Source organism: Python bivittatus, unplaced genomic scaffold, assembly GCF_059951505.1.
Source record: "Python bivittatus isolate LINGU-HERP-01145 unplaced genomic scaffold, Pbiv_v1 ctg000020_np1212, whole genome shotgun sequence".
NCBI lineage: Eukaryota > Metazoa > Chordata > Lepidosauria > Squamata > Pythonidae > Python > Python bivittatus.
This window is the reverse complement of record NW_028277030.1, coordinates 87,461,400-87,605,578: the sequence shown is the minus strand read 5'-3', so window position 1 is coordinate 87,605,578 and position 144,179 is coordinate 87,461,400. Positions and strand designations below refer to the sequence as shown.

The 144,179-nt window shown below is 38.5% G+C and overlaps 5 protein-coding genes across 11 annotated transcripts; 1 reads left to right on the top strand and 4 right to left on the bottom strand.

Annotated features, from left to right (window-relative positions):
* Positions 1 to 6,847: 6,847 nt before the first annotated feature.
* ACTA1 (actin alpha 1, skeletal muscle) lies at positions 6,848 to 13,525 on the bottom strand. Its single transcript, XM_007424828.4, has 7 exons — positions 13,367 to 13,525; positions 11,379 to 11,519; positions 10,403 to 10,727; positions 9,492 to 9,653; positions 8,422 to 8,613; positions 8,126 to 8,307; positions 6,848 to 7,289 (listed from the first exon to the last, which is right to left on the bottom strand). The coding sequence occupies exons 2-7, from the start codon at positions 11,505 to 11,507 to the stop codon at positions 7,146 to 7,148; spliced, it is 1,134 nt and encodes a 377-aa protein (XP_007424890.1). The 5' UTR covers positions 11,508 to 11,519; positions 13,367 to 13,525; the 3' UTR covers positions 6,848 to 7,145.
* A 5,635-nt stretch (positions 13,526 to 19,160) lies between these two features.
* NUP133 (nucleoporin 133) lies at positions 19,161 to 56,467 on the bottom strand. Of its 3 annotated transcripts, none has more exons than XM_088143442.1 (26): positions 56,213 to 56,467; positions 53,348 to 53,466; positions 52,122 to 52,225; positions 50,946 to 51,053; positions 49,661 to 49,792; positions 49,299 to 49,469; positions 47,219 to 47,374; positions 47,068 to 47,138; positions 45,608 to 45,755; positions 42,488 to 42,632; positions 40,700 to 40,857; positions 40,452 to 40,543; positions 38,480 to 38,643; positions 36,394 to 36,488; positions 36,087 to 36,311; positions 35,701 to 35,823; positions 34,007 to 34,106; positions 33,254 to 33,328; positions 31,346 to 31,479; positions 29,308 to 29,466; positions 27,979 to 28,114; positions 26,441 to 26,559; positions 23,915 to 23,995; positions 22,338 to 22,402; positions 19,755 to 19,843; positions 19,161 to 19,599 (listed from the first exon to the last, which is right to left on the bottom strand). In XM_088143442.1, the coding sequence occupies exons 1-26, from the start codon at positions 56,398 to 56,400 to the stop codon at positions 19,460 to 19,462; spliced, it is 3,297 nt and encodes a 1,098-aa protein (XP_087999568.1). In that variant the 5' UTR covers positions 56,401 to 56,467; the 3' UTR covers positions 19,161 to 19,459. The 3 variants fall into 3 exon arrangements, with proteins under 3 accessions (XP_087999568.1, XP_087999563.1, XP_087999569.1); XM_088143437.1 differs by having other exon boundaries at positions 19,197 to 19,599; positions 33,086 to 33,328; positions 56,213 to 56,462; XM_088143443.1 differs by lacking the exons at positions 50,946 to 51,053; positions 52,122 to 52,225; positions 53,348 to 53,466; positions 56,213 to 56,467 and adding an exon at positions 50,533 to 50,599 and having other exon boundaries at positions 19,200 to 19,599; positions 33,086 to 33,328.
* Positions 56,468 to 63,043: 6,576 nt separating this feature from the next.
* Positions 63,044 to 82,942, bottom strand: ABCB10 (ATP binding cassette subfamily B member 10). Of its 3 annotated transcripts, XR_015796618.1 has the most exons (14): positions 82,429 to 82,942; positions 80,383 to 80,583; positions 78,195 to 78,397; positions 76,522 to 76,656; positions 75,718 to 75,864; positions 71,175 to 71,310; positions 69,624 to 69,719; positions 68,009 to 68,218; positions 67,334 to 67,413; positions 66,891 to 67,071; positions 65,960 to 66,003; positions 65,214 to 65,248; positions 64,738 to 64,854; positions 64,064 to 64,193 (listed from the first exon to the last, which is right to left on the bottom strand). XR_015796618.1 is itself a non-coding variant. In XM_007438753.3 (13 exons), exons 1-13 carry the CDS (start codon positions 82,775 to 82,777, stop codon positions 63,941 to 63,943), a joined length of 2,070 nt encoding a protein of 689 aa, XP_007438815.2. In that variant the 5' UTR covers positions 82,778 to 82,942; the 3' UTR covers positions 63,044 to 63,940. The 3 variants fall into 3 exon arrangements, 2 of the variants coding, with proteins under 2 accessions (XP_007438815.2, XP_087999556.1); XM_007438753.3 differs by lacking the exon at positions 64,738 to 64,854 and having other exon boundaries at positions 63,044 to 64,193; XM_088143430.1 differs by having other exon boundaries at positions 64,054 to 64,854.
* Positions 82,943 to 91,346: 8,404 nt separating this feature from the next.
* TAF5L (TATA-box binding protein associated factor 5 like) lies at positions 91,347 to 102,679 on the bottom strand. 2 transcript variants are annotated; one of them, XM_025173527.2, is made up of 5 exons: positions 102,236 to 102,679; positions 100,843 to 100,987; positions 97,147 to 97,251; positions 95,992 to 96,716; positions 91,347 to 93,768 (listed from the first exon to the last, which is right to left on the bottom strand). In XM_025173527.2, exons 2-5 carry the CDS (start codon positions 100,982 to 100,984, stop codon positions 92,971 to 92,973), a joined length of 1,770 nt encoding a protein of 589 aa, XP_025029295.1. In that variant the 5' UTR covers positions 100,985 to 100,987; positions 102,236 to 102,679; the 3' UTR covers positions 91,347 to 92,970. The 2 variants fall into 2 exon arrangements, with proteins under 2 accessions (XP_025029295.1, XP_007438814.1); XM_007438752.4 differs by having other exon boundaries at positions 102,344 to 102,679.
* Positions 102,680 to 102,815: 136 nt separating this feature from the next.
* URB2 (URB2 ribosome biogenesis homolog) lies at positions 102,816 to 122,286 on the top strand. 2 transcript variants are annotated; one of them, XM_025173526.2, is made up of 10 exons: positions 102,816 to 103,160; positions 104,765 to 104,901; positions 106,548 to 106,724; positions 108,075 to 111,465; positions 112,366 to 112,526; positions 113,386 to 113,496; positions 115,096 to 115,329; positions 116,600 to 116,690; positions 117,600 to 117,739; positions 121,632 to 122,286. In XM_025173526.2, the coding sequence occupies exons 2-10, from the start codon at positions 104,776 to 104,778 to the stop codon at positions 121,827 to 121,829; spliced, it is 4,629 nt and encodes a 1,542-aa protein (XP_025029294.2). In that variant the 5' UTR covers positions 102,816 to 103,160; positions 104,765 to 104,775; the 3' UTR covers positions 121,830 to 122,286. The 2 variants fall into 2 exon arrangements, with proteins under 2 accessions (XP_025029294.2, XP_015745426.2); XM_015889940.3 differs by having other exon boundaries at positions 102,816 to 103,172.
* The last annotated feature ends 21,893 nt before the right edge of the window (positions 122,287 to 144,179 follow it).

The following is a 144,179-nucleotide window of genomic DNA, read 5'->3' as shown; positions in this document are numbered from 1 at the left end:
CACTTCCTACTTTAGTTCCCTGATCACAACTGAAGATGCCCCCAATGTTTACTATCATTTAAAAAAAAACATTCGAATTAAAGAGCCTCCTCCTTTATGATGTTACATTTTCCCCTAAGAGGATTACAAGTAGCATGATGGGGCCTTGATTTCCCAGACATAGATACTTCTTTTTGTCCTTCCACAATCAAAGCTGCAGATTTTCATAGCATGGCAAATACCCATATAGCTATCTAGAGACAACTGTGAGAAGAGCATGTGTACAAAGCAACAGCCATGATTCCATCATATTCGACTCTCTTAAAGAGTGTTTGTCTCAGTCTTCATGGAGTGCGATTTATACTAACTCTGTTTCTAATTCTGTCGCTGGAGAAGCATCTGCTCTTTTCCTTGAGTGGAATGCCAGCACTCCATTTTAATTCTAGCTTGCCACCTTTTTCTTCAGCAGCTTGATTTGCAGCAATTAAGCAGGTAAAGCTTTTCTTAACATGGAGATATATTGATGGGGGAAAACTCTTCTATAAAGGTCTAAGAGTGAGGCAAGTAAAAAGTTGGCAGTCCTACTTTCATTCCCAAATGCTGTGCTTGGAGTTTCTACTGAAAGGCTGGATAGATATTTCTAAAATAGTTCCTGCCAATGAAAAGAAGATTGGGAAAGAAACTTTGCCTGAGGAATCAGATCACTTTAATGTGGAGCCATGCCTATAGAAACTCTGCACAAGTCTGTTGGAACTAAATATAAGATCTGTTGGAACTAATATGAGCCAATCATTCCAAGTGGTGGGGAAAGAAATACCACAATCCAGATGTTCCATATACTGAACTAATGGCTCCTTTAATGCTCATCCTCCAGTGGTTTTCAAGCGATGTTATGTTTGGCAAGTGAAAGAATGCTACCAATATACTTCAACACATAAAAAGTTGTTGGATGTCCATGGGTACTATGTGTCTGCACATGTAATACAACCCAGCAATCTGTCACCCAGGTGTAAAACTGGATCTATGCTTCAGATTCTTTTGATGTAATTGAGAACATTGTTTGGCTCACTGTTGGCAGGCAGAAATGTGTGGGTAGCTAATCTAAGCCTGGCGTATTCTAAGAACAGCTACTTGTCAATAGGTCTTTTTCACACACACCTGCTTTCTCTTTGGTTCTGTTGAAGACCATTAAATACAGGGCTGCAAAGTTATGTTCAAACTCTTAATATAAAATCTGAGATTTCTCCTTAACCACCCTGGGCGCCTTATGATTAAAAACAACACATATAGGAAAAAATCACAACTGCCTGGAACATAACACATTACAATAAAAATAATATTGTAATAATATTATAAAAACCAAAACCATGGGGAATCTGCAACCCCCTATCCCAAGGCCTGGGAGAACAACCAAATTCTTAATGATTTTCTGAATGTCATTAGGGTGGGAGCTGTATGAATCTCTGGGGAGATGTCATTACAGAGGGCAGGCGCCACAACAGAGAAAGCAATTGGATTGGGCCATGACATTTTGCAGTCCCATAACTGTTACGTCCTAGGAATTGAGTAATGATGGCTACTTGTAGCAGTTATGTCCCTGAAGTATCATGGAGGATACCTAGGCAAAACCCCTAGACTGCACACAGTTGAACTTCAGCCAAGTGGTATGAGCCATTTGTTTGCATGCCCTAAAAATGTCAAGCAATCTAGTCATTTTTGGGACAGAAGAGACACCTGCTGTACATCTTCTCTTTCAAGGTCATAAACAGTGAGGTTGAATAGACCTTCCTGTAAGTGAAGTAAGTTTTTTTGTGTGTGAAAACTAAAAGGAGACAATCTCCCATCATTACGCATTCCAGGGTTTTATTTACTTAGAAAGACTGGCTTTGGATTTCACAAATACAGTTTTAGGATGTCATCTTTTTCCAACAGGGAATTGATCTTTGCCAGACAATTCAGCATGTATTCCAGGGAGCAGCAGAAATAAAAAGGGATCCATGATAAAGAGTGACTGATTTGTTATAGACTGTCAAGGATTTTTGATTCCCAATTGTCTAATATCAACAAGAACAACTTTTTCAGCCCTCAGTTTTATTGATGGAAACAATCACTTGGGGGAAAAAACTAGGACTGGATTTTTGTGCAAAAGGACTTAAAAGCCTTGGACTGGTGCTGTCCATACGTTTGTGGGCTAAACATGTACAGGCATTGTGTTCTTTAATTCTTAGCAGATGTCTGCCCATATGAGCTACTGTGTTACAGAATAGATCCCATGAGCCTGAGGTCTGCTCACGTCTGATATTTCTGCCTCTTTAAGGAAAAATGTAGAGATACACTATCTTAGCATGAGGTACTGTATAACGTAGTAATTTTGGCCTCATGAGCAAAATGTAGAATAAAACAGGCTGCTAAGGGCTGCCTAAGAACACTGGAGGGAGTTTTACATAAACCATTTGTACAACACAACATTTGAGGGTTACAATTAAAAAGTGATTTGGTACAATGACTAATGGCTTACAAACGTGGATGTGGCAGTTCTCTATTTAGGTTAATGTATCAGTACTGAGAGGTAGACTTTTTTGCTGTCATGATGGGCATCCATGGGGAGGGGAAGAAGGGGATGAGTAACATCATGTGTGTTGTGACATCATCATGGCTTCTTCTGGAGGCCTATGGCTATCATACTGGAACTACTCTGAAATAAAATGGATTTGATAATCATGTTGATTTGAAGTAGAACTGTGAAAAAAATGTAGCCTTATGGTAATCCAGCATAAACTGGGACAGTGCTTGAGAAAGACATGTAACAGACATCTAGTCATCCTAAGATGTCTATGTGTGTGTATGTGTGCATTTGGAAGCCTGATCAACACCCAGATTTTCTGGATCACAGTAATAACTTGACAGTATCCCCAGGGAGAATTTTTTGCATATGCATAATCTTGTACAAATTCTAGATCTTCCATTACAGGGATTCAATGCCAAGTTCAAAGGCTTTGAGCCTTTGTATGTGGTAAATCTCCTTTATCCATGCTAATATTTTAGCACATTCTTTAGTTTTAATGTAAGACTCTTGTGTTTCCATGGGAATATTTCTCCAATCTGTAGGCTGAGAGTAGGTGCTGATTTGATTTCAAATGCATTAATGCATTAGCTAACTGGAATCTCCAATCTCAGATATTACAAACAGCAAGTTCTTGTTAATTAACTAAACCTGCTTGGATGGAGCCCAGGACTTTCTAACTGCACTATATGTACTCTGCTGCATAAACTGTGGGCTTCTCATTAATGTGGGAGGGCAGCATAATTCAGATTGTCTTCCCTCAGTTAATAATTGCTTCAAAAGAATTGTTAATTAAATTGTTCCAAGAGACTTGTGCTAAGAATGTGCTAAGAAAGCATGGTTTGGTGCCTAGTTATCTACAGGACCTCATTCTCCTATTGGAATCAGCCTGACCAGTTCAATCTATCCGTGAGAAATGGCTAGTGGTGTCCCACTTTAGGGAGGTGAAGGGAGCTGAGGCTCAACAGGGCTGCTTATCACTGGCTGCGCTGGTCCTTTGGAACAGCCTTCCGGTAGACATCTAGTTGACTCCCATCCTGATTTCCTTTTGAAAATTGCCAGAACAGAGCTATTCTGGAAGGCAGTTGGGACTTGATTCCATCTTGGTTCAGTTATAATTTGCTTTTGTTAATTACATTTTATTTTATCTTTTCATTGGTTTGTGGACCTTTTATTTGTGTGCCTTTCTTTCATATAGTTTTGTGATATCATATTTTGTAAACTGCTGAGAGTCTTTAGGGATTCAGTGGTCTATAAATATAATAACTACCTAAATAATGCTTTTTGCTTCCAACATGTGGAATGGTTATTGAACGAACCAGATACAGCGCATAGCAGCAGCGATTTAAAAATAGAGAAGCCTGGTTTGCTGACCATGAAATGTGACTCACATGGAAAGCTGCCAGGGGATGGTCAACTGTTCTACAACTCCTGTTGTTGTCACACTTTTTAAGCAAAATCATTGCATAAACAGTTCTAGCAATTAAAATAGAGAGATTGCTATTGTGGTAATCAAGGTACTAAAGGAACTAAGGGAACAAGGTACTAAGTCAAGCTACAAAAAGGAATTTGTATATGGACACCCATCTCAATATCATGCCTCTGGGAGGCTAACAACAGTTAAAAAAACATAATATCAAAACAAAATCACCATAAATACAAATCTGCAGCCAAGGTTAAAAAAATACCACAACCCAGCAGCACAACCATCCCACAGGTTCTGCCATACGTTCCAACCTCCATGTCCGTTGACTGAACTAAGTCTTCAAGGCCTTACAAAAGGGTTGGGGCTAATCTATTCTCTGGGAATATAATCATACCTTTACTGTTATGATTCTTCTAGGCAACAGGAAGTGAAGCCTCTCAGAAGCCTTGGTCCTCTGGACACACTCCTGTCTTAGGGTAACTCAGTTCACACAACCCCTAAACATTGCTATGGAATTGTTGTGTTAAATTGGTTTTGCTTACTAAAATACCATACATACTCATGGATAAGCCCATCCAACCCTCAACATTTTTGTATGTTTCAGTTTTCACAATTGGTTTATCAATTATTACATTACAATTATTAAATTGAAATGAATGAATGAATTATGGGGAGGTCTAAATTAGGACTGTGGATCAGAAAATGGGGTTAAACCTTACTCCAAAAACACTTTCCTGACAAAAGTGGCCTCTTCCTGAAGGTGCTGTTTGTTCCAAAGAAACAAATTTGTTTCATACTCTTTTAACATATTTTGCTTGATCCTTAGAATACTTTTTCATCATGTAGATAGTTCATATTATCAATTAAAATCAGAAATGTAGCTCACATTTTCTCTCTACAGATAGTTAGGCAGATAGGTAAGTAGATGGGTGCTGAACGCTTGTGGCACATTAGTCTTTACTCATGTAGAAATCATTCTCAAGCTTTTTTGCTCAAGAAAGTATACAAAAATGTTGCAGCAAGAAAAATCACAACCTGAAGCAACAGCAAATAAGTATCCACCCATTTTCAAACAGAAATTCATTTTCATATCCTTCTTTCCCCAGTCAGTATGACAAATTCTGCTTTTGAACCAGGACCTCTACTAATGTAACCCAAGTACCTCACTTCTGTTCCTTGGTTGACATTTATGTTCCTTATTTAAGACCATTATCTGTTGCTGATTAAAATTGAAATCTGTCAGTTTGCTGCATGTTGCTTCCTGAGAATGAACAAAAGTTGCCATTCACTGAAAGTATCCCCTGTATAAATTATTTTGTGTTCTGAGTATTTCCTGCACGAGTGCTAGTAAATGCAACTTGCTACCCCACTGTTGCAATCTGTGGGGTTTACGCTGGACAAGCCTCAGCCAAACAAACTTGTAGTTAATACAGCAGTTTTAACTGCTCCTCTATCGTTGAAAAGTGTGTGACAGACATAAGTGTTATGAAAGTATCACATTTCCAACTTTACCACTGGACATCTGTTGCGTGCAGCATTTGCAGGATGGCATTCCAGAGAGTGGGTTTGATTCATTATTAAACATCATGACCTGGGCTTGTTTGACTAAATGCGTCCTTGTGTTAGTCTCCATTGGCACAGGCTGACCGTTTGCACCTGCTGTCTGATGCTGACACACCATAGCTATGCAAGGAATAGTCTGTTTGCCCTGGAAGGAAAACGAATGCCTTCTGCTAAGACTCAACCAGCCCGGCTTTCCAAGGAGAGCGAAATGAAGGAGTGCGTTCTGAGGATGGAAATGGTTGGTGGAGAGGGGATGCAGAAAGTGGGTGATGAAGGGGTTAGTATTCATTACCAAAAAAGCATATTGGAGATGAAGTCTCAGAGGGCTAGGTTGCAAGAAGGTCAAAAAGCAACTTCTCTTTAGTACAGCCAAGAGTGTCAGTAATACTTTGGGGTGGGAGGGTCTAATATCAACTGTGAGTCCTTGGCATATGGAAGAGCTCATTTAGCCAAATGACCTTCAGTTCCTACCCACTGGATGGACTACAGCAATTGGAAGAAACTGATGCAATTCCTTCAGTGGGAAAAGCTAAAAAGAAGAGTGAAAGACAGCAACAGCTGGGGGCTGAGAGTCTCTTTGCAGCACAAGACTCGGGGGGCTAATCTGCTTTGACCTCTGAGATATTTTAGATCCTTGGCTGAGCTAAGGTTGACAGCCAGTAATTGAAGAAGGGGCTGGAGCTGAGTGGCAGAGCACATGTTTTTGAGATGTAATAGTGTAGGTTAAGCACTAGTTAAGGGCTCTCACATAGCAGGGCTCGGACAGACCTCGAGCTCAGCCCTCGCACAACTCTGGACAATTGGCAGAGTCAGGAGAAAGGGAATATTGAACTCAGTCCAAATCCTCCCGGGAGTATCATTATGAAGTTTCACTGGCAAGGAGAATTCTGGGTCACTTAGGAATATCTGTATTATGCACTTTTGGTGATGGTAAGTCCAGGCATTTTGTAAAATCATGACTGTAGCCACACAAATCTCCTTGACATTTGGCTGTCTTAAGAAAATCCTCAGGAGTGTGAGATGTGAACCGAAATCCCTGCTCAGTTGTGAACTCACCGGGTGACCTGGGACAAATACCACCACCACCCTTCCCCATCTGTCGTAGGAATGATAAATGTATGTTAACCCTGTTCTGTTGCCTTTATGGAAATGTGTACGCGCTCAGGATTACTGTCAAGGCCTATACATGGCGTGTCACTGCTATGCACTACCACCCCTTTTACTTCCTAATCCCTTCATGTGTATTGATCTTACTTGAGCAGGAAATATTACGACCCAAAACATTCCAGAGTAATAAATCACACCAAAGCCAGCTGTGTTGGGGCATGACAGAATGACTTGATGATTTAATGCTTCTTGAAAGTTTTCTTTTTTTGGTTTCCTTCCGCAGGGCATGGTTTGATATAACAAAATGAGGTAAAATAAGTTAATTTATGTACACTGTACAAACACTCAGTGTCACATGGCGTCTGCAGCAACCGTCACATAGACATTGGTATAAAATTGAACATTAATGTGGCTTGGGCAGGTGTTCAACAGCCTGCACTTCACAATGTCGTCATCCTGAGAGTAGTTACCAAGTAATAATAATAGTGATCTTTTCTGTAAACATGTTTAGAAGCATTTACGGTGGACAATGGATGGGCCGGCTTCATCGTATTCCTGTTTTGTGATCCACATCTGCTGGAAGGTGGACAGGGAAGCCAAGATGGAGCCACCGATCCAGACAGAGTACTTACGCTCTGGGGGGGCAATGATCTGAAAGAAGCAAATGGAATGATTTAACTGATACAGGAAAAACAGCAACAAAGCAAGAGATGCTTAATTAACAAGAGCAGAACCCCAAAGAGGGATTCCAAATAGACAATGGAGCAGCATTATGTCCCATCACTGGGGTGCTGGTCATGTGACTTGAGTGCAAGAGGGCTTAGCTTGGATTAAAACTATTAATCTAACCCTAACCTTTGCCAAAAAAAACCCAAAAACCCACCGCTTTCTGCATCCCATATCATGAATTTCTGCCAACCATAGTAAATTAGTTGGGATGATTTGCATCAATTAATTAATTAAGATAAGGCATTCAACAAAACATGCAGGTGACTTAATTAACTACAAGGATCAATTAACTATTCTATCTGAATCCTGGAAGAATTCAGAAAGTGTCAGAAGGGAAATGTAAGGATACGATCCAAAAATACTAGTACAAATGAAATCCCACTGAAAATGAAGTGGAACACACCCAAAGCTAATCCAAATCCAAATTAATTGGTAATCATTCTGCATGATTAAGTCCATTTATAATACTTTGGGCTGATTCCAGATTTAATTCATTTTTCAGAGCGGACTTGTTGCAATCACTGGAATTAAAATGATTTTTTTTCATTGGGTCTATTTCAAGAATGGTATGGACCAATTCATTTTCTAGGAGTACAGTTCTTGAAACAGAGAAGCCTTCTTCTCTTTCCACTATCTATGCATAGAGGTTCTGTGAAACACTATAATGCACAGATGCATTGTAATGCATAGTGCTGTTTATGGTATCAACCTCTGCCATATTCCACTGCATATTAATAATTTGTGTAATTAAAGCCCACCTTGATCTTCATTGTGCTGGGAGCCAGAGCAGTGATTTCCTTCTGCATGCGGTCAGCAATACCGGGATACATGGTGGTGCCACCAGACATGACATTGTTGGCATACAGGTCCTTTCTGATGTCAATATCACACTTCATGATGCTGTTGTAGGTTGTCTCATGAATACCAGCAGATTCCATACCTGGTGGCATTGAGAAAATAAAGGAATGGAAAGAGGAATATAGCAACTCCAAGCATATGAACTCTTCATAGGAAAAGGATCACAAGATGGGAAATGCTAGAGAGGGAAACATACCAATGAAGGATGGCTGGAAAAGGGTCTCTGGGCAACGGAAACGTTCATTGCCGATGGTGATGACCTGCCCATCAGGCAATTCGTAGCTCTTCTCCAGAGAAGAAGAGGAGGCAGCAGTTGCCATCTCATTCTCGAAGTCCAGAGCCACATAACACAGCTTTTCCTTGATGTCACGGACAATCTCACGTTCAGCTGTGGGAAGGAAAAAGAATTTAGCAGTTAGCCAAACAAGAAGTCCTCCCAGAATGGAAGAAAGGGGGGGAGAAAAATCAGACCAACGCAGTAAAGAGGGAAGAATGCAGACAGCTGGTGCATAACCCTGAAGCTCAATTTAAAAAAGCACACATACATCTGGCAGTAGTAAGAAAGCAATGCTCGCACCCTGTTTTATGGTTGTGATGGAAGAGCATGAAATGCAGACCTGTGGGGTCTGAACTTTCAGACTTCAGCAGTACTGAAAAGCTTGAAAGCATCAGCCCAATTTTTCTGCGTTTGTGTCCAGGCTATACTCACTCTGTGTTCTGGTGAGTGCAACCCAATGCCCGTGCAACCTTTCCCCACTTCCACCTAAGCAAGCAGAAACATGCCCTGACTGCTTTCTTTCCCCATGTCCTCATGACATTACCTTACTCTCATCCCCAGCTAATGAGGGAGACAGGCTTAAGCTGACATCCACCTTATCAGTAATAAAACTATTTTATTTGTTAATTTATATCCTGCTTTTCTACCTGAAGCTCCAGGTGGCATATACTGCATTCCTTCCTCTTATTTTTCCCCATAACAACCACCTTATGACACCCCACGGTTGGACAGACAGAAACTAATTGGTCCAAAGTTATCCAGTAAGCTTCCATTGCTAAGGGTGGACTAAAACCTGGGTAGTATTTTCCCCTTATTCTGACAAAAAAATTCCTCAGAAGCATCTGTTGATGTCACAAAAAGCTAAGGGGTGATTAGAGAGCAGAACTGCTGGTGAGAAGAAAGCCTTTCCCATTTTAAACAGGGACAAGCCATTTAGGATTAGGCAAGAACCAGAGCAAGAACAGAGGGCTGGGAGGTTGCATCATTACCAGTGGTGACAAAAGAGTAGCCTCTCTCAGTCAGGATCTTCATCAGGTAGTCAGTGAGATCCCGACCAGCCAAGTCCAAACGCATGATGGCATGGGGCAGGGCATAACCCTCATAGATGGGCACATTGTGGGTGACACCATCGCCAGAGTCGAGCACAATACCTACAGAAAAAAGGAAGAGATACAATTTTTAGTGATGGAGGCTACAAAACCTGGTTTCACCAACTTGCAGGTCTAGGTTGATACAGAACACATAGCAATAGGGAGCAAAGAAGAGACAACATGGCTAGATGAGTCATAAGGGATTCCCAATCTCACAGCCAGTGTTAGCCGGTAAAGTATTCTCTTTCCTTAGTGAGCATTCCAGGGAAGGCTAGATGTGGAGACATTGTACATTCTGCTGGGTAAAACTTTAGTCATGCCAATAGGGTTTTTCATTCTCTTAGTAGGCTGACAAAATCTTACTGCTTAGAATGGACCAGGAATATAGAGAGCCAGTGAAGGCATGAAGGGGATATTCTGTGCAAGGGTTAAACAGTCCATTCTATAAAGAAGTAGAGAAGATCAGAAAACTTCTATCTGAAACCCTGGGGAGCCATTGCCAGTAAATGTAAACCAGCCTTTCCCAACCAGGATCTTTTCAGAACTATCGGGGTGCAATCTCCATAATCTCTAGTCCGCCAACATAATTCAAAGTATCAGGAATACATTAGGCAGATAAACAGATTACTGAACTAGATGGACTTAATATAAAGCAGTTCAGTTTTCTATGTTCCTAAGCCCATGTCAGTGGCAGGTTATCTCCTAGTCTAGTTGGATTATGACTATCTTATTCTTTGAAAGAGAAGTAGTTGGTGGGCATCCCTTGGAACCTAGCCTTCTGCTTTTCTATTCCTGGCACCAGCACTCACCAGTAGTACGGCCAGAGGCATAGAGGGACAGCACAGCCTGGATGGCCACATACATGGCAGGGACGTTGAAGGTCTCAAACATGATCTGGGTCATCTTTTCACGATTGGCTTTGGGGTTAAGAGGGGCCTCAGTGAGCAGGGTGGGGTGCTCCTCAGGGGCAACACGGAGCTCATTGTAGAAAGTATGATGCCAAATCTTCTCCATGTCATCCCAGTTGGTGATGATGCCATGTTCAATGGGGTACTTCAGGGTCAGGATACCTCTTTTGCTCTGGGCTTCATCCCCTACGTAGGAGTCTTTTTGACCCATACCCACCATGACACCCTGGGAAGAAAGAGGGAAAATGCTTAGCAATTTCTAATGGCTGTTCTCTATCCTACACAGTACACATTTAATGAGTACTCTCTACACTAATCAAAGGAGTATCAGGGTCTTCTTATTAAGGCTTTGAGTCCTTCACAAAACAGACAGCAAATTGTAGGATAAATAAAGGAAGCGCTAAGCAGCAGCTACACTAGGAGATCAGTTAACTGAGAGATTATTTAGACAACATTATGATGGTCTCTACAGAGCGGCCAATACATTATTCTGTATCTGAAAGAGTGTAGACTCTTGGGCTATGATGGACATTCCCATTTTCAAAATAATGATGGCCCAAGGAGCTCCAGCTGTCTCAGAGTCCTTTATGTAACTCAGTTCTATGCACGATCCCTGAATAGTAGAACTTATGAAGTTCAATGGGACTTATATTGTCATGGTAATTTTAGTAGCTTCACATGGAGCCACCTGAGTCTTAGGAAGGTCAGCAAGAGTGAGAAAAAGAAAGAAATACAATGGGTCATCTGACCTACTAATTCCTCACCCTCAGTCACGTCCAGGCCTTCCCAATACAGTAAGACTTAAACCAATGTATGCTGTATCTTTCAATCTGCCTACTGTTGAAGAGAAGCACAGCTGGTGAAAAGGGAAAAGTACCTGATGACGTGGGCGTCCAACAATGGAGGGAAACACAGCCCTGGGGGCATCATCCCCGGCAAAGCCAGCCTTCACCAAGCCGGAGCCGTTGTCGCATACAAGTGCGGTGGTCTCATCCTCATCACACATGGTGTCGGCTTTCTAAGAATGGAGGAAAAACAAGAAAGGTCACAAGAGGCACCAGGGAGCTATGCAAGTTCACAAGACAGAGACTGCAGGAAGATTTTCAACCTCAAGAAATTCAATGGGTTTCCCCCACTGGGGGAAACTGTCATGATGAAATAGTTCAGCCCTACGACTGTCCTTTGCCTTAATAAGTGAGACAACTCAGGGGGAATAATCCATATTAAAAACACATAAAGCTCCTTCTCTGTTTATCTGCTGATTTTATTGATTATAAAAAAACTGCAAACTAAAAATCAAGTAACAATGAAGGCAAATTAAAGTACTTGGTTTATCTGACAAGCTTAACCGTGCTTATTCAGAATTAAGTCCTGTTTGTTTCAATAGGGCTTACTTCTAAAGTAAATAGGGTTACAGCTGTAGCTTTATAGTGGAATCAAAGGGAGATCTATTTAAAATAGTAACTCCTTAATATATGTTTAAGCCTCTCTGTAAAAACAAATTAGATCTAAAGCCAGTTGTCTCCTAAAGGAATTGCGTATTGACCATCAACAACTAGATTACTGTATTACATTGTTCATGTGTAAATATTACACATGTACACTGCAATGAAGCCTATTCACTTCAGTGGTGCTATTGTCAGGTAACTGTATTTGAGAAGAATACTGCACTTCGATGCACAACTGAAGTAGCTAAGATGTCAGAAGATGGCGTAAAGAGACTGAAGTTAGTCCATTTTGTTTTTAAGACATTAACTCACTAGGGATGATTTTCCTTTCCTCAAAATGATGTCCTCCAAGTGTGCTGGACTACAACTTTCATAACACCCAGTTACTATTGCAAATTGTTGGTTGAGGAATATAGGAACAGTTGTCCAACACATCCAAGGGCACCAATTTGAGCAAGAGCCAAAATATGGGCTACTTCTCCAGGCAGAATATACGATTTTCAAGAAAAAAATTCTAGACTTGATCTCTTAAAACACATGAGAAAGACCAGTTTTGAAGGGTGGCACATAGATTTTGAAAACAAAATAATTAAATAAGAATATTAAGCCACATTTCCCAGCACACTAGGCACACTTGATTTGCAGAGGTGCAAAAAGTAGCTTGTTTTGAGGATACCCTTTCTTTCTTCAAGCTGCCAGGTACACAGTCCAACCAGGAATGACAAAGGCTGACAGCTGGCCAAACTGTTCTTTAATGTTAGGAACTAAAGAGATATGAGCCATGAATAAACCCTATCTCATCCTACAAATTTTTAATAAAACGTGGATGTTTCCAGCAATAAACTGATTGGTTCATTCAGGTATTTACACTTTTCCAGCAATCAGTTTTAGCCTATTTGGTTGCTGTCCACTTACAATTCATCCTAAGATGCTAATGGTGATTTCCCTAAAACTATCCTCGTTCCACAGCAGACTGAAGTCTACATTTCCTGGATCAATGTTTTGTGTCTCCACTGACTTAAGCTTGGATGATTTAATGTCACCATATATAACTTGCTTCACTAATAGTTCTGCAGGCTTTGAAAGTTTGCCCCCATGTTTCAAACAGACTGATTGTTCCAGCAAAAGGCAAGAGCTTCCCTCTTGCCATAAAATAGTAGTAAAATCAGGAGAACAGGCTTGGAGGCATCTGCTTCCACTCATCCCTGAAAAGCAGCAAAGCTGCCTCAGGGTTTGAGGATTTGTTGAGCTTAAGCTGAACAGGTGGAACTTCTTTTCCACACACCCCCCCCCCCCACTCCCTACTCTCCTCCTCCAGTCCCAAGAGCTGCTGTGCTACGAAGCTGGTCCTCCTTCCCCAGGTCCTGCCTCTGCCAACCAGCCAGGCACCCGCCCTCTCGCTGCCGGCCTGACTCACCTTGGGGTTGGTTCCTGGCTCTCAGCTCCGGTTGCCGCTTCTTCCCAGCTCTGCTGGTCGGTGGGCTTGCGAAAACTCGGCGGGTTTTATATAGGCCCTTGCTGGCTTCTCCCCTCCCCTGTCGCCGACCCACAGGAATGTCTCCATATTTGGGTGCTGGGCATCGAGACTGGCCAGGCGGCCCGACCGGAGCCCCTCAGGCCCCTTGCTCGGCCGCGGGGCTGCCCAAAGAAGGAGCGCCTGGCCCAGACCCAGGTAACACGGGCCGGGCCGTATAAGGACTGTCTGCCGGCGCCCCCCTCCCGGCCAGGAAGGCTCCCTTCCCAAATAATCTTCCGAGCCATCATGCCCGGAAAGGAGACAGAAGCCCCGGGAACGGGCGGGGGCATCCCCGCCCGGCCGCGGAAGGAAGGAAGAAGGAAGCTGTAGGGGCAGAGGGCGGGGAAAGGGGCGCAGCGCAGTTGGCGGGGCCGTGGCCCGCCCTCCGTGTCCGCGCTCAGAGCACTGGCCGGCCCCGGCTGCGCGGTTCCGCTGGCCGCGGCTTTCTGCTCCTCCTCGCCTGGCGTTGCGGGGTTTCCAGCAGCTAGGCTGGATTGCGAACGGAGCGCGTACGGGAGTGCGGGCTTCGGCTCGACTAATTCCGGGTTTATTTGAACTGCCATCCTTTGAGCATCTGTTTAGGATTGGGATTCTTCTTCCTAGGCAAGTACATCGCCTTAGTGAGCCCAAAAGCACCGTCTCCGAGAGTCTGGTCTCTTGAATTGATCCTTGCTTATGATTCAGGACAACGCCAGGTTTTGCGGGGCCTTCGGCAGGATTGCTGACCAAAAGGCCCGTTTTGAGAGGGGCCTTGGGAGTTTTACATGGTGCAATTAGGGCCTTAGACAAAGGCAAGACTCAGAGACACCACCCATTTTGCCCCTTGAGAAACCACATCAATTGCCCCCCTCCAAAAATCCTATATATTTTTTTAACCCTAAATATTCATTTAAAGTTACTAAAAGGATGTGGGTAGGGGTGTGATGGTCCCAGGGTTTACTTTTACATCTCTGCTCTGAGGTTCAGAGACTTCATCTCCTTGCCCTAATTTAAAATAAAACAAACACAATTTTTCCAGGGTGCACCCAAAGTGACAGTGCATTGGTGACGCCAACTATGTGAAAACTTTGGATTTCAGGAAGTAACATGCACTCTTTTTGTCTCCTCAAGCAATTTCAAAGTAATTGCTATTGTATATGATGCTAATAAAACATTGTTAGAAGAAAATCCTTCTAAAGCGAAGCTATTTGCTACCAAGCTCTAAGGATCAGGTTGACAACACAGGTAAACATTTTGTATACTCCCAATCCAGATGCTTAAAACTGGCCAAAGCCTGATTATGTTACAATTAGGTCACATTCACAGTTTCACAGAACATTATTTTGTGCCCCACTTGCAAATTTTTTTCAAAAAATTAAATTGTTACATTTATTACGTTCTGCAGTATTTTTAAAACATGAACATGCTTGCCCTGGACAATCATGGCTGAGGAGGAATATTCATAGAGGATTGTGGCTTCTGGCCAAAAACACCAGTTCTCAGAACAGTTGTCTGTTAAAGGAGCGGTCAAGATAAGAGCACACGGAGCAGCATTTCTGAAGTATTATTTGTATGAGAAGAAGAGTTGTGTTTTGGCTGGACTACCAACCACGATAAAGGAACATTTTAAATGCACTCTAAAATGCTGTGCAAAATCAGTTTTATATATAGATGATGATAAATACTGAAGGTCCTGGCTGACTGCCAACCACATTGAAGAGTTACCATACACCATGAGTGCACCGTACTTTATGCTATTTATACCACATGGGTACGCTGACTTTAAAAGAAAAAAATCTAAAGCAATTCACATCTAGTTATGGTCATGGAGGAGGTTAATGGCAGTTTTGGGATTGGAGAAAGGGTGGAAGTAAAAGTCCCCTTTTGGATAGGCAATGACACCAGCCAATTATGGAGAAGATGAGACTGAAATGATACCCTTGGAGAGACTTCTCCAACTTGGTACTTGCCAGATATATTTGGACTGCGATTCCCAGGATTCCCAATCATGCTGACTGATTCAGGGAATTCTGGGAGCTGTAGTCTTGGCATACTCAGAGGCATGTACTATCTGTGTATTGGACAGGAGGTCAGACTAGATGTTCTCTAAGATCCCTTCTAATCCTTTATTCGATGACTCTAGTTGGAAAAAGACGAGATGCATTCCTAAAGAAAGTTAATGCATTTGCAGCTAACATAACAAACATTTTCAGCAACCTTACAGGCAGGTCTAAACAGAATAGTGTATTAATTATGCAGGCACAAATGCATATGCAACATTAGCCCCTCTTCCTCCGAGCATGGAAATGAACAAGCCCCAGCCCCACTTAGCTCTTCCTGAACACATCTGGCTTGAAGTCTCATGAACTGTTGTCTAAGCACATTCATGCTATTTTCAAAAACGTGGATTGGAATATTGGTTAGGTGCTCCATGCTACCAAAGTCGAGGAGTCATTTGGCTGCATCATAAAACCAGTACTACGATCTGTCTTTGAGTAACATCATCACAGAGTCCTTTGAGCATGATGTAGTGGAATTAGTAGTGTGTGTTTTAGTACTGATTGGACAGTGTGCATTGACCCTAGCAAAGGTGTAATAAGCTTAACTATTAGAGTTATGTAGCACTTTGGATTCTATCAGAAAAGGTGCTTTAGCATGTCAAGGAGCACAAACACAGTACCAGTCTACAACTCCTTAAAGCAGTTGTGTGCAATCCCAGTTAATGATGCAACTGCCCAAAGGCACTGTAGACAGTCCTACGTTCCTGCTTCCGCATATTCTGAAGCACTTTTGCAAAGCACTCCATTAGGTTTAATGGATTAATTTTAGCTGTGGATAATATTCCTTTATACAGGACTTTGAAGATATCCAAACTGAAATGTATATAAAGGACTAATTATGTAATGGACTATCTGATTAAATGCATATTATATATTTAATTGCTCTAAGCTCAACAAAGCATTGGGCTTCCATTCCAACGTTTTTAGAATGGCAACAGGCATCCAAAGATGAACAGGTAATGCTGAAATTAAAGGAAAGCTTGTTCTCAACAATAAGTATCACGTTTGTATTAAAAATAAGTTTAAGTGAATAAAGAACTTTGGGTACATAATGCCACGTTTCTCTTTAAAGGCATTCTGTGAAACCTAGCATTTTCAGTATATCAAATTATTACTACTGCAAAACTAGTAAGTAAATGTGCAGCAAATTAATCTGTAAAATTAAACTCCTTATCACTGGTGATACAGTCAACTTACACCTTATAATTTACATTTTCACTAAGGAATATGTGAATGGCAAATTGTATAAAATAAACCAATAACTAATGTAAGCATAACTTTAAACCTTTATAATTGCATGAAGTTATGCAGATATGTTTTATATTGTGCTTATGATAATTATTTTGTAAACCTCAAGTCATTATCAATACAAACTTTTTTTTTAAGTAACTTTTTTCCTGATTAAGTAAGCAGTTATTTACTCTATAAACATAGTTGGGAATTATGGCTGCAGGACTTATGACTGTATAAAAGACTTAGCCAGTATTAACAGAGACAAACCCCATCAAGTTCAAGTAATTAGAGAAGGATAAGTGTAAAGCTCATGTCCACAGGAGAAATCACTGTAGTTTCTCAAGTTTCTGCCAATACAAGTAACAACTTTACACCTTTGTCTATTAAAAATCATACTATGGTTTCATAAGTGTCACTTAGACACTGAAACACTCCTTTTTAAATTAAAGGATGTGTTTATTAAATTAGTCTCTCCACCCAGAGTTTTCATTAACTGGGAAGTACAGCAGAAATTCTCATTCCCACTGCAGTGGAGTTGACCAGTGACAGAAGTGTTAATAAATTAGCATACTATAATTTATTACAAATGCTGCCTCTTTTGTAAGTTTAAATGATTGCCAAGGAATAAATATGCATAGATTTTATTTACTTATATGCCACTTTTCATTCAGGAACCCAAAGTGATGTATATAGTGCTGACTCCTGTTTTTTGTAACAACAACCATGTGAGGTAACGACTCTCCAGTAAAAGGAACTCACAGCAGTTATTGCAAGATATTCTGTGAATACATTCAATTGACCCATCTTCTCCTTAAACCAATCCAGTGCTTACAACAAAACAAATACATCTACTGAAACCATAGCACATTTGTATGTTTTCACATACTTAAGACAATCAGGTGCCATTTTCCAGGAAAAAAAATTGGCTACTCATTTCTGTATTTTGCAGTTCTTAGTAGAGAGGCTTACCTTGAACTGACAAATACACTATGCAGCTGAAACACTGAATTCCAGTGCATACAGATATATTAACATAAAATAGCATCAAGAGTGTCAGCCACATAGGCAGAGAAATGTAGAAATTAAAACTTTCTTATTCCATTTATACTATGTGATCAATTTAACATCTAACATTCATCTCTATGTCAATACATTCCATTATGTTTAATATTATAAATATGCAACAGCTATGCCATTTAATATATCATTTTAAAATATAAAAATAGCACTATTTTGGAATGAAATTGACGGCCATAAGTATCTGTATCTGTACCTATACCTGTATCTATACCATTCCAGAGGCTGCTCATTAAGGGAAATAATTTTCCAGAGTTCATGTTTTACATTCATACCACTACATGCTTCCATGGGAATACATTCCATTGAACTCACTGAGATGAGCTTCTTAGAAAACTGGCACAGATAGGGCTATGTCTTCTCATAAAAATTCTAACAAATGTTTGGATAACGCATTTTCGTATACTCAGAAGCTGCTGTTTATTCTGATTAAATAGAAGCTATCTTAGCTTTGGGGAAAATGTTAATAGCAATAAAGAATTTCTAGGAGATCCAGATTATGTAGCACATACATATCAAAATAGAGATTGGAATTTAGACAGAAATGAAAAGCTCCAGGAGGACTTTCATCAGACCAGAGCACTTTTGACTGCTTTTTAGTTGAGAAAGCAGGATAAAAACGTGATCTTTTATCAGCTTTATTTCATTCCTATGTTTCAATCTTTTAGCTCTGTATTAATAGCATGACATAGCCTGTTCCTTTTGATACCTTATATTTTGTAGATCCCAACGTATCTGAAATATTTTGTTTAATCTTCCTGTACTGGTAGTATATTTCTTTTCTACATTGGTTTGAACATTTTGAGGTAAGTATATCCTTCCATATGTATTCAGCTCTTCCATTCTTAGAGCTCTGTTAGCACAGCAAGAAAGGAAGCCATGGAATGGTAGTTGTACTTTTAAAACTAGACATGGGATTCTCTTCAACTGATTTAACTTATGACCTTCTCAGCTGTTGGATCAAATTCTAGAGGCATTTAGCCAAGACATAAAGGGGTAAGACGATGCAAGTTGGTTTTGCAGTTACTCTGTATATGTTGAGCAGGCTGTAGGAACAATTCTACTGTGATATTTGTCAGATTAAAGAACTAAGTTGATTTATATTAGTCCATCTGTTCTTTGTGCATTAGCATGGTAAAATGTTGTGGATTGTAAATTACCAAAACCAACTAATATCAAGTAGAGAAGAGAAATTCCCAGGAGAAGCACTTGGAGAACTACTTCCTAGCCTTCGTGTCATTACCTAGATTATAGTAGAACATCATTATGTGGTGAGCACTTGAATTCAGTCATTTATATATTAAAGTATGTAAGTGTATATTATGATTATAAGATGAATAGTCAACATTTCTCAGATTAAAAGGCAATTGTTCATTCAGGTGCATGAACAATTATATTCACCCACAAAACAGCAGCACAAGTAAGAAGATGGGGTAATAAGAGTGTTTGGAAACATACTGTTTATAGAACAGAGTAATTTTTAATGCTTCAGTCTACTTCCTTTTTTATATGAGACCACCACCTTCTTGATACTATTTCAGTTCTTAATCATTGTGAATCATGTTATTGTTTAAAATTGAGACTTTATTGCAAAAACAATGCACAATATAAAAAAAGAAGCTGGCTTACTAAAATTCAAAATTTCTCATGCTTGGTCTCTGAAAACATACAATTCATAATTTGCTTTCAGAACAAATTCAAAGTAAGGATTGTATTTTAAATGTCCAAGTTCATCTGACTGCATCAAATCCTTCACCTCAGGCAGATATTCGCTGAGTTGAACTCCTACAATGGAAATAGTTGTTAGATACTATGGAACTATGGAAATCTATACTGAGTTTCCTATTTTCTATATCTTTGATATATATCTGATATCTGCATGCAAATTTTTAAGCAGGGGACTCAAATTATGTTTCTGAATATATTTCAATAAAATATACCTTCTTTTATCAGCTTTTGTAGTATTTTCACAAATATACTGTCTTTAGATGCTTCAATGGGATCATCTTTGCCTTCCGAACTGGACCAGCTATAACCCCAAGTGTAAAAGAATCCAAACAAATATATTTTAAAGACCAATAATAGACAATGTGTTAATCTAAATTTCCATTGTGCTATTTTTTTTCTGTTTATATTTCTCATTTTCGTTTGTCATTTTCTTGCACCCTCTATTTTCTTCATATTTCAGCAAGTATTACATGTCTGTTATTTCAATGCAGTATTATGAATATAAAAAGATTAAGTTTCATAATTCAATGAAAAAATAATTACAGATAGACCTTTTAAAAGATTTGGGAACTATACAACTAGAATCTTTTACCATAGGAAAAATATTCATCAGGAAACAGATTTCTCTTAGTCTTCTTGAAGCCACCCCACATCTATACAGAAGGCTGGAGGAGACTACAATATAGAGGGAAAGGCAGGGTAGAAATCTATTTAAGCAATATTAAATCACTATCCACATATTTCATTATAATTAATATCTTGCATAACTTTGTGAAATATATGGATGGAGGAGTTAGAATAGGACTGGCCTCTGTAATGTAGGATTGGCAGGAAAAAAATCAGTAAACTTTTCTTAATAGTCAGCAGTGATCTGCAGTTGAAATAATCAGCTTTTGATGTCAAATTATTTAATATGTCTGTATTGCTGCATTATACTAGTATGACTAGGAGGTCTAGTCTATGCCCTAAGTTCTTAATGTGTACATTCTATCATTGGCAGTTTAACTGATCCTATTGCCTAAACTTTCTCCATGAGAAGGTAGCCTTGTAGGATGTGAAAGCAAGAAAATGCTGAAATTATATTCTGAATTTGAATTCAGAATCAATGAAAGTCCCTAACAAGAAAGAGGCCTCTATTTCAGTGATATATTTTTAAGTGCATTTTTAAACAGTTTTTTCTAGCTAGTGCATTTATTATAACTGTTAATGTGGCTGACTCTAATCTATATTAAACAAGGAATTCTGGGTAAAGTGATACACATTCTTCCATAACATTCTCTTTCATTGCTATTCACTTCTCCTGAAGGAGAAATAGTGAACAGAATGAATGAGAGAAACAAAATCCATTACCTTGTTGGGAAGTCACTGTGTGTTCCCCACAAGCCTCGGGTACTACCCAACAATTCCATTGCCATATATAGTTATAGAGCAGGACAGCATAAAAAAATTATGCACATCCCTATAGGGCAGGTAGCTTGAAGTATCCGATTCAGAGATTTGAAGATGCCTTGATAATGAGGAGAACATCTGAATAAGGATAATATTTGTATAGCTATTTATTCTAAAGGTTCATCAACAAGACAAACTGAAATGGTGCCATCTAAATGAGGATCAATTCCTACCATATTTTGGGATTAAGCCTGGATATAATTATATTCATGATTTCCTCCCTCACAGCTTAACATATATTAACAGTAATCTTTTGTCAGGAAATATGTTAACCTTGAAATGGATTTACTCATAATAAGTCCTAATGAATGAAAGGATTCTTACTTTAAACAAAAATCCCCAAATTGTTCCTGAACCATATTCATGGATTTCTGTTAATATACTTGTTTGGAAAAAGTATTTTACACAATCCTTCAAGATTTTGAGGGGAGTCACTGCAATTCAGTTTTAGAGCCAGTTTGAAACACAGTGCTGAGTCTTTTCATCATCCATTCCTCTACTCCTTCAAAATCTGGAAACTAAATATGAGTAGTTCAGAAAGGTGAGTAGCTTTTGAGAAGGGAAGGGGAGGGGAAGAAATTCTATTATCTGGAATGACAGGCAAATTTTAAGCAAACTCTGAAGACCCACATTTAGCTGTATGAATGTATGAAGACTGTACAAAAAAAGGGGGACAATGGTATAATGGTTAAGAGGTAACAGTTGAGAAGTTAGGCATATCTTGATTGGTAGAGAAACTGCTCACTTTTAGTGAATCCCCAGTCTGTAATGGGATAATTCTAACCCTTAAAATAGCAAAAGTGTTGAGGATTACCTAAAATGTATCCTTGCACAGCCTTTCACTAAATCTGAGGAACCCCTATTATTCTATCAACTTGCCCTTTCCATAAAGAAAATTTCTTCTTGGCAGTGGTACCCTGCTTTTGGAATGTTCTACCTAATATTCAGTTTGATACTAGAAATTGGAGGGGATTGGAAGGATACTTCAACAAAGTATTAACTGAAATCAAAGATACTCTCAAAAGTGGAAGAAGAGATGGAAAGCAGAGCCAATCCATGAACTCTGCTGGAAGACCTAACCTCATTCGGCTCCACCTCTCCAGGAACTGCTTGCATTCAGCCTGTTGTATTATAACTGTAGGAACTGGTATCCAAATCTATCTGTTTTTCATTACCCCTCATCCCTTGCCATATCTTTTGGAAATGAAGACTAAAAAAGAGAGATTATCTCATTTGCAACTGATTTCATGGAAGCTGCTCTAGGAACTGTTTTGCCTAAGTATAGGTATAAATGTTGTAAATGAATACATTAAATACATTAAATGCATTAAATTGTTTTTACCTACCCATCTCTCAGGAGAGCTTTACAAAGTATTTTAAGTTTCAGATAATTTATGTCCACTTGCTCAGCCTTCATTAAAAAAAAGAAATAATGTTAAATTGCATTTGAAATTTCAGGAAAGAAATTATACTTTATAACCATATCTGAATTTGGTTGATCGCTTATGCTAAAAACAAAATAATAAAATACTGTAATGGTGTGTGTTTAAAGAGAATATTTCATAAAACGATGCTGAAGAAACTCTGAAGGGAAGTGATTTGACTGAGGGAGGAAGGGGAAACTAAGGGATAGGCTACATAATAGCATTATGGGTGTTACCAAAGCAAGGAGCAATGCTATCTGATAAATCTGAATAGTATGGCATGTAAGACAATGAAACAACAGACTAGCTAGAGACTGGGAACACAGTGTTCTACAGGAACCAAAATGGTAAAGAACAGTTGGATTTTAAGGAAAGAGGTTTTTCTTAGAGATGAACTAACTGATTTGATTCAATTCTTGACTTCAGGCTGTGGATGAAATGCAGTATTATCCAAAAGTTCTCTTGCCAAGCTTCATACAGTTAATTATTTGAATGTTCTTTCAGGAACGGCCCTTTACAATGCATCCCCTCACACACAGGCAGGATACAGCCATCCCAGTTGTCCGTGTGGCTCTACAGACAATGTCTATACAGTGCAACCTCTGATTACTTGAGCAGTGTGTATGTATGTGTCAATTATCAGGTGAGATTAAGCCTCTTTTATTGTACATCAGTGAGAGAGTATTGATTAAGGTGTCAGATCAGGACAGGAAACCCAGATTCTAGTCTACCTTAGCCATGGAAGCTCAACTAGTGATTTGGGGCCACTCCTGGGTCAATCCAACCTACCTCAAAGGTAGTTATCATAAAGAAAAGTTGTAGGAGAACATGCTACATACACTAACCTGAGCTCTTGGAGGAAAGGTGGAATATAAGTCTAATACATGAAAAAATGTCAGCCTCCTGAGTTGGGCAGTGAAAAAGGGTTCCTTTTACATTATGCAGGGGAAAGTTTACACTATTTTTAGAAAGTCACACACAAATTTTCACAATAAACAAATCTGGCACAATCTTCAAAGGAGATTCTCCTCTTTGTACCATAAATAGTAGCTTGCTTCTTGATCACAACACAGAAACATACCTTCACTGAGATGGCAACTGTCCTGTGAAATGATCCACCCTCTGGAATAAGCCATATCCTAAAGGTGGTGTGTATCTTTTATGTTGGCCTTTCTCAATCTTTTATTATCATCATTTTACAAAAGTTTATTTTGTGTTTTTTAAAATACCTTTATAAACCATTTTGGAAATTTTACAAGGAGGAACTGTCTCAAATACTTTAAATAAATAAATGGCTGGAACAGAAGTTCACAGAGTTGTGGATAATACTAATACTAATAATAATGCCTTCCCAAGCTGGGTCCTCCATTACTAAAAATGGATCTAACAAAATTATCTACATTAAGTGGTGTTTCAGTATTCTAGCAGTTGTCAGAGAGAATTTGCATAATCGTTTATACCCATTCACTGAAAACCAGTAAAACATAACATTTTCATACCTGATCAATATACTCCAGCAGATCAAGTGCCTTCTTGAAGTCATACTCATTAGCTTTCCTGTTCTCATCACATATGTATAACTATTGTATGAAAGAATGAAAACAAAATTAGTTTTAGACTACAAAACATATAAACTATTATGTAAAGAACTCACTGTGGGGCGGAAATCATCCTGTATTTTAACTCCTTTTCACTGAAATATGCCTCAACTGTACTGTCACTTTGAGAATAAGGGAGAGGCATAATATTTTAGATACATGTTCCATATTATAGCCATTGTGTGTAACATTGATTTATGAGAACTTTATTTATTCAATTTATATGGATGTCTATCTCACCGTGGTACATCTGGGCAGCTAACAACAATTAAAAAAACATAAAACAACAAAATAAAATATATAATTGTTCAGCCAAGGTAAAAACCAGTCAACAACAGTTAACATCACTAACTCACAGGCTCTAATTGACAATCCGACCCTCATAACTGGGAATGCAACTACATCTTCAGGGCCATATGAAAGTTATAGAATCATTTAGGCCACAGATTTTCCAATGTATTGAGCTATAAACATTTCAAGACTATGCATTGTTGTCCATAGGCTGGCAAATGACATAATGTGCATCATGACACAAACTTTGCCCCAATTGTATTTGTATCACAACATCACATGTAAAGGACAGGGCTTGGGTCTTGACATCATCATCATTTTTACAAAATCTCAGCTTGCTTTGGATGCCCAGTATCATGGAACACCAAATAATTTTTGTTTTAATGAGCAACAATTATGATAAATTCTTTTAATGAAAATAAAAGGAATATTGACAAAAAACATGTTTTAATGGGGCATTTTAATGGGGCACATAAGCTGTCAAATTACAACAGATTTCATCAATGTGTAATGTGAAATTTCTTGAAGTCTTATAGTTAAGCATACTGCATACTGTAAACTGACAGATCACTACTTGCAAACTGCTTATTGAAGGCAACGTCAGTGTCCTAAAAGCAGTAAAATTCAGAGTAAAGTCAGGGGTAAATAATTTCTTAGAAGTTCAGTACAATCTGAAGAGCCATTTTTCTCTATCATGGAATGCAGCTTGGGGATAATATTGGGGATTCAAAACTGAATAGGTAGCACATCATCTAAATTATCACCCCACTTAGCTGAGACACTGGGTAATGAATTTATTTATTTATTTTTATTATTTATTTCGTATTAAATTTATATGCCACCCATCTCCCCCAGAGGGTGACTTATAAATCTTCTTTACTTTTCCTTCCTACCTGGTTATGAGTCTTATAACATATTCAGATGAAACTAGAAGTAGGGAAAAAACCTTGCTACTATGAGTAATTAAAAAGTGTGAGCAATAGTTCAAATTGGGAGATTATTAGTTAATACCACAGTTGTCTTCCCTTTAGTGCATTCAGTTGGTTCTCTTTTTTTGCCTCTTAGAATTGAATCCTTGGAATGGGGAAGAGGAGATATCCTTTATATCTAAAATGTTTCTTCCCAGGGTTCCTAATCCCTTGATTCCCTACATTTTAAAAGAAGCAAATCACTTGGTAACGTAGTTCTGCAATACCAGTCTTTTAAAGAGTTTGGGCTAGCTAAACTGCTACAAAGCAGTTGTTGGATTAAATCACTAATTTTTTGCACACATGCACAAAAATCTATTGGATAAGGTACTGATACTATAAGTGAACAGAACGAACACAGAAAAGCACAACTATCTGTCTCAGAAATATTGCTGGTACTTAAGTCGTCAAATCATTATTTAATAATGACACTCATGAAGTTGGCAGTTTTCTTCTATAATAACTTACAAGTATACCTTAACCAATTTAGGATGGATATCTTGAAGATATTATATATAATACTGTGGAAGTAGTAGCAATAAAGAATTATTTGTGTGATAAAACTGGGGGTAACAAGATTTATCCAACCACAAGATGTTTTGTATTTCAAGTCACAAGATGTATTCTGCACTAAGATTTTGTGTGCATGTGTACGTGTATGTGATGGGAAAAGAGACATTCAAGTGTTCATACAGTCTTGGGCTCTGAATACATTTATGGTTTTATGAACATGCTGTTAAGAAGTATCTGGAACTGCACAACTTGTGGGTCATCCTAACTAATGAATATTTGAGGTTTTCATATTTGAGGAGTAGTGGAACTTTACTAAGCTGAATTGCTTTGATACAAGGTAAGTAAGCACAACAGCAAGTAAGTAAGTAGTAACCTGGAATGGCCAATTTCCAAACAAGCACACAATATTCAAAGTGCTGATAAACCATAATACTGTTCGGGCTTCAAAGTCAAAAATACAGAGCAAGTTTCATACTAGCTTCAACGCAAATTCTTTTTAAGTGGATTTCAATTCTTGACATTTTAGAATAATATTTAATTCTTTAAAAAATATGTTACAGTGTTTACATGTAACACTTTTCTGCATTCTTTCAAACAATGGAAATCCCTTTGTACAGATGCAAAAATTCAATTAATTAAACAATATAGTAAATACCTCAATGAGCTGGGGGGCACTTAAAACAGGCATTTCATTGAGATTCATCTTCTTCTCTGCCAACAACTGTTCAGGTAGAGTTTCTTGATGCAATAAAAAGCATTCTTGTTCAATAATTTCTTGTATACATGAAAGAAGAAGAAAGAAGCATTATTATCATTACTTAGAACAAGAAGCTACAAATAACTTGCATTCAAAATTATTTAATATGCTGTCAAGAGTCCATGGCTCCAGGAGCCTTTTTTAAAACTGCCAATGTGAAATTATATGAATATAGACCAGAAAGGTTATTTATTTGGTATAATAAATAAGTGTATTTTAAAAATTAATCAAAGGATGATCTACACAATTATGAGTAATTGCGAGTTACAGAGCATGGCAGACAGCTTTTGGGAATATATGGGGTTGAAGATTATGATCTGATTACTTTCTCTGGACATCTATTATTCTTTTCTGCTGATAATATTTTCAACTGTTTTTAATATTGGATGTTGCCCAGACTTGTTTTGAAGTTAAGTAACCTTAGCAATTTGATGAATAAATAAATATTTGTGAGAAACAGAAGAACTATGTTATAAAGTGGACTGCCAGTTCCAAGTCTAATCTTGCAGCTACTCAAACTAATTTCTTCACATATGAAGAGTTTCCTTTTCCTGAATCCTAATCAATAGCCTAGCCAAGCATACAGTTGTTTTTAAAAAAACAATCTTGTTTAGTAACTTTGTTGGTGGCATTCCACAGCTGTGGGAACATAAGCAGCCCACATAATCTCCTGTTCTTAAGTAAGACTCTCTTGCAATGTCCCTACCTCCCAAAATCATTTCTAGATAGCATTATATTATATGGTGATATAATGCAAAGGAAAAAAACCAGCCAAATTAAACAGAGGAAAAGTTCCCTCCAGACTTTTATTTATTTTAGAGGCAGGATGAGGACATTTCAGGGAGGAGGATGGTGAAGGTGAAAACTGGTGGCATGAACTACTTTACTCAGACTGCCATTGGATTTTTTGTATGGTGATTAAACATTCCTAAGGAAAGAATAAGCAGCTTTTACTTGCAAGAAAGTTAAACATCCCTGTTCTAGAGAGCAGGGAAAAAAAATCAGTAAGTAAGCCTTTGCCATATACTTTTATTAGTTAATTAAATTCCAAGCTCCTAGTAACCATGTGGATAATAGTATAAGTACTTATGATATGGAGACTGTGTTCCCATTTCATATTTCTACAGTGATATCTGCTATAAAAAGATACTTTTCAAAAGAGTAATTAATAAAGCCAAAGCTGTAGATGCATTACAAGAAAGCCAATACTAGAGATGTAGCACCTGCATATATCTACAAATACATAACTTAATCCAAAGCTATAGCATTGTAGATAAGAGTATCTTATTTGAACAGTATCATTTCCCACCACAACTACTTTTTGAGAAATCACTGTAGATATCAGAAGGATGGCAACAGGTCCACTTCAATGAGGAACAGCATAAGGGGTTTCTCTGTATATGGACGGTAATTTTAAAATTTAGCTTAAAAAGTACCTTCAATTTTCTCATTTAACATCACATCCGATATATCGGAAGCTAGCACAGATAGTTTACTTAATCCAAGAAGAGTTTTCTTCTTCGCAAAGTACCTTGTTTCTGTATTTGCTAAATTCTGGAGTGTTCTGTAAGCCTAAGAATGACCAAAATAGTTCTGATTAGATAAAGCTATGAAAGAGGAAAGTTATGCAAGAATAAAAGAACTTTTATATATAGAGAGAACTAAACTCCAAAGTTATTCGTAAATCTTAATTTCCCAAAGCAGTTGTACTTCAAATTACAATTTCATAACTACATATTCAAATTCTGAGACTGATGAGGAAAATCCTCTTTTCTGCTGAGCAGTTTCCTCCAGTTATTTGGGAACAACATAAAAAAGTAAGAATAAGAGGATAAGAATCTTTAAGATTAAAATAGTAACTGAAAATGGAAAACTATCAAGATAAGACCTATTATGAAAGATACATATTTTAGACATGCATCATTATTTATATTTTGATTGAGTTTCTGCATAAAATCTAAAGAGACATCATAAATAATGTTTCAAATTACCAGTTTCATAATAAGAATGAAGAACACACTAAAATAATAACTGCTTCTGTATTTTGGAAACAGTAGATTAGATACATTTTACAAAGCATTTATTCTCTAAGATAGCTGATTCTACAATATCATACTGAATAAGCATATAAGCTTTTTGTTAATGTTTAAAAGCAAAACTAAACAATTTAACCAAATAAATTCAAGGGGAAAAATAGTTGTATAAAAGTGCTTTCTTAAGTACTTTTGTTTGGAATAGTTACCTTTGTGACAGATTTTGAAATAATGAAATCATCTTATAGAATTTTCTTGTTCTAAATTTAAACTATATAACTTAAACTGAAATTTCTTCCACACCATGGTGATTTTACTGAAGAAGAATTTTGGGATGAATTTTGTTGATGTGATTTATAATGAATTTTGGCAACAAGCAATGCTGTCAAGTCTTGAAGGCAAATTTAAGGCCTATGCCTAGACCCAGCGAATCCACAGTTTGATTATGCCTGCACTAACACAAGCAGAGGACTGGACTTCTTTTTTTCTCATGAAAGAATCTTGCTCTCTCTAAATGCAAGCCCCACTACAATTTACAAAAACATTATTTTAAAAAATGTCAGTAACCAACCAAAAATAAGCACGACATACACATGTTTCCATTGGTTCCTTATATTACCAATTCCCGTATGCTTCCCAAGTAGACCAAGGAAGAGGGGAGAAGAGCATTCATTGTATGAGAGGGCTGTGACTAAGGGAAAAGTAAGTGGTTTGTATTATTTTAAAGTATACCTTATCCATGTCATTACTATTGATGTCATGTAGCCAACTGAGATGCTCATGAGCTTGTAAGAAGCTAGCCAGCTGTCCGTGCTGAGCAACTGGCTGTGATAACAGTTTTCCTCTTTTTCCTTTTTCCAAATACCAACGGAACAGAAAATCTGAAAAATTCTAAAAAATAACATTACATAAGTATAAGGATCTGCTTTACAAAATATGGTCTTGTGAAGCTGAAGTATAGATCTCTAAAAATGGAAAACACATATTTCCTTCCACTGGAACAATTTTCAATTTTTGTAGTAAAGAAAAAATATATAAATGCTGTCATTCATTTTACACACTTTGCAATTCAGGATTAATTACAAATGAAATAGCTTTTCATATAACTTACATTCAAAACAAAACAATTACTTTATTACTGATTCCAGCTAAATAGCAGAACAGAAGATCACCTAAAGTTTATGATATAAATAACACAGCAAGTTTTAAGGATTTCCAATAGAGAATCTATACAGTGCACATTTTTTGTTAAATATGCTGCCCAGAGCCTTGTTTTTTGAGATGGGCGGCTATATAAATCAGACAGACAGACAGACAGACAGAGTATCAGTACACTGAAGCATTTCTTTGGCTCTCTGCTGCCAATAGCAGAATCCTGTGAAAATTTATAGAATAGCCTTCTTTCACCTTTTTCCAAAATCACAAATTAAAAAGAACAAATAAGAGACAATGAAAAAAGCAGCATATCTTGGAAGAAAATGCAAGGGCCCAGAATCCAAGCACATTTTCATTTTTTGCCAGGGGTGGGGGACTGAGTCTATGATGTTCCAAATCTTCCCTGCCCATTCCTATTGTTTCATGTTTTATGAAGCTGAAACAATCTTACAGCCAAAGCTTGCTGGTTCAAGGATTACATGACAACAGCCACAGGCAAAATGCATCATCCAAATATTAAATGAACATCTTATTACAACTAACTAGCTATATAAATTGAAGAAATAAATAAAAATAAATAAACTGTATTTATTATATATATTGTATCCTGCTGTAGCTTTAATATGTAAGTACTTAGTGGGCAAGTTGGATGTGTCACTGGCATAATAATGCAACATATTTTCTTGACCATCTATGCATAAACCACCCTTAAATGTCATGGAATACACAGATCATTTATGTACATTTTATCCCTGTTTGTGTCCATGTTTGTTTCTGCCCAAGCTCTGAAAAGAAATGGGAACATTTTAAATGGATAGAAAAACATTCTTCAGTTTATTTCCTTGACCTAATTGCTTTCTTTCATGAAGTAGACAGGATTCCCAGGATTGTCTGGGATAGAACTATTAGTACTATCACTTTTGCTTTCTACTCATTTTTCTCTTTCGCTAGCTTTCTGAGAAAATGAAGAACCAAGCTGCTTCCTGTTTTTTTAATATGTGATGCTTCTCATCATGTATTCTAACTATTCACCAACTATTATAGCTATTGGCCAGGTTATTTTGATCAGTCAAGAGAAGCTTGGCCCCTAGCAAGCATCCACTATTATGGTTCAATCTGAAAATTAAATTTTTTATTCCCTCATGTGAACGCCTAATATGTCTTCAGTCGTGCAAAGGGCAAGTTGTCATCCTGGTTTAACATTACTTCCTCCTCTGTCAAGTGCTCCTCTGCCCAATGTTAGTCATCAAGTGGTTATTTCTAAAGTAGGAGTAGACAACCCTGAAGGCAGCTGAGCACATGTTGGTCCTTTGCCTTATGTTATATTAAATGTTCCCATGTGACTTGTTTTGCTTAATTGGCATATCTGCAGAATGCATGTTTGCACACTAATTTATAATGCACATTTTACAGTTCAAGTCCTGGAACAGTAGCTTTCTGGATAAAGGTAAGACTGACAATTCTCTCTGTAACTTGAAAAAATACGGGACAATTTAGACAGAAAATCCTTTAGACAAATTATGTGGAAAAAAAGTATGATTTGACATTATATGATGGGTGTTGAACTTAAATGACAAAATCTCACTATGGTAAAATGGTTACTTTAATACCTCACCTGATCAGCAAACTGGGTCATGTAGCGTTGTAATCTGCTTTGATTATCAGTCTGTTCACACAGTTGTACCAAAATATCAAAGTCACAATATTTTTCTGCAAGAGCAGCTGCTAGCTGGTATTGTTTGAGCAAAACTGGACAAAAATCAAACAAAACAAAAAACTCAACAGATCAAACATGTTTATCTTGTAAGCACTTTTAAATTAGATAATATTAATTGTCAAAGAAAATAATACTATATCTTCACAATACAATTTATGCATGAAATGTCTACCAGATGCATGGATGTTACGCTGCCTTGAAGTGGACAGGTAGTACCTTTTTTTCTTCAGTAAGTTCTGGCTTTTATCTGTTGCAATTTATTTATTTATTTAGCAAATTTATATGGCCACCCATCTCACATAATGTGACTCTGGGCAGCGTACAAATACAGCAACAATTAAAACAACATAACCAATCTTAAAACACTGAACATGAATCAAAATAAAAGACGAAAAAGCCAATTGCTATCAGTGCAATATTCTATCCACATTCAACAGATTGGTAGACTGGTAGTAGCAGAGTGGGTAATTAATAAACATTCAACAACTTTTAGAAACAGGATACATGAGATGGTATATAAACAAGCACTCTCAAGCCATTTTATTTGTTTACAAAGTAGTAATGCAATTTAAAGGAGGAATTCAATTGACTTATCCTTGTATACCATGAACTCTATAGTGCATTCCCCTGTGGAAAGGAAGCTTTATTACAATCAAGGGAACTGTACAAGCACAAACTGCAAAGTTGGGATTTGGCAAAGGAGCAAGAAATCACAGTGAATTAAGTGGTGAAGGTTCTCTTGCCAAAGGTGAGGTCTTGTCTGTATGGATCAATTTGTATAGTTATAACCCAAATCCTCACAGCTGCATGTGCTTTCCAAAAAACCTTGGTGGAGCCCACAGAGTCCTTCCAAAGTTGGCTACCAAATTGTTGCTTTTAATATGAGAGAAGAGGGCAATTATTAAATATGTGGGGAATAATCACATTTAGTAAAAACTACCCCAAGTGAAGCTTAACTGCTGCTAAGTACATATACATGTCCATCTAGTTTCCTGGCAACAGTATCTAAGTGGTTTGCATTCATCTTCTTCCAGAATGCTTTTTTAAATTTCCAGTCCACAAGCTGGGGATTTCCCAGGGCTCTCCCATTTAAAAGCTAAGCAGATCTCAGCCTGCGTAGCTTTTTGAGATAAGCCAAAGTCAAATACATGCTGCCATCTGCTGGGCTTCATAAGGTTACATTTAATTGAATTTAAATCAAACCAAATGCAGTTTTTCCCTACTTTGGGGAATGCATATCCTAATGTATCACTGCAATATGAGCAATCTACCTGAAAAAAGTTGTGCACCTCTGTCCTAACTAAAAAAATAGGGTCTGGTAATTATGACTGAATGCAAAATTACATTAAATAATAATTCTGGTAAATGATTTCCCCCATGATCTCTTCTTTTTAAAGAGAAAGCAACTTAAACCTGTCTAGAATAAAACTGGAAGAATTGAAAAAGGAATAACACCTTGTGAAACTTTGCTTTAGTTTCATATGCCACATTTTTATTTGGTGCTATAAACGTAAAGAGGTTCTGCTCTCCTTAAGCCTCTGTCTTTTATGTCTTATTGTTTTTGTTTCATGTTTTGTAAAATTGTAAACCATTATTAGGAATTTAAACATCACCTTGCAGAAAAACAGCAGCACTTACGTAGTGGTAACAATAATTCTGATCTTTTCTGTTCATATTCTACATGCAGACTGTTATAACGTTCCTGATGCTCAGGCTGGTCCACAGATTTAAGCTGCGAAACATAACCATCCAGAAAGCAATCCAGCAGTGCCACCAGCTGTTCTATCACTATGCTACGAAGCTTACTGTTAGCCTGTGGATAAACCTTCTTCAGAATGATTTCATGTTGCTGCACTATTGTTGTTCGCACACCAACAGATGCTGGAAAAGATCATAAAAATATTTTAATGACATTTCTACTAGTTGAAACTTTAACACAAACATAGTACATAGATAAGTTAAAAGTAAAATGGAAATGCTTATGTGAATGAATTGTTTCTAAGCAAAGCAGCATTTTTTAGTACAACGAACAGGCTTTCCAACAAGGAGAAGAAGAATGAGCATAAAACCACTGCAGTAGAGAAAAAGCTGTGGTTCACAAAGGAAAAGAACAATTTCTAGAGCTCAAAAGTATCCATTTATGCTCCCATACCCATTCAAATGAGGTTGATTTACGTTTCTTGTACAAATAATTGAATATACTATCAATAGCATCCTAATATATTTTTGCCCCACCAAATAAGTGCATAGGTTAGGGTGCATGAATAACTGCACTGTGTCCAAATCAAGAATAAAAATGCTGCTGGGTAAATTAATATGTTAACATTAAACTTCAGGAGGTGGAGTTAAGAAATGAAAGCAATTCACATTTTCAAAATACCCTTAGTTTTATCCTCAGGAAACCTGTCACTGGCATCAGAAAACAGCATTCTGATTAAATACACAAAATGGAGAGAATTGTTTAAAGGCTAATACTAGCTATGTGTAAGAACTGTATAATTAGGACCACGTTATAAACTGGCAGCAAAACATCATGAATACCATTTTAATTATTCTCACCTGTCCAAGGTACATACTCAGGTTCAACTTCAGTGGGATCTCTTATTTTATATAAAGAAGTTTTAGATTGGCGATCTTGGATAGCAGCTTTTAGCATATCCTTCAAAAGAAAACATGACAAAGAAAATATATCTTGTCAAAATTAATTTCATCGAGCTTGCCATGTTTTTAACATAAATATAATTCTTAATTATGAACTCATGTAGTCATTTTTGTAATGATTATAGACCACTGACAAATAAAATAAAATGCACTTGCAAAGACATGCCCCTAGACAAAAGCCAAGTATCATAATGGATTCAGAATTTTTTAAAAATAAGGAAACAGATGGAAAAGTGTCCTACAGTTTCATATACTGCTTTTGTTTTCAGCAACAGTAAATTCCGGGGGGCGGGGGGACATCAGATTGTTTAGAAAAAAGTTTTAAACATTTTGGTTCATAAGATGTCTGGTCCAAAATTAGAAAATCATTTGCAGGTTTAATCATCCACAAATGTATGTATTTGATAACTAAATAGGCAACACTTTACTGATAGAATCTTTTTCATATTTCTGTTCATTGTTTTATTATGTTGCAATTTCATCTACAATAACTAAAAGTAACTTTGCCTGAACAAATAAGAAAACAAAATATAATAAGGAGCAAAATCCTAAATACAACCCAGTGTAGACTGGCAATTGGATAAGAAAAATAGAACATGAGTGGCAGGAAGGTATACCGAGAATGGTCTTTGCTTGAATGGAATTACTGGCAAAAAATCTGAACTAACTCACTGCTTTTAAAAGAAAGGACACTTTGTAACTTTTTAATTTCATTTTACTATGGACAATGAGTTTAGCTACCTTTAAAAAAATGCTATTGAAATTTTCTCTGTCTTACTTCAATCTTGTCAATTTCCCCAAGATATCTTCCACATTTTTTTCCCCTTTACAATGTGTAATATGTTGCAGTGGTAACAGATGGTAGTGGTCACACCTATAAGAGTGGCTAATAATGTAGAAACTTAAAACAGGAGGTTCTTGATGATGGCACCCAACTATGGAATTATCTCCCAGGCACATCATGGTTGGTCTTCAAGTGTCAAGGTTTTTGGTAGAAACTATACATGTCTCTTCACCAAGGTGCTTGGCATGTAATATTGTTATACATTGCTTTTTGAGCTAGTACTTATTCTGGCTTTTGTGATACCTTTCTTTCATGTTTTTGAATATTATATAACACTTCAATTGACTTCTTCAAAAAGAATACAGACTGATCAGATTCCTCCTTTTTTAAATTAACCACTACATTAAAACACAATAGTAGACTAAGCAGTTTAAAATCCCACCAATTTCAGTGTACGGAATTTAAGCACATGTTTAATTGTCCTACTCAAATTACAAGATCTAAAATTATTTCTCTGACTTCAGTAAATCTAAAATTTGCTTGATTTCTGGGTAAATCAAACAAGCAGACATATTCATAACAAGGAGGGTGCTAGTGAGATTCCCCCAACTTCACCACACTACACTATCCTGCACACTCCATAAATGTGCTCCAGAGGAGTAAAGAATCCTTCAGAACAGATTTACAGAAGTACATAGAGATAGAAAAATGTTAAGTCTTACTGCATGGATAGAAATCTGCTTATACAACATTAGATATAATCAACTTTGCTGGTTTCTGACACAATTATTAACACAGAATATCATACCTTTATGATATTGTTTACATCGACAACTATTTTACCCCATTCCTCAGACTGAACTGATGTATCCTTCAAGACTTGTTTTTCCTTTTCCAGTAAGCATTCAAAAATAGTATCTATCTGAGAAACCTGAAAAACAAAAAAGTGTCACACTTCCACTTGGTGAAAACACCGGGTGCTGAGTTTTTAAAAGATTCACATTGGGGTAGGCAACCTTGCATATACTGCATAATTTTAATTTTCATTATTAAGGCATGACTGCCTTCTATTAACTTTTTCTCTCTGTTCCAAGACATTTGGACTATATCTGGGGTGCTTTCAGGATCCTCATATATTTGAAGGTTTATTCATGCTGAAAATCATTGTGATTCTAGCTAGCAAATAATTCTCACCTCTCTAAAGAAAACATCAGCAGGTGTTAGACCCGAAGGAATGTCATCTTCTCTTTTGTTCAAAGCAATCTGTATTGCAGAAGTCACAAGATCTGGCAATTTGTAATGATAGTTCTTGAGAGCAATAGCTGCTGCTAATTTTTCTGCATGTTCACAAAGTAATAACCGAGTTGCCATCAGGATGCCTCTTACTTGAACACAACCCAGACGTCCAAAGAGATCAACCTTAGATAGAGATAATTGTAAATAAAAATAATGTATGCCACATTGTTATTCATATTTCTATCTGACAGCATTAGGAGCTCACCTGGCGAAGAAAATCAATGTACATAGAATGTGCTTGCGATTTATTATCCAGCTGGTGAAGAATAATGATGGATGAGTTGGTAAAATTTGCTGCATCTGGACAAAAATGTGATCAACAGCATTTAAATGTTTACTTGCTTCAAATCTTTGAAAGTGTCATTTTACTTTTCAATTAACTTAAATATTTTATATACACAATTCTTTCAAAAGCTATTTGCCCCCCTTTGGATTTTTGCATATTTTTGTCAGTATTATATAAAGGGAATCTAACAGCAATGTGTTTGTTTCTTTCCTTTGGATCAGGCTCAGCTGTAATTTCACATCAAAATCTATAAAGATGTCTACTCCAAGAAGTCAATAAACTCTCTAATCATGAATATATTCATGTTCAATACATACTGGATGATATAGCAGCTTTCTTAAACAGAGGAATACATCATATGGAGGTTTTCTGGGTTCAGCACTATTTTGGATGCCTTTGCCTATTTCTGCCCACCATGCATTATTTCTGAAAAATGCAGATTTGGTCAGGATGTGTATGCAACTGAACAACTATTTTGTTTTGAACATGGAACCATCATGTTTCAGAAATTTCATTAAACTGCTTGGGTCAGTCAATGCTTGACAGAAAATAAAGTAGGTACATTTGGGTGATTTAGAAGATATAAAAATCTGAACAGAGTGAGTAAGGCAAGCCAGGTACCTGTATGTGTCATCATCTTCTTTCCACACCAGCTCTCAGCATGGCATGTCTACAGGCCTGCCCACCCCAATTTCTCCAACACCTTCCTTACTTCCCCAGCCATCAACATCCCTCCATAACATATTCCCCAGCAATCTTCTCAATACTTTCTTTCCCTTTCCCCTGAGCCATCGCTGGTGTTGTAGCAAAGCATATCCCACTGGATGGCTTGTCTATGTACCATCCCAACGCCTTCCCCTTCTTCCCACCCTCCTGGACAGATACATGAGAATGTTGGTCATATTCCAGAATGCACTCTAAATTCATTTCAGGCAACAAGAAGATTCAAAAGGATTGGCTATACTTTTGGAGTTATACTTAAACACGCTGAGAAGGTCCCAGCTGGAGAATACTGTTGTAGAAGAACTCCTTGGAATATCCTGCAATGCACAGGAATTGCCAAGCGTCCAAGGTAAAAGTAAAAAGGGCTACCTAAAATTCTGGTATTCAGTATTCTCTGCTGTTGCCTCAAGAAGAGAAAAAGAAATACAAAACCTTCCACAGATTGTGACTGTATGTATATGTATGTATATAAATGACATAGGAAGAAAACATTTTTTTCCCTTAATTTTCTTACTTTTGGCACGTGAAGTTTCCACTCTGGTCCGCAACATAAAGAAACACTTCAAAGCACTCTGACACATATAGACAGCACTAGGCTATGGATGGCTGCTCAGGAATATGCTTTTCAGTTTATGTGAGATACAGGTCAGGCCTGTTGAATTTTCCTGTTGCCCATAGTGAATGGAGAGTGTGTTCATTCCAGAGCATGGCCCACACTCTCCTGCACCAATCCAGGAGGGAGGAGAAGGAAGGGTCTGGGAAGATATGGGGTGAGAAAGGGGAAGACTGGCCAATGCGATATGCCATACTGGGACATCAGTAATGGCAGCTGAAGAAAGGAGAGGAGGGAAGGAAGAAAGATGCTAGGAAAATCAGAAAGTGGGCAGGCTGGTGGGATATCCTGCACTGGAACACTGGGACTAGCTGAAGAGCTAAAGAAGCTGGGAAAACTGGGGATAGCTGGACTGCCATCCTGGGAGATATTGCATGGAGAAGGGGATTGCTAGCTTTGCTCCCCTGCCCCTCGGTATTAATTTCCTTGGCACTGCCCCACTCTCCTCATCCCAAACCACTTCTGCTGCAACATCCCTATTCTATTTCATGCAAAATATCTAGCATGTGTGTTTCAGTTCAGGCACAGACCACTAGCAAACAGCTATTCCATGCATATCCACAATAATATTGTAATGTATCCTATTAAGGGCTACCCATGAAGTACACTTAGGTCCAATATACGTAAACATATTTATTGTTTCCCCTTTTAATACGTAAGAATCCATACCTTCAGGTACAGCTTCAGCCCACCGTGGATCAGACGTAGGATAATCATCTATTAATTCTTCACTGACTTGAGTTACGGCTCTATCAAGATCAGCATCAGGACCTAAAACTGCTTCCTGGGGAAAAAGCTCAGCAATTGTGGCATTTGCACCCTTCACATCCTTCCTGCAGTGAATAAAAAGGCGATTGTAAGTCAATCATTATAATGAGATATTAACTAGGGTAGCTTGGTGGTAATAGTATTCTTTTCTGGTTGAGCTTCCCATTTTGAATACTTTATTAATGAAAGGCCATGTGATATTTTGAAGATCAGGGGTAAAGAGGGTAATCTGGCCAAAAGACTATTGCAATAATCCAGATATGAGACAATCAGGGCATGAACCAGTTTTGCCCTGACTGGAGTTCTGTGATAAGGAACTGATCCTATGAACATTCAATAAATGGAAGTTACAAGTGTTGATGGTTTTACTGATGAAAGGCTATAAAGCAAGTCATTCACTGAGTTGGATACCTAGGTTCCCCACCATTGAGGAGGTCTGCAGCTGGCAGCCCTGAAAACAGAAAGGATTTACATGTTTTCTTTTGGAGTAGCAGTCCCTTGCTTTCACTGTAGCCACCCATTTTTTCCTTCTACAGTCTTCAGAAGTTTATTTCTAAACTGTTGCTATTCGTTTTGACATATTTTGGCTTAGTGATCAACTTACACCCTGGAGTCTGCCTTCTGTCCATCTCAAACTGAACATGGACAAGACAGAGATTGAGATGGACAGAAGGCAGACTCCAGGGTGTAAGTTGATCACTAAGCCAAAATATGTCAAAACGAATAGCAACAGTTTAGAAATAAACTTCTGAAGACTGTAGAAGGAAAAAATGGGTGGCTACAGTGAAAGCAAGGGACTGCTACTCCAAAAGAAAACATGTAAAAGCCAAGATGTCTGTGTGCTTTTACAGTTTTTTATGTGTAATTGTTTTTATATATTTATTTTTTAATTGTTGTACATGGCCCAGAGTCACCTTGTGTGAGATGGGCGGCTATGTAAATATGATAAATAAATGAATCAATAAGTTAGGGGCTGTTATCCTTTTGTCTACTCTGTAAGTGGGAGCTCATGAGAACTGTAATAGTTATATGTGCTTGCATGCCTCAACTGCTTCTTGGCAATTTAACCCTGACTATGGAACATATACTGTAAATATATGGAGCAACACTATAAAATAAAGCTCTAAAAAGATACTTTCAAAGCTCAGAGATATCCTGTTATGAATAATGAGGCTAAGCCTGGGTTAGCAAGAAGGCATGTGATAACTGACTGGTGGAGCTGCCAATGAAAGCACAGCAATGCAGGACACCTTCCAGGATATTCAAAAGAGAGAAGGAATCAAAGAGAGGGATTTGGATGGTGTGGGTAGGAGGGATGTGAAGAATGCTCAGAGTCCTATCTTAGGAAAATCTCTGTCAAGAAAGTGGGTTATGAATATATATTTATTTATTAATTAAATTTGTATGCCAGTGGCAGAAAAGGCATGTATTGACAGACTATAGATACATTGTAATGTTAAGTAAACCTAGTAGTCATCAATTTTAAGTTACTTAACAAAAGTTAATTTGTTTCTTTAAATGTTACAAAAGTGATTGTGTCGTTCCATGTCTTCCCCATGTTCCACTTGGCCATGTTATTTCAAAGACATAAAGAAAGAAAAGGGTTTGATGGAGCCAGCAAGACTAAGAAATCCTATACAGATGCAGGCTATCCCAAAGAATGGGATTTTGCCTTTGTTATATGATATGTAATACATTAAGGTTTTGAGAGTGCAACCAATTAGAACATAAACCTTGGATTTTTAATCCACTACTTATAAACGATATATCTTCCCAACTGACTTCTTAAGCATACAGTAAACTCAATAAAGGCAATATTAACATTCTCCTTACACCACTGATTATTTAATTATTTAATATATTTATTTAGTACCTGCAAAACTGTAAGAAAGAAGATTTTAGCATTTTAGTTTTATCTTCTTGGGCTACAATATCCATTCTGGAAGATCTATCAAAACCAATGCTCTGAAAAAGAAAAGTAGAAAAAAGTGAAAGTTGAAGGATTATTCAACTACAAAAGAACAATAAAAACAACACGGTGTGGCAAAAGATGCTACCAGGAATTAAATGCCAGGCAATACTTTTCCCATCCTCTCTTTCAGAGTTCCAATTAGTTATTACCTCATCATTGGGCTCAGCTACAGAATAGGCTAAAGAATCCTCAATGTCTTCTGGAAGTAAAGAAGTGGTTTCCTTGGAACATATAGCTACAAGTCCACTTTTTCGAGCAAAAAAAATGGGAAGTTGAGCAGAAGAACCTGCTCCTAAAATTTTATCACCTAAAATACAAAAAAAAAAAAAAAAAAAAAGGACACACATCATCAACATAGTTTTGACCGAGGTTCAGTATGTTTTGGATGGCAATTCATTCTTCTTGAAAGAGCAGAGCCTCAGTCTTTGAGTGTTCCTTGGTCCTCAACTGTCACTGGATTTTCAAGCAGTGACTGTGACAAGGAACAAGTTTCCAGAATTATGGTTAGTGTGTGAGCTGCAACCCTTGCTAAATTGGTCAGTTTGGTCAGTGTTTATCCATGCCTTAACTGTATCCCAACTTGATACTGTAATGTACAGGTAGTCCTTGCTTAACGTTCAAAGTTATGTCGGCACTGAACAAATGGTAGTTACCAGTCCTTGAAGTTACTATTGCAGTGCCCCCACGGTCACGTGATCAAAATTCAGATGTTTGGTAACCTACCCGCATTTACAACCACAGTGTATGCTTCAACTCCTCCCACCTGCCTATCTTCCCCCATCTCTGCTCTTTTGGCTGCCCTCTACTCGGTCACTGCCCCCCACTGACTTTTGCCATCTTCTTTCTCCCACTGCTGAGGCGCACCCACCTGAGGCACCTGCCAGCCCTTTGCGAGGCCTTCGTGATAGCCACCTATCTCCCCCCCATCTCTGCCCTTTTGGCTGCCCCGCACTCCGTCACCTACCCCTGCTGTCCCCCACCCCCCCCAGCTGACTACTGCCTTCTTCCTCCCAATACTGAGGCACACCCTGCCATGGCAGCTCTGGCCCTTCAGGAGGCCTCATGGGGGTGGTGGGGGGGTGGCAGGGGTAGCCAGTGGAGTGCAGGTCAGCCAAAAGGGCAGAGATGGGGAGGAGATAGATGGGTGGGGCGAGTTGAAGGAAAGGCAAGCACGGCAGAAGCGTGAGACCCTTGCCTAACAACATCATGGTCCTTGCCTAATGACCGCAACTGGGGCTACCAGAACTGCTGTTGCTAATTGGTGTGGTCACGTGACCTAATGACCACTTTGCTTAGTGATGGAAATTCCAGTCCCAATTAGGGTTGTTAAGCAAGGACTACTTGTATTGTACATATGGCCACCCTTGAAAACTGCCTGCAAGTTGCAAATGGTGCAAAATGCAGCAGCTAAACTGCTAACTGGTGCAAACACAGGAATCACATGATGGCTGTACTGAAAAATCTACGTTGGTTACCAATTGCTTACTAGTCATACTTTAAGGTGTTGGTTTTAACCTTTAAAGGCCTAAATGGCTTAAGAGTGATTGAAGAACTGTCTCTTCTACCATGAACCCTAAAACATCAACATCTGTAGGTGAAGGTTTCTGAAGATGCTCCCACTATTAGAAATTTGGCACACAGGACAAAACTTCTCATTTGTTCATAGCCTAGAAACAATAAGTGGTTGTCTCCCTCTCCATTGTTTTTGACTTTGATTCATGAAGTTACATACAGTGCCATTTAGGAAAAGAAAATTCTACACCCATAAGAATCACTCAGTAATGCAGCAAGTTTTATTTTTAAATTTCATAGTCACCTCTAAAATGTAGTCACTAGTCAATGATGAGAGGAATAAGAATCTTTACTGAAGTTCTGGAGAAAGACTGAACACTTTATTAGCTTGTGTTAAACAGTTTAAATTTCTTAAAGATTCTCACCCTGAGCACTAAAAGTAATCTTCTCCTGTGGTAAAGAGGTTCTTCCTGTTCCAGTTGAACAAGCAAATACCTCATTTTCAGTATAAAGACAGGCAGAATGGCTGGAAAAATCTGGGACTATTAAATGACATATCAGTTCTTCAGGCTGAAAAAAATGGCATTAAGTATTACAAGAAATAACAATATTTAGGAATGAAGCATTACTAAAAGCAGCAATACCATCTTCTTGGTAGGCCTGACATACATACAAAATATTAATTGACAAACTTGATGCTTGATGACTACCAGGACAGGAATAGCAGGTTATAAATTGCAAACCTACAGTTTTCCATAATGACACATCATTCTTATATTCTTTCTGAACTCTTATTAATATATTGATAAAAATAACACACACATACTTTTTCCTAATGTACATAGAATAGACTAATGATAAATCCTTTTCTAAATCCCATGAAATCCAGTCGGATACATATGAGTCATTTTATAGTACATTTCAGTACATATCTATTCAGGATTCTCAAAGAGTTCCATGCAAAGACTTGCAGCATCAATTTCTTGTTTTACAGAGTAAATTAAAGTACTTACTGGTTCTATTTTTTTAAATCTTTAGCTGTACTATTTTTAGCAATATTTAAGCATCACTACGAGACAACAGGCAACTAGACAGGAAGAGAAATACCTTCTGTTTCTATTTTTTTTTTATATTAAATATTTTTTTATTTTTACAACAAACACAAAACATACATGAACAAACAAAAACATAGAAAGGCATAAAAAAAGCATCTTCCATTTTATACCGTGTGTCAACCAGTTACCAACTCATTGGTGCCCCTTTCATAATCTTAAATTCTCATATCATCTATTCAAAATATACTTGTATACTTATCAATTAACAATTATTAATCATTCATAGCTAATCTATAGAATCATTTTTACAAGAAATTTTAACTTTCAATAGGATTAGTAATACATTTTCATCTATCGATTATATGTGTATATATATAATAATTATCAAATTTCTATTATAAAATTTCCTAATCCATTACATTACTATATTTTCTCAGTGTCATATAAAATTACTTATCTTCTTACTCTAATTTCAAATCTCAATTTAACTCATCTCTGCACATTCCATAATTTTCAATAACTTCCTCCTGCATAAGTACTTTTTAATTTTTCCAATTCTTAAAAGTTAGAGTTCTAACCAGTATCAGTTACAATATCAGTTACAGTTCTAACCGGGTTACAGTTCTAACCAGATTCTTCACTACATGTTTCAACAAAAATGTCTCTAGTTTAAAATCTATATGTTACTATATTCAACCATGTATAAATTTTAATCTAATCTCTTGAAACATTTACAATCAAATACAATTTTTAACTATATATCTCAGATTTATACTTTATTCCAGCGCTTGCATAATTTTGAGTTCACCCTTTTCATTCAATATCCCAAAATATCTAGCTGTTTATTCCTTTTTCTATATTATTGGATAAGAGAAAGCAATAATAAATGTCCTTTCAAACATTCTGCTTTTTGAAGCTTCTGTCAGTTCCATCATTGTTGTATTCCCCTCGTTTTTTCTTTAAACATCTGAAGTAGTTTCTTTCAATATTGTTTTACTTCTTCTTTTTGTGCATTCTCTTAGTACGATTTTCCATTATAATCTTGTATAATCTTTTTCTCACCCTCAGTGCCAAGAACAAGTCTGTCCCTCTTCATTTATCAGTTAACCCTTTTAATTCTCAGTTTATAAGCCTCACAATAATTCTGTTTAATGTTTCTGATTTCTTGTACTATTTCTTCCTTTTCCATTGATCCCGTTTTATGTTTAATTAAGTCCATTTTAGCTTTAATATCTTTTTTCTTTTTTTTTGCGGGAATTTCTGCAGCTCTTCTTCCAGTTTTTTATAGTCATCCTCAATAGTTTAAAGATCTTTTTCTGCATTGTGTTTCTCGTATAGTTTATTATCTTGATAAACCTTCATTGAGTCAAAGGATTCTTTATCTTTGTTCTTGCCAAAAATAAGAAAAAAAAAAAAAGCAAGAGGAGAGAAAAAAAAAAAAGAAGAGGAGGGAAAAGACTAAGTCTCTTTAAAAAAAATCCAACTGAGGGGGGAATGGAGAGCAAAGCAGAGCTTCTAGCAGAAAGAAGAGCTACTGCCACTAATCAGGGCTCTTGTGACTAGCTCAAACTTTCCATCTTGATATTTTCAAAATCGCTTTCAACTCCACTTTCTTGTTTATAGTTACGGATGGCACCTGTATAAACATGCACATCCCACTATCTTTTTAGAAAGCACAGGGTCCTTGAGCATGCGTCACAGTAGAAGAAAAAAAAGCAATATGTCGAGCCTCTAGATGGCAGTGCAACTTTCTTTCATTTACTTTCTCTTAACTCCACTTTCCCCATTTCAAAATCAAAAAGTATAAATTTCTTATAACAATAAAAAAATCTTAGAAAAAAGGCTTAAGATAAAGAGTTATTGAGTATTAAAAAGAAAAAGCCAATCCAGTTAAAAATATATTTTTTTAAGAGAAAAACATCTTGCCAATTCCACTAAAAAGGGAAAGTTGAAAAGAAAAAAAATTCCCCCCCCCTTTTTTATAAGGCTCAATCTCGCCGCTTAATCCACTTTTCTTCACTTTTAAAAATCTCTTTAAGTTACTTAAGGTGTTCTCTAAGAATAGTTGAATAGTAAAAGTCCATCTCACCCAGTTGACACCCCTCTCTTCCTTCTTCCTTTGGAGCTGTCCCGGCTTTCGCAGCCATTTTGGCTGCCTCTCCTCCGCCGGCTTCAAGAGCTTCTCCCGGGATCAATCTGGGACTTGCAGCGTCCCTGAGATCCGCGGGACGCGCCCTTTGTGATCGCCATCTCTACGGGACGGCTTAGGTCCATCGGGACCGTCCGGGGGAGGAGATATCGGCTGCGATCCTGGGAGCCCAGGATCGCCCGCCGTATCGCCGCGACGCCAGCTCCGCCCTCCCTGTTTCTATTGATATAGTTCAAACATACATTATTTTCAACTTCCCAACCAATCACTTGAAATGATATTCTATGAGCATGCTTAAAATCAGAAGCATTAAAAAAGCATTTGAGCATAATGCCAATTACCTGAAAAGGTGGGTTATACTGGGTGACCTCTACAATCATGTTATCGGATGTGGGATAACCGTTATCTTCTACAGTTATCAAGGTATAGTAAATGAGACAGGGACTGTCACCAAGATGCCAGGCTGCAGCCAAAATAACCAGTCCATCACTACTCATTGGAAAAGACAATTTACATAATTACAAATTGATATTCAGAAATATCAGGTAATGAATCAGTAATTTTTAAATAAATCAATATTAGTTTAGTTTGCTTATCTTAGAAAATACTATCTTAAGATTTTTACATGGTGCATTAAGTCCAACTTATATTTTAAAAATTGTGTTTCGGAGAGTGTGGGCAGCATTTTACTTATTAAATTGCTAAACTAAATTATAGAATAGCTTCTTTTCCTAGCACACCAAAAACATTATTCAATGTATTCTATGATGTTAATTTTCTTAACAAGAGCAGGTATATAGCAGGGGCCCCGCTTACAGTCACTCATGCTCTCGTGACTTCGATTGGACTAATGGAATGTGCTCTACATGGGGCTGCCCTCAAAGAGCATTTGGAAATTCAGCTGGTGCAGAATGCGGCAGCGCAGGTACGCACTGAGAGTTTTTTGCATCGAAGTCAAATTCCTTGTATGTCCTGTACTTGGCTAATAAAGTATTCTCTTCTATTCTATTCTGCGATGGTTTTTTTGGTGCAAGTGACACCACTGCTCCGTGAGCTGCACTGTCTTCTAGCATGCTTCTGGGTGCAATTCAAGGTGCTGGTAGTTACCTTTAAAGCCCTTCATGGCTTGGGACCAGGCTACTTAAGTGACCATCTCTCCCTAATTATTTCTACCCATTCCACCTGGTCTGTGGGGAGGGGCATGCTCTGGGTGCCATCAGCTAAGGAGTGACATCTGGCAGGGCTCAGGAGGAGGGCCTTTTCTGTCATGGCGCCTGCCCTGTGGAACATCATTCCACCTGAGATCAGGTTAGCTCCGACCCAGTTGGCCTTCTGCAAGGCCCTAAAAACTTGGTTTTGTGCCCAAGCCTGGGGCCCCAGAAGTGTGATAGAACCTGTTTCTTGGGTTTGCTGATGGTTATTTTATAAAGCTCAGCTGCTATGTGTTTTTATTTTATATTATTATTTTATTTGGGTTTTTTTAATCTATTTTATTGTAAGCCGCCCAGAGTCACATATGTGAAATGGGTGGCTATATAAATCAATCAATCAAACAAATAAATATCACATGGACATTGAAGGATTTTTTTCACTGTTACTTGACCAATAAACAGTCTTTATTCCTGTGTGTTTAATTATTTTTTGACTAAATTATCTCTTCCTGATAGTATGGATAAAGAAGAATAGTATTTTGATAAGAAAAGTGTCTGAATTAGTAATACTACTAGAAAAAAGACACAAACTATTTACAAAATATATACATGAATTCATAACAGAGCTCACTTTCTAAACAGGAACTTACCAATTTTGCTGCACATCCAAATACTGCACATTAATATCTCCTTTAATGTCCCCATAATTGCTTTCTGATCCCTGTGCAAATAATAGGTTGTTAAAAATGCCAGAAATAAGGCAAATATATATTTTTATATTTCACATATATTGCTTCTTACCCATATTGATTCCATGATATTTTCTTTAAGTACTCTGTTTATATCCCAGCTGAGAACTTGACGCTCTGCATTATCATCTATTTCCCATTTATAAAGATTTGAACTGGTCACTGCATAAAACCTTGAACCATCTTCATCCCAAAGAACGCTAGAAAGCTGAGTTAAATATAAATTAGGGATAAAATACCAGTGTTTCATAGACTGCAATTCTCTGTTTGAAGTTCACATTAAGAAAACAGAAAAGCTTAAACTTCAGTTCAAAAAATGACAAACAATATGGTACAGAAACAAGAATAAAATAAAAAATAGCACAAATACGAGTGTACTGCAGAGTTATTCTGACAATCATGCAATATATTCTAGACAGCAATCAAAACTATATTAAAATCCAGCGCAAATGCTGGGAAAATGTGGTATCAAAAATAAGAAATTTTCTTGCATCAAATATTAATATTGTTACCACTGAAAAATCTGCAAGTGTAATTCTATTAGATTAAATAAAGCTTGAAAATCCAAAGTTTAATTCATGACACTCATATATATTAATATCATCAGCATATTGAAGGGATGCTCTTAGAAACTATAATTTAAAATTGGTACTGTAAAACCACTGAACTTACAGACTGATTTCAAAAGCATCTGCAAATGATCAGTTCAGATCCCAACAGCAGTTCACCTCTGAATAACTCATAGAGAGGGGAGAACAGGCAGTTGAAGGTGGAGGTGGGCTGTTAGAATTTGTTATATTTTATTATTGCCACTGTAGTGTTAAAAAGAAAAGCCTCTTCTCATTTTCTCTTGGGTTTTAGAAAGGACAAGCCCACCTCCATATTTTTCTTCTTTCTCGTTCTTCTACTTTCACTGCTTTTCCACTGTTAATGTATTGCAATGTATTTTCAACTTTATTGGATCTTCCCTGATCCTGCCACTAAAGAGAATGCCTCTCAGATGGAGCAAAACTAAGTCTGATTTTTGCCTTGACCATAAGCATGCATTGTTTGAATTTCTTCCTATTTACACTTCTCAAGGCTTGCTAAGCACCTATGACTCAATGAGTAGTGTGGATCTTTATGGCTAGCACTGTCCTTGTTTGCTGCTAATGATTCAAATCTCCTGACCAATGAAGTCCATCAGGATGTTCCCTCTGCCACTGTTTTTATAATTTCCTCCTGACTTTCAGATTTACCCAGGGATGTGCAATATATTTAAAGCCTGTATGAAAATGTTGTAAAGGGAGGGAGGGTGTAATAAGGCAAGAGATGTTCCTGTATGACAATTTTCTGAATTCCAGAATTTAAAGTAAAACTGCCATTATCTTTTGCCCTGTCTGCATGTGCTGCTAATTTCTTTAACACTGTTTACCATCCACATACAACCCAAATGCAAAATTTCCTAGAACAGAAATAAGTCATCATTTGAAAACCTAGGCCCACAACTCAGCTCCTGAACTTCAGAATCCAGTGATACTGTGACATCACCAGAATTAGGAGTGTGGGCACTTTTTAAATCCTTTTTCTGATTCTACTGCCCCACTCCCCACCCCCCTAGATTTTAAAGATGGGAATAGAAATAGAAGGCTTTCAGAGGCAAAATGTTACATTCCCATCCTGAAGCTTCCTAATTTGAAAAATGATCCCTTGTCACTGTATTGGTGCCAAATTCACTTCTGGGGGTGGGGGAAGGTGATGAGGATTGTTAATGGAATATTTGCTTCCCAAGATTTCCCACTCCCACTCCACCTTTAAACAACCCTACAAAAGCCTGAATTTGGTCCAAAAAAGTAGCCTTTGGGGACAAGAGCCAAACACTTCCATTGGCATACTGTTTTTCTTCTCAGCCTTAATTTTGAACAAAAAATACTAGGCATTTGGCCATTTTGTTGCTGCATTTCAGTTGGGGAACTTGAGGTCTTAAGGGACTATACACAGAACGATCGGGACCATAAGCTGCCTGTAGTTGTTTACCAATTGTTCCAGAGAATTTAGTCTATATTGTGTCCTGCTATAAAGCACTCCTCTCATGTGAAATAAATTGGAAAATAAAAATTCAGCATTAAAATTAAGATACATTTAAGACTTACTTCTTCATCATTACTAGGTGACAGAATCCCAAGCAACGAAGAAACTTTTCTACCTATTCCAGAAAACATGCCTTGTCCTTGAGGTAAACCATGCTGGTAGATCTTGCCATTACTATCAGGTGTAAGTCGGATAAACTGGCTCCTTGATGAGGATAAAATAAAGCTTCCGCCCTAAAAGAAAGCTCAGTTCAGCTTTTTGAAGAAACTGTATTAGCATTTTGTTTTAAGAAAATACAGACTTGCTAACCCACCTCAAAATTATAATTCTATTTCATTTTATCTATATATAGTGAAAAAAATAGATTTTAGAGCTTTTACTAAGTTGTCACAAAGTATCATGTTTACATTCATCTTTAACATACCTTTACAGCTGTAAGAAAACTACAAAGAGCACTGCCGAAATCTGTATATGTCTCGGTATAGGAACTTTCATGCACGAGGCTGGGCCAGTAACGTATCATGCCTTCACAAGTGGCAGCCATTACCCCAAGAGACTTGCAAATATAAAAAGATAATATACATGTTAATTCTATTAATTATTTAGGGTTCAAATCAATCTCAAGGTCTAGGGTCTGTTTCAGCATAACATAACAAGAAATAAATTTCTAGTCTGAGAATTATAAAGTTTTCACCTTAATTTATATCTATATTGCAGTGTCTCCTAACATAGATTTTACAGGATATTGTTCCCCCATTGAGCTAAAGTAGTTTTTTAATGTAGAAAAACATATTTTAGATGCTTTACAAATTATAACAACTTTACAGAGATAAAAAACCAAAGAAGTTCTTGTCTATGAGAAAATGAAAAAAATCAAGGAAAATAAGCAAAACTAAATAATTAAGTAATTAGCTACAATGCCCCCTGCCTGCCTGGGAGAGAAGAAACAAAAATTGATTGTATTTTTTTTTCATTCAGTGATTAAGCCAGCCAAATTGGAACAATTATCTTTTTTTAAATTAATTTTTATTAAATAATTTTTTTACAGAACAAAAATAATACAAATTTAAAGAAAAAAGGAAAGTGGAACAATTATCAAAGCTCTGAGGATTAATATGGACTGAACTCTTTCTTAATCTGCTTAATTTAACCCTAGTATCTTATTTGCATCTCAGAATAAGAAGTTTCTAATACTGTTATTTCCAATTTACCCCACACCACCACCAATAGCCTAACAGAATGACTGTTTCAATTCCCCAGAATACTGCTCTGAATCACTCTGACTTCAGCACTTACTATGAGCAAAGTGCCTTAACTCAGTGGAATATATATCAGACAAATGTTCCTGCCCTGAAAAAAATGCAAATATAAAAATGCCTCAGAATGCAGTAAATATGTATTGAAGTAGTTATCTGTTTTCAACTACAATATTTCGTTACCATTTCAGGAAGAATTCTGATCAGTACTTAATGTAGTAAATTAACAGTCGTTAAAGCTTATTTTGTATATTTGTGTTGTTATATTGGACAAAATCATTCCCCAGCTTTTTGTTTAAAATTATGTTTAAAGATTGAACAATTGTACAACTAAGTTATAAACAAATAAGTGTGGTATACTGTACAGTAAGTATAATTTCCAAGTGGACCATGTAAATGTCATAAATTGAATATATAAATGACATCTACAAAAGAAATCTAAATGTTCCTAACCTGTAAAGAAGATGCTTCACCAGGAACATTAAGACAACATACTGCAACTAGGTCTGCACTCCAAATATAGTCACTGGGTGGCAACTGTAGTTCTTTGCATATAGACAACTGTAACACAAAAAATATTTATGTTGTTTAGCAACATTTTAATTTAGTATTCTGCATTTATATTATTCAACTATATCGTTTCATGCTTTGAATAAAAGAAAAGTTTGGATTTCTATGGTCAACTCTAAGTTATTTTTTACGCTAAAAGCTGACAAATATAATCTAAAGCATCTTAAATAAGATACTGTATTAAATACTGAGCTTAATGTTTAGAAGAGATGTTTTGGATGTCAAAGAACTGCAGTCATTAAATGTAACTTTAAATAATGTGAACCATGTCCAAAAATTTTATTTGTGATGCAAACAAATAAAAAGAGGATGGAGAATAATTTTAAATTTTATCTGCCTAGCACTACGAACAAATCTATAAACACATGAATGGCATATGAGAACTCTTTCTCAAGTGAGAATTGTTTTGTTGCCAGTGGATTCTAACAAGTAAATATGGATATTTCTTGTTTCACTTTTTAAATACTTTTTTTGGAAAATATTTCAATATTTTTGAAAACATTACCAGCACAGCCTTTTTTCCCCCAACCTCGCTCATGCTGGTTGCAGTCTAAGCATACTTATTTGGAAGCCTAATAGTCAAAAAAGCTTTTTTTCAACTAAGAATGGTTAGACTTGTGTAATTACTTTTCTTTTATGATGCACAAGTTAACAAAAATTTATTGAGACTACATCAAATAGCAAGTTACAGGAAAACCTATTCACTTTTATGATCAGATATCCAATATAAAATTATTATTTGCTGGATGACGTGGTTTGTTTCCATTCCATGCCACCCCAAAATGTACCAATTGTATGATGCACTCTTAAAATATTCAGATTGCCCCATTCTAGGAGGAGGGAAAAACAGAACACTGTGGAACAAAGTGAGCCATTTTACTCATTAATGTAAGGTTTAAATGTTCCAGAAAGAGTGCAGTATAGATGCACTGTATTCATATGGAGCCCAGACAAACAGTGATTTGAGGCAGTTCATTTGCCTATATTTTTTGAATATTGAATATATACATGAGTATAACCTGGCCTACTTAAATATATTTCAACTTACTATTACTTTACCTTAGCAACTGATGATTGACCAATCTTCCAAATAATTAGTCTATCTTTATGGACTAGCCAAGCCCATCCACTTTCATCTAGCATCACACTCAAATGGTCCTCAGCTATAATAAATAATAGATTCCAAAATAAATTACAGGTATAAGTTTAAAAAAAAAAATCTAGGCTTGCCTTTTAATACCTCTGAGGAAGACCTAAATTGGCAAGTAGATTCACAGGACAGAAAGAATTCCATTAGACACCCAAGCCATTTAGGTCTTTGACAATGAATAATGTTAGAACATGGAAAAACTGTCAATCAGTGACAATCTTGTAAAACTGATATGTGGTCAACTTCAGAAAACGGCTTGATTCTATTTTCTACAGGTAGTCCTCAGGTTACAACCACTCGTTCAGTGACTGTTCAAAATTATGACAGTGCTGAACAAGGGGGACTTGTGACCAGTTCACGAAGTTACAGCTATTGCAATGTCCCCATGGTCATGTGATCACGATCTGGGAGCTCAGATGCCCAGCTCACGATTATGTCACAGTGAGCCACGATCACTTGTTTGCCATCTGTCAATGGGGAAGCCGGCAGAGAAGGTTGCAAGTCACTCTCATAAGTCGCTCACACCACTTTTTTCCCCAAGAAGCCCTGCTATGGAGTAGAAAATCCCAGGGATCTCATACTCCATAGCACCGTCCCCACTGGCCCACGCTCTGTAGTGGCCCCCACCAGCCCGTCCACACTCAATAGCGCCGGCCTGTGGCACTCACCCACCCATCTGCAGCTCTAGCCCACTGGCCTGCTTGCCTAGGACTCCCGTTATGTGAGGTCCTCTCTTAACAACCTGCACAGTCTTTGGGTTATGACAACTATCTCTATCTGCAGAAACTTCTCAATGCTTTTGAAAAGCACTATGTACAATGAATTACAACAGTTTTACATGGCTGTACTAGAAATAATTAAGCACAGCTGATAGAAGGTACTTTCAGGTACAGAATGATCTGAGCCTCAGATAGTAATAATGAGTTAAGGTTTCCAAGCCAAGCCCTTCAAGAGGAAAAGCAAACCACCCAGGATAGCTTGAATCAATTTGATTTTATAAGTCATTAAACAGCAAAGTTGTAGTCTTGCTAATTTACAGATGCTATAAAAAATCATATGTTATTTAATATTCTAAATCCTATTTTTCATTATATAATTATCATTTATTTGTATGACCATATTAAAAAAAACTTACCATCAGCCATTCTCAAGGCCTCCATAACTTTTACTGGCAAAGGTGAACCAAACTTTTTTACATCATAGTTGATGGTTTCACTTCCTGATGGATGATGTACAACCTTTGTAGGTGTACATCTAAGCAGAAAAAGTTTTAATTAAGGGTTTAATAATGAAATTAATACCATTGATTTAAGCTTTGTTACATTCATCACTGTTTGAATTCTTTAGCTATCCAACAGTTCAAGTCAAAACAAATTGTATAGAATGTGCTTTTACCAGTTTATACAAAGACCCTTCCTTTTATTTTATTTCATTTTTGTAAGCTTTCCTTCACCATTCTTATGGTTAACAAAAAGATTTCACACAGAAACCACGTACTACTCCTGCCTATTCACATTCTCAAACTGTTGATTTTTGGTAAACACTGAAAAAATACAACAATATTTGTGATCAAGCTGAGAAAAATTGATCAGGTAACGCTTAAATTGAGGGAGTGCTGTTAATCACAGATAAGAGCAAGTGCCACACATATATGAAAATGTAACTGTGGCTTGATCATTGCCAGAACATACTTCCCCACCTTTTTGTTGAAAAAGTAGCATGATTAATAATCAAAGCTGACATGAGTGCAATTTTGGAAAATTTGGCAGGTGATTATGAGAAAGGACTCGTTAAGTCAGAAAGCATCATTATAATTTTTGTGTTCTTTTTACTTCCATGTTTCTGATGTTTTCATTATAGTTGCTTATATTCTATAAAATATAAACAATCTAAACACAAAATTAAGCATAATCATTCAAAATTAACAAAGAAGTCTACTATAATTCACAATCTGCAAAACAAATTTCATTTCTAAATCCATTTCAATGTCATTGAGACTAAACTCAACAAAAATTCAAATTAAGCAATTTTTAAATTGTTTTACATCAAATCAAGCCACAGACTAATCTAGCTGTGATCTGACTAGGAGTGCTGCTCCAAGGTCTTAATGTTTTTTACCCTTGCAGTAAAACAGGAAACAGCAGACACACACACCCACTCAGACACATATGACACTTATTAGCTTTTCAGCACGTTTATTGAATTCAGAAGCTGCCATACAATAAACTAAAAATGAAAATAAATAAAAACACAGATATGCTCAATAATATAGACAAGATCTGAAAGAAGGGTCAGCCAAACCAAAAATATTCCGGAATAAAAGTACTTTAGTGTTGGCACATTCAGTGGACTTTATACTGAATGTTATATTTAATTATATTAAATAATGGGTTAATCAGACAGAGTGGCTGTGGGTCAATGGCTCCTCTGTATCCGGGAGGATCGTTGGTGCTGGATGGGGTAGCACTACCCCAGACAGACCCAGTGCGTAATCTGGGGGTCCTCCTGGACTCACGGCTCTTGCTCAAAGAGCAGGTGGCAGCCATGGCCAGGAGGGCTTTTGCACAACTTTGGGTCGTGCACCAGTTACGCCCTTTCCTGGATCAGGATGCCCTTCGAACGGTCACTCATGCCCTTGTTATCTCCCAGATAGACTACTGCAATGAGCTCTACATGGGGCTACCCTTGAAGAGTATCCGGAAGGTTCCGATGGTCCAGAATGCAGCTGCGTGAGCTATTTTTGGGGCCCGAAGAAGGACCCATATAACACCACTGCTTCGCAAGCTGCACTGGGTACTGGTTTGCTTCCGGGTCCAATTCAAGGTGTTGGTTATCACCTTTAAAGCCCTACATGGCATGGGGCCAGGTTACCTGAGGGACCGCCTCTCCCCTACGAGTTCATCCCGTCCCACCCAATCACACAGAGAGGGCATGCTCTGGACCCCCTCTGCAAAAGAACTCTGACTAGCAGGGTCCAGAAGACAGGCCTTCTGTGCTGTAGCCCCCACCCTTTGGAATATCTTGCCCCTGGAGGTGAGACAGGCCCCCTCACTCCTGGCCTTTCGGAGGGATCTGAAGACCTGGCTCTGCCATCTGGCCTGGGGCGAGGAGGGGGATCATCAAGTGTGGGGTTGGCTAGTCCCTTAGTGGCCTGGCGTTGCTGCCCTGAACCATCGGCCTCCTGGATTTTTTCCCTTTTATTTTTGTGAATGTGTATTGTTATAGGTTTTAACTGTATATTTATTTATTGTTTTAATGTGTTGTGAGCTGCCCAGAGTCCCCCATTGGGGGAAGATGGGCAGGGGACAAATTTAATAAATAAATAAATAAATAATCTACTGTTTTATAAGCTTGAAAATCAGAACTTCACAGAAAAAGTTAAGTTTCACTGAGCTCCAGAAATATAAATATGAGAACTGTTCACATGGTCAGAATTGATAAACAGGATACCTTTAACTCTCATCCCACAGTACACTCTCTCTTGGGTACATTAAGATTTCTTACAGTACTTTTTAAATGCAAGGAATAAAAAGTACATTGTCATTAACCCTCTGACAAAGAGTATCCAGCACTGGAGATATAAAAATGCAACTACTTTTTTTTTGTTAAATAAGTGGCAGCTTAATGAGCTCCATCCAACGTGGGAATGATAGGTTGCAGCATGCAAGAGGAAAGGTTAAATCCCTCCTTTCCTCTGAAGGCAGCACTGCAATTGAAGAAACCACACATCATTTTCAGGGGAGCGAACTTCCCTGGGAACGCCTTCCGCTTGTATGGCCGCCTCACTTGGGGCGACCCTAGTAATTATGACCCCCCCCCACCGCAACAGATGTTGTTTGCTCTTTTGTTATTAAAACAGCACCTGTGCCTTAAAACAAACATGCATGTAGAGAGGAGGCACCTCCGCCTTCCTCTCCAGACGCCCTTTGCAGCCTATGCACCAGGCGCGCGGAAAGCCCGGTCAGGCTCCACCCCCCGATGGGCGGGGCAGGGTACTCACCGTGCAGAGAGGGAACCAACATGCCTTCTCGTCACTGGCGAGAAGAACGCTGGGGAAGAGACTGACGGGGCCGCCACCATTTGGCTCTTCTTACCTCCGGGGCGGAGGCTTCTTCGGCCCGAGCCGCCGCCGCCGCCGCCGCCGCCGCCGCCTGGGGTATGAGGCGAGGTGGGAGTGGAAAGAAACATTGCCGCCTCAACGCGAAAAACCGGGAAGAGCCGTTACCAAAAAAAAAAAAAAAACCTTTCGAGATCCGTCGCTGTCTCCTTTCTCGTAACGCTAAACTGGCGCATCTAAATAACGTCACGTTTCCCCAAGGACGTGATTGGCTGATGATTTCCCCGCCCCCCTCGGCTTGGTCCAATTGGCCCAGAAAGGCGGAAAGTTCCCTTTTTTTGTATATGAGCTGGAGGGCAGGACAGCAGCGTTGCAATGAGCAGGAAAAGTAGCGGGAGACTAGAGGAGGCGATGTTGGACGGTAGAGTATTTTAAAGCATATTTCAAAACGGGAACTCAGGCAGAAACTTTCCAAGTGCCAAACTCACCCTGGCATTATGACAACGTCGTATCTATTGCTGTTTCCTCACCTCTTTAATTGGACCCACGGACGATTTTGCGAGAAGCCGAGTGTGAACTTCCTAATAGTTATGCTTTTATTTGATCCATTTCTACAGCCACGCTGACGGTTACCTGGGAAAGCCACATGTGATTTGCTTTTGGTTTAGATAATGGCGTGAAGTCTTCTGTGCCGGTTGGATCCTTATTGCTTCTGTTGCCAGCCATTCCCAGTCTTCTGATTGTCAGCCAAGACAAAAGTTCTAAGAGACATTACTTTAGGTGCATCTGCAGCAAACGGAGCTTATGTCAAAATGATGAAAGGTGTCATGATATTCCAGTGTAAATTCCACCCCTTAAGTATCCATATGCAAGTGTCATGACATAAGTTGGAGGGAGATGGAGTTTGTGCCACGAACATTTTACCATTTGTCCTTCAGATGCCCAAGACTTTGATGCCTACTTTGGTGCTGGAATAAGTAAGCTACTTTAACAGTAGTACAGGTAGTCCTTAGTTAACAACAGTAATTTGGACCAGAATTTCCATTGCTAAGCTATGTGGTTGTAAAGTGTGATGTCACATGATTGTGCCACTTAGCAACAGCAGTTTCGGCAGTCCCTGGTTACTATCATTAAGCAAGGACCTCACATGATCGTGACTTCTGACTTCCTGATGGCTTCCCCATTAACTTTGCTTTTGGGAAGCTGGCAGGGAAGGTTGCAAATCACAATGAGTGACCATGGGATGCTGTGATGGTCAGAAATCTGTGCCAGTTGCCAAGCACCCGGATCATGATCACATGACTGCAAGGGCGCTGTGCCAACCAGAACGTTGAGGCTCGATTGTAACTACCACTTGTTCAGCTCTGTTGAACAACTTAAATCTTTCTTGCTTATGACCTGGGAACAAGATGAAGGCAAAGTCGTTCATTTATTCAATTTGATTTGTATCCCACTGTGATTGACCACCTCTTGGCAGCTTACAAAGAATACTATAATGACAATGAAAGCATCCACTTAAAATAACTACATAAATGACAACAAAATTAAAACTGTAATAACTTAAAACATGCAATAAATAAAATGAGGGAAATGCTCTCTGGAATAATTCAGTTTTCAATAACTTCCTAAAGGACTGTAAGGAGGGGCGAGTCTGATCTCCAAAAAGAGGCTATTCCAGAATAAAGTTATGGGAACATGGTAGGAAAAGGACATTGCCACAATGTAAGAGATGTCTGGTGATAAATGGCAAGAACAGCATTATGCTGCAAGCTCCACTCCTTTTTTTTTTTCGTGTAATAATTTTATTAAGGTTTAGGAATACAAAGATAGAAGACTAATACAAACTAAGAGAAATATAAAAAGTGAAGTAAAGAAAAAGTGCAGAGAGAGGAAAAAAGAAAAGGGGAAAAAGGAGAAATATAAAAAAATGACTCTCCCTTCCCTCCAGATAACTAAACAACTTCAGTAACTTAACACCTTTTCTAGTATTTCAATAATAAAAAAAAACTCTTCTTCCCATATCTCTTCAATAAACAAATTATAAAAACTCATCATTCAGTCCTATTCAGCAAAAGTCATTAACAGCTACCAGAAATAATAACATACATATTTTAATCTTAATCAAATAAATCCATTTTGTATTCCAACTTATCACTTTCTCAGGAATAAAGCAGAAGAAATCTCTCCCCATTTATAAACAAATCTTCAAAGCCTCGTCATTCAGTCATGGTCAAGAAGAAATTCCATTAATAGCTACCTGCGATGGAAAGTATCTAAGAGGAGAGTGATGTGAGGCTATCAGGAGGGAGGGGGTGCATTCCAGGAGGGGAAAGGAGACAAGAGATAATATAGTCTGCAGGGGGAGCGTGGGAAGCAAAAGAGGTTCAGGATAGCCACTCCCTGGAATCTCCCAGCGTATATTCACTAGTTGCTGTAGTATAGATTTAGTTTGGCAAGATTCTGTCTATAAGATGTAAGCAAATAAAGGGACTGGACTAGACTGTTTTATCGTTCTTGGGCTGGGTCTGACGCTACCAGAAACCACAACATATATATTTTAACCCTGATCAAATAAATTCACTTTGTAGTCCTTCCATTTACTTTTAAAGAGCTTGGTCTTTAATCCCATCAAATAATATCCCACAAGTTGATTTCTTATCATTTTTCCTTCGTCTCCTCTCAGGAACAGCTTCAGTAGTTTAACACATCCCTTTTGTAAATCCAAGATAAGGCTATCCAAGTCACTCTTGATTTATTATTTGTATGTCCCCTTTAGTTATTAAAACACCAGCCAGTTTCATTTGTAAATCCATTGTCACATCTTTTTCCATATCACTCTTATAATCTGTCATTTTAAAATCTGTTTTCAAATCCACATAATCTTTTTCCATATCACTCTTGTAGTCTGGCATTTTTTTAAAACCGATTTTCAAATCCACATTCAAGTCAGCCTCAATCTCTATTTGGTCTAGTAAGATCTGTTCCCCTTCTGTAGCCTCTGTTAAATCCATAGTTAAGAGAGGCAGTGGGCAAACCCTGTGTCCATTTGAAGGCGCCAAGCTGTGACTTAGGCAAGATGATTTTCCCCTGGCTCCCAGAGCTCTCATATCTGCCGGAGATCGCTATTTTTCAGTTTCTTTGTGGGTCTCTGTATGGAGCAAACTTGTGGGTGATCCTAGTCTTTCCCTTAAGCTGGAGAGGGGTTCCGAGGAGCCCATCCATTCATTGGCTCCTCTTTCCCGGCCATCAGCTCCATGAGTAAGTCCATCATTGCTTCCCTGGAAGTCCAAGCTCCACCCCTTTTCAATGTGGTATGTGCACATACAAAGGGGTGGAGCTTATTGGTTTGATGCTTCTAAGCCTGCAGATACTTCTGCATAGCATGTTTACACTGTGGTTACATGCATGTGAGGAAACTGGTTTGTAAACCACAGGTTATAGTTTAAGATGTGTGGACTGAGCTTATAAATCAAAGTCTTCACAAAAAAATTCTGAAGTTCTGTTTTCTATACTTCTAAAATTATGCTATGGCCTAGAGTGGGGCTTTTCAACCATGGTACAAATTGTTTAATGTATTAACCTGAAGAGTGCTCTGAAGCCTGTTGACTGCTTTATTAATTTGGGTGGAAGATAACTGCTCGGTCAATGATTTTTTTTTAATAGACCAAAATAACCTCTCCATCAGAAAATTGCATCTGCCTGTAGTATACTCAAGTATTTCCTGGCTATGTCCACATGCTACAGAGAATGGGGAAATGATAAACAGTAACATATTCTAACCAAGTGTATTGTACAAATTCAGCTGGTATGGCTAGTTTGGCTCAGTGTGGAATAAGAGTCTAATAAACTGGGTTGGATGCTTACATTAACAATTGGAATGTACCCTAAAACCTCAATTCTCCTGACCACCATTCAACAGACTTTGGATACGAAGGACAAAATTTTACTTTGGACTTCACCCCCTAACAATGGACAACCCCCATCATTTCTGAAACACTCTAGATGATTGAAATAATTTATATTATTTGGCTAAATTTATGTCATTTGCATAGTAAAATATAACTTGATGCATGGTTTAATAAAATGTCAATTACATCAATGGGAAATTTGTATTTAGGAGACATCCATTCACTCCAAATCTATTAAATCCAGATTTTAATGTAGGATTTGAATGAAGTGAAAAGCACAGGGATAAACTTTGAAAAATTTTCCATCAATTTTCTTTTTAAACTTCAGAGATTCTGCTTTAAATGTTGTGACAAATATAGGTGGTTTCACAATGACTTTTTAGTCTTGCACATCTTCATAAACCCCTGGTTAACAGAAAGACAGGTTATTGGAAAATTTGAGGAGGGAAAATTAACATTGCAGGAAAATGGGAAGATAGATAAGAGAATATCTGCCAAGGGAACACTGTCTTTTTTGAAAAACGCTAAGCCTACATATACTGCAGCTTGCATATGTAATTGTGTTTACATGAAGACATTGCATGTCCTGCAATTTTCATATCATTGTAGTTTGTTATTGGTACCAGTGTATACTCTCCCTTCTGTATTTAATAGCAGAGTGCTTTCTAGGGTAAAATCAATTAAAGAACAGTTAATTTCTTCTTCATTGCATTGTAGACTCACCCAAATTATCTCATCTTTGCAGCTATTTGTAGAGAAACACCTCCGAACTCTCATAGGTCATAAAGTTTAGGCAACAAAAGCAAATCTCAGTGCCAAATTGTTTCCTATCCCGCCAATTGATCCAATTAGAAAATGTTATCAGCATGATTATGTTCTGTTAATATAGCTTTGCTTTAGCATACTAATATATATCTATAAGGGAATAACTGACATGTCCTTGTGGATGACTTCTACTCACTTTTAAACAAAGGCCATCAAAACACATTACAGTTTCATCATTTACATTAGCAGCTTTGCCACAACTGCCTACAAGGAGGCAATAGGGATTGAATGAAAGATAACGTAACATTTTATGAAAAAATGCTGCTTTATTTATTCCTTATGTAAAAAGAGAAAGCTATGCCTGATTATAAAAATTTGAATAGCTGAAAAAGGAAAAAGAATATCTGAAATTGAAAAAACTACTAAAAAGCAGGATAAGAACAGAAAAATGTCATATATAGTTTATTAATACATTTTATTGTTATACAAATATTGCCAACAACAACTGGGGAACAAAGAGTAGAAAAATTGTTGTTCTTTATATCAAAATTAGATAGCCTTGTTTTAGACTCTGCTTTGCTAAATACTTTATTATCACACTGTGCATCCAGCAGGAACCCTTGAATTACAATGGTAAAGAATTGGTTCTTTGAGGACTAAAGATCTATGTCTTTTTGTACTGGTCAGCTGCAAAAAAGCCCCTATATTAAATGACTTTAAGTAAGATTTAAAAACTACAGAACAGTAGGTATGATGCTGATTATAGTACTCATAGCCATTGAACAGCACATAAATCATTACAGTGCCAACTTTACATCATCTACTTGTCACGAAATTGGAGGGACCAATTATAAAGAAGTCTGTAAGTGAAAAAAAAATCCAGAAGTTTGCTTATTTGAAGTTAATGTGAAAGTAATTGTGAATCTCTTCAAAATAACTGTTCATTCTGGTCAGTACCATAATTTGTGAAAAATTCCACTTATATGCCAACATGCCAAGGTAATTTTATGAGATTTCCATTTTGTTCTAATCAACAGTATTAGATTTTTAATGGATTGGATACAAATTTACTCATATTTAGACAAGATTCACATAAATTAATGGAATAAAACTCAACATGATTAAATCCCATAGAGTTCAATGAACCTGTTTGGGGAGCTGCAACCATATTTGATCTGTCTAATGGGAAACCCAACAAACTCTCACAAGATTTCCATAAATTCTTCTGTGAGATTAGTAGAATTTTACTGAGCGTTAGTATTCTCACTTAAGAGTTCAGACTTCTCACACAAGGAATCATGTTTTCCTAAGATTTTGGTGATTTTTAAAAAATCTGGGGGAACTTGGGGACATCTTTTGGGCATCCAGTAGACATCAGTGTTCTTATCTCTGGTCTAGTATGAATTCATACCATAGTGTATGTGCATTTACAGCTGCCTTAATTCTTTTTTTTTTCCCCTTTTGTCAGTATGATACATGGCTTCAATTTATTTAGAAAGTTTAACAACTATGGCATTTTCCTCTGTCATCAACCCTTGACAAGTCAGTTCAGAGAAAAGTCCTTACATAAGACAGTTATATAGATAGTACTGTACAGCATCATATGAACCAAACAAAGTGGAAGTATGGGAAGACATTTCTTGCAATTAATATTCTTTGAATACCGTCTGTAACCATATCATATATTCAGTTTATCTACTTCCATTTTATACATTTATGAGCTTATTCAGTGAATTGTCCTAGGTTCAACTTATTGTGTGTTACTGGCGGCATTTTGAACAATACTATTCCATCTGTCACATTGTGGCCTAAGCACATGCTACTTCCCACTCTTTTCCCCACGTATAGCTGAACGCTATAACTGTTTGAATATATAATATAGTACTAGATAATCCTTTCCTTCCATCTGTACATACAGTGGGAAGCAGTATGGATTTCTATATGGGTAAACTACTTAATTAACACTGATTTTTGGAGTTCCAGTTCAGGTATTCCCATGTTGCAGAGTTGTAGACAAAATAACACTATTTATATATCAGTAGACTGACTAGATATCAACAGACTGACTAGGTTTGCCAATAATTAAAAATAATCTTTTAAAGTGTTGTTGTTTTTCTCTAAAGAGGAGTCCTCAAAGGAAAAAAAATCTGGTAAGTTTTCTGTGCTATAAAATGTTGATCAGAAAAAAAAATGGGTGAAGGGAAAATGGAATAGAGTGATTGGAAAGGCAAAAGAGAAGACACACATCAGTATACCAAAAGTAACATATAATTTGCTGGATAAGTTATTTCTTAATTCATAGTCAGAAGGAACACAAAAGTGAGTACTCTCTGTAAACCTAAATAAATCAAATATTTTAACATAGGGATATGGTAGAATTTGCTTTGACTAATAATATCCTTTTTTGCATTAATGTTGACCATGAGTGTTTTTGTTTTTGTGAATCAAGACTGTCTTAATGTACAAATGATAACATTATTAAATTCATAATGATGTAATAAGAAGACAAAGCATGAAAAGACATTTGGCATGAAAATAGACTAGCTGAAAAATCAAAGATGCTGCCAAATCATAAGATTAAATTCTGCAAACACCCATGATATATCCATTAATCTAGGGATCAGCAGTGTGGTACTTACTGAACTTCCAAGTAGACCCTTTACAAAATCTTGGCAAACTTCTGAAGTTTCTTTGATTTGGGAAGGAGGTAACCAGGTTATACAATGACACCTGGGACTGGAAAATATATCCATCCCTGTGTTAATCACATCAGCAGAACTGTAGAATCTGAAAACAACTCACTCTTGGATTGCATCACAATATAATTACTTAAATGCTTTGAATAAAAAATTTAAGATAATCAATTTTTGGAAATATCTGAAGTACCCTAGAAAATATATACAACACATTTATTGAAACATAATTTAAATTCTTGGAAATATTACATTTCCATTCCCTAGTTATACCTTTTCATTCTTTTTTTAAAAATGGATTTTTTTCAATTAGATGCAAAATGTTCAATATTTTGGATAAAAGACTGTTTTTTCATTAATTTGCTGAAAAGTCCATTTGGATTTGCAAGCAGTGTTTCATGCTTTCCACACTCAACTATTCTGCCTTGGTCCAGAACTGCAACAGAATTAGTATTCTGAATGGTGGAGAGTCGATGAGCAATAATAAGAACAGTTCTGCCTTCCATGAGCCGATCTAATGCTTCTTGGACAAGATATTCATTTTCAACATCCAAAGCACTAATTGATGAATAGAATGAAAAAAAAATGTTAGAATTTATTAATCTTAGTGCAGAGAGTTTCCTAGAGGCTAATTGTCTGCCCAGTCTATTTTCATTTCATTTAAAATTTCTTCTAAGTGGAATTTTTAAAACAATATTGAATGATGTCAACATTTTTAAACAAAAACAATTATTTAAATTCTTGAGAGACTTGCTTTCATTAAAGAGAAGGCAACTTTTCACAGATGATGTCCCCAAAAATGAATTAAAACATTCTCATTTTTAATCTGCAATTGAACTAACTCATTTATAGCATATAAGAAGTATCACAGAACTGTGAAACAGGAATGACTTAGAGAGGAAAGCTTGACAGGCTTCCAGCATACTATAGTCTTCAGTATTCCAGAAAGTGGGGAAGTTTGTATACTTGCACAAAACCAGTCATGAGGTCTGTGCAACTTCCACTTATCGTGAGAATTGTATCTTTTGGTTTGGACCAGGTGAAGCACTTCACCAGCCTGGTCTGCAAGCATCTTAACATATTAGAGCACACTCTTACAAACCCTTCTATAAAGCTGACTGGAAGCATTATGTGGATGCATGGCTTCAGACTCATGAAAGACATCTGGAATAGCGCATGTGTGCTTGTGCAGGCACATTTGGAATTCTGTCAGGATGTTCTGAAATGGAACAAAATGGCTGCTCTGGGACAGATTCCTATTAATAAAACGGTTGCCACAGTAGGCATGGCTAGTCACAAAACACCATTTACCGTACAGCAAACTTATGAAATTCACATTTCCTCTGACATCTAGGATGCTATCATTCCAGCTGAAAAGAGGAGCAGTATCTGAACAATGGCAGACAAAGTGGAAGCTACAAAAGTATATTCCACACTGAGGAAAATACATGTAATTTTACCATAAAATCAGTAGTAAAGATATCAGAAAGTCCCAGGGGTTTTGAATATTAATCTTCTAAGAAACAATTTGAAAACTGTCCCAGCTACCCATCATTCTTCTTAATTTTTATTATTTACCTTGTTGCTTCATCAAGGAGAAGAATTTTGGGATTCTAGAGAACAAAATGAGAACAAAAAGGTTGAGACTGGATGTCTACTTTATGCAGATTTTTTTTAAAAAAGGAATGCCACTTTTATCATAGGTTTTAGTAGGCATCAAGAGATGTGTTAAGTTTTCTCTAAAGCAGTACTAATATATCACTGAAATATTTTATCACGGAATACAAGAGAGAGAGAGAGAGAGAGAGTCTGTCAAGCTTCAAAAGGCATATCTTTTCAAAGCCTTTTTCTTTCATGTAAAGACTTGGTTAAATATTACTAACTGTAAGACATCCAAGACACTATGTATTTTTAAAATAACCTGCAAACTCTAAATAATATTACTACATAGCCAACTATCCCAGTTAAAATAAAAGATACTTTTAAAATCCTGATCAAGTTTACTATCTTCCTAGGGTTCATGAGTGATTGTTTCCACAACTGGCTGTTTTAGAAAAAACTATAGAGCAAGTTTCCATAATTACAAGAAGTTTTACTACTGTTTAAAAAATGTGATGCAAATGACAGAAAAGTAACAATAGACTGTTAAAATATACAAAATAAACAGTATATTGAAACAAAAATAAATATATGAGAATTATCATAAAATGCAGTGAATGCATGAGAGTTCCTATTTCTCTTAATTCAGCTAATTAAACCACTTTTGTCACATATTTTCCTTGTTCCTTTTCTCTTTTTAAAGGCACAGAAGAAAAAAGGCTTACCTTCAGAAGAGCTCGAGCAATTGCAATTCGCTGCTTCTGCCCACCTATGCATAAAAATATGATGTAAATATTGTATATATTTTATGTATACCTATTTATGTTTTTTAAAAATGTACTCAGTCATTCAAAACAAATGATTTATAAGTTGGTTTATTTTTCTTTTCTTTCACCATTGAAAAATCTGACTTAAATGGAGAGAGTGATTATTGCACCGCAGTTTGACAACAAGATTAAGTGTTTTAATTCAGTTCAAGGGATGACATTAAAATCTGTATAATCAAGCACATGCCATTCTAAGAAAAGGTATCTAGATGCTGACAGAATAGTATTTGTCAACAGAATAGATTCTTTCCTTTCCTCCTTCCCATCTCCCTTAACTACAGTGACCATATTTTCTTGGAAAAAAATATAGGACAAACCTGAAAAAGGGGCAAATCTGAAAGAGGTTCATAAGGATAAAAAAAAAATTAATTGTTTATGTTTATAACTTTGCTTTGCAAAAGAAAATTCAAGAGCAAAACGAAGAAAAACTTTACAGAAATGCATATTCTAATAAAAATATCTAAAATCAAACATTATATGTACATTTATTTTAAAAAGACAATTCAATTTCCATATTTTTCACATAAATGTGAAAGACTTGTGCCATTTGTATGGTAAAAGTTAAATGACCAAAATAAAGGACAAAACTGAGTTTTTGAAAAATAAATAAATCTAAAGGACAGCTTTCTGAAATAAAGGACATAATACAGGATGTATGGTCGCTGTACCCATATCCCTCGAATCTGCTCGGGAAGGCCAGAAAACCCTTTGGAGCAGATTTGTGGTGTAGCAAAATGAAACACGCACAGCAGAATGACACAGGGAAAGGCAATCCGTTCTATAACAGCCATAAATTACAAAAATAGATTTTTAAATGACATAGTCTTACCAGACAGAAGAACACCTTTTTCTCCAACTAAAGTGTGGAATCCTTTTGGAAAATTTTGGATAAAATTAGAAGCATTTGCAATTTTGGCAACTCTCTCAATTTCTGCAGGAGTTACTGTGGAAGGATCCTCTGCACCATAGGCTATGTTTTCAGCAATAGAGCATGAGAACAGAGTGGGTTCCTAGTGAATGAAAAAGCATAGGGAATATGGCAACACAGCTACACACATACCCAGATAAGATCATAAATAAAATAAATAACATGTGACCTAAGAGATGAAAGAGAACACTTTTTTTTCCATAAACAGTGATGAATACAAGTACGATTGCTTTAAGGGGCCATGGGGCAAATTCAAATGCTGGAGAGGAGAAAAAAAATGTCCTCTGACATCCTCAAAGAAATTAGGTAAGCAAATACTATAAAAAACTCTGCTTCTCTTTTACCTGACTTACTGTTCCAATATTAGTCCTGAACCATAGTGGATTTAGCTGACGGATATCAACCCCATCAACAGTAATGCTTCCTTTAATAAATTAAGAGACTGTTGTTAGATAATATATTAGACAATGATGAGGGTGGAGAGAGTAAAAGTGTACAAAAATTCATAATAATGACACTATCAAATAGCAGCATTAGAAATATTCAGTTTTTTAAAAACATTCTAGGCAAGAACTGGTTTCACCTTGCATAGAGTAAGTGATTTCTAGAGACATCTTTTTAATATAAGAAATGATTCAAGCACATATATGTCAGCTCCAATCAATTTAGAAGAGTGTAGGAGAGGCACATTATATAGAGATTGCCTGAAATATTGCCTTAATTGTAAAAAAAACAAAAACAAAAACAAGATGAGTGAAACATGAATCTGAATTTGTTTTATATATTGTTCCTTTTTCAGTAATGGATAAAGGCTTAAGCTATGAAATGGCAACAAACGTTTACTTTTGGCAATTAATGCCTCCTTTCTAAGACTGCATTTCATCTCAATACCGTTATTAATAAGCTTTCAACTGATTCTACAAAGGCCCTACTTCTCCATGAGCAAGTTGTGTTTTCATCTTTACTCAGAAGTATACCCAGCAACAGATGTTCATATTCACACAAACACATGTAACTACCTGAGAGTGGATCATAAAGCCTCAGTAGAAGAGACACAACCGTCGATTTGCCAGAGCCACTTGGGCCCACTAGTGCCATGACAGAGCCTGCAGGGATGCTGAGAGAAAAGTCTTGAAAAATCAATGATTCTGGACGTGTTGGATATGCAAATTTGACATTTTTGAACTCAAGAGCACCTTTGAAGGCATCCTGGTTTAATACTGTTCCCTCTAAATAGGAAAAAATGCAAAAATGAAAATAACATCAATAGTGTATCATTCAAACACATTTTAGTAAAGACAAACCCAATTATTTGCACTAAAAATTTAGTAAAAGAAAAAAAAATCAATATGATACTTTACTAAGATTCTGTAGACTAGAGTTACATGAATCTGGGCATCCTGAAAGATGAGCCATCCAATGATTTGGGCTTGTCTGCTTATGTAACAAACCATGAATCCCAGCTGTTGGTACATTTGGGAAATGCAACAGCTCCTCCTCTGGTGGTTCACTAAGACCTCCTGCTGGTTATGGTTGACTTGGGCCCAAAGGCATTTATTCTCACTTCGCCCCAGCACTTATAATGTAGCTAGACCAGGTCTTCAATAACAGCAACAAAGTTATCATGACAGAGAATGGGAAACAAAAGGATCATGATTTACAAAAGAGAAGGCAGAATGACAGAGTATATGTCACAGCCAGAATAGAAATTATCAGTCATATTCCTGACAAGTGATCATCAAGTCTTAAATCATCTCTTTCTGGGATGTATGGTGTTACTGATTAGAGTGCTAACTCCATCATCCATTTCTATTCAAATTGTCATAATTGTACTTTTATTGTGCTTTACTGCACCCTGTAAGGCATAGGCAGACAAGTTATTGGGGGTGGGTGGGGGGAATATATATATATATATTAATGGCCTTACAGGGCAGCAGGGGCCATGGCCAGTGACATAATGACATAGTAATCATTTTCATTTTAGGAAATTTGTAGGGAAGATTTTAAGGAGAAAAATGCCCTGACCATAAGGCACTATTTTGGACTTTAAACTCTCACAAGATGTGAAAAGTAGTTTGGGAAAATTTCTAAAAGGTGAAGTGGGTGCCTTAAGTCCCCCCAACAGCTCAAACATATTAAAAAGATCTAAAGATATTTTCAAAACAAGATACCAAATTATGCAATTAAAACTATTAAAACCAAAGTTATAGTTTGAACTTTCCCATGAATTACCCACAAAACTTTAATAGCGTATCATGTTAATCATCAGTCATGGCAAGTTCAAACATACAATAATTGTCCTTCTTAAAGCTTAATACATGTGGGTCATGCTGTGTTTTCCATGCATATTTACTTAGAAGTTATGTATTCCCACTGTTTTCCGGAGTTTTAACCATCTAAAAGGCTGGTACTCACAAAAACTGTGCCACAACAAATTTACCTATTCTGTTGTATTTTGTGGCATCAAATGAATAAGTTTATTCCTTGGGATCATTTATGACATTAAATGTGTAATTTGTCAGCATTCTTGATTAAAATCACTTCTAATTTATGAAAAAGTTAGTTTTTGTATGATATTGCATGATGTATGGATATTTTACCAGCTTAAACAACTGCAAAATATAAGAACATTACCATTAAAAGGAAGTTGTGGCTTTCGATCAATAAGTTCCCACAGACGCCCTCCTGCACCCAAACCTTTCATTAACTCAGTATAGAAAGAGCTTAATCCTAGGAAAGAAAAAAAACCCCTATTGTTATACATATTCAAAAACAAGTATTGCATTTTTGTTGAATAAGCTCTGCCAATCAGTGTTCAAACAGTCGAAATGAAATAGCCAACTAGTACAGCTAAACAAGGAATAACCTAAGATTAGACTGTTTAGGGCAGAAACAGTAATTGGGCAGGGGTTCTGCCTTTCCCCCTTCATTTCCACTCTCAGCAGCAGAGAAAGTAAGCACATCACCTGGAACTATTTATCTGCTTCCCTTCTCTTTCTTTTAATAAAGCACATTAATAAAATGGCTGGCAGAACTTCTGTGGGCAGGTTATCTCTCACATTCATCAGAGTTGGAATCTGTTAACCATTCAAAAGACTCAGTGAATGCTCTTGCTGACACCTGATCCCTTTAGCACCTGAAGAATTGTTTGGCCAGTTTGGTGCAACAAACAGGGTTCTGTAAGGAGAGGTTAACCCTTGAACAGCAGGAAAGGAAAAATGGGCAGGAGACAGATAATTTGGGGACAATTCTGAATTTGGTTACAAACTCCTTCTAAAGAAGCATTGTGTATTCTTCTTATATTAGCAAGTTTTAAAGATTTAATTTCTACCACTAATGTTATTGCAACGGATAGAAATTCTACCGTGCCTTAATCCTCACTCCATACTCCTTTACAGACCATTGCTTCTGTGATTGTCCTAAAAGAGACAATGCTTCACTTTAATGGAACCTAATTCTGCTTCTATAGATGAACTTTTGAATTAAATGAAATCTATTAAGATAAAATATAAAGACATCTGGTGTGTATCAGATACGTATGATATAACAAATAACATTTTCTACCCAAGAAGCAAAATTCTACAATATCCATTATAAAAATTAATAACATTTCCATATTCATTATTATTTTGCACAATGCATACCATTTTAAGCTATTTTGCACACTTTGCTGTAGTCTTCCTAGTCGTGAAAGGTGATACAGCATTATATACAGCACTTAAGGCTCTTATTTACTTTTATTCATTTCAATATTATTCAAATGCACCAATCATTTGAGGTTTCAAAGACACATTTTCAAACATATCACTCCCACTATAGGGCCTGGAATGTTTATTTTTAAAAAGAATATTGAGATTGGTCATAGAATTCAATTTTTGAACACTATTGCGTCTTGCAGATTGCCTGTGTTTCCACTGAATCATGCCATGTATTCATCAGAAGTATTTAGTAATGCAAATAATTTAATGGACTCCGTGTATTGCTCTTTAAGAGTCATTGTTCAATTAGATCACCCTTCCCATCCCAGTGCTATTCCAGAATTATTCTCAGCCAGCAGGGCCACTAGGCAGACAAGCTAGCAATTTTGGGAAATGTACTTGACACATCTGGAGAAAAGCAAGCTGATCTCACCTTCTGATCTGACATCTTGCCTATTTTAAACATTTAATTTTAAGCATGTATTACCTCTAATGCTTATGCCAACCCAGAAAGCGTACATTAAGAACGAAGACAGTTCACCAACAGTCATATGGGCACTACCCAGCAGTAATCCTCCTTTGTACAGAACAAAAAGCACAATCAAATTGCCTGATAATCCTGTCTGCAAAGAAAGAAAGGGAAAAAGTGCTGATTGCAGGGCTCTCAGTATAATTCTTCAGAGCTGCATCTTCTACAAGGTCCTCAGATTTATGGATGAATATTGCAAGAGAGGGAAGGACAGACACCCCTCACCCATCCTCAGCCTAAAATAAGACCATGAAATGTATCAAAATAGTACTCTTACTACTTAGACTTCCATAATTAAAATCACCTATCCTTTAATCCAGATTATTTTAGAGATTTTTAGGCACTTTCAGATGACCAGCCTTTTCAACTTCCAATCCAGAATTCAGTTTCAAATGCACCCAAGAATGTTTTGATTATTTTTAGTTGTATTCAGATTTTGAAGGCTATCATCATAGGCATATTTACATGGTTGTAAGCTTACACAACTCTAGAACCACCAGGCAATGAGTACTTACCTTTCTGGCCAATAGTTGAGCCCAGAGAATTATCAGCCAATTAGTGATCACTTGCTGGCTAGTAATGAAATGCTTCATCCCACCTCCTCAGATTCATAGCTAAACACATACAGTATCTCATCCGTCTTGTCACAATAAAACAGGATGAACTACTAGTGTGTCCATGTGTTTCTGTGCTCGCCTTGGCGGCAAATTTCATTGCCTTCTAAACTTCTAAAGCAGTCAATTTACTTAACCATGCTGCTATTGCAAGATGCCAGGAAGTGGGAAGGAGGATGAACCAAAGTTCCCCTCTAATGAGATCACAGACCGTCCCTTTAAACACAAGGCAGCATTATGTTGATATTTCCGAAACAGCATTCACTGCCTTGAAATGGCATTTTGCATCCATAGCTTCAGTTCTACTGGAGATATTGATATTGTATGCAATTATAAGGTGCTGGTTACAATGCATGTATATTAATTAGGGAGGGAATCATCTTGCAGGTTTCTATCTTTGTCTGAAGGACTCCATGGCTGAACAAATAAATACATGTTAGTAAGTACATGTATGTCAGAAGCAACACTGGGGGGAAGGCACTTTCAGAAAATATTCTGAAATATTTTCAGAAATAACTTGGTTATTTGGGGGACCATAACTGCATCTTTAATCATTACAAACATTGAAAGATTTGTGTCAAAGAGAGAAATATAAATCTAAGACATGATTGATTTGACTGACTGTGATGAAAGCTGAGGGAATTAATGAATGGTCAAGGGTGATAAGAACATGTGAATGTGAGAAAGACCACTTCTTAATAATCCCAAAAATAGATCTTGGGGGGAAAAAAGGGACATGGAAGTGGAAAAAGCAATAGTTCAAGCAGAATGACTGCAGGAAGAGCAAGCACAAATGAAAATACTATGTGAAAAAGTATTCAAATATAACTTAATCTCCCAGAAGAATGGAATGTGTATATAAGAACTGAGGGTGTAGAAGCTATTTAGAACAATGTGAAAATGATTTCAGTTGTGACAGAAATATGTGGAGTTATATTATTGGGGCATTTGAGAAAAGATGCTTAGCAAAATCATAGTGAAAGAGACTGGATGAGGAAAAAATTCACATAGAAAGATTACTGCAAAAGGTGGTGAGAGAAAGACATTGTATAATGTGTATAGAGAGAAAAAGATAGATGCAAAGAATATAGTCCAAGAGAGCAAGGAATGGTTAACACTAAACAAGGCAAATGAAATGCAGAGGAATTTTAATGGAAATAAAATTTTCCTTCAGAAGTGGGTGAATAAAGCTAAACAAAGAGTATCCATCAGAGTGAATGGAATTAAAAATAAAATAGATAAAATGATCTGGGATATTATTTATTTATTTATCAAATTTTTATAGCTGCCCATCTCACAAACAAGTGACTCTTATTGAAATGAGGAAATGCTGGAATGAGTATTTGAGAGATCTGTATGAGAATGACAATGACATATTGAGGAGTGGAACTGAAAGCTCCAGTATTATAAATATTGTTGTTCAAGAAAAAAAATAATGAAAAAGAAGTCATTCATGCTATGAGAAAGTTGAAAAATGGTGAGACTGCAGGAGTATACAATATAATGGAAGAAATGTTAAAATACGATGTGGTTTGCTTTTAGAGTGGCTGTGCAACTTTTTAATCTGTCTGTGAAGACTACATCAGTGCCTGATATTTGGAAAAACGTTCCTTTATACAAAGGAGAAGTAGGAAGAGAGTATTAAAAAAAAACCCACAAGGGGATTAATTTGGTAAGCATGGGTGGTGTATGGGGTGTCCAGCGAGGGGTAGCACCTCTGGTGGAGGGGCCTTCCATACCCTTTCTAGGGCTGCTTGTTCACCTTTGGTCCCCACCTAGCGCTCAGCTCTCACCTGTGGCTCCAAGTAGCTGTAACATGTGCAGTGACCACATCCTGGTAAATTGTCTTGGCAAATGGGCCAAAGCAGGTGAGGGTAGCCAATGGGTCTTTGACTCTTGGGAGGTCTTGGATTGCGTGGAGTCTACCAGCATTGAGTCCCTGATTATCAAAGCCCAGATGCGGTAGGTGGGACATGTCATCAGAATGGATGACAACTGTATGCCTCGCTAGTTGCTCTATGGTGTTATTGTCTCTATGGTGTCAGCGACCAGAAAGAGACCTCAAGGTCAACCACGTAAGTGCTACAAAGACACTGTGAAAGAAACCCTATGCCATTGTGACATCCAGCCAAGGGAACTAGAAGCTGCGGCTGCTGACAGTACCCACTGGCGAGCTCTGTGCTATGAAGCCTCCGCCGGCTTTGAAGACAGGTGCTGCCAAAAACTGATAGAATAGAATAGAAATCTTTATTGTCATTGTACAACTTGTACAATGAAATTAATGCCACCCCAGTGCAGCTTTAAAAATATAAAAACCATAAAACACATAACACACATAACACACATAAAACACATATAACACAACCTTCACATTCCATATTGCACAACCCCTGATGCTGCATTAATACTGCACTATACGATAGAATTCAGTATAGTTGCAGCTCTAAGATAGAAGCTATTCTTCAGCCTATTGGTCCTTGTTTTCATTATCCTGTACCGTCTGCCAGATGGTAATAGTTCAAAAAATGAATGTCCCGGGTGGGATGGATCCTGAAGAATATTTTGAGCCTTCTTAAGGCAGCGAGAACTGTAAAGTTCTTCCAAAGAGGGGAGAGGGCAACCAATGATCCTCTGGGCAGTGGTGGTAACCCTCTGGAGCGCTTTCCTATCTGCCACCGTGCAGTTAGCAAACCATACACAGGTGCAGTAGGTTAAAATACTCTCAGTGGTACAGGGGTAGAAGGTCACCAGCAGTAAACCATAAGCAGTGTCCTAGAATAACACCCAGTTACTACAACAATGGACTTCCAGTGCCCGGTTGTGCTAGAGTCTCTGTGCTTCCAGACTGGGACCGCAGAGCCACCTCTGTGTCCACAGATGAACTGCACAACAGCGCGTCTTCTTTGAATCCGAAGGACTACCATATATATGGGTGGGAAAGTGGCAGGATTCTGACTCAAAGGGTTCAAGAAATGACAATGACAATTTTGGGAAGTACAGTGAGGCTTTATGCAGGGCAAGGGGTATACAGATCAGATTTTTTTTGCTTTTCAGGTCATGTGAGGAAGAATATTTATTGTGTTGATTTAGAGAGAATATATAAGAAAGTCAATAGGCTTAAATTATGGAATGTTTATGCAAATATGGAGTTGAAGGTTGACTGATAAATTCAATAACAGTGATACTTAAGGTACCAGGCTAGACACTGGGAGACTGTGAGTTCTAGTTCCACCTTAGACATGAACTCAGCTGTGATGTCTCTTTGCTTGTTTAATGCATTTGTGGCTAAGGAACGCTTGTGATGGAAAAGTATGTTTGTCAAGGACATGAACATATGTGTACTTTTGTGTGCAGACAATGCTGGTTGACTCACAAAACTAACATATGAGGAAGCATAAATGGGTTAGGAGGAAGGGGAAGACTAAAAAAAGTTGTGGTTATATGGAGCTGATGAGATCCTTAAAAAGAGAAAGGTCAGAATTTTAGAAAACAAAAGGCAACCTATGAAGCGGTATATAGATGTGGTAGAAGCAATGAGAGTTTGCAGAAAAGTATGGAGAGGTATAGTGAAAAATGTTGATATAAATTAATTTCAGTTCTGTTTATTTTTGTTTTCTTAATTCTTTCTTAACCTTTGATTCTTTTGGCTTAGCATTTCTTGCTCTTTTTTCTGCTCTCTGCATAACACTGCTTATCGGAAAATGGAACAGCATCGTGAAAATATATTTATGCATACCTGAAAGCTGTTACTTGTTATGAATTTCTGTAAACATAATAAAAAATATGTGCAACTGCAGATATATCAAAAAAAACAATTTAAATGTTCAAGGAAATGGTTTCAACATCAGAAAAACACAGATGATTCCTCACCTTCTTCATATACTTACTGCTCCAAAGAATCCTGCTCGAGCTATTGCTTCCTTTTTGGCCAATTGTAGCACATACTGAATCTTGTTCTGATATTTCTCCATTTCAGTTAACTCGTGCCCAAAAGCTCGAACGGTTCTTAAATTTCCAATCCGTTCTTCGGCTAACTGTAGTAAACAAAATGTGAAAATTAAGATAATCTCCCACAAGCCTTCCTGGATTTCCCTCAATGCATGCTGTCATTAAACTAACAGAGGATCTTTTCTGCTAAACTATTTACATAGCCTAGATGCATTTATCATACTATAATACAAATTATTAGGCTAGGGAAGAATGGATTACACTATTTCCAGACAGGGTCAATTTTGCATGTTCATTCACAAACCTCTTCTGATCTATTTCCATAACAAGCTACTTATTTTTAATCAGTCAAAAATTTAAAACATTTTAAAATGTATTTTATCTAAGAGTATGTATTTCTAAATACATTTGGCACTGCATTATAAGCTTAGAGACAGACAAAATCCTTCAAAAGAAATAGCCTAATTTGAATCATCTCGTTAATCCAAGCAATCAGATCAGAGTCAATTCACATTGGAATTCACAAAAGAACAAATTCTTCAAGCACCTTGAGCTATAAGACACTTTGAGATGTCATTGCATGGAAAAATTACTTCAAATTGCGGAATTACAATGGTGACTATATGGAAATGACTTCAATCAGAACACAGTGGGGACTTGTGGGAAATGAGCACGAAAGAGAAAAGCTCAGGGCAGTTCAACACTATCTTTCAACATTCTCATTTGAACAATTGAGAACCAACCTGTGTAGCTTCTGCGAGGGAATCCTGTGTCATTCTAGTCAATTTTCGTAAATATGTTCCATAAAGCACAGCTATGACAGCCAGAGATGGTACTACAGTTAGGACGAATGTAGCAAGTTTTGGAGACACAAAAAACTAGAAGTAAAAAAGATCGATGTTAATTTTTTAATACAGTTTACAGAGGCTTTGCTAGATTTATTAATCAAATGGTTCAAATACAGGTAGTCCTCTGTTAATGACTGCAATTGGGACCGGAATTTCTGTTGCTTCCAGTCGCTGTCATTAAGTGAATCCTGTGCCATTGTTAAGCGAGAATGTCACGTGGTCACCATTTGTGACCTCCTGCCGGCTCCCCCATTGACTTTGCTTGTAGGAAGCCAGCAAAGAAGATTGCAAATGGTGACAACGTGACCGTGGGACGCTGCAAGCTGGGCACTGAGCACCCAGATTGCGATCATGTGACTGTGGGGGTGCTGCAATGGCTGGAACTTCGAGGATCGGTTGAAAGTACCACTCATTTAGTGCTGTTGCAAGTTTGAATGGTCACTGAATGAGTGGTTGGTCAGCAAGGACAACTTGCATGTCATGCTGGGCTGTTTCCTTTCAATTTTTTTTTGCAATTTTTTAAAACCAGTTCTCATTTTTCAGTCCTAGTTCCCTATTGGTGAATTATTCTTTTGGAGCTATGTTGTAACTATTAAGAGCAATAACAGCCATTGTATAGGACACAGCTATCAACATAGGTTCCACTCACTTTTATGATCAAACCTCACCCAAACCACAAGATACAACTGCATTACAACTCAAAGTAGAAGGAAAAGAGATTAAAAATGATGCATGTTAGCTTTATTAGCTTTTCTCTTATATATCTTGTGACCTCTCTACCTTCAGTCATATAAAGCAAAGTGCTTGGGAGTCTTTTACTGCTAAATATAAAAAGCACATTTGGAGCCAAAGGATTCTAGATATTCTATGTAATGTATATGTAATGCAATCTTTTTGCCTGTTCTAGTGCTACTGATGGGAAGCTGGGATTGTATGATTTTTCTTTATTATGGAAACTATGAATCTGTGGCATAATTTGAATGCTGTAACTTCTGTCCATTGAGTTATCCTCTCTTTCATAGCTTATAATTAAATATGGTTTTAATGTTTGCATTACATAACAACCTATTTCATACCATGTGTTTAAACCACATTGTCTTTGGCTGAGCAAAGCCATTACAGCTTGTAAACCATGGTTTATGGCTTAGCTATATTCAGTTATGGTACTTATGTCCCTTTTCTCTGTGAACTCATAGCATGAATGAGACATACTGTACATTCCCTAATTTCTTACCCACAGCAACAGCACCGCAAGGTAGATGGGACTGGAAAAGAATGACTGGCCTAAGTCATCCAGTGAGCTCTGTGGTCAGGCAGGGACTTGAAACTGGGTCTCCCTGGTCCAAATCCAACCTCTTACCCACCACACCTGCCTTCCCAGTCAGTTAGATATTTTTCAACAAACCATTGTTAAAATAACCCCTTAATGCACTGGGCAGACCTAGTTATTTATTTGATTTCTACCTGACCCTGGTAAAGACATGAAGATGGATGGCGGGAGCGGGGCAGGCAGCAGTATTATATCACAGGATCTGCGGAAATGGAAGGAGAACAATGCAAACACATACCATCATCCCAACAGCAGCTGATGCCTGACCGGCAGCTCTTAACCCATCCGAAAGGTTTTCAGTGACCGAACGGCCCAAGAGAGTGGTGTCTGAAGACAAGCGATTAATCAGCTCTCCGGTGCTGGTTTTGTCAAAAAAAGCTACTTCTTGTCTCAAGAGAGAAGAAAATATTGTTTCTCTCAGACGTTTCACAATTCTTTGCCCTAAAACAGTCAACAAGCGTGGAAATTTATAGAAAAGATTTTAATATTAAAAAAACTTAGCATTACCACCATTCCCAAAAGTTATTTGCAATATTCCAAGTTCACTACCACTTATACTCTGATGTCCTTCAGATGTATTAATCTGTCCCTATTGTGGGTGAGGCTGTGTGAGCATCTTTTTCCAACTGCCTAAGCAGGATTTCACATTGGATGTGCTCCAATTGTCTGAAACAAAATATGGATAGGATAGAGATCACTGCACTCCACTCTGATCATCTTATCCCTCCCCTTCCTATTGCTTACAGTAGTCCTCACTTAATGACTGTTTGTTTAGTGACCATTTGACATTATGAAGGTGCTAAAAAAGTGACTTACGACTGGTGCCCGAAGTTACAACTGTTGCAGTGCCTCCATGGTCACATGATTGCAATCCAGGCACTTGGGAACCAGCTCACATTTATGACGGTTGCAGCATCCCGGGGTCACACGATCGCCATTGCAACCTTCCCAGCTGGCTTCTGGCAAGCAAAATCAATGGGGAACTGTGTAATTCATTTAACGACCATGGCAATTCACTTAATGGCCGCCACAAAAAAGGTCGTAAAATCAGGTCCGGTCACGTGATTCGTTTAATGACTGCATTGCATAGCAACCAAAATCTGGTCCCAATTCTGGTCATTAAGCGAGGACTACCTGCACTCTGAATTTCAAGGCTACTAGTTGCAGGTCTGTCCAGCTATGAGGAACCTAGGAATCCCAATTCGATGATAGACTGGTTTTTCACTGAAAAACATGTTAAAAGCCATTACTTCAATTTACTGAATGTTTGCAGAATCCTTCAGTTCGTCACTACCAGACAGCCAAGCATGTGCCATGCTTGATTACTGTAGCAGCCTATTGGCTGGATTACCCCACACCTCTTCCTGCCACTCAGAATCTTGTACTTTGCTGGATCTTCTTTATTTTGCCCCATCTCTTTTTAACACAAATTAATATATTGGGAATTTGAGAAATATTAGTGGTGTTGACACATTGTATATTGCATATGAGCAGAGCCTGTTATTTGAAAGATCTGTTGATGGCTCATATACCTGTGATTCCCAAGTGTTTGATCCAATTCTCTAGCTAGGGACATTTGGCTCTACTACTACTAGAATAGCCACATCATGGTGAAGAGTTTTTCTTCATCTGGTTCCAGTTCTGTGGAAAAGACTTTCCCCAGGCTTATGTTCGGAATCAGATCACTCAAAGTTTAAAAAGCAATAAAAATACTTTTTCATGGGCCTCTATGAAATAGATTTAAAATAAATTCTTGTCAATCTAACTATATTGAGGTGATTATTATGTTATGTACTTTTAGTATAAAGGCTCCTTATTTTATATTATGATATTATATTGAATTGTAATGTATTATGTTCCAAATGTCATTTTATTCTGTGTCTGTACTACACTCAGTTATAAGCTCTTAATAAATAAAACAATTACTACTATACTGTTACTAGATCCTGTTCATCAGCTTCAAGGAAGAAATGTGTTGCGCAGGAAGGGAGGGGGCTATATGCATATAATGAAATATTGGATCAAACAGTAATACTGGTTAAAAAACACAAAAGAAATGAGATATTTTGTGTATTTTGGTAACAATATGCAGAACATGATTTTGTGGCAGAAAAGGGCATTTCAAGTTGAAAAGCCCTTTCAGTTTGTGATGCTTTTTCTTGTTGTTCCATAGAAATTATACTGTTGTTTCTCCTGGTTTCAATGACACAATTTCTATGGCTGGAAAGAAAATTCAGGGTCACGTGCGGATTGCGGGTCACAAATGGCTCACTTTTGTTCTGATAAAAGGAGCAGCCTGCCCATCCACTGGCAGGAAGCTCTTGCTGAATCTGGCTCCGTATTTTGAATATCTTATTTACTATTGGCCTAGATGGAATTCTATATGGTTCACAACAATATGTTATTTTACATTTGTACCCAATTACCTGAAATCTGCATGAGGTAGACACGTATTCCATTGGCAGTGGCACCAAATATAAATATTCCAGTTAATAAGGCACATAGCGTGGACAGGTTCTCTGCAAGTTCACCAGTTGGATTTGTGTAAATGACATCAATAACTTTCCCCAAGAAAAAAGGAGCAGACATAGTGATGACACTGGAAATAGCCAAAAAGCCAACAGCAGCTGGGCGGGGGAGGGGGGAGAGAACAAACAAGCCATCTTTTTAGTAATGAAAGATTAACGCAAGTTTTACATTAACATTTTATAAAATACTTAAGCTCTTTACAGGAACATTTAAAAAATATATATTCTGAATGTTAACATTATTCTGATGAATTAAACTGAAAATTGTTTGCAAATGGTAGCCTTGTTGGTCTTTTGAATGCAAGGTATCTTAAAATCTCCTGCTTATCAGTTTAGCATAATCCCAGGTAAGTGTGGATGTGTGAAGGACTGAACCTTAAAAATTAACAAATATATTATGGCATAATATAACCAGAGTCCAATGCATCAGATGCATAGAACAGAACTCCAATTTAGTGATCCAGGTCACATGTTAAGCTAGGATAACCATGGCTTGTTAACAAACCACAGGTCTTCCAATAGAAGAGAATATATGTGGCTCAGGGTTGAACTATTGAGTCCTTGCTGATCTCTGAGCTTGGTTATTTGCTTGCAAACAACCAAGCTCAGAGAGCACCAAGGACTCCACCACAGGTCTTGTTTATACAAGAAATCATGATTGATTTTAAACTTAGCTTACCCAATAAGCCATAATGGCTGGATTTACACATTGAAGAAAGCCATAAACCACAATTTACAAAGCACTGGGCTGACACTACACTAAAACAAAATCAAACAAAGCACACTACTCCTTAGCATTATTTGTACCCCAGGTCACTGTTTTAAGCAACCTAGTATCACTAACCAGAAAGGCGTTCAAGCCAAACTCCACTTCTGTGAAACTTCCAATGTCCTTACCTGCAAATTGTATAAGGGATTTTTTTTTAATGATCCCATAAATGTAAGCTACATTATGAATAATACTTCCTTTCTATTTACATTTACAGCAAATTCACATTAAAGATTTGATTATGCTCAGTTTGCCCTGCCCCAGTACAGCTGCAGAAGGAAAAAAATGCTTACTGAGACCTATCTTCCTTTTTACTGCAAGATCTTAACTCCTGAATTACACAGGGATTAAAGTTTCACCCCATTCTTAATGCAGCATTTGCCTTGAGCAGTTTCACCACAACCTCAAATGAAAAACTGTTTTGCAGTGGGTGTAGCTGTAGATATTATGTAATTTGATTTTGCAATACAGAACGTATCAAACATGCAGTATCTTTGGTAGTACACATAAGGAGTCTTCTTACTGTACTGTACAGAGGTACAGAAAAAGTAAGCAGCAGCTGCCCAACAGGGAATCCCAGCTCCCTCTCTAGAAAGCAAACCATGCTGAGGAGTTTGGATGAAAGGCTTGTCCATGCTGGTGAGGGATGATGGGAGCTGTAATCCAAGACTTCCAGAAGATACAAAATTGGGGAAGACTATAGTGTGCAAATGGAAGGGAACTGCAAATGCAATCCAGATTCGGTGGGGGCAGGAATACGCGAGGAGATCACAGAAACGGGCTTGAAGTCCATGTAGATCTTGAGTTGAGTAGAACCCCATAAAGATCAAAGAACTGTGGGGCGGAGATCAACCACCTTCGCGGCGGGGAAGGAAAGGCGAGGGCTAGTAAAGGAGTCAAGAGCAGCGCGAGGGCATCCACGGTGGGCATTTGCTTTAGCCCAGGCTGAGGTGGAGCGAAGGACAGGGTTAGGCTTAGGGGACAGGAAGCAGCAGCAACGGCAGTCTTTCCACGCTGCCTGCGGGAGCCAGTTATAAGTTATGCGGGGAGGGGAGCGACGACCCCGCTACAAGATATACTGCGGGAGTAAAATCAGAGAGTAAAACCAAGCAACGCGCCCGCGCAAGAGGGCAGCGCGCTTTGCAACCCGAGACCTCCAGCCGAGAAGGAGATACCTGTCAGTTTCCAGCGTTCCGGGTACGCCAACGCCAAAAGCCTCTTGGCGTCCGAGACGGCGCGGTCGCCGGGCCCGGCCTCCAAGGGTGGCTCAGGCTCTTGGGGGGCGCCGGGCTTCTTCCGCGAGGATTCCGTCGCGGCTGCCCAGGAGGAGGCGGAGCGGGAAACGGGCGGCACATGGCGAAGCGTACCGGGGGGCAAAGCGGCGACCCTGCACCTCTCCGAGACCCATCCCGCGCCCCCGGGGGCCGCCGGGCTGAAGAGAGCCCGAGGCCAGGAGAAGCCCCGCAGGCTCTGCCGCCGCCACAGCCGCACCACCGAGGGGAGGCGGAGAGCCAAGCCCGCCATTGAACCCGCGGCGACTCCTTCTCTCTGGCCAACCGGGAGTGGGCGTCCCCTCACGGGCTGGGTCGGCGCGGCCCCATGAAGCCGGGCCCAGCCCTCGCTGCTGCCCGCTGATAAGGCTCCCGGCCGAGGCTTCCTCCTCCCTTTTCCAGCCGTCCGCCGGGCTGGGAAACCGGCGGCGCCCTCTGCTGTTCCGGGCCTCGCCGAGCGTTCAGCCAAGACAGTAAGCCGTAAACCTTGCGTGGCGCACCACAGCGGCTGAGCTGGGCGCCGTGTTGAGTGCCAGTCAGCCAGCCGTATTTACCAAGTTTCATTTCATAGTAAGAACCGAAGCCAACGCTGATAATACCCGCAGAGATGTGCCCACCACAGGCTTAAAAAAATAAAGTCCCCGAGTCAGCTTGGATTCTCAGGGATTTTATAGACATGTCCGCTCAGTTTGCTTGGCACTAGTACAGTTCCTGCCTTTAGAGGCGAATATGTGTAGCTCAGGGTTGAACTGTGGCGTCTTTGGGGTTCTCTGAGCTTGGTTCTTTTCTTGCAAACGTTTCATTACCCGGCTAGGTAACATCTTCAGTGCTAGAATGGAAGGGGGTTTGCTCTCTATTTATATACTCCAAAATATCTTAAGTAAACCAAAAGACCCAGTAGCACAAGAAGAAAAAGCAGGAGTTTTCTACAACATACAGTGTAAGGACTGTAACAAACGCTATGTAGGACAGACAGGCAGAAGACTAGCAGAGCGCACCCACGAGTACCAACTAGCAGTTAGAAGACATGATGAAAACTCCTTAATCTCACAACTCATGGACAGACTGAACCATAGTTTTAACTGGGAAACTCTCAGCATTTTAGACCAAGCTAAATCCAAAAATGCAAGAGAATTCTTGGAAGTTTGGTATTCAGACAAGGCAGCAATCAACAGACACAGAGAGATAAACAGCATCTACATACTATTCAAAAGAGACAAAAGACCATAACATCTCCTTACCAGCAATCATCACCCAGATATGCAAAGGTTACTACCAGGCACACAATCAAGCAGTAAATATACGCTAATCAAGGAATTATCAGAGGAGCAAAACAAAACCCCTACCCCCACCAGCACTGGCAAGGCAGGCCACAGTATATAAATAGAGAGCAAACCCCATCCCATTTTAGCACTGAAGATGTTACCTAGCCAGATAATGAAACATTTGCAAGAAAAGAACCAAGCTCAGAGAACCCCAAGGACTCCACAGTTCTTGCCTTCTTTGGGAATGTTTGATTTCATGGGCTAGCCTGTACCTGTCCCTCCAAGATCCTGCTTAGCTTTTGACCTCATCTTTTTCGATAAGAATAAAATGAAATGTCAGTTTCATGTTTGAAACTCTTCCTTCCTAGGCTGTAAATTGCTAAATTGGACTGTATAGCACCACTTCCAACAAGTAAAAGTAAAAAATGATATAGTACATTGCCTATTAAAAAAAAGATATAGTACATTTCCTATACAGTTTTTTTTTACATTTATAACTTGGAGATCTCTATTTTAATGCCATTGTAGGCTTTACTTCAGGAATGTTCTTTTGAGCACTTACTACATCCTGTAGGGCCAGGGGCAAAAAAAACAGCTCTAGATCTCAGTTGTGGATACTTGTAAATTGTAGCAGTCCATCTCTCTGACCTTTCTTTTGACTCCCCAAAACCTGCTCCCATAACAGTGTCACCCACACGTGAGGGGGGCATCCAAATGAAGTAGATTTTTACTTGTGAGATAGGAATTACCAACAGCCATGTTGTCTTTTGTTTAAATGCTTTCAATCGGTTTACATACAAAACTGTAAGGAAGTTTATAGAACAAATTTTACATATCAAAAACTACATTCTCTTACATAATGTAGTAATTGCATTATTAATATTTGCCATAGTTTTTTTTTTTAATGGTGCTCTTTAAGTATGCTCAAATATTTACAGACTCCTCCGTTCTGGGGTACTCAGTCACCAACCTAAGAATTGGCTGGTAGAAACTAATATAGAGAATTCAACCACCTCAATAGCCTTTGAAGTAATGTAGTTAATACAGTTTTACAATTCAGGTATACAACAAGTATCCACAATTGAGATTTAGAGCTGGTTTTTTGCCCCTGGTCCTATAGGATGTAGTAAGTGCTCAAAGGAACATTTCTGAAGTAAAGCCATTAAGATAGAGGATTTCCAAGTTATAAATGTAAAATGTATAGGAAAGGCACTGTATCATTCATTTCCAAACATGATGCGGGAGGGCTGCTCATTGGAGGCTGAACGTTCTTTCTAGTGAGATATGCTGGCCACTGTTTTTTAGTACTATGAAACTTTTTTTTATTCTCCCCATATCTTTATATATTTTATCTATTAGAAATTAAAATGTATGTTGCATAGATGCATTTAACTGGTTGCCTGTGGCTATCTATTGCTTATATTCTGTATAAATGTATAAACTTCCTTTCTACTTTCCAAACAATATTTACAGTTGTGTGAAAAAGAAAGTACACCCTATTTGAGTTCTGTGGTTTTATGTATCAGGATATAATAAAAATCATCTGGTCCTTAGCAGTTCTCAAAAGTAGGTAAATACAACCTCAGATGAACAACACATGATATATTACACCATGTCATCATTTATTTTACAAAAAGAAAGCCAAAATGGAGAAGCCATGTGTGAAAAACTAAGTACACCTTATGATTCAATAGCTTGTAGAACCACCTTTAGCAGCAATAACTTGAAGTAATTGTTTTTTGTATGACTTTATCAGTCTCTCACATCATTGTGGAGGAATTTTGGCCTTCTCTTCTTTACTGCAGTTCATTGAGATTTGTGGGCATTTGTTTATGTACAGGTCTCTTGAGGTCCCGCCACAGCATTTCAATCGGGTTGAGGTCTGGACTTTGGGCCATTGCAACACCTTGATTCTTTTCTTTTTCAGCCATTCTGTTGTAGATTTGCTGGTGTGCTTGGGATCATTGTCCTGTTGCATGACCCAATGTCAGCCAAGCTTTAGCTGTCGGACAGATGGCCTCACATTTGACTCTAGAATACTTTGGTATACAGAGGAGTTCATGGTCAACTCAATGACTGCAAGGTGCCCAGGTCCTGTGGTTGCAAAACAAGCCCAACTCATCACCCCTCCACCACTGTGCTTGATAGTCGGTATGAGTTGTTTGTGCTGATATGCTGTGTTTGTTTTTTGCCAAACATGGGGCTGTGCATTATGGCCATACATCTCCACTTTGGTCTCATCTGTCCAAAGGACAGTGTTCCAGAAGTCTTGTGATTTGTTCAGATGCAACTTTGCAAACCTAAGCTGTGCTGCCATGTTCTCTTTAGAGAGAAGAGGCTTTCTCCTGGCAACCCTTCCAAACAAACCATACTTGTTCAGTCTTTTTCTAATTGTACTGTCATGAACGTTAACATTTAACATGCTAACTGAAGCCTGTAGAGTCTGAGGTGTAACTCTTGGATTTTTTGCAATTTCTCTGAGCATTGCACAGTCTGACCATGGGGTAAATTTGCTGGGATGTCCACTCCTGGGAAGATTGGCAACTGTCTTGAATATTTCTCACTTGTGAATAATCTTCCTCACTGTAGAATTATGGACTTTAAATTGTTTGGAAATGGCCTTATAACCCTTCCCAGATTGATGGGCAGCAACAATTGCTTCTCTAAGATCATTGCTGATGTCTTTACTCTTTGACATTGTGTTAACACACACCTCAATACTGGAGACCAGCAAACTCATAAAACTTTGGCTTTTATAGAGGTAGTCACACTTCCTGATGATCAGTTGATCAAGGGCATTTTATTAGCAGCACCTGGCTGCTACTTAGCCTCTTCATACCTATGGAAGCAGTAAGGGTGTACTTAGTTTTTCACACATGGCTTCTCCATTTTGGCTTTCTTTTTGTAAAATAAATGATGACATGGTGTAATATGTCATGTGTTGTTCATCTGAGGTTGTATTTACCTTCTTTTGAGAACTGCTAAGGACCAGATGATTTTTATTATGTCCTGATAGGTAAAATCATAGAACTCAAAGAGGATGTACTTTCTTTTTCACAAGACTCTATATTGTGATGTTGAGGTATAAGCTACTTGGGGAAACTCTTGTCTTTAAAGTTGGCAGTTGAAAAAAATATATATATATATATTATGGTTTAGAATAGAAGGAACACTGGTGCTGACTTTGTTGGAATGAGAAATTTAACAGCCTAGCATTATTTGCAAGCAGATAATAAACATCTTTACAAATAAAAATCTTTATTTCTGTTTAATGGCAGAGTTGTTTAAACATAGTTGTTTGGGGTTTTTAAAAAATCAAGTTTATATTCCCAGACAAGTAGACAGGGTCTGAGTCTGAATACACACTCACACACAAGTATGTTATTTTGGCATTGAGAAATCCCACCAACCCTTCCTGGAAGGGAAAATCTGTATTTTTTTAGAACTAGAGCAGAATGGGAGAAAACAGAGAAGTTGCTGGACTGAAGAAGAAATGAGTGGGATTGAAAATCTTCACATAGCCTCAGAATTGATTTACTAGAATTTCCAGGAAAAAAAAAGAATTTCCAGAAGAAACAACTGTTTCAAGGGTCTTCTATTGTTATGTAGAAATAGGTAAAGGTTTAGGCAGGATCTTGCACTAGGTATTTGATTGCTACTTAAACTTTATTATTTCTTGTTATTATTTCTCTGTATAATCTCATGATTGTAGTCTAGTCTTTAGTGCATATTCTCAAATTGTACATACAGTAAGGACATTTTCTTTCAAATATTTTGTGATCTATAATGTTAATTTAGAATTTTCTGTCCCATCTCTTCTTTTATAGAAATCTTGGAGCAGTAAACAAGTAATTCCAACTGGAACATTACATTTTCCTTTAGGATTTTTATTTTTTTTAAACATGGATTGCCTGCATTTTAAAAGAGAGTTTTAAATATTGTTCTCTCTCTCTCTCTCTCTCTCACACACACACACACACACACACTTTTTTTAGTAACATTTAATTTTATTTGCCTCTTGTGCAATTGGTGTAGCTCCCAAGGAAAAGCTGGAACCTCCAGTCACTTCTGTTCAGGGGTGTGGGTGGGTGTGTGTATGTGTGCGCGCACGTGCCTTCCAGTCAGTCTTGACTCCTGGCAACTGCCTGGACTAATCCCTACAGTTTTCTTGGCAAAGTTTTCAGAAGTGGTTTGCCAGTGCCTGCTTCCTAGGTCTGAGAGGGAGTGACTGGCCCAAGGTCACCCAGTAGGCTTCATGCCTAAGGTAGGACTAGAACTCACGGTCTCCCAGTTTGAAGCCTGATGCCTTAACCACTACACCAGACTGGCTCTCTGTTCAGGAGAGTCTGTTCAGGAAGTTGCATTCCCCCCCTCCCATTTTTTATCTTTTTACTCACTAACAAGACAGCACAGGTTGTGGGAACATTGTTGTTGGAGAGGATGTCAGGTTAAATACTCCCTGGAAGATAAGTGATAGTGGCACTACCAACTACCAAGCAGCTACATCAGGGCAGGGTATTGGGCTAGGATGTGTAGACACAGTGGATTTTTGGGGGAGAAGGTACGAAAACTCCAGTCTTTCAGCCTACAGTTTCAAGCACACTGCTGAGAATTTTGTCACTCCTAGAAAGGAGTTGCCTTTGCCATGCAATTGACAATCTACAATGCTGGTAAGCATAAAGCTAAACCATAGCTTGCAATAAGTGACCATTTTTGGATAGCAATGGGTTAGAATTAACTAATATAGATTCAAAGGAACATTACTACATTTAAAAAGCTGTTCGTTGATGAGAAAGAGAAGGAAGGTGGCCAGCAAGTTGCATAAGCAGACAACTGTTTATTCATTGTATGCCTCTGAATCTTTTATATTTGTTTATAGGCCAACCAAAAGCAAACCCTAGGGCAGGGTTTCCCAACCTTGGGAACTTTAAGATGTGTGGACTTCAACACCCAGAATTCCCCAGCCAGCAAGATGGTCCACACATCTTAAAGTTCCCAAGGTTGGGAAACACTGCACTAGGGAGACAAATTTAATTCCAAGATGAAAAGATAATGCAATTTAGGCCCTATACAAATTATGTGGTCTTGTAGAATAACAAAACTACAGATTTGGATGGGTCCGCATAAGCCATTGAGTCCAATGCTTTGTTTAGGACAGAAATCCAAATGAAGATAGCTTTCTAGCACCTATTTGAACACATACAACAAAGGGGAGTTCTCTGCTTCTCCAGGGAACTGATTCCACTGTCAAACTGCTCTTACCTGTTATACAGTTTTTAATAACATTCAATCAGAATCTGCCTTCATGTAGCTTAAATCCATCAGTTTGTGCCAAGCATTGTGGAATTATAGGTAACAGTCTTGACTTTGTGGCACTTCAACATGCTATTGTATCCCCCTCGGTCATCTTTTTTCATGGCCGAACATACTTACCTCACTCAATCTCTTTTTATGTTTTAGTTTTTAGTCTCCTGAACATCTTCCTTGGTCTTCTTTGAACCTGTTCCATTTTCTTTGAATTTTTCATAGTGCAGTATCCAGAACTGGACATAGTTCTTGAGGTAGGATCTGACCAACACTGAATATATTACTTCCTGAGATTTAGAAACTACCGAAGAAAGTCTTCCTGGATACCTCATATGCCAACTTTGAGCTTTCTCAAGCCAGTTAGATTAATGCCTTGGCTCTGTATCTTGCCTATTGCAATGTACTTTACATGAGTCTACACTTTATTGTGTGGAAGTCACAGGTGATGCCAAATTCAGCAGCTAAGCAGCTAACCAGTACAAGGTTCAGGGATCATACAATGCCTGTACTAAAAAAAAAAAATGCTGTAGTTGCCAGTTGCTTATCAGGTGCACTTTAAGGTGTTGATACTGACTTAAAGACTATCTAAAGGACTTCTTCCCTGTTATTGGACCAGGCTGCTAAAATTTATGGGAGATTTTGAAGATGCTTCCTCTCTATCAGAGGCGTTTCTAACATTTGGGAGAGAGCGCATTTCTGCATAAAGCACATTCTCTCAAAAACTGCTATGGCCTACACTTGTTCAATATTTTAAAAAAACTACAAAAATGCATCTCTTTTCCCTGACTTTTATTGGTTAAATACTTTTAGTATGAATTTAAACTTTTCATATTTTTTGTTAATGGTCTTGAGTACCTGCCTGGGTAATAAAAAATAGATTGAGACACAAGGTGTATGATCTATATAGCATCTGATATCAGTTTGACTTTAAGGCTCAGCTTATTGTACAAGACAATATCTACACTAGCCACCTCCAAATCACAAGGCTTTCTGTTCATGTAGTGTTTATTAGGATTCAACTCAAGCTTCTTTTACAACATAGGTCTATACACGTTTAAGCAACTGGGCCATTTTAGAGCAATGGAATTTATTCTTGCTGTCTGTGGCATACTCTTACTGTTGTGGGTGTCTGTAGGTTTTTTGCTGTTGTTGTTCTTTGGAATCATAGTGTAATCTCAATAATCTAAGGAGATATCTAAGGATTTTGCTGCCATTCTGATTTGGAAATTCTTTTGTTTTTCTCCTGTGTGTGTGTGTGTGTGTGTGTGTGTCTGCCTGCCCATCCGGTATGGACAGTTAGAGGCAATCAGCTCAAGGTCTCACCTTTATGAGAGGTATGAGGGGCACGGACCAGAATGGAGGCCTTTTCAGTGGTAGCCCCCACACTGGGGAACATACCTCCCCGAGATATGCTCCTGGCACCATCACATATGGCTTTTCAGAAGGCATTAAACACAGCACTTTTTCAATAGGCTTTTGGTTCCTAACAAGGAAGATCTGTTGTCTTTTTCTTTTTGTCTGTATTTGTTTAATGTTGACTTGATTTACTGTGCATATTGTGGTGGCTATTTTTAGATGTGCTATTCATGCTCCTCCAAAAATTGCTACTGAACTGAATTTTAAAGCGATACAAGCAGAAAAGAATTAAATGCGTGAGTAATTGTATTGTCTTTAATTTAAATGTAATGAAGCTTAATGACTTCTTTGTCACAGTTCCTTCTGCCTTTCAAACGGTAGTCTCTATTATAACGCTTTGCTCCTCAAAAGTTGAGCATTCCATTTTAAAGAAATGTAAAAACAAAATCCAACATTGTACAAATGTACTTTCATTTGTGTAACAGAATTCCCCTCTGCTTTTCTCCGCAATTCTGTGAATTCTCCAAAATCTGCCCTGGAATGTCTCACAATTGTACAATGCAGAGTTTCAGTGGGTGTTGAGGACAGCAAAGGGAATAAATTCCCATATAATACTGAAAGAATCCCTGAATTAGATTTGCTCCCTGGATATAGACATTTACATTGCATTGGGTTTTTTTTAAGCACCAGAAACTTTTGTATACTTTTACTGAAGTTAGTAAGAAATGGTTGCTTGTTTTACTGTATTTTTTAAAAAAATAATCAATTTAAAACATGTTAATATGTTAGCTTTGTTTAAAATCAACTTCCTTCAACCTCCACCTCTTTGCAAAATGTACAAACCAAGTGAATAAAAACATAAATAGTGCTTGCAGCATGTATCTGGATAAGAGAAACCTGTCATGGATTTATTTTCAAGCAAAGTTATGTGATCCATCAACATAGAGTCCACAATGTGAACAGACATGAAATTCAAAGCCTGCTAACATCTGGCTTAAAATATTTTTGGCTGAAAAAGACGTATACAAAAATTAATATATTTGGGGAAATGATGCATACAAGATGTGTAAAAAGTATGTTAGGGAAAGTTGCATACAAAGATGTTTTCATTTTAAAAAACAATTTGCAAAATGGTACAGAACTCTGAAGAGATGATTTTTGTATGTTAGACTGACATGGACAAGATACAAAAAGATCCTTACCCATGTGACAAAGTTAGATTTATCTACTTCATAAAATCTGAATTCCATACAGAGATGCCAAACTTTTTTCTTTAAACTAAACATTTTAATTAAAAAAAAATACAAAATCTGTTTCCTGAAAGCAGAAATATTCAATCTTCTCTTAGAATGAAGAAATTAAAGTTGCTGTTCCCACCCCCCACTCCATTTTGCATGCTCACACTTGTATATGAAAACTTACTGAAATGTTTATTTCAGTGGAAAACATCAGATATTGGCAAAGCTGCATCTTCTAATAATTAATGACTGATTAATTCTAGTTTCCATTCCCTGGATATCTTTGTTCATATTTGTCTGCAGATAATGTTTCTGAGGAGGAGAATTGACTTTCTAGATGGAGTTGAAATGTGCTACAACAAATTCAGCCATGTTTTGCTGGTTCCCTCCAACAGATAATGTATTATTATTTAATCAATCAGTCTTCTAGTATTTTATATCACCGTCACAGTGCAATCAGATCTGGGAAAATCCCAAGTTTCTGATCTAGGAATAGCTACAAATGTTATGGTCCATATAAAGAATTAAAACCACTTTATATATTTGGTAGTGACAACTGCCGTATATATTAAAAAATAACAATATGATGGCAACACTCTCTTCCCCTTGTACACCCCTTCTATTCTCTGAAAGTTTGCTGCGGAGGGCTGGGAGATCCCTTGGGACGTCGCAGGAGATGGTACTTTCCTCTTTCCTCTTCATTCACCAGGTTCCTTTTGTTGGATCAAAGCGTTCCAGGGACGGAAGAAGCTTTTTTTTTTTTTAAATTTAGATCTAATCCCTCATTTTTTATGCTAATAAGTTGGGAGACTGCCTTTCAGCGTTACTTTAAATATTTGGGGACATCTTCAGAAAATACATTTTTCTATCCAATGTGTCAGCTGTACTACATAACTGACATTAAGACCACAAGTCACTAGTAGTGATAGGTAGGATGCTCCCATCAATGCAGGATATTTATGTGCAAATGTTCCATTGATGATTTTACTCGTTTGGACCAGGTTTTGGACTACCCTTATACCAAAATATTCTGGGCTGTTGAATTTATCACATTGCTTCCTAACCTTGCACTACTAATGTAGAACTACAGTGACATTCTTCTATTGCTCTCCCTTCCTATTCTTTTTGCAAAAATAAAAGATACCTTCAGATACAATACTTCCATCATTCTGGATGTCTAACAAAGGGAGAGGAAAACAATTCACAGTCAATTATATATAATCTCAGTTTATAATAGACTCTAGTTTTCAATAACATCTTCTATCCCATTTTTAAAAAGGCTAATGTTCCTGATTCTCTTGTGCAATTCCAGTCACTAAAAGAAGGTTACAGGCCATGAACTGTACACTCAGTACATTACTGATCTGTCCAGTATATACTCCAACTAGCTCACTGGAAGAGCCATCTACAGGAGCATTGCAGTAAGTGTTTCGAATATCCCAAACCCGAACAGAGTTGTCCATGGATGCAGAAGCAATCAAACTACTATCCGGACTAAAAGTAAGGCTGGTGATATTATCTGTATGCCCTCGCAGTTCTTTGTAAAGTGTTCCAGATGCCAAGTCCCACAATTTTAAGCGCTGGTCTTCACCTGCTGAGGCCAAGTACTTACCGTTGGGAGAAAAGGCAAGGGACAGTACAGGGCCCCGATGACCTGTAAACAGGCGTACTGTGTTTCCTTGCTGGGTACTCCAGAGCCGCACTGTTTTGTCTGTAGATCCTGTCGCCAAGTAGTTAGAATTTGGATGGAACTTGATGCAGTCAACATCAGCTAAATGGCCCGCATATATCCGTAGGGGATACGTCCGATCGAATGACCAGAGCCTTGCTGTGCGGTCGTGAGAACCGCTAGCAAAGTACAAGCTGCAAGGACTGATGTCCAGATCCCACACAGGATAAGCATGTCCTTGGTACAAAACAGTGTTTGTAAAACATCCAAGATCCCAGTATCTGATAGTTGTGTCCTCAGAGCATGACAGCAATCCTGAACTGTCTGACAAAAACCTTGTGCTATACACCGGTCCAGAGTGCCCTCTTAATAGCTTCATTTCAGTCCCCACATCATCATCATCTTCAGCCTGTGGAGAGAATAAAGAAGGATGTTTGTCAGTTTCTTCAGATGATCTTTCTCTATGCTTTTCTTTTAAAAATGTCTTTATCCAAGCAATAACATGACATTTTGTTGTCATCAAAATGTTCCAGAATTTTTACCAGCTACAACCAAAACAGTGAAAACTATCACTTTAGTATTAAGCTAGGAAAAAACAGGCTGCCAGTGAAACACTTTCAAGTACTTGTATAATGTGGTCTTTCTGAGTTCTTCTCAAAGACCAACCTGGCTGTCAAATCCTATACTAACCAAAGCTTGTGGAACAGATACAAAAGCAGCCCTACTTAGAGAAGTCAAGCTTGGGAATTATCAGCTTGTGTACCACAGTTCTAACATCATTTTAGTCCAAGAAAGGGCCCAGAAAGTACAGCTGCTAATGCTGATAAACCTGTCTTATCTGCTCTTTCTGGGAGAATGTAGGCCCATCCAGAAATCTATAACTTCTATGGAATTAATACTTTGTTCATGAGTAATCAATCCAATATTGTTACCTTCATCTAAACCATTAACACCCAGCTTCAAATCTCTTGATGACCTCTCCAGCAGTTTGAGAATGATGACCTCTCCAGATGTTGAGAAACACTGAAAATGATATGGAGTCCCAAAGGGACACCATGTAAAAAATGCTATTTCAAAGAGCAACTGTCTGTAAGCAGTACCATCTGAAATGTACCTGAGAGGCAGAAACAGGTACTGCTATTTCTATATTTCTGAGGTGATCCAGAAGGACACCACGGCTAGAATATCAAAACTGCTGAGGTCAAAAAAATACTGTACATAATCTTACTCAACCATAATAACTGCTGGATAGATGTACCCAAACAGCCTGAGGAATTTTGCATTTTGTGCAAATACATTATTTAGATTATGGTAACAGCTGGATGCATATTTACATGTAACTGGGTCTTCCTTCATTAGTCTTCATAGACAGAAAACTGTATAGTACAAAAGACTCTGTACTATTACTTTTTAAGGAACAAATCATAAAATATACAAAGCTTGTGTTATAATCAGAAGAATAATAGACCACCCGCTTCCTTACCTCTTGCCATCACCCTCAATTCTACTGCAAATGTTTAAAATTATATACAGCTGGTCCCCAGTTTTAGAACGAATTCCATTCCCAAGGTCTGTCCTTAAGTCAAATTTGTATGTAAGCAGGAACAGTATTATTGTATAATACTGTGTAACTATTGTGTAATGAACTCGAACCATTGTGTATTTTAACTTGAATCACTGTATATTTAACTCAAATTTTGCTACAATAGTCTCTGTTCTTAACTATGGGTCATCTGTAAACTGAGCGCTCTTAACCAGGGGACTATCTGTATAGCATATTTATACTGTTGTATTTCTCCCAATGCCTATCCTAGGCTATTTCTTTACCCTTCTCTCTGTTTATTTTATATCTTTATCCCTAGTTCTTTTCTCCTTTGTTCATTTCTGTAATGTGCTTTAGACAACAAGTAAGTGAAGTCCTTTATTTTGATCACTGACCAATCTACTTTAGGCATTATTTACACAAGATTACTCTAGGAATTATTTTAGGAATTCAATTGCAATACTGCTTTGCTTAGGCAGTTATGGCACATACAGCATAGGCAACAAATAGCAGCTGGATTCACTATGCACCTTGTTGAATTCTGTCTTAAAGTCATCCTGAACTTTTAGAGCTCATAGAGGGGTAGATGGGACCTATATGTAACTTTCTTTCTAATGAGCAAATTTGAGATTATAATTTAAAGCACCTCCTGAGTCTCCTTTTCTGGCTCAAGTATTGTGACTCACCTCGATTTGTGTCTTGGAGAAGTTGAGGTGTATTACTGTAAATGCAAATGAAGAATGAAACTGCCACCATAAGGAGGCATAAATGGTTGATGAAGTGTGCAATTTAATAAGGACAAGTGTTTGATCAGCTCTACTGCTATCAAAACAATGGAGATAGGTATACGAGCAGTTTTCACTTAAGTTTTTACCCAGGCAAAATATTGTTGCACCCTACCATTTCTCACCTACCCAGCAGTTATGACTAATGGGTAGAAGGAAAGCACCAGTGTGAAGCAGATTTTGCTTTTGGTTTGCTTGGGAGAACATGAGCATTTTGAAAATCTCTCACATAAATCATTTCTACATAAACATAATGTATTCTACCCATGATTCCAAAAATTTCAGGATAACAAGATTCTCTGACCTCTTCATCCAAGATATCACAAGCCAGGCGGATTCGGGAAACATCTACTAAATGAGGCTCAGATTTCAGCTTCTTGGGCCGCAAGCTCCACATCTTTACACAGGAATTGTCAAAACCAGCAGCCAGCAGCTTGCTATTGGGTGAGATCTCTGCTGTGTTCAGCAGCTGCTCAGTATTATAGAATGCATAGAAACATATGGTAGTAAGTGATGGTGGCCCATCTTTGACTCTTTTAATGCTATCCTGCAGGATGTCCAAGGCTGCCTCATTCTGCAGGATGGAAGCAGGCATGTCAGCAGGTTCCAGGCCATTGCTCTCACTGCGTGAAGAGCCACCACTGGCATAGAGCTGGTAGTCCATCCTCTTGGCTGGCTGCACATCTAGGTGAATATGCAAGGAAAGGACTTTGCAGAGCGCACTGTTATTATCACTCTGGAGGTAGCGGAGGAGGAAGTTGTAACTATCTTCCTGAAGGCGGATCACATACTTATTGTCCAGAAATGCCCGAAGCTTGAAATTGGACAGGATGTCTTGAATTGTTAATGTGGTTTGTAACTGTTCAATGATATCTTTCTGGCTGGCATTCTGTAAGAACATCCCATGGAAGCGACTGTAGAAACTGTCCACTGTGCTCTTTAGGCCATTTTGGACCATGTTGAGATGGAGGTAGACAAAGAGGGGGTACAGGAGAGGCATCACTTCCTGGCTATGCTGGGAATCTGAATCTAAACATCAAAGATAAAGAAATGTCACTTTTCCTCACTGAGTTCTCAGCAGATATTGTGAAAATTAAGCAAGTCATCTCCCAGCCCATTTACTGATAGCTCCTTGATTAATTTTTTTTAAATGAAATCAGAGGATAGTCAACATGACTTTTTGTTCATTAAAAAATACAGGGTAGTTCTAACTCACATAGGAGCCCCTGTAGATGCTGCTACTGTCTATGGCAGAAATAGGAGTGGGCAGACAAATAGCCAGTTAAACTCTGGTCCTTCTTTAACAGATTTGCTCTGGTAACAGAGTGCCATTTTGTTATGTATGCTCCCCATGGAACTCCACAGTCAGAGAAGGTACTTCACTTCATTACTTTACTCTCGCATTGTGGTGGAGAATAAAATGCCGTCAGATAAGATTAACAATCTGGATTTTACCCACCTGTCAGAAAGTTGCGTAAACGCCCAAACTGTACTTCATATTGTTGGGGCTCTACTAAGCAGGGTGCAGCAGAAATCACATTTGCACAACCTGATTCAGATTGTACTAAGGAAATAAACAAAAACAAAGACAATTGGCTTTCAAAAGCATTGAATGTTGCAATATAACTTTCTGCTTTTTCATACTAAAACATATAACTCCTGGGTTTTTAAAACAATCTAGTAAAGCAAACACAAGAGTTTCCATTATTTTCATAGGACAAATGGAAGGGGTACAAATTAGGTTGGAAATAATAGACTATTCTTGCTATACTTCCTGTCTGTATATACACTTTACAAACAAAGTAAGATTTTTAAGGACATTGCCTATACGTCTATTAATCTAGTTTACTTTTTTCATGATACAGTCACATATGTAACTAAACATGCCATAAAAATAAAGACTTCAGTATTTAGCATAGCTGGTTATCAGGGACCACTATCACAAAAACTTGATGACACATGAAATGTCAGAACACTTTATTTTTTCAGCTCAGCCCATTCCTAAATTAAGTGGAGATTATTCAATAATCAAATAATCAAATAAACGTCCACCATATATTCTCTATGAAAGTCTGAAGGAGAGCTGTACTTGTTCTAGTTTGACCCTGAGTGTAGCTATCTATACAATCTAGAATCCTAATAAAGCCAAAGAGGGGTTAGGAATCACTAACTCTGTGAATCAATCTTTTACAATTTTAAAAGTTTTAGTAGAAAGTATTCCTCACATTTGGATTAAATCCACAGAAATATGGGTAAGAGGAATGAAGGAAGGAGACCTTCTGCATCCTCTGAAATTCCACTGAGGGACTGTAGTATGAGAAACAGATGTGAAAGTGAGAGATTTCAGGCAATCAAGGAGAGAAACTTTATAATAGCAGACCTCCTGCTAGCAGAAGATACCTTTGCCTGGTTTTTAGGAAGTGTATCCCATTCAGCAAGTCTTCCCCACCTTTGGGAGAAGCAAGGAACGGATAGGGTCAGAGGGGCATAAAAATCCTTTTCTCTTCCTGAGCATTGGCTTGGATTCATCTCATGGTGATTATTACCCCACCAATATAATTTTCTAGACCATTATGTGTTCAAATGACTCCTCAGTTATTTGATGCTAGATCTGTGGCTTAGCATCACTACAGATTCTGCTTACAATGGAACCTCCACAATCAATTAATTCCTGCCAAGCTGGAACCTCAATTTCACTATTAACATCCCATAAAAATCCCACAAGAAGGAATCTGGAAGCCACTTTTGCAGTTAAGTTGCCTAATAGTTCTGAACAATGGAAAAAACTTAAGACGTTTTAGTAATATATCTTAAGTAGCTTGTACCATGCAAATCCTACATCATTTAAATTCTATTAATTTAATTAGGATCTTGCATTCATTTTCTGTGGGTTTACACAATTTATCCAAAAATAAAATAATGAGATCGGAAGATGTGGCTAAGCTTATTTTAACATGTATTCCTGCATGAGTACAAACAAGAATGAGCAGTGCATGTACCCCTTTTTCTAAGAAGCAAATACTAATTATTTAATTAAAATCAAGATATCCATTGTTTTCATCCAATTCCATCCTGGTGTATTAAGTCTAACCTTAACCTGAAAAATTAATGCTTTGGTTAAGATGGACCATGATTAGTCACTGGCAATGCTAGCTGAATTACGTATCTGCAGAGCGCCAGCTTGGGGAAGGTTGCTACAGAACAAGTTGAGCATCCAGTATTAAACAGTTGTAAGTTTTTTCATTATTCTACCATGCCATATACAACTCCCCCTTAGTCATGCTTCTTTAAGCTCATCATGACACTGCAACAAAAACTTCCCCCCAATGAACAAGAAATATTTGTTCACTGTTAATTCAACCAACAGTGCCAATTTTCTAATTCAAGGATGCCCATCCAAGTCTAAAATTTGCCTCCAACTTGTGATTTTTAATGTGACAGTATAGTGTAGCGGTGAAGCTATTAGATTAGGAGCAGAAAGTCTATTTTCAGCCACGGAAGCTCACGGGGTGACCTTAGACCAGTTATTCTCTCTCAGCCCAACCTATTTCAGAAGGTGATTGTTGTGGGGAAAAATGGAGGAGGACACTCTCTGTATCCTGCATTGAGCTCCTATATGAAAAATAAGATATACATCTAACAAATACAAATACAAATAAATTAACTAGATTAAGTCTAACAATAAAGCTGCACTCAGTTAAACTTTAATTTAATTGTAAACTGAATTAGTTTTTGTTCGGGGCCTGCCTACTTTTGGGAAAGCAAACCCCCGCACATCAAACATCCAGAATAAAGTTGCCTGCACCTGGTCTAATTATTGAAAGAAAAGCTTGAGTCAGAATTACATTATCTTTGTGTACCACACTGAATGTCAATCTTTATAAGAAAGTATTGTCCAGTGTTACAAGAGTATGCCAGGACCCAATACAAACTTTGTTAGATTGGCTTCATTTTTAAATGAGCACATATCTCTAATGACCTGAATTCATTTAAATTCACAGTAACCACATCATGTAAATGTTTTTACTGTTTTATACACACACGCTCACGCACACACACTAATAACGCCTCCAACATATACATGGAAAAACTGCATGAGATGTTTGCATATAGATGCTCTCCTCTTATATAACTTGAAAAGGTAGTTCAACATTGATTTCAAGCAAGAAACCAATTCATGTAGTTGCTTATATAAGTATGGTGCCTGGTATTTTCCCTCTAAAAAAACTACTTTTGGGGGGAAATCATAACTTAAAATTGCACACTTTATTGTTATGCATTTTAAAATTTAATTGTGTCATACAGAACTGACCAAAATAATGACATAACTTAGCATCCTTAAGTTATTAAGGTTAATTTAATATATCCACAGAACCCAGAATTACCTTTTAAATAATAATGCTCATAGGTGCTCATAGGTTTAGAAAGTATTAACCACTTCTGAACTGGAACACAACTTCCCATAATTTTATTTCACTGTATTTAATAACACCTTTCAATCTTTCTAAGCCTTATGTTCCATTTCAGTGGCTGGCTTCACACATCACACTAAGCCATAATTTGTTTTAATAATGAAGCCACAATAGCTGACTTCACACATAATGCTAAACTAAACTCTAAGTGATGGTTTACAAACCATGCTGGCTGAATTAAAACATTACAATAACTAAGCCAATAAAAGTGCAGTTTACCTCAACATTTCAAGGTATACAGTAATAGTTTAAACATGCAGTTCCCAAATGAGTCACTTTCGAACATTCAGCTACTAACTAGATGTTTCATTAAGTTTTCTTATTTGAAAATCTCTAACAGGTTTTCCTTGCAAATATTAACTGATTTCAACTCTTTGAACATACCTGCCTACTTGGACACTTGGGGGTGTCAAAAAAGTCAAGATGGTAGTTGTGACTACACAATAAAAAACCCACTCCTTTTTTTAATGTGCATTGCTCACACAATGCATGTAAAAAGGGACAGGGCTTTGATCACACATTCATGGCTACCACCTTTTCTGACTCCCCCCGTCCCCCTGAATACTGCTGAATTGGATTATCTATGTTCAGTCTCTTCCCAAGGATATTCCAAGTACGTGCTTAGACATTTCGTAGTACTACAGAAATAACAGAAATAATCCCACTGTTCCTTTCTTGCTTACCTGTTAGATTAGCTGCCATTTCTTCAGCAGTGTGGCATAAGCGCAGCCCTTGTTTCAGGGGACCTTCTGAGTCTACGTACTGCCTGCGCTTGACATAGCAGGAAACAGCCATCTGAATCTGTTCAGTGCGTACACGTTTCATGACCTTCAAAGAAGAGAAGCAGAATTCTCATTGCAAGGAGACAGTAAAATCATGGGTTTTATATAGAATTTTAAGACACAGTTGTTGTATTAGAAAGCTGTAAGCTGCCTCTGCCATATTTCATTCTGAGAGAACCCCTGGTACAATATTGGAATGTAGTATTTAGATTCCAGCACTTTGAGATGGGTGGGATTTATGACAATGAAGTACTTTTAGGATTATGAATGTTTAAATGAAACCTTAACAAAATGTTGGGCAAGGATTTTGTCAGTGAAAACTTCAAGTTGTCATTGGCCTAATTACATGAAACTATGCTTTTAACCAGTGTAAAGTACTGATTGAATAAACCATAATGACTGTGTTTATGGTTAAGAAACAGCTGCTATTAAAAGAATAAGTTGCTATTTCCACAGTCTACAATATGAAAAGTTATTTCAGTCTCAGTGTTATTTTCTTATGACATTCTAACTTTTTAGGTTTCATGACACCCATCAAATATTAAATTGCTTAGAAATCTTTATTTGCAAATGATTTTTCAATACAGTATTATTGATTATAAGAATTCCAGGTGATATCCCAGGTGGGGAATTTGTGACTTTCCAGCCATTGTTGAACCATAACTTCCCATACTGGCTGGGCTGTTGCATTCCCTCCTAATTTTTCAGCTTCCAAATTGTATTTTCGCTCCATCAATCAGAGATATGTCTCCCTAAATACTAGTCCTGGTGCATCATCTCCCTACCTCAAAGAGATGGGACAGTACCCATAGTCTTGGGTCAACTGTTTCTGTACCATAAGCAATAATGGCATTTGGAACTGCACTACAGAACTAAAACTACTGCTAATACCTACTGTGGCACGTGGCTATTTTGTTTAAGCTCCAAGTGGGCTTCTATCTTGCTTATCTACACTGATAGCTCAGCAACAATAAAGCAAAGGATTAAATGTAACTTAATCAACGGCGGCCTAATATAGAGTCCACTTATTCAAAAGTATGAAGGACTGTTCCTTCACGCTCCAAACAGGGCACGGTGTACAAAAGATCTCCCCTATGCCTTTCCTCTCCATCCCTCCCCAGGGAAAGCACTTGCAAAAACACGGGGAGGGAGGAAAGAAAGAGGGATAGAAGAGAGACGACCGGAAAGCTTAGGAGGAAGCATGCACGGCGAGAAGACACCCAGCTCTTCCTGCCGCTCCGGCAGCTGCACCGGCGGGAAGGGGGGAAAACAGACGACGAGAATCCGACTTTACCCAGTGAGGGCCCGAGGGCGCTTCCGCGCGCCACGCACAGCTCGGCTCGTCCCGAGTCTCCACCCGCCCGAGCAAAGGAGCTGCTCCGCGGGGCAGAAATACACTCACTGGAGCATTGCAGGCGTGGAAGAATGGAGAGAGAGAGAGAGCGCGCGAGCCGCCGCGAACGTGGGTGACTGCTAATGCAGGCACGAGACAGAATTCTTGGGCTCGCGCCGTCAGTCACTGCGCCCAGCGGCGCGAGACGACTCCGCCGCGGTTGCTGCTGGTGTTGCGGTGATCGCGGACTCCGGTGGTGGCGCGAGCAGTTTTTCCTCCTGGATGACTCTTCTGCAAACTAAGCTGGCTCGGACGTCCCGCGTTGCAAGGTCTGGTGGCGTTATCTCGACGACTGTCGCGGCTGGAAACCGCCGCTCCATGACTGACGGAACTGACTCAGAGAAACCGGGGGCCAGGGAGAAAGGCGACTGCGCAGGCGTAGCCTTCTAGCCAATGGGAAGGCGCTCCCTCTTTTCGACGCTCAGCTAGGAATGCCTGCGCTAGCCCTCCCCCCCCATCCGGATAAAGGTGACAGAGAAGAGCACGAGGAGGTGCCGGAAGGAGAAGCACGTGCGTGGAGCATCTGGGCAGCTCGTGGGAAGAGAAGGCGTCCCGCCTGCCGTGTACGTCGCGGGACGGAGGAAGCCTGCCGGAGTGTCCGGCGGACGGTGCAACTGCGTGCCGGCCATCAGAGTAGCCTTGAAGCTCTGATGGACTACAGTCCTCCGCTTTCGCACTAACGCAACTGTTGCCTGAGCTATGGGTGGACTGTGGAAGTGAAGCCAAGTCTCTTTACCGTATTTCGGTCATCGACCAGCAAGGGACTCTGGAAGCTGTGATCTGGCAGGGCGGCAAGTTCTGGAAGGCAGCTAGAAACCGATCTTGTGTAGGCTGATTTGTAAGCAGCTCTCACTGGGTGTGGGTTTGCAAACTTCATAACGCGTGAGATAAGCGACTCTGGGAAAACCAGGGGGAACCCCCCTTGTTTCTTGTGATAGAGGGAACGGTGGCAAGCGCAGACTTTCCTGGAAGTCATATCGCCTGCCCTGAATTTCCTGCTTCTTAGTTTTGACTGCGGTGCAAAGACCCTTAGCAGGGCAGATGCCCTCTGGTTATTTTAGACTGCACCTTTCTGTGCTGTCAGAGACCGGTTGGGAATTCCGAAGAACGTAGCCCAACGTTGCTGCAAGTCAGCAAGGTAGGGCCTTTGGCCATGCAAGGTTGGGTTGGATAGAAACTATAGTTAAAACATCTAGAGGGCACAGGTTCGCCTGCTGGCTGTGTGTTTTGGTGAGGCATTGTGTCGAAGCCCTTACTTTAATATTGGGATTGATTGATTAATATTGAGGTGGGATTGTGGTTGCTGCATGAGAACTTCTGGCAGAGACTTGTTTGAAGTGTTTCCTACACGAATTTGGGAAATGAGAGACCATTTTGGTAGGTCCGTAACAAGTTGTTTCCATGTCTGGGGGAAGGCACTATAGTAAATCTATAATAAATAAGTGATAAATCTATAAGAAGTAAACACTACAGTAAATTGATAGTAAGAATCTGATCAGATAATGTGCATATGCAAACTTTATTTCCTTTTGATGCAGGGAGAAAGAGGGAAATAATGTGAAGACAGTAAACAGATTTTGGCAATGGTAGAGATGACACACTTTATTGATTTGAACAGTTTTTATTGAAACAGTTATGTCCTCATACTAGCACAGTTGGTGTGTGCAGGAAAATGAATGTAGCACTTATCTTTATCTTAAGGAATCAGTATCTTTTCCTGGGTGCTCCAACCCCTTTTTGGAGAGTGCATTTGAAGTACTGCACAGCTTTGGTATATAATGAATCTCTCATGTACAATGTCAATGTGGACAGACCTTGCCACTATAAGAACAGGGAAAATGGGTAGGAGGAAGCTGCCATAGAATGAACTGGTGAATCTTAATGTGATTTACTATGCTTAGGTGCACTGGGTTAGCTAGCTTGTTTCTAAACAGTGCCAGTTTGCCCTTATCTCTCTTGGGTATCGGTCTAGAATTAGATCAGAATTAGAATCAATCTGTAAGCTGAATCTCAAATTAGGAAAGAACAGACCCTTCAAAACATCATTTATTCTGCTGATGAAAAGACATCTAGGCATCTCTTAACATGAGATCATTTTTTCCTTTAGCAAATGCTCTCTTCTTATTTCTTAAGCATAAGAAAAGGCATTTCAGGTCTCTCAGTGGTGTTAGAATAATTCTTCAGGGTTGATCAGCAGTGTTCTTTGTTTTTATTCCAATATTCCAATGGTGGACATGTGTGCAGGGAGACTTGCGAAAGACTACCATGAATAAATTCTTAGAAGGCATGAGAATTGAATTATAGGGCTTCCCTTTTTCAACCTGTATCAACTATATTGCAGACCAGAACAGATATGCAGCACTGTTTTAAGGACTGTCATGAGAATTTGGTTAGAAACATAATTAATATTCAGCTTTAAATAATTTTTAGGTGCTACTTCCATGGCTGCAATTTACTCTGGTATTCATCTGAAGCTGAAAAGCCCAAAGACATCTTGGGAGGACAAACTCAAGTTGGCTCGGTTTGCATGGATTTCTCATCAATGTTTCCTTCCAAACAAAGAACAAGTAATGTATTTCACTAAATGTTTTCCCCTAAAAGGTGTTTCATACTGTTTTTATATTAGGAAGTCTTGAACCTACTAGGCACTCTTTCTTGAACCAAAAGAGAACTTCGTTATTCAAAACTTTTTATTGCCTATTTTTATCCAAGTTTAAGTGAAAATGACTGAGAATGAATTTGATATTTGAAGAAGCATTTGACTAGCACAGATGTCAAGTTGTTTTTCATGAGAGGCTGTTTTTATCACAAGACCATTCTGACTATATTTCTGTAATATTAGAAATTGTTTTGAAGGAAATATAAATGTACTGGATATTTCTGTAAACATCTAGGGCCATTCTTTTGCCATTTTTTAAAGTTAGGCTACCTTGTCTTTCTTAAAAATATTTCTTTCTCTACACACGGGGAATATATTTGGGGGACAACAATTTTGCACCACATTTTAGGTGGATTTTTAAAACAGAAGAGGGAGATTTCCTTGTCTTTTTGCAACCGGTCCAAGAAAAGATTTTGAGGACATGGCAGGAGGTTGCAGAAGAAAAAGATGATCTATTGCTCAAGCAGAAATACGCTTCTAACATTGGATTTCATCAACGGGATACAGATTTCCTGAGTAGCAACTAAATTTATTTATTACTATTTTATTGCTTTCTTTTTAAAATGTGCACCCTGCCCTTTGAAACCAAACTGAAAAGTTAATAAAGGTACAGTCTAGCTGGGATTAAGGATTCCTAATAGCCCCACTGATATCACTGGGAACATTAAGCACAGGGTCAACTTTCACTGAAATCAGAGACCTGTGATTTAGCATGCTTTACAAGGACTGAATTATATTAAGTCTGTAAATAGCAACTTATCTAACTGATAATTAAGGGTCTGTTAAGGTAGTAGCAGGAAACATTTGTAATTTGGGGCGATAATTCATTATTTTCCAGGCTGATTGCTAATCTAGAAAATTCTAAGAAATGTCCCGACCAACTAGCACTGATACTCATTTGTGAGCAGATGGACTACTTATAAAATATACTCTTTTACAAAGTGGTTTAGAATGTAAGACTGGATATCACTATGCAGTTATGTGCTATAGGTCTTACATGTGTTTCTCTGTGTCGTATAAAATTAAATGTGTATTTTGCCTTTCCAGTGATGTTCCTAGTATTTCCATGCACATGAATATGTAGCCTTAGTATATTTTTGGAAGGGACACATCACTCATCCATTGACATCCAATATATATAGGATCCAAATTTTAAGTTTAAAGATCTTCTATGGGAATCCTTACTGTTGGAAATTGGGAGAGGTCTCTTTGATTGTGGTAAAAAAAACAGGCGTGCCCAGGTATAGTCCCACAGGTAAAGGCAGCTTTAGTTGCAAGCTACGTAGCAGACGTACAAGAAGATGAGGGCTGTTAATGAGGAAGTAGAATGGATCTCTAGATTTTGTCATCTCTTTAATTGTAATACTGGGAGCCTATTAATTTATGCATAAATGTTGAGCTGTTCTCCCATATACTGTGTTAGTGAGACAGATCTGCTTGCTTTTAGGAATCAAACACCATTATTTGCCTCAAACTGCTTTGTGTTCCCAACTGTCCCTACAACCTAAAGTAATCATTCTTAATATGTGTGCATGGGTATTTTGGGGGATGCAGGTCTTACTTGACTGGGTGAGTCATAGCCTGGTTTCTTGCTACAATAAGAAACTTGAATTGCCAGATGAAATAGTTGAGAAGCTTTGGATGTACCTGGACAGCATCATTCACAGCAAAAAGCTACAGAATCTCTTCAAGGATGGAAAAACAGTCACTCTGCGTTTTACAATTGCCCAGGTACATTTACAGATATATAAACTGTTACATAGATCTGTCTTCCTCTGGGAATAGTGGATGGATTGCTTTGAGATCTTGCTGATTCTTTTCTTTTTTCATCACATCTGCTGCAAATTTCTCTGCAATAATTTGATACTCCTTGGAAGCTGTATTTCTTTACCAACAGCCTATCCTAGTTTAGCTCTCTTCAACTGTGTTAGGGTTGCAACTCAAATAATTCCAGCAAGGGAATTCTTGGGTTGCTGATGCAACACATCTGGAAGGTGCCAACTTGGGCAGTACAGTTATGATCCTGTAGTTGTTTATGTATAGTGGGTGTATATGTTTAGCATATGGAAGCATATTAGTACTGACAGGAATATTGTCAGATACCAGTAAGTTCATAGAGATGTGCAGATTGGCAAACTAACTTTGACTTAGAATCACTGTGGCACGTAATATTGTGGCTATAATTTGGTGTTTTTTTTAAGAATTAAAACAAATCTTCATGAGATAAGATAGAACTGCAAATGAGACTCTAAAGCAATGCATTATACTTTGAAATGTTCAAACTAGATGCCACTTCTTCCCAGCTCAAGGATATTGTTTGTTACACTTGAGCATCTACATGTTATTCAAGAACAACATTGCACTGATAGCAGTGAGCTTTTAACAGAGCATAACGTTTTGGCTTTAGGGAATAGGTAAAAGATGTTTTGTATTTTAGTGAAAAAATATGAGAGACTGTGAGAAGCAGGTGGAGGAGTTTAGTTGGTGTGAAAAAAGGCAGCACAGCCTGGATGTGGGAGCCATGGGAAGGAAATGTTTCAAAGGCTGCCTGGGGATTTTTAAGGTTTCAAGATTATATTTTTACCCCTGCCTTGTATTAAAGATGCCTTTCGGAATTCTGGTGTGATTCTCACTTCTAGGGTGCCAGATTTGTGAGGCTTGATGACAAGAAATGCTTCTTTTGTGTACAAGGCCCACTAAGGCAGATGTTGCTTTGGAAATCAGATTGTGTTAGTGTGATAGATATTTTTACTAAGTCATTGCCTGATTTGATTTTCACCTTTATACAACCTTCCTTGCCTATAATCCATTTGTAAAGGCCATTTTATCTGTCTACTTTTGGATCCTCAGGATGAGACTGAATTTCCATAACCACTGTCATTATAAAGAGATGGAACAAATGGTTTAGGTAGTGCAGTTTTTAAAGGAGACCAAAGGTAAAAGGAGGGAAAGAAAACGTAAAATGCTGTTTACACTGAGTGATTTAGCAGATAACAATGAAATACACAAAAAGTCACTGAGTTTAATTTTGATATAGATCACTGAACATTACTTCTCCTTTGTATTTTGTCTCATCTTTAGGTCATAAATGAAAAGCTTTCTCTTGCTTACTCTCAAAAAACACTGAAGAACGTCAGTGCAGTGCTAAGTTGTTGTAGTGGCATCCTTTCCAAACCTCCTCTTTCAATAGTTTATACTGCAAAATTTGAACTGCTGGTACATCTTCTAAGTAAGTTGTCCTGGCTAACCTGTTGGCAGTTATCGTCAGAAGATGCTGTATCCTCCCAGTTGTTTGAAGTCCTTCAACTGAGCCTCAGGCAGTACCTTCTAATTCAGCGGCAGCAACCCAATGCAAATCGAGTATTTGGTCAGGTGATCCAACAACTGCTTCAGCCATGCCTATTGCTTAGGTACTTGCTAACAATTAAAGTATGGACAGAAGCAGATGACAATCGCCTTCGTACACATCTGAGCAAGGAAGTCCGAAATCATGTAGAGACTTTGCTCAAGACTGGTATTTTCCAACAGGAGCTCTTGTCATCCTACAGAGAAGAGCTGTTGCCAGAAAAGGAAACTGTCAGCACAAAGAAAGGAGGCTTGAAAAATCTGCTGCTACCGGCCAGCACAATCCAGGCTTCTTTAGGAGACACTGCCTTTTGCGAGCAAGCTCTTCATGGAAAAGTGGTAGCACATTCTGTGCCTTTGCTCTTCAAGATTTTTTTAGAGATTTATAATAAGCCCGGAGACCATTTGGTCTGCTTTCACATGCTTACCAAGCTTTTTGGTTGCTTACGGATTTCTTGCCTGCAAGGGAATCTTTGGGACAACCAGCTTCCAGCATCAGAATGGAGCTCAGAGCTGCTCGCAGTGGAGCAGCTTCTCAATTTGGTGCTGAGCAGTAATATTTATAATGTTGCTGCCGATCGGATTCGGCACAAGGAGGTCCAGTTCCACTTTTACCGCCGGTTAGCACAGTTGCTGATGAGTCATTCACAGGCCACCATACCTGCCTGGTTTAGATGTCTCAAGGCCTTGATTTCATTAAATCATTTGATTGTGGATCCTGACTTGGATGACTTAGTGGCCTTGGCTTGGATTGACGCAGAAGTCTCTGAGCCGCGTACAAAGAAGGCTCAGACGGCACTTGTTAGCACTCTCTTCTCCACTTACACCAAATTGCGCCAGTTCCAAAATCTCTTCCAAGAAGTTTTATCAGTCATTTTACGTCCTGCTGCAGAAGAGTCAAGACTCCCACTTTTGCCAGCCGGTATCAGGGCCAAGCTGTGTGAGTGTCTTCTTGATCTGCCATCCAGTCAAGTGCTGGACATAGTAGCTCTCAGTATGGAAAAATGTCAGACTTTTGTCATTCCTCATGTCAAGGGGGATTCCGACATGGCCTTGAAGCTTCTGTCCATAAGCAGATTGCTGTATTCTATTCTCTTTCACATGAAGAGTTTAGATGATTCCACTCCATTGTCTGTTGTGAATCGCACTCAAAGCCTACTGGAGACAATGCAAAAAAATGTCATCCAAGTTTTATTTGACCTGCTGAAAGATTCTGAGGCAGAAGGGGCAGAACTTGAGCTTTGGACAGAGAAGGTCAGTAACTCAGCCCTTCTTCTTGCTTGTGTGTGGGTAGAAAGTGATACTCTTTTTGCCTTAAATTGCAAGAAGTACGGCTCTCCATTAACTCAGGTAAACCCTTTGCTTCATGCTTCTTCTGAAGGAAACTGGGACTTCTCAGCCATATTTCCTGGTCTAGATGCAGAATGCTGGGGGAAAATAGATCAGCTGGTGAAACGTTCCTCCTCAATGAGCAGCTACTGTACTGAATGGCTGGTGCTTCAAAGAATGAAGAAGATGCTAATGTATACCAGCTCTTGGACAGAGGCATCATATCAGACTTTGCAGACTGCTGGGGCCTTCATCCTTCAATCTGGAAGAGCTTACACGGACGAAGAAGAATCAGAACCCTGGGATGGCAGTGCAAGTAGTATAACGACTCTTACGTATCCAGTGGCACATTGGCACCTGGTAGTCTCAAATCTTCCTGTCCTGTTTCCCTATCTTTCTGAGAAGGATACAGAATATACTGCAGAGATGCTACTGAAAACACTATTGGTTAAGCAAACCCAGGCAGCTTTTGCTGATGAGGACGATTCCTTACTCACAGTGGAGAAGGTGTCTAAGGATTTATTGCACAGTTCTCTTCTTCCAGAACTGCAGATGCTACACTGTTTTTTCCTAAGCCATATAATTCAGCACTGTGCTAGTGTTCTCTCATCTACATTTCCAGACGTTGCCAGTCAGCCTCTTCAGCTACTGTGTGCAGGAGACGTTCCATGGTGCGAAGCTGTCCCTTCTGGTCATGCGGCCAGCATAAGGTCTAGCAATGACTTTTCAGCCTCCTGGGCAGTTTTGGAAAAAGTTGCTCTCAATATACTGTCATTAGTGAAAGACAGATCTTATGCTACCTTGGAAGAAGAGCATATCAAAGAGCTCTTGGGTGTACTAGAGATCATTTCAGCATTGAATGTCGACAGCTTCTTTCCTTTGGACTTCACACGGTGCTTTCTTTTGTTGATTTCTTTGACTGTTAATACCAGAGCAAGCATTTCTTGCAACAAAGCCTTATCTTTGAAGTTCTTGGCAACCTGCTTCCATCTTCTAGCATGCCTACAGGCTGGCAGACATGCAAACTCATCCTTCAAGGTTCTGTATGCCAGTGATGTTCTCGAAGCTGTCCTCACCTCTTTGTTTGCAATCTGTAAGACCTTTGGCAGTGTCTTGAAGATTGCTGCTTGGGACGAATTTCTTCATGAGCTCCAAGTCTTTTTGGAACAATATCTTCAGGTAACTCTAGAAAGGAGGCAGAGTGTGAAACTGAACCTGGAAAAGTTCCTGTCTTTCATAACAATTTGTCAACCATGTTCAACAAGTTCTGGACAGTCTGAGCATTGGAGCCCTGCAGCTGACCAGGTTCTTCTAGTGGCACTAATTGCATTGTGTCACATTCTGGCTACATATCTGCAGCAGCAGCAGCATGGAAAACCACAGGCTTCAGGAATGCTACCTATTTTTCTTAAACAGGCCATGTTACAAACAGGAGCAACTATCAAGTTCTGTCTTAGAAACAACACAAAAGGCCAGCCATTACCTTTGGCATTTATACCACATATTACTACTCTTCTAAGAGCAGATTCATCTTGCTTTCAGTGTATGGTTCTTGCAGCTGATGAGAATGAACTAGAGGGTCTGATGCAACCAAGCAAAAACTGGCAACTTTTTCACAGTGAACTGTATCAAAGTTTTTGTGATCAAATATTGAGAGAACTTGACTTGGCAGATGGCAACCCCGAGTTCCTTCACTCTGCTTTGCAGTTTTTAACTGTTTTCTGTTCCATGCCAGAACTGTATCCGCCACACATCACTTCTATTGCCATATTTAATTCTGTCAGAAAACTACTTGCAGGTAAGGAATTGCAATCCTTATTTCCTCAGTCCTCTCCTAGATATTGAAGGGAGATGGTAGATTAGAAACAGTCTCAGAGAGCCAGTGTTGAGTAAGGATCAAAAATCAGCACACAGGAATAGTAGAGAAAGATTGTGAAAGAGTTGAAAGGTCAGTGTTACCACTGAATGGCCAGCAGTGGCACAAATTAATGATATCTCTAAGAATGTTTTTTTTTTGTCTATCATGGCTGTGAGGTGACTGAAAGTCCAGTAAGTTGTTAGTGAAGAAGTGAAACCAGTGACTCTTATGAGGAAATTCTAGAGCTGGGAATCTTGTTCATAGCCTTTTGCCTTTGTGTGCTCCCTGGCCTGCTAGAAGCACATTCAGTGATATGATTTCACCAGAGTGCACTGAAGTTTTCGTCTATATTTTTGATGAGTTTGGGGCAATTTGCCTGATTTCCTTGTGGTTTCTAGAATTTTTAGGGCATAAATTTGTTACCTTAAAGGCACCCTAATCCCCTCTCTTCACCCTGGTTCTGTGTGACTACTGTGTGAAATTCTGCTAGTGTTTTTTTTATAACTTAAGGAAAGTTATATTGATAGAAACAATTTGAGATTTTGGCAGGAAGTTCACAGGACAGGAGAAGCTAGACCTTTCATTATTTTCCTGCTTTCTGGATGCAGAAATGGAGATGCTTACTGTTGTTGGCATGTGAGAAAAACTGTCAAGTCTATTACACTATAAGAAAAAAGAATGTTGTACAAATAAAATAATAAATATGATATTGGATTGTCATTTTAGTAAATCTCTCTGTGGGGGAAGTGAAGGGAAATTCTGTGCAAGAATCGTTCAGCATCTATCAGCAGTCTGCAGGCCTTAAGACTTTGGATGATGGTTTCTCTTGAACTATTGCAGGTCCCGAAATCAAAGGCCAGTTGATCCAAGATCTAGATGTGCCCTTGACCAAACTGATTGCCCAGCTGGTGGAGAATAGTACCACTGATGACTTTTGTACCATGTTGAGGCTGCTGATTGAGGGACTGAATGTTTGCAACCTTTGGAAACAAACTCCTGAAGTAGGGACAATGTTGTTCATTTTCTTTTGAATTTCTTATATGAATCAATGGTGGTCAGCATTTGCCTTCATCCAGTTCCTTGCTTTTGAACTACATCGCTGCTGAACAGCAATATGCTGCTGCATAGGGAGAAGAGACATCAAAATGAATAGGCTCAAAAGTTACTTCTACTGGGGCATGTGACCTAACCAAGGTTTTCTATTTTGTATTTTTTACATGGAATATTTTTTTTTACATGGAGAAGTTGGGGATGAAACCCAGAAACCTTCTGAGTACAGAATGTATACTCTGCACCTAAATCTTATATTATAGGTAGTTCCTGGGTTACACGAAGATTGTCTTCTAGGAATCCTTGTGTAAGCTGATTCTCATGCATATCAAATCACACATCTGCATGCAGAAACATAATAGCTGCAGTTTTTCCTTCTTGCATAACATCAGAATTACATACATCAGGGCTTATGTGATCTGGGTATTGTCTGTATTTCCCAAAAGCATGTCCAAGTTCTGAATGAGCAAGAGTAAATTGCATCATTCAGAAAAACCTGCTTCTAAAACTGCAGTTTTAGTCTGTTGATATAATGCTTAAGTAATGTGCTTACCTGTCCAATTGCCTATGCATTGGTAAGCTTCAGAGAAAAGGGTACAAAGATAATATTTTAAAAATAACACTACACAGACAACATCTTGGGGGTGCTAGTTTCTACATGTATTTTGTATGCTTAGATTTCATTTATTTTTATAAAACCTTGGTTAGCCTAATATTTTCTAGGTTGCATTTTGCTTGTATCTTTTACCTTTTACCTTTTTTGAAGTGACCGTGCTTATTACTCTTATTTTCTTGGTGTGTTTTGTGCAGATAGTATTATCAGCTGTTACCTTACTGAAAGTGCTACTCGGCTGCCCTCTAAGTGGAGAGAAAGAGAAAGTTTTCTGGTTTTCTAGTCCCCAGATAATCACTGCTTTAGCTGTAAGTACCTGTGTCTCTGGATTAGGTTTATGCTACTGAATTTAGGTCACTGGTTTAGGTTTATGCTACTGAACCCCCCCCCAACACACACACAGAAAAGAAGCACACTCTTTTCATATTGTAGTCTTAGTCTGAAGACTGAGAACTAAATAGTTCATACCAACACTATGTCAATGCTGTATGCTTTCTAAATCTAGTTACTCCAAAAGCGCACTGGATATTATTGCTACTGTATGCAGCTTCCTGTATGGCCAGACTTCCTGGCTTCCTTGGCAGTAGAATGATATCCTGTGCTTCATTACATGTTGTAGGCCACTGAAGATTTTGAAGCTCTGGTATATACAGGTTAATGGCAAGCAGGCACTTTGTGATATATACCCAAAGAACTTCATGCACACAATTCCTTGTAATTGGACATTTTGCAAACCACTGGAATGGAACTCCGGTGGTTTGCAAAATGTCCAATTACAAGGAACCACCTGTTTCAGGATCACACCACTTCCAGAACTTTTGGAACAGTTCACTCTGAGGTTAGAAGTTCCAGTACAGGAAGTTTTACACACCACTGTCCCATTCCCTAGTGCAGGGTTCTTCAAACTTGACAACTTTTAAAATGTGTGAACTGGGGAATGCTGGCTGGGGAATTCTGGGAGTTGAAGTCCACACATCTTGCCAAGGTTGAAAAATACTTCCCTAATGCACAGAAGATGGAAAGTGGGAAACTAAATCAGATGTTATATCTTCTCTTCCTGTACCCTCAATTTTTGTGTGCATGTTACATTGCTAGGAGACATAGCAGTTCATATCCAAGGAACTGAAAATAATAAGGTAATGTGTATGGAATATAGGTATGTTGGGGATGGAACTAGCTTCCTACTTCGCAACTTCAAATTGTCTTTTTTAAGACATCCCTGCAGTAGGGTTCCTTAGTGTAAAAGAAAAGGACATTATGAAATAAAACTAATAATGAAAAATAGAAGCCTCATTTCTTGTCCTCATGTTTTATTTTTCGAGTGAGATTGGGTTATTTGGGTTATATAGGACTACACTATATTTATGTGTATAGTTGTATTTATTTGCTTGCTTTTTTGCAAAATAGCACAAGGGAGAATTAAATCATTAAATGACATCATACCATTCAGGTAGCTTCCTCTGATGCCCATTCAGTTAGTGAACTCTATAGCCACTTTTGGGGGAAACATGATGCTTTTCCAGGTTAAAAAAAAAGTATAAACTCATCCAGTAACTCCATACTGGATGTGCGATCTTGAAGCAGCTGAACTGTGCTAAAGAATAAGTTGTATGCAGCTAAGCGCCGATTGAATAAAAGAGTTCTAGATTTCATTCCAGTACGTAATCTTTTTTCCCTTGGCATATGCCAGAGCCAGAGATATCAAAAATAAAGCAAATTTTCAGTGGCACGTAAAGACTGTGGATATGCACGGATCTGTCAGCATTGCTGCCTTTGCAGAAAACCGTACTGTTTCTGAAAATGGCATAGCATTGTGTGCTTGCAGTGGGAGTTTTGAGGCTGGAGAAGCACACCGCCACACATACGGCATGTGTTCTACTATTTGTGTTTCCTTCCTCCTAATGTAGATGCAAATCAAAGAGGCTTCTCAAGATCCGGTCCTGCTCCCTGTTCTTGTTGTGCCTATACTGGAAGCAGCAGCTTTTCTCCTAAGATACGGAGAAGGGATTCTCTCCAACCCACATCACGTTACTCTTGTTTTTAACATCCTTCTGACTGTCCCTCTTGACCAGAGGGTGTATAATAGCATCTTCCTGGGAATCCACGAAGTGCTCTTTTCCACACTGCAGTGTCACCCTAAGGTAAGGAGCAGGCTGCTGACTTAATTATCTTAATTTTAAAAAGCAATATGAAACATGATCTAATGCCTGAGTGGTAAAACTACCCCACCCCACCCCACCCCACCCCGGCACCATAGGATTTTTGTGTTACTTCTCAACTCCTGTTAAGGTGACATCAAGTTTAGATAAATAATTGAAAATTAAAGTTAGTGGCTTTAAGGATGCATAAAGTTGGGGGTGGGGGAAATCAGTTTAATGGAAGCAATTGGATGGGGATTAAGAAAAACACTGTTTTTATTTTGAACTTACCCATTTTCTGTTTTAACTTGTTTTTTCTGCTTCTCACATACCCATGACTCCTGGCACATTTCAAAAGATCCAGATGCAATCCTGGATCCAAAAAAAGAGTATATAGCCATGATCTCCTAGCTCTCAAGGCATTTCAGTTCATCCCAAACACAGTTGCTTTAAGAACTCTATTTGCTTTGTAATTTGACTTAGAAGGCCTCCCCTTCCCTTCTTGTTAATTAAGGAATTAATTTAAAATGTGCCGGAGCTATCGAAATATATTGCATGTTTTTCATCATTTCTATCAGGATCTCTTGTTTTCATCCTTGGGATATTTGAAAATTATTTTGTAATGTTAGCCAGAAGATGACATATCCCAACCATGAGGAGGTTCTTTGCATATCCTCTTAATATTTCTCTATGTCCCTTTCTACCAATCAAGTAAATTCCATTTCTGCTTCCATCTTGTACCTAGTTCCTCTCCTTCCCTTTCCTCATCACTGCTGTTTCACTCTTTAGAGCAGTGTTTCTCAACCTTGGCAAGTTTAAGATGTGTGGACTTCATTTCCCAGAATTCCCCAGCCAGTGCTGGCTGGGGAATTCTGGGAAGTGAAGTCCACACATCTTAAACTTGCCAAGGTTGAGAAACACTGCTTTAGAGTATTCTGGATTATCTCCCTTGTAAGATTTTTTTTTTTAAATGTCTGTAAACCTCAGAATTTCTTCAGTCTGTCTATATTTCCCTCTTGCATATGGATGCTGCCATTGCGGCTGCATGTTGGTAGGGCTCTGTCCTGAACTTTGGAAGAAATGATAGACAATTATGGATTATTGTTACATATGTCAAAGACTATTCCTTCTGGATTCTCAAAAGCAGACTTCAGAGTAGTGTGGCTTTGAACTCTGCCTTCAATCTCTTACTTACTTTGAGTATGGATTTTTGAATCTCTACATTTTAACTTCAATGTACATTTATCCAGTGTTATATTTGCTTGTTACCCAGGTGATGCTAAAAGCAGCTCCATCTTTTCTGAACAGCTTTCATCGATTGGTTATTTCTGTGATGCATGAAGGGAGACAAAAAGGAGACAGAGGTTTGACATATATTATCTTGTATTCCATTTTCACCTTACTCTGCACTCATGTCCTTTCCTGAGTGTAAAATGTTTTTACAAGTCTGGAAGACTGTACATAACCAAATTTGAGGTTTTAAGTTGTTCTTTGTGTATGTCTTATTGAGTTTGAATTGAGTTCATCTGTTGTTAAGCATGCATATGATTGGAACCTAAAGCTGTGATCCTAACACCCACGCTTAGAAATAAGCCCACTCGATATATCCTGAGTGAATGTCCATATGACTGGATCAATACTTATCTAGACCATGCAGGGCTTTCCTGCAATGGTAAACAGTGTGGAAAGGTAAAAGATGTGGGCACTACTTGGAAGCCAATGACTACATCACACAAATCCATTTGCTCCTGAACAGAAATAAGCATACACGTAACAGTATATATATGATTATTTTTTTCTAAATATTTCCTATGAATACTCGTGTTTTAATTCTTCCCATCTAAGACTTATAGGATTCTAGGTGCAATAAAAATAATTCCATATTGAACTACTATTGCTATGTCCTCTGAGTTTCAGAGTTGGGTCCTATCGGTATCACTCCAGGAGGCATGAATGTAAGAGGATAACTTACATTCAACAAGATATAACGTTACAGCAACAAGAAAAGAATACATCACAGGAGATCTAATTATACATATACCACCCTCAAAAGTATACACTCTTCCTTCTTACATCAGCATGCCAGGGAAGTTATTAATGTTACTACAGCCCATAACTGGCCTAGAAGTATGAGCAGCTGCTTAACAGGAAGCTCTCATATGCCCATTGGTAAATTTGCTCCTATGATTTGCTGGGGGATGGGAGAGACAACAATTACCTCCCTTCCCCCCACCCAATGCAATATTAGATCTCAATACCTTTTGTTTTCCAAGGGACCACAGATGAATTTGAAGCTATACTGAAGTGTGCCCAGTTGGTGGAGCGGATGTATAGTTATATTGCTGCAAAAACAGAAGACTTCACTGTGCTGTCAGCCTTCATTGTAGCCCAATATGTGATCGAACTGCAGAAGGTAATGACCCACTGTTTAGTTGAAAGAAAACAATCTTTAGTTTTAAGAAATGAGAAGTGAGGAATATGTTGAAACTGATGTATGGGCAAAATTCAATAACATGTTTATTGAGTCTCATGTCACAAAACAGCTTGCCCAAGTCTAGGTCTTCCAGCAGTGTTGGACTGTAGCTTCCATCATCCTCAACTGGCATGTCTGTTGGGGACCATGATACTGACTGGGTGTATTGGTGACTGTAATCCAATGCATCTGGTGTGTATTGGGTTCAATATGCTATTCTAGAATATTGAAAGACACTTGGAATCAGTTTTAAAAATGATTTGGATATCTTAGTCTGTGGTACTTCCAGGATACTTAGACTAGAGCAGAGAAGTTTAAATAATGTCATTCCCACTGCTTGGACATCAGTTTTACTGAAATCAGTAGGATCTATTTTTCATAAAGTACACCTAGACTTAGAATGCAGATATGTGCAACAGGCACTTGTCTTACACAGTGTTTTAACTCCAAAATCTGTATCATTTTGAGGAAGGAAATTCTATTTTTCCAAAACTTCTGATTCCTTCACTCTACTGATTTTTCTGTTGAGTATTATTCTCCTTATCCTGCTCATCTGGTAGGAAACAAAATATCTTTTATTTGCTTGCTGGAGCCAACCTGGTTGTCCCTCTGTCCCTTATTGTGGTCGACATTCTCAGTCATTTTTTTTAATGAGAAGCAAATGCTTCTTTAAATGAGAAATTAATCACTGCAAGTGACTCTGATTTTTAACATACCTCCTACTGTAGTGTTCACATTTTTTTCTTCAACTGGCATTTCAGAAAATGACTCAGTTCAACTAACCGAGGCAAACTTTGGCCTGGGGGAATGTGCTTCAGATCAGCATGGTTCCTTTTGTCATGCACTCTGATTCACTCCCATATTTTCTCACTTGCAGTTGCCCTAGTTTTTCATGATGGAAAATTGGAAATCTATTGGAAAACCACTTTGAAGAAGGGGATTCAGTAATAATGTCTCATTGACTAAGAGCAAACTTCTAACACTCACACACTGAGGCAAATATAAAAGAACTTGAAAGTAAATGAGTTTTTCTGCACAAGCACTAGTTAAAGGATCAACTGTTCAAGATTGGGCTCTTTGTACTTCTTTATAGATCCATAGACTGTATGTCTGTTGTTCCTAGTTTCTCAGTATCACTTCTACTTCCCTTTTATTAATTGTAATATTTGCATAAAGCAGGCAAGCCAGTGCACTCAGAGCAAAATGCATTCTATCTTACCTGCATTACTAATTAAACATTAGTAGCAAAGCATACAGTTCATGCAGAATTTTAGTTTACTTTTTAAAAATTTTTTTTAAAAAAACCCTAGCTAAACCCATTTGAGCTTTCCTGCAAGCAGCTTGAAGGCTGTAATAGCAGGTTCCTTACACAACATTATGCTGGTTTTAAACCTGGTTTGCTATTAACATGGATGCCACCATTTTGTTAAAAATCGTGAGAAAGATGGACCATTTTCACGGTATGAATGGGTTCACAGCTACCTTGGATGATATATTGATATTTTATTCTCCCCCTTTCCCCACTATGCTGTCACAATTAAAAATTCATTTCATTAGAAAAATATTTTATTACTTGCCTAAAGAAAAGAGAAAAAGCTTTAATGTTAATGACAGCCCTTTCTTTAATTTCTGTTCCTAGGAAATTAGTATGACACGTCTGGCAGCATGAGGCTAATCTGGGGTTTTGGCACATAGAAGGAGGGAATACTTTTGGAAGTAAAAATAGCAGGATTACCTCTTGAGACAGCCACAGCAAGAAAATGTTGCCAGACCTGGCATTTTACTTAGATGGTGCCAGGATTCATGAAATCCAAAAGGAACAGCCAGTAGTCATGTGAAGAAGGTTTGATTCCCAGGGTTGTCTTTAGCTTTGGTGACCTTACCCTTAGATTTTTTTGGATTACGTAAGAAATGTTTGGTTTTCTCAGTTGAGCAGATAAAGATAGAAGGGGGTGCGTAATGCTTACATACTCTGGTACTGGAAAGGGTGTTTAAATAAAAAGTCTGATTTAATTTTGTAGACTCACTCGTAGATAAGTACTTAGTAGGATTCATTCCCAGATAATTGCTAACCGTGAGTGCAGCCATAGTGCTGGGAATATTTTTTTCCCAAACCAAAGTTAGTCCAGGAAAATATAATGAATCCAAAATAACCATCTAGCAGGAGACTTTCAGTAGACAAATGAGGACCCAGTTGAATGGCTTGATTTCAAGGTAGACATCTGGGAATGGATAAAGGGCTTTTGTTCATAAATGGCACACTTTTTGCAGATTCCTCCTCTTCTTTGCTTTCTCCCTAAACTTTCATGAATCCTCTGACTCTCTAGAGCAGAGAATTAGAAGCTGAGGGAGTGGAGGAGGAATCAAAGGTGGTCAACCAGCAGGCACATCAGTGAGCAGATCCCAGCACTCCTTCTTTCATATTTTCCATCTTGATAAAGACCTAACATGTTATGTCATAAGATAGAAAAATGAAATCCTAGATTATTACCTATTTTCTAGACCTTAAAGGATGACTGTAAAATCTATTAAAAAGTACTCTTTTCAAGCATCATTTGGGGCATTTCTGCTGTGGTTTATTTGGGAGGGAATTGCATATGTATCTTTCTTGGTTTAAAATTTGTTTTTAATACTGAAAGATTTCCTGGTAAATTCTTGGATGATTTGAGTAGACTAACTAGGGCTTTTGGTTCTTCTGTGCAAAGAATGCAGCAGTTAATGGCTTCTTTAAAAATTATATTTCTAAAAAAGAAAGCCTGGAGGGATAGAGAAGTCCAGGAATGGATTTTTATGCAGAAAAAAAACATTGAGCTGGTTCTGGCAGCGATCAGTTCCTGGACTGAGTGTATACTTGGATGCACCATGCTCAATAGCCTGCAAGTCTTTATAAAGCAATCTTGAATCCTGCAAAAATATGCTTTTGAAAGAGCGTGACAGTGTTATTAATGTGTGTTATTCGGTGTTTCATCAAATAGTACAAATAACATTAAAACATGCCTATGTGTGAAAGAAATGTAGATTGGTCAGGTAGGGGTTCAGTATCCTGATTAATTTTTTGTCTTTTTTCATACAAATTGTGCTTAATTTAAATAAAGTATATTTGGCTGTGTTTTGAATGCAGTATTGAGATTGGCTTAATTCAGACTTCTTTGCTCATAAGAACCCATGATTGTGAACTATAGGAATGGGCCCACCTTTGCTATAGCTTCTCAGTTGTGGGATCTGACATCACCCAGGGATCTACTACTAGATCCTGATCTACCTCCTGTCTGTCTATAACATATCCAGTTTTGTCCTCAGTCACCTGAACCATTTGATTATTTTACATGCTTGTAGATGTTTTACTGTTGCTTTATCTCTGTATTTTTTTTTTAACTGTTTGTACTTTTGATATGAACATTTCTGTCATTCTCTCATGGCATAAACTGATAAAATTGGAAGGAAAAGTGCTTTCGTATCTGAGTGTGGCAGTCTTGTCAAAGGAGATTGCTAAACAGAATAAATCCAGGCATTTCTATAGCAATATTTATTTATGTTCTATATTTCTGGCTGTTAAATAACCAAGTTGTTATGCTAGCATACACAGAGGAATAAAAATAAATTAAAAACAACTGACAGTAAAAATAGGCTACAGTTTGGTAAAGAAATCACAGATCTTTTCCTCTATTCTAATCATGTTAAGGTTGGAGTTTTTATACCTCCAACAATCTTTGTCTTAATGCAAGTGGGATAATAAATGAATGATTCTCTTCACTGCTTTTCCTAATGAGGGTGTTTGTTGTCATTAATCCCTGGTAACAAGCATTAATAAACTCATTTATATTCGCTCTAGGTGACTTTGCATCCGACTGTAAAGAAACATCTAACGGAAGGGATCTATCATATCATAGATCTCTGCAAGGAACGCGACATCAAATTCTTAAATGTCTCTCTACCAGCGGGGGTGAGAGAAGTTTTCAAGGAGCTCTATCACGATTATACTCATTATCACAAAGCTTTAAAGCAAGGAGATGAAAAGTACAAAGCATGAACTAATTATTCTTTTGAGATCTGGGGGAAAAGTCTCCACCTGGATGGGATGAACACCTACTTTTCTTCTGTATGAAGTCACTTGATTTGGAATGAGAAAGCCATGTGCCTTGAAGCAAGCGTGTGTGGTGTTTTTCCTCTGCCTTGGTGACTTGAGCAAACCTCTGCTTTTCCAGGGTTGCAAGCAAACATTTCTGAAGGAAATTGTATTAAATACTGTATATTGCAAGGACCCCTGCGAGTTCGCTAAAGAAAAAATAAATTTATTAATGGCCCAAAATTTTGAGGTATGAATAAGCACCATTTTTTGCCTTTTTGAAGTAAGGGATAATGGGTTCAAAACTTTTCTCTTGTTGAGATAGGACTGTTATTTTTATATTTAGACTGAACAGGTTTTGTATTATACATGTAACATATTAATAACTATTAAATCTAAATAGTAATTATTTTTTTTAAAATGGAGTTGTTTCTCTTCTATGTCCTTAAGCCAGATTTTTCTAACCTGATGCCTTCCAGATGCGTTAGGCTATAAATCCCATCATTTCTCACCAGTGCATTATAGCAAAGAGCCAGCTGGAAATGAGGAGGCTTGCAATATACCACATTTGAAAGAAACTAGTACACATTTTGAGGCTGTATTAAAGCCAGCTTTACAAGATACATAAGTCTTAGCATTTTTAAAATTTCTACAGAACATGGATGTTCTGTTATTGGCCTGTCACATTGTCACATTAATTGTCAGAGTCCCACTGAGACAAGGATAAACACAGCTAGAAACTGTACTCTAGGAAACAATGGCCATGTAAGATAGTTGACTGTTTCTGAAATGGTAGTTCAGAATTTATATGAAACTTCAAACTCTCCTGCTGTCAGCCCTATCAGGTAAACCAGACAAAAAAATAGGCACCATGCAGACCAAAAGCTACTTTTATTGGAGCAGGTATAGTAACAGAACCTTGCAAGTCTGAATGTGGTACTTTCTTCCCTCTTCGTGAGAATTAAGGGAGGCCTGTCTGTGCTGTTTTCACAAACTACTTTCTTGACCTGGGCTCAAGTTTTGTTTATCTGTTGCCTTTCTTGTCCTTCAAGGCCATCCTCTTTCTTCACTACAGTTGCTGCACTACTCTCTCAGGACAGGAAACTAAGATTTCCTCACCTCTAGCTTTTATATTGTTTATTGATGAATGCTTATTTATATTCCCTACATTCCTGGTCTTCTGGTCAAGAGAGTCCACCATGCTGTGCTGGAATTTTGGCCCTGACACTACTAGTTAAGTCTCCTACCTCTAAATAGTCCACAGGGGAATTTCAAGTTGAAACTATATTTTGTGACGGTAATTTCTCATGGCTCAGAAAGGCAATTCATTCTCTCTCTCTCAGCCACCCAACTCCAATGGACTCTGACATTGGACAATTCAAGACAACCCCTCTTATCAGGCATTGAAAGAGTACGAGAATGGGGTCATAAGGGCATAAAGTCCAGTCTGCTCTCACCTGAGGCACATAATTCAGCAGTTTTGTAAAGAGCTTCTAAGTACAATGAATAACTAACTATGGAGTTCCAAACACAAAGGAACCATAGTCCAGCAAGGTTTGCTTTTTTGCACTGAAGAGCTTAACATGAGTGGATCCCTTTCACATAGTGAACGAATGCACAGATGAGAAGTATGAGCTTTGTACACATCAGTGGAATGTGGAGCTAGGCCTCAAAAATCAGATTATTATTTTACAGTATGTATGTACTGTATATATGTATGATACAAGGTAGCTGGATTCAATTACAGTGTTGATGCATGCACCTTTGGATGACCCAAAAGACCAGGTTAATGACAAATCATTGTAGAGGAGTTCTATTTGTGTGGTCACTAAGAATCAACATCAACTTGATGGCATGTAATCAATGTATGATAAGCTTCGTGTTTATTATAATCTATAGGAAGAGCCACACCTTAGCAGCATAGCATATGCAGAATGTTCATCTTCAGTTCTCCTCCATCTTCAGTCATGCCTTGGAGAAACTCTTGAAGAACTGCTGCAAATAAGCTGGAACAAGAGTAGACAACCTGGTGCCTTCTGGTGTTTTAAAGGATGATTTGTATTAGTACCAACCAGCACAATAATGGGAGTTATAAAAACATTTGGAGGCCATCAGGTTGTCTACAGAAGACATAGACAATACTGAGTCAGGTGGAATAAACAATCTATCTTGGTGTTTGCATTTTTTTAATGTTCCTGTATTTTTATTTATTTATTTTTATATATATATATATATATATATATATATATATATATATATATGAATGAATGAATGAATGAATGAATGAATGAATGAATGAATGAATGATCTTTGCATATGGTAATCTCAGTGTTGGTGATCATTACGACAATAGCTGCCAGGCAAACCAATATTGGATATTCTAGGATTAAGTTCCCAAACCTTGTCAATTCCATCCTGAAGGACAAAAATGCTAATTTTTAATTTGCCTTTGGATAAGTAACTCAAAAATACCAAGCAGGAGGACAAGAACAAAACCCATTTTTCTCCTTTTGTAGAACAGGCACGACGTATATTTACAATCCCTGAAGCCCGTTGCAGTGTAACCTTTCTGTCACAAGAGGGGGCTATTGTCAAAAGTCCATGTAGCCACAAAACTCAATTTCATAACAAGCAGAAATGCAGCAAAGGAATGGATACGCTCACTGCAGGATCAGACTCTGCTTCTGTTGGCATTTTAGCCACTAGTGAATGGCAACGGGGTGGGTACCCCCCTGAAAGGGCCCTGGGTGAAATACCCAAAGAAACTAGGATGTAAAATAATCCACCCTACCTCTCAAATGTCAAGTGCTGTGATGAGCCACTGTTTTGTTTAGAGATGTAAAGCTTCCACAGTATTAAAAAAAACACAGAAATATTGAAGGAAATTGACATACAAATAATATCTTTTTAAAGCACCCTTCAGGTGGCAAACAGGCTAGCTTGTCTTGCCTTGGAAGCTAAGCAGTTTTCTGCCTGGTTAATACTTGGATGGGAGACTTCCAAGGAATTCTAGACATGATATTCAACTGACACATTGCCACTTTGCACACCACACTGAACCACAAATTAGCCAGTCATATTTTAAACTAGGGTGTTGTGTGAATCCAGCCGCTGTAGTTAGTTTATGATTCAGGGTGTTGTGTGAACCCAGAAAATTGAGTTCACTGAGTGATGTGTAGTTATCCAGTTAGTCACAGATAAAATGTGCCATGGGAACATAGCTTCTCTTTCTTTTCAAAATATCTATCCTGTTTTCAATTTCTTTATGATTTAAGTATAAAAGGTAGATGACATTTTTCTTCCACTAAAGGTACTTATCACACCTAAGCAACAACAAAGAATGAAGACAGTATCAAAAACAATGTTAATAGAACTTACTACAACAGTTGAATCAGTGGCTCCATAATGGATGCTCTGTGGGTTCAGCACTTCGTTGCAAGGGTCTGTCAACATAGACAGGTCCAGAAGGCATACAGGTAGTCCTCGGTTAACAACCACTCATTCAGTGGCTGAAGTTACGACAGTCCTCGAGTTCTGGCTGTCCCAGCACCCCCATGGTCATGTGATAATGACCAGGCACTTGGCAACCAGCTTTCACTTACAGTTGCAGCATCCCAGAGTCACGTGATTGCCATTTGCGACCTTCCCTGCCAGCTTCCCACATGCAAAGTCATTGGGGAAGCCAGCAGGGAAGGTCTCAAGTCACTCCTGTAAGTTGCTCCCATTCTTCCTGCTTTGTCTCCCAAGGACCCTGGCTACAGAGTATGAGATCCTGGGGATCTCGTACGCCATAGTGCGCCTGCCCACAGCAATCACCCGCCCACACTCTAGTGCATGCCTGCCCGACCATGTTTGCATGACACTGCAGCAGCCACCTGCATGCCCTCCTGCACCTTGCAGCAGCAACCCCTGGCTGGCCATGCCCACTTACGAGCCACCCAGGACTTGCAACTTCCGGTCAGCTTCCCCATTGACTTTGTTTGTTGGAAGCTGATGGGAAGTCACGAGGAGGTCCTTGCTTAATGATCCACAATCCTTGCTTAATGATAGCAATAAGAACTGCTGGGATTGCTGTCGCTAAGTGATGTGGTCACATGACATGTTTTACAACCTCATTGCTTAGTGACGGAAATTCCGGTCCCAATTACTGTCGTTAAGCGAGAACTACCTGTACTGTATAACAGGGACAAGCAATCTATTTAGACTTCCCTCACCATTGACTACGCTAGTTGGACTTGATAGGATTTGTAGTCCAAAATATCTGGAAATCAAGACAAGCTTATACTGTGGGACCCTAAGGATACAATTTCCAAAGTTTCTGTGTATTCTTATTACATTTGCCTTGTCCTGAGGAAGAGGGCTTAGTATTGTTCTTCTTTCCAGACTCCTGGCTTTCTCAACCTACATTGTTTCCAGTGAAGTCTTTATTTTTTACAGAAAGCAGTTGGAGGTGGGGGAGTAGACAGAAGGGTATGTGAAAAGGAGAAATCTTACCTTATTAAAGGACTTTCAGGCAGGGGTGACAGGCACCTTGAACAGCCAGTCCTGGAGCATGAAAAGAGTTGTGAGAAAGCAAACATGTAGCTGCTCTCCTATTTGGGGAACCAGGAAGGCTCATACCTTGATTTATTGTGGGTGTTCTGTTTACCAGCATGGAAGTAAGGAAAAAATGGATGTTGAACTAATAACAATATATAAGCAGAAAAAAAGCAACATGACACAAAGGAAAGATCAGATAAGACGGCAGACTAATTAGATTTAAAATGATCTATGTCATGGATTTGCATAAATGCCATTTGCAGAAACTAGCTGATGCTTAGTGTCATCTAAGATCACATTTGCTGTTCAATAGCGATCTGAAAAATCATACACATTAAAACAAACCTGTTTGCTTGTCTATCATATTTTTCAAGTGGACAGACTCAACTAGAATGTGGGAGAAAAGTGGTAAGATCTGGTACAAAGCTTTTCCAAAAGATACAGCAGTAAGTAACCAACACGGCCAAGAATAAGGCTACTGTTAGGCAGAGTAAGGAAGCTGCGTCAGTTGCCAGGCCCTGCAGGGAAGGACCAAACCATGCTGGTCATCTGGCTTGCCTTGTGCTTGCTGAGCCTGCCATAAGCTGTGACCATATTCTACAGCTGCCAGCCCATCTCTCTTAAGTGCTTATGAGTCTAACCTTGCTGGAAAGAAATCCCCATCTCTTCTGGGCTCAGCTTAGCTTGGTTTCACCCACTCAAAGACCTTTTTCCTTGTTCAGCTATATGGGGTTTATCACAAGACACACCAAGCACTTAGGCTGATTAACATAAACATACACATTGCTATTCTAGCCTCATCCTGCAGGCTTTGGTGGCTTTTCTGTGGGTAAGTGTGTCATCAGAATGTGGAGTGGGTGCCAGTTACTCAGCTGACCCCTTCCAGGGCAGACTTCTAAAAGTTTGTTAAAACAATCCTCATCTGGCGGGATCTGAGCTTCAGTGGAATGTCATCATTGGCTTTTCATTTTGTTTTTATTGGTTTTGCTGTTGTGGTTCCCTGTATCCTTATTTCTCATCTTTATTTTTGCACCATGGACATTTTAATCTTACTGTTTGTTATGGTTTATTATGTTGCTAATCATCGGGAGACTTTTACAAGTTATGGCGGTACACCGCTTTACTAAGTAAATCAATACGTTTGAAACCAACAGTTGACTTTGGTTTCACTGGTTAGACTTGCTCCAGGTTCACTTACTGTGGTAAAGGAGAAGCATAGGACAAAGAGAAAATGTTGCTGTATTAGTTCACATTAGCTAGTCAGAGTGAAAGCCTTTATGTAATATGCACATGTGGGATGAAAAATGTGATGCAAATCCAGTCTAATATATGGTCACGGCCATCCACACAGGGGCTGTCAAAATCTACAAGGTAGCAGGCACAACGTTGTGATCAAATCCCTGTCCCTTTTGTAAATAGATGTGAAGTTGCCATATGTAAAGGGGTGGGGTTTGATTGCAACTTCATGCCTAACATCTTGCAAATTTTTACACCCCCCCCCCCCGATACTGCTGCTTATGGTCACTGGTAGAAATACACAGATGAAAGAAACCTTCCTCCCCTCCTGATCCCTTTCCGGATCTGTTGGGCATAATGAAATGTTTTATCTCCATTTCCAATCCCTAACCCTACCTCTATTTCCTATGTTCCTAATCACTGCCAATCACCTAACTTCCTTCCAAGACAATGGGCAAGTACCCCTACCAGTTTTTACACATCCCTAAGAGGGAACACACACTCCTTTAACACTGGTACAGCTAAGAATGATTTGAGCCTGCCTTCCTCATGGAATGGGGACAAGTCAAAGACAATATGGTGGGAACAAGGCAGAAAATGATGCTGCTGTAGCACACTTGTGCTGAAGCTCGGACAAGTTGGGGACATGACCTTGTGAAACTTGGGCAGATTATCATGACTATGTTCTTATCTAGAACACCTGATCTAGAAAGCTCTTAGATCTGTTTCAACTGCACCTCTGTACAATGATTTTGCTGAGTTGGAGGTCCAGCCCTGCCAGTGGGCAAAATAAAGCAGCTGATTTGGGGTATTTTGAAAGATGGGTAATACTCAGTTTTAATCTGTGTTTTTACTTCCCCCGGGAGGCCTTTTCTGCCTTAGCTACCAAAAATATTTGATTAGCGCCGAATATGAGAAATCTTTGATCGTGTGTGTATTGGGGTGGCACCTCACTCTGCAGAGTATCAGCCTTGCTGAGTGCCCCCAACCACAAAAGCTTTGAAGTGGCCCCACTTCCATTCTGTGTGTTTTTTTCCCTTAAAATGCAGTCAGACTCTCCATGCTTTTCCTTGCACAGGCATTAATCTTCTCATTTATTATTTCAGCTGCCTAAGCCTTCTCTGAGGCCTTTCAAGGATGTGTAAGTATTTTCCAAAGAGGAGATGTATGCAGATGAGAACAGCTATTAGCTCATTTCCATAGTCTGACATTCTCAACTTCGATAATTTGTTATTTAATAGTCTAACACAATGATGAGAAGACTCCATATGTATCCCATGGGAATGCCTCCAAGAAAAGAAACAGATGCAAACAAAAATAACCCACCACTTTATTATTGGCCAATTGCATTCTGGTGAGCCATACAATAATGCAACATTTTATGATCTGCGTTCTCCAGATATATGAGAACGATAACTTTCAGAATGCCCATACAACATAGCTGGCAGTTTATTCTTTCATTCTATTTATATTCTGCCTTTTTACTGAAGTACTCAAGGCATCTGATAGTATGTAAAATACTGTACAGAATACCAAAACATGTAGTAAAATTAATATTAAAATTATTGTTGGATACAGACATACATGGCCTGTCTGTGCTATCTGGGAATCTGTACTTGCCATTATAGTCCCAATATGTCTACAGTGCATCAGATTAAAGGCAGCTACATTAATTTTAAAGAGGTTTAAAAAGCTTTTCAACATACACTTTCAAGTAAAATAATACTTTCTTATATTGCTACCTATTTATCAGGGGTGGGGGACCTATGACCTCCAGATGAAGGCTGAACACCAAAGTCCACCATCTCTCACTATTAGCCATGCTGGAGAAGGATAGTTGGGAGTTCTGCATAATATCTCCATCTTCTATATACAGTGGTACCTCAGGTTACGAACTTAATTCGTTCCGTGACTCTGGTCGCGACCCGAATTGGTCGCAACCCGAAGCAAATTTTCTGCTCTGCAGTTTCTTTGGAGCCATGCTAACAAGCACACCAAAAACCTTCCAAAACACCACGAAACACACCACAAGCCTCACCGAACGTCTCCTTGCTACCGCGATCTCGCGCACAGGAACCCGCGACCACGTGTCAGCAGGGAAAATGGCCGCGTATCCTGTTCGTACCCCGAGGCGGAGTTCGCAAACCGAAGCAAAATTTTGCGGCTGGAGCTGGTCGTAACCCGAAAAGTTCGTTAACAGAAGCGTTCGTAACCCGAGGTTCCACTGTACTGAGTGATTGAATTCCTCTTGGCTCAGTTTGGGGTTGGTTTGACATTTACAAGCTTTGTCAATAAGTGTCAAAAAATAAAAAACAGTAAGTTGAGGTAATCACAATTGAAATATTGACATACAGAGATCACTCACTCACTCACTCACACACACTTACATTCCTCCCCACCCCCATCCTGGATTTTGTAATTTGGTTTTACATGCTTCAAACCTAACACTCTCCAGCTATCATGGTAGAGAAACTTTGAGATTGTTCACACATTACACTAAGCCATAGTTTAGTTACAATAGTATACTAAACAAACAGAAGTCATAAGTCATAAGTTGCACATTATGCTAAACCAAACCAAGCCAAACCAAACCAAACCAACCATCTTACAGTTTCACATGTTGTGAAAAAAGTACATCCAAGTAAAACTAGGAGCTTTTTAAATCTGAAAAGGAGATAAAAATACAGAAAACACTAGAAAGAAACAATCGAGAAGAGTGACCTGAAACCTGAAGATATTCTTCAAACAAAAGCCAGCTTGATTGGATAATACAGCAAGCAGTGAAGGTTTCATCAAGAGGAAGAAGTTTATGTTTCTAGATTATGGTATATTTATCTCCAAACCAGCTGATTTGATTACTGACCTTAATTGCATAGCAATCAGCAGGAATGTTACTGAAAGCAAGCTGGCTTGGGTATCTTGATCAGCTGACTGCACTTCTGTAAGATCCCACTTAATATTCTGAATTGGAAACAAATTATTTGGAAATCATACTCCATTCTGATTAATACACACGTCCTTCTGCCAAAATGGTAACAGGGAATCCAGCAACTTAGCTCTATTATTGACCACCCTAAACACTGAAAACTGAATAGCATTCTTGGACACACAGGCATCAGCATTTGTAACCATATAATTTCTAGTATTAGTAAGTGGCATTTATATTCGTATTTATCATATCATACATATTGATCACATATATTGATCATATCATATATATTGATCTGTTGTCAAGAAAACTGCATGAATTCATCCATATGGTCGCCAGAAATCAAGACAAAAAAAGTAGTTTGAGATATATATATATATATATATATATATATATATATATAATCTTGCACCATACATTTGTGCAAAACATGAATGGAAATTTACAAAAGATGGAGTACCTGAGGCCCATTCAAAAATCAGCTTATGCATCTTGTAGAAAAATATCAACATGAGGATTGCTAAAAAGAATAAAGGATGGTTCTCAAGGACAAAGTAGGTCTCAGATGAACTGGATGGGGGAGGGCATGTGAGTTAAAGATAAGCAGGAGGTATCAGAAAAGTTCCTAGCTGGGACTAGCCAGACTTTGTAGCAGATTATAAAAGTGGATGGAAACTGTAGTATTTCAGAATCAGCCATCACATAGAACAAGACACTATGCACAGAAGATTTCTTGCCTCAGAATTCAAATCTAGCTTGGCCAACTAGACCTTGAACTGGATAGAAAGGGATGGGGTATATATTTAAAAGATTGAAGCTTTTTGTAAAGAAAGTAAAATATAAAAGCTGTAAACCTGCCTTATTTCTACATATCCTAAGCCTCTGGATAGCACAAAAATAACAAGCAGCACTGGGATAAGAACCTCTTGTGACACAGATGTATATGCTGGCTTAGCTTTTGTGAAGAAAAGAAGTTGCCCAAATGACTCACACTTTTTACTATGCTGGTTTCTCTCAATTTCTAAGGCCAGGATTTCATTTTTGACTCTTGTAACTTGTTTAATCCTCAACTTGCTTATAAATGGCATTAAAGATTCTCTCCTTCCTTCCTGATAAAATGCTTTATTAATCTAAATACATGGGCATCTATGAATAGCAATCAAATGGCTATATTTCTTCCAATATTTCATAGGTGAGATAGCTGAGATGTGAAGAGAATCATGAGCTGACAGCGAGCATGGATAATAATTCCATTGAAAATAATTCCACTGAAGATGCTTGCAGTCCAATCCAATACAGCTACTCCTTGTTTAGCAACTGCCTCGTTAAGTGACCATTCACAAATACAATGGTAATAAATGGTAGTGAACGGTAGTAAAAAAAATCATTTTCTGACCAATGCATGCGCCTGACAACTACAGACACCAGAGTGAGAGTAACACTGGCATTGCTGCACAAGAGAACGTTATCTAAATGAGACGGCGACAACCAGTGATCTTTGCAGCATCTCTCTCTCTCTCTCTCTCTCAGTCACATGGTTTGCTTAGGGAACCAATTACAGTTGCTAAACAAGGACTACCTGTAATGCAGTGGCAAGCAGTTTTTTTCTGGCCAGTTAGAGCATTTGGAACTTTCCAGGAGTTAACACAAAATAATTGCCAGCGATAGTTGCCTACATACATAACTCCCACGGTATGTGTGGCCAGTCACAAAGACATGTTTACCAGCATCCAAACCGCTGAGGACCCATAGGCTGCTGTCTGTCATCCCTGTTGTGAATGTAGCCAGTCTACAGTTTACCTACCAGACACAGAATCCACATACAGTGAAGGGAACTATGCTCACTGTCATATACGCAGCGAGTCAGACACTCCAGCCCCTCCGTCTGCTCAAGATAGGGAAAAAATGGTCCTTTTAAAAACAAAATCCAAAGATGCTCAACTAAGGCTGAAAAGCAGTGGGCTTACCATCTCCCCAACAGTTTCTGACAAATGGAATCAGAAGCTGAGGAAGTTCAGATAAAGGAAGCAGAGAATTTCTGCTTTAAGAGAATTTTTTTCCTATAGAAATAGGCAACATATCTAACAAGCAATTTGTGTTAGGATTTTTTTTCCTTCATGATGTGCTGGGTTTAGTCTCACTGCCTTTATTTCTCTATTCAGGTTTGAAAATTGTGTGTAATTTCAGTCTTTATTCTTCAGGTGGGTGTAAAGATAAAATATTGTATTTAGACTATCCTTGTGATTTGTGATATAATCTGGAACCTTATCAGTTTCTCTTCCAAGACTCTGCTGGACAAGTTTTATTTACAGCAGACTAGTGCCATTTTGTGGAAAGTGCTCAGAAAAATGGGAATCCCAAAACATCTTATTGTCCTCATGAAAAACTTATATACAGGCCAGGAAGCCACCGTTCAGATAGAACACAGTGAAACAGACTGGCTCCAGTTTGGCAAAGGAATGAGACAAGGCCACATACTCTTCCCTTATTTATTCAACCTATATGTGGAATATATATTAAGGGAAGCTGGATTGGAAGAAGATGAGCATGGTTTTAAAACTGGAGGAAGAAACATCAATAACCTGCACTATGCTGATGACACTATCCCGATAGCTGAATATGCAAAGGATCTGCAAGCCCAGGTACTAAAAGTCAAAGAGCACAGTGAAAAAATGGAACTCAAATTAAATATAAAGAAGGTCAAACTAATGACAACAGGTAGAACAACCAGCCTTAGAATTGACAATGAAGATATTGAAGTGCTGGATAGCTTCTGCCTTTTAGGATTAACCATCAAAAGTAAAGGACAAACAGTCAAGAAATATACCACAGATTAGTACTTGGTAGAGCAGCTATGAAGGCTTTGGAAAAAATATTCAAATGCCATGATGTGTCTATACCTACAAAGATCAGAACTGAGCAAGCCATGGTATTCCCTGTGACACTATATGGAAGGAAAAGTGGACTTTGAAGAAGCAGGATAGGAAGAGTATTGATGCCTTTGAACTCTGATGTTGGAGAAGACTCCTGAGAATATTGTGGACAGCCAAGAAAACAAACCAATGGGTTATTGAACAAATCAACCCAGAGTTCTCACTCAAGGCACAAATGACCAGGCTCAAATTATCCTACTTCAAACACATTATGCGAAGATCTAGCTCTCTGGGAAAGGCTCTAATGCTGGGAAGGGTGGAAGGAAAGAGAAGAAGAGGATGACCAGCAGCAAGGTGGATGAATTCAGTTACAGAGGCAATGAGTACACCCTTGGGAGACTTGAAAGAACAGCTTAGGGATAAATTGTCATGGAGAAAATCTATCTGTGTGGTTACTAAGAGTCGAAAACGACTTGATGGCACATAATCAATCAATCAATCAATCAATCAATCAATCAATGCCATTTTGTGCTCTTCTCAGATCATTATATTTTTTCTTTAGGATTTTTCTTTTAAATTTATATCTTTTTCTATTAACTCATTTAAAGCTGTTTTACCATGATCTGGAAAGTTCCCCAAATTATCTTCTCTGAATGTTTGCATTTTAATATTAAAAGTTTAAAAAGGCTTTTATATTTTAACTTTTCTTTTTTTAAATAAAAATTGATTTTGTTTATCTCTTGTGAGATTACTGTATATCCCAAAGAAACAGCTATATGCCTTATGCTATATGGCCAGGAAAAGATATTACAGAAATTATGTTACTTTTTGTATTTTGACCATTTAACTGACAGAAAAGCAACACAGAGTGTGAGGGCCCTATGTTTCACACACACCTGGGTTAAGGGAAGAATGCCAGATACGGTGCCCCAAGAAGATGGTAGCAGGAACTACCAAAGCAGGAGGTCAGAATATGAAGATCTTTAGGAAGAAGAGTTTTGAGATCTCTAGCCTTCTACCGTACTAGCTCAACAATCTGTTACAACCTCTTTGTCTTTTTTTCTGAGTAGGAGGACAATGTGTGAATTCAACCATTGTAGGTTGTTAACCATGATTTATAATGTAGTATCATCTATGATTCTAGATGACTATGGCTTATTCAACAAATCATGGTTAAACAAACCATGGCTTAGTGACATGTGAAACAGATCATGCATCTTTAAACATATGCCTAAAATATTTTCATTATTTATACCCCAAAATTGAAATTGTGAGAAGGAATGTGTTTGAACACACATATAGTATATGATTTAGGTTATACCAATATCATATACCTCAAAATGTAATTGTATCATGAACCCCAAAATATAAATTGAGGAGAAGAACAATCCCATGTTTGCATGTAAATGTATCTTATCAGTAGGGAGTTGAGGCTGGCTTCAGTTTCTTGGTCTGGGTACAATTCATAGCAAAAGATTTGCTTCTGTGAATGCAATGGGCCTTTTGTCAGTCTTAAATGTGAATTCAGGTTGGAAAGAAGAAGAAAAGAAGGAAGGAAGGAAGGAAGGAAGGAAGGAAGGAAGGAAGGAAGGAAGGAAGGAAGGAAGGAAGGAAGGAAGGAAAGGAGGAAAGGAGAAAAGAAGGAAGGAAGAAATTGTTCATTGTATCATCTTTAGTGCAGACAACCAACAGAATTAGGCAGAGAGGAGTTAAAGAGAGTTTCAATTTTTAAAGTGATATTATAAGCATTCTGTTTATTTTCTGTCATGTTCTTTGTAGACAGAAGGCTTAAAAAAAATTTGTTTTTACCAAATTTGGAAGAGTTTATGAATATTTTTTCTTATAGCTTTTCACTTGAATAAAATAGTTCAGCGATACTTAGAGTGGTGAAACCCAAGAAGTAGTAATCATTTTTATATTAATTTGTCATACTGAAGGCTGGAAAGTAGCTCCAATACACCTTGTCATTGTTCTTTATCCAAAGACTCTGACATGTAGAAACAAATGGAGGTTAACCACACGAGTTGTTTACTTCCTGAACTAGAAGCTCCACTCATTCATATATTCCTAGACCCACACATACTTACTCAACTCAGACAAGGTTTGAGATCCAGAAACAGTGCCCAGTACCTTGTTCTCTGTGAAGTTTGCAGAGGACTACAGGTCCCATACTTTTTAATATCTTCCAGCAAGACTTGGCTAGTTCCACTTGGCATTATTCTCACACCACCTGTTACTTTTCCATGAGTGTCATTGCCTCAGTCAGTCACACAAAAGCCATCTGTTGTTTTGGGAAGCACCTTTTTTTTTTTTCTTGCTGGAAACATAAGTTGTGTCTTCTTTGAAATCTTCATTCTGGCACTTTTTCACACGCTGTGTAAGCTGAAACTTTCCTGAGTAAACCTTTCTGCCTCTGTGGCTTGTTTTGAGTAGGTCTTACACACACCATCTTTCACTCCAGTCCATTCACAAAGACTGAGTCATAAAATGTTGACATATAACTGTAAAATGATGATACACACACGTGTGTGTGTGCGTGCATACACACACAAACTATAGTATATGTGACGTAAAACTATATGACATTATATCATGGCTTTATGTGGTATTGAAAAAATACTAGCAATGAGATATATGGTTCAGTAATTAGATTAGATTTTTAGATATTTTTTTTTTACCCTGCCTTTATCATTTTGATAAGTAACTCAAAATGGCGAACATACCTAATACTTCTTCCTCCGAACCAAGAGCTAAGAGATGACATCTCTTTGGACTAAGAACAAGGGCTGGGATGAAATTGGTAAAAGTTTGGCAGTTTCCCCTTCTGGCTCACGTGAAAACAAGAATGGTGAAACGGTGTTTTTTTTTTCTCCCAATGGCCCATAAGTGGACTGATAAAAAGCTCAGTGTGAGCAGCGGGTTGGACCAGATGATTTTAAGTCACTTTCACCTGTGTCATTCTATGGTTCTGTGACTGCTGGATGTTGTTTGCTTACACAAATGGAAACCACCTGTCCTCAAAGACCTGTGATGGAATGGAATTATGAAGGCCAGGCTCAGGGAGATAAACATTTTCTTAGCTCGCCAGAACCACGTGGGAGGGACAAGAGGATGAGACTGGCACCTCCCTGAGGAATTCACACTGTTGCAGCTGGAGGACTTTGGGAACTGGGGTTTTAGTCTGGGAAGATTCTTGCTAGAGGTTGTAGCTAATAAACATAGCTGGATTGAATTGGCATGGTCTCTTGCAGTTTCTTGGGCTAGGCCTGACATACCTACCCATAAAAAGGAAAGTGATTGGCATGCACTTTCCGGGCATGAGTAAGAGGACTAAAGAAACAGGAGACACCCCGCCTCCCCCAGTTTTGGGCTGTGGTAACTCTCATCTGAACAGAACACATGACCAAAACTTGAAATCTGGACAGCAGTTTCTTAAACCAGTTTCATTTTCAGCCAGCATCAGCATCAGCTTAATTGCCCTTAGTCTCTCCTTTGTCTGGGAGCATATTTTTACAAGGTCTTTGCACTACGTACTCCAGAATCATTTCTTTGGTCCTCAGTGATGTTATGGCACCTTATGTGTTGGACAGCTGAGCTGATTCATATAACCCAAAGCGGGAAGAAAAAAATAATCTATTTTTTCCATCCTCAGTGCTACAGAGCTTCTAGGCAATCTGAGTTCCCACTTGACACAATGGTTGTTCAACCCACCTCATGGCTCCTGGGCTTCAACTGACCGTGTCTTCTATTCACAGGTTCTTCAAGGGCAAATTGGCATGACAGCTTGATATGTCTCCCTTTTAGCAGCTCCTTGGAAGGTTTTTGGAATATGGCTAAGCAAATTCATAATGCCATGCAAGATATAAAATGCAGTGAGGATTTATCTAGGCTGTTGTGACTGTTTGCAACCGTTCCCTTAAACTCTGCAACCCACACAAAGGGAGTTGGACTGAAACTGACAAGAATCTGCCTGGTCCCCCCTTCTTTCCAGGAGGGAACCACCTGTACAAAGCAGGTTGCTTGTTTGTTTGTTTTACCCCCCCCCCCCCAGCATAGATGGCGTGAAAGGTTAGTAATTTATTTTCTTTTCTTTCATTTTTGTGTGGAATAGAAGCAAGGGATTTTTGTTGCTCCAGGACCACCTCTCCCTCAGTCCCTCTCCTTTCCCACCACAGGCATCCTTCAGCATCCTGTTCCAGGTATCTGTTTGATGGCATTGTTTGGAATGCATCTCTTCCACTCCAGCTATTGATGAACCATGGTTACAGATATTAGGAAATGCCTAATGGCAAAATTGTCACCATGCTACCCTTTTCAGTGCAACAGAGGAATGGTGGCTTGGCACCATTGCAGCTTCCTCTTTATAAAACTGCTGAGATTTTTTTTTTTTTTTTTGCAGACTAATGCACATAACATATACCATAAACAAGGATGGCTGGGTTGCTAGCAATGTATTCTGCATAGTATGGGAGGGATGTAGAAGGGCTTCCAGGCCTGTAGTAGCTTAAAGAGGAGCACTTAAATAGTGACATTTTTTTGCTCTTTCCTGTTGGTCAACTGGAAATCAGCATTGACTGGTTTGTGTTGCTCTGCATTTTCTTTGTGCTTGGAAGTTGGCAGGATGACAACATTGGCTTCTAAGTAATTTAAAAGGATTGTGGTGGGGGGAAGAGTGCTGGGCAGAGACATCCATAGGCTCATCAAGATTGGGGGTGGTGGTAAATGATGTAAGCAGCTTCATACTAATGCAACACAAGTTCCCATCTTTTGCACATCGTTGTGACATTGCACACATATATGAGTGGGCAGAGCTTGCATTGCAACATTGCATTTTGATGAAAGCGTTAGATCCCATGGCCACCTCTAGTGCTGGGTGAAGTGCGAACAGACTTCTGCCCATGTTGTTCATCTTCCTGGCGTATTTAGAAACCCTCTAATTGCAGCCGATCTTTCCCAAAGATCAGGCATTAATGTGTGGTTTGGATACATTCCGGAGAGTCAAACCATATGGGACAGTCTTGCATGTATCCAGACTGATACATGAGCAAAATAACTTTACAAGGGAAAGTACCTCTATGCAAATAACTGAAACTGTTTTCAGAGTAATCTCTTGTGGAAAGCAATAAGTCACTGGCTAAAACTATGCTCTGCCTCACTTTGCCTAGTGGAGAAGCAGTCACTCTACTTGGCTATATTTGTGCTGGGGGTGTCTCTTTACAGGGCTGTTCATCTGGGAGTTATACAGGCCAAGTTGAGATGAATTGCACCTACATAGCATCACATTTGGTTTTGCATTTCAATCTAAGGCACTGTTTTTCAAACTTGGCAACTTTAAGATGTGTGGAGTTCAGTTCTCAGAATTCCCCAGCCAGCAAGCAAGCTGGGGAATTCTGGGAGTTGAAGTCCACACATCTTAAAATTGCCAAAGTTTAAAAACCACGGATCTAAGGTAACATCTCCACTTTTCCCATCCTGCCTTTTTGGTCATGGCTATACCTTATTAGCTTTTTCTGTTTGCTTGTTCTCTTTTCTATGTAGATAGTTTACAAACTAACTTTCTGCCCAAACCATTCACACTGGCTATTAAATCAGACAGTGTACAGTTGATACATTTGCTCTGCTTGCAAATTTCTGATTTTGTTGGTGCCGAATGAATGGAGGCAGCCCTGTAGCAGGATCTCTTCCTTGCTTTGAGCATTGTTGTTCGGCACATGCTTCTGATGACAAAGGTGAAGGCAGTTGTTTATTTAATGGTGGATGAAGTGATTGCTGTTTATACAGTATAATTTCAGGCTCTTATGGGGTGGAAGATGCAAGGTTTTATTACCAAGGTTCTTAATTACAAGCCAAATCTGAAAAATAAATATTTACGTCTAGCTTTCCACTCTGTAATGAACTGGTAGGGGATTCTTGTTCATGAGTTGGCAGATCTGTCTAGGGTTAACCTGACAACCCTGGAGATCAGGCACAGATTTCCCAATCCCCGGGCCAGGAACTGAGGGAGGAAACCACCGATCGTTCTAGTAAGAATGCTGATGCTCTAATCAGGGATTTCTCTAGTCTGGAAATTGAAAGAGCCAATCCCAAGCTATTGCCTTCTACAAAACAGTCATTCACCATCTGCAAGACATCCAGCTGAAAGGAACCCACCAGTCACACATTGTGATTTGCCAGACATCAACACACACATACACACGGCTGTTTTTGACAATCCTCAGAGAGACAGCCCGAGGCAGATCAAGACTAGCAAGGACCATTGCCACACGTTTGTAATGGAAAGTGAAAAAAGAGGCACTGGAGGGGTATTTTACTTTTAATGCAGTTGCTACTAAGGATAGAATTTTTTTTTATTGTTCACATGTATCTCACAGTAAGTTTGTGCAATCAAATGAACGCAGCATGATTTTTACACATACACAAAGGACAGAAATGAACCTTTATTTTTATACTCCATTTTCCCTAACTTAACAACAACTTAATGTTAGTTTTGTACATTTTTGTATGGACTTTTCTCTAGTATTCTCTAAAATATATATGTGTTCCTGTGTGCAAATAGATGGTTAAATAGATACAGATATTGAGGGCAGGATGTGCAAAGCATTTGAAAGAGGCCCAGGTGAAGAGAGCGCTCCTCAAAGCATTAAAGCAGATGTGTCCTTTGGCAGGCCGTCCTGAGCTTTTGGTCCAGGTATGTGCCTGCAGAGCCACCTTGCTTCACCAGGGGGTCCAGTGGAAGTGCTGCCTCTCTGCCTAAGTCTGCCATGTCCCATTCTCTCCCTCTCTTTGCCTCTCTTTCTCTTTTCTTTCCAAAAGCTGGTGAGGTGCATTGTACTCGTTCCTTGAAAGCCAATGTGGTACCCTAGGACAAGAGTGATATCTGCACCAGAATCCTGATTTTGTTTGAACTAGAATACCAAGCTCTACCAACTATCATCAGGCGATCAGAGTGTATTACAGAGCATACGCAGAACCATATGATGGCATAGAAATCCACACATAAGTATAAGAGTGGGAGGGTGGGGGTTGGTGGAAACCTACTCTAACCTGGTCAACAAAGCAGAACAAAGACCCAATCAAAAACAACCAATCAGCACAGGTCTCCTTTCTTCTGAGGAGGAAAACTGAGGCTGAGAGATGAACAAATAATTCCAAGTCATCCTTGTAATTTTATTTGATCTGGTGAAAACATTGCAAGTTAGAAACCCTTGGAGACAACAGCTGGGTTCACTTAAAACCATTTCTCTCTCTCTCTCTCTTTCCCTCTCTCATCTCTCTATCTAATTTATTGTGCATGCTTTTATGCTGCTTCAGCTACCTGACTCTAAGCAGATTCCAAGCAACAGCATACAAATATATAACAATAGAATAATCCACTAATTATAAAAAACTATCTATCTATCTATCTATCTATCTATCTATCTATCTATCTATCTATCTATCTATCTATCTATCGTCAGTAATAATATTAGTAGAGAGAGCCAGTCTGGTGTAGTGGTGAGGGCACCAGGCTAGAAACTGGGAGACTGTGAGTTCTAGTCCTGGGTGACCTTGGGCCAGTCACTCTATCTCAGCCCTAGGAAGGAGGCAATGGCAAACCACTTCTGAAAAACATTGCCAAGAAAACTGCAGGGACTTGTCCAGGCAGTCACCAGGAATCAATACTGACTCAAAGGCACAAACAACAACATCAATGTTGTTAAAACAATGATATCATACAGTATATCACCAAATAACATCATCCTATATTCAGGTGTAACTCAGTCCCCAAATGCATGATGAAAGATCCAAGTTTTTAAAAGCTTCCTGAATGTTAGAAATGAGGGTGCAGTTCTTAGATCTGGTGGGAGAGGTTCCACAGGAGCAGAGTTCCTGCTGAGAATGCTCACCTCCAACTCCCCTCTTGTTGCACCTCACCAGGGCTGGAAATACTCAAAAGGTCCCTCTACAGACCCACCTTGGATGGGCAGATTCTATTTGGAGCAAGCAGTCTTGGAAATAGCCAAGATAGGTGATCGCAGCAGCTTAAACTGCACCTGGAAACGAAACAGAAGCTAATACAGTCCTCAAGGTTGATGTTACACGGCAAGACCAGGCTGTCCCATTTAGCATGCAGGCCACTACATCTTCCACTAGTTGCAGTTTTAGGGTGGCTTTCAAGGGTAGTCTCATGTAGAGCATATTACAGCAGTAACCACTGTGTGAACTGTCTTATCATAGAAGGCTGCCTTCTAAATCCAAAAGAAAAAGAGATTCTTTTGGATTTAGATATTTGTTGCTGTTCAGTTGTTAAGTCATGTCTGACTCTTCGTGACCCCATGAACCATATTGTGCCAGGCCTTCCTGTCCTTCACTGCCTCCCTGAGTTTGCTCAGTTTCATGCTCATTGCTTCAGTGATGCTATCTAACTATCTCATCCTCTGCCGTCCTCTTCTCCTTTTGCCCTCAATCTTTCCCAGCATCAGGGTCTTTCCCAAGGAGTCCTCTCTTCGCATTAGGTGACCAAAGTATCTGAGCTTGAGCTTCATTATCGATCCTTCCAATGAGCAATCAGGGTTGATTTCCTTTAAGATTGACTGGTTTGACCTCCTAGCAGTCCAGGGGACTCTTAAGAGTCTTCTCCAGCACCACAGTTCAAAGGCATCAATTCTTTGGCGCTCAGCCTTCTTTATGGTCCAGCTCTCACAGCCATACATTACTACTGGAAAAACCATAGCTTTGACTATGCGGATCTTTGTCGGCAAGGTGATGTCTCTGCTTTTTAATATGCTATCTAGGTTTGCCATAGCTTTCCTCCCAAGGAGCAAGCGTCTTTTAATTTCATGGCTGCAGTCTCTGTCTGCGGTGATCTTGGAGCCCAAATAAATGAAGTCTGTTACTGCTTCCATTTCTATCCCTTCTATTTGCCAGGAATTGATGAGTCCAGATGCTATGATCTTAGTTTTTTTAATGTTGAGTTTCAAGCCAGCTTTTGCACTCTCCTCTTTCACCCTCATCAAGAGGCTCTTTACTTCTTCTTCACTTTCTGCCATTAGGGTGGTATCATCTGCATATCTGAGGTTATTGATGTTTCTCCCTGCAATCTTAATTCCGGCTTGTGATTCTTCCAGCCTGGCATTTCTCATGACGAACTCTGCATATAGGTTAAATAAGCAGGGTGACAGTATACAGCCTTGTCATACTCCTTTCTCTATTTTGAACCAGTTGGTTGTTCCATGACCAGTTCTAACTGTTGCTTCTTGGCCCGCATACAGATTTCTCAGGAGACAGGTAAGATGGTCTGGTACCCCCATCTCTTTAAGAATTTGCCACAGTTTGTTGTGATCCACACAATCAAAGGCTTTTGCATAGTCAATGAAGCAGAAGTAGATGTTTTTCTGGATTTAGATATACATGACTACAATTTCCATAATCTCCAGGAATTGCATATTTGATGAAAAGTCTCATTTGGTTTACATCTGTTTACCTTTCAAGACTGTTGTAAGATTATGAATGTGATATCTATATCTATATCTATATAGATATAGATATATATTTCATGACATTGATTTTTGAAGTTGCAGATTGCTAAGAAATTGTCCTTGGGAAAAATCTACCCAAGTCATAAAACTGTAATAAAACGCATGCAGCATAACTAACAACATATTTATAGGTGTGGTGTTGAAATACATGGCAATAAATTTTAATTCCCTTCCTTGAGATTCATATCTTTTTATATTACATATAATCAGTAAGAGCTTAGCATTAACCATTTTCTCCTTTCTTTTCTTTTTTCCAGAGAAGAAAAATAATGCAGCATTGAAATATTGAAATATTTTGCCTCTGAATATAAATCTTCCACATAATAAAATAGATACATGCAGTAAAAATAAAAATTTCCATAAGACATCATTCATTCCACGTTCAATGGAAGTTTTCTTTAATTTCTTATTATTTATAGCAGCTTTTGTGATTCTAACATCCATGTGTTGGACTGTGCTGATTAGAGATTATGGGAGTTGTAGTCCAACCAATTCAGAGGGCATCAGATAACATGGTGCCCCTCCAAAGCTCAGTTTAGGCACATGATAAACAGTTTATTCAGTGCTAAAAAAAGAAACACATTTAGATACACACAGAACCTTTTTTTTCAATTTTACATTTGGATTATCTCTGGGAGATCAGCACATATCCCCCCCCCCTCCAAATCAGCTTTTTAGGCTGATTGAAGCACGTGTGCAGATATGATTACAGCCCAAATTTAACATTTGGCTGCTAAAATGTATTCTACAGGCAGAGGCTGAACAACTATTTTAAAGTGTTTGGGGAGGAGCTCAGACCATGGGAAGGCAAGCAGAAATGTCATTTGCAATAAAAACTAGCCATATTTTCAATCAGTTATCTATGAGGATGTTTCAGATAGATAGTAATAAAGCAAATGAAACCTTAAATGAGAGCAAAAACTCAGAACAGATTATCGCTTGGGGCTTGGGTAGGGTTATCATATCTGGGCTGCAAAAACATGAATGATGACTAGATGTCAGTAAAGTGAAACAGAAAATGCTAGCTCTTTGCTTCCATCTAGTGATCATCTGGAAGACTTCAGGGCAGGTATGGTAACCTTAGCCTTGGGAGACATAACTGGTGGAAAGAAAAGTTTCTAATAGTGGAGCAATCTTGATTTGCCCTTAGGTAACATGTTTAAGAATGAAGCTTAAATTCTGGCAGTTCTGGGCCATTCATGAATTCCTTATCTCTTGT

Bases quoted from the DNA above. Each gene is read 5' to 3' on its own strand.
- ACTA1 (XM_007424828.4), bottom strand. From the start codon at position 11,507: ATGTGTGATGAGGATGAGACCACCGCACTTGTATGCGACAACGGCTCC. The intron at 10,728-11,378 runs GTACTTTTCCCT...CTTTCTTCCCAG, and splicing joins TTGGACGCCCACGTCATCAG to GGTGTCATGGTGGGTATGGG. The intron at 7,290-8,125 runs GTGGGCTTTAAT...TGCTTCTTTCAG, and splicing joins CCAGCACAATGAAGATCAAG to ATCATTGCCCCCCCAGAGCG.
- NUP133 (XM_088143437.1), bottom strand. From the start codon at position 56,400: ATGTTTCTTTCCACTCCCACCTCGCCTCATACCCCAGGCGGCGGCGGC. The intron at 23,996-26,440 runs GTATTTACTATA...TTCATACAATAG, and splicing joins GTGCCCCCCAGCTCATTGAG to TTATACATATGTGATGAGAA. The intron at 19,600-19,754 runs GTATATTTTATT...TTTCCATTGTAG, and splicing joins ACAAAAGCTGATAAAAGAAG to GAGTTCAACTCAGCGAATAT.
- ABCB10 (XM_007438753.3), bottom strand. From the start codon at position 82,777: ATGGCGGGCTTGGCTCTCCGCCTCCCCTCGGTGGTGCGGCTGTGGCGG. The intron at 71,311-75,717 runs GTAAGTATATGA...CTTTCTTTGCAG, and splicing joins GAGCAGGATTCTTTGGAGCA to ACAGGATTATCAGGCAATTT. The intron at 65,249-65,959 runs GTAAGCCTTTTT...TTTGTTCTCTAG, and splicing joins TTGCTCGAGCTCTTCTGAAG to AATCCCAAAATTCTTCTCCT.
- TAF5L (XM_025173527.2), bottom strand. From the start codon at position 100,984: ATGAAACGTGTACGCACTGAACAGATTCAGATGGCTGTTTCCTGCTAT. The intron at 97,252-100,842 runs GTAAGCAAGAAA...TTATTTCCTTAG, and splicing joins AATGGCAGCTAATCTAACAG to TACAATCTGAATCAGGTTGT. The intron at 96,717-97,146 runs GTGGGTAAAATC...TTTGATGTTTAG, and splicing joins TTTACGCAACTTTCTGACAG to ATTCAGATTCCCAGCATAGC.
- URB2 (XM_025173526.2), top strand. From the start codon at position 104,776: ATGGCTGCAATTTACTCTGGTATTCATCTGAAGCTGAAAAGCCCAAAG. The intron at 112,527-113,385 runs GTAGGGACAATG...TGTTTTGTGCAG, and splicing joins TTTGGAAACAAACTCCTGAA to ATAGTATTATCAGCTGTTAC. The intron at 115,330-116,599 runs GTAAGGAGCAGG...CTTGTTACCCAG, and splicing joins CACTGCAGTGTCACCCTAAG to GTGATGCTAAAAGCAGCTCC.